Below are 144,179 nucleotides of genomic sequence, written 5' to 3'. Positions count from 1 at the left end.
CGCGAATGAATTTTCTCCTGCTCAGCGTGCCTGGATATTTTGTGAGTGATCTCGGCACACCATCGTTGTCAGAGTCTTTATTATTTGTTTGCAGATGTGTCTATCAGTTTTGATCTGCCAGGTTCAAGCGAAGCGTGCAGCAGAGTACAGGATGAAATATAATAAATAACACCTTAAATTTTGAATTCACGAAGCTTTGCGTAAAAACAACTTTCCACACGTGCGCTAGGAGCTGAAGAATGTTACATTGCCATGTTTCTGTGGCGCTGTACGCAAGTGAATACTGATATTTGCTCATGGTTTTTACCGGTGCAGCACATCTCCTGTGACTGTAAGTGATTTTTAAAAAAATGAAATACGTGATGTTACATGTTTATGTTGCAGAGTGTTCAAGGGCGTTGTGCTCCAGGTGTAAACAATCAATAAGCAGGGGGATTTTTTATTTATTTACTTATTTATTTTTTACCGAGAACGGTGTGTAGGTAGGATTAGTTCTGAAAAATATTAGTTAGCGTCGTTAAATGTTTGATGAAAACATTTTGTCAATTAATTATTTTGATTCATGACCTGCTCTTCTTGCTTATGGGGTTAACTCATCTTTGTATTTTTTCCCAGACAGCGAGCATATATCGGTCCACTGGCATAAAAATGCTGGCTCACCACTGACTGTAGATCACTGCTGATCCACCATCGGACCACTCAGATTACTGTCCTGTACAGGATATAACACATTTTTACTCTCCTCAAACAAATTTTAAATTCACAGAGACTTTTATTCTGGAAAACAAGCTAATACAAGTATCACCAACAACTATGAGAGATATAATAAGGAGTATAAGCCTGATATAAAATGATTATGATGAAAATGTTGACACTGCGCTGGATTAAAATTATTTACTAATCTTATTTATAAAGGATAAGAAAAGAACCTAATGAAGGAAAAAAATGTAAATTGCACTGTGAATGGAAAAGTGCTAAAATGTGGCATTTTGTCTAAAATTCTGTTCAATCACAAGCGGTCCGCCCAGAAAACGCTGTGCAAAACATTAGTGGACCTCCAACTTTGCTCTCAGTGGGCCAACAGTGGTCCGCTGTCTCCTTGCTATCAGGGTTGCTGCTAACACTGACATAAAACAACCATTATCATAACAAAAATAGGCAAAGTACCACCAGTGACATTTACCAATAATACTTATACTTAAACACAGGATTTTTAAACATGAATTACCTGTAAAGTCTGTTATATTACCACTGATACCTTACAGGTGTGGCATGTGACCAGGCAAGGATCAGCCCTAGCTAGAGTGGGGAGGATATATAAACAAACATATACAGACTAACCTGAAGTAGGAAAAAAACACAGCAAACATAAAATCACATTTTTTTCCATACATTACTGTTCTCTTGCAGTTTGGATGTATGTAATCAATAGTAATATCTAATCAATCAAGCACTGTGCGCTGCATGTGTGAAAGGACCACTCCAGATCATCTCTGGAGTTTCTCTAGAGATTCTCCAGAGTTCCTGTGTGAAAGAGGCACAAATGTCATTACGTGCAACCTAAGATATTGTTTTCATACTAATCTCCCAATATTGTTTCCTTAATGTGAAGAATTTGAACTCCTTGTGCGATTGCAGTCTGAGAATGTCAGTAACGATGTTATTCACTTGCCTATCTCTTTCCCCAGTGACATTTTTACCAAAGCCCCAGCACATCCGCCCACCAGCCAGCAGCCACATGTGTGATAGCAGCAGCTCAGCGATTCCAATCTGAGAGTGTGTGGGAAAGAAAGAGAGCGTGCAGAATTACAGAGTAATTAGAGCTGATGTGGAGGGTACGATAGATTGATTGTTCTAGTTAATTCAAGAGTCAGTTTGAGGGGCAAACCATATAGAATGCATTGTGAGCTTGTGCACTCACTGTTTTCTCACAATGAAAGAAATTAAATTTAGTTATAAGGAACATTTAAACACAGTACGTTTAGTTCAAATTAATCAAATAAATAACATCCTGTAAGATTACATCTGAATGGAATAATAAATATAAAAATTATTAAAATGTAAGTGACTTGGAAAATAGTTTTTACATTATGCATTCTCATATAATTTTCAAAAGAACCATCTCATAAAAATGTTTGTACAGAGTCTGATTAGGATCCATGGCTTTTTCATTTTAGAGCACACAAACACACACATCTATTTACACAATTCGTTATGCAGTATCCCTAAAGGCCATAGAGGATAAAATGCAAAGGCTGCATCCCAAAGCATGCAATGAAAGGCAGTTTTTATAAATATGTTGGGGGATATTATGAGAAAGATGTCTGCTCCACTCAGCAAAGTTCTCCAAGTACAGTAAAGGCTGCGTGAGTAAAGAAAGCAACCAAAATATCAATCCTGTCTTTTAGTTACCCACAATTCACTGTCTACAACCCCTGGCAAAAATTATGGAATCACCAGTCTCTGAGGATGTTCCTTCAGTTGTTTAATTTTGTAGAAAAAAAAGCAGATCACAGACATGACAAAAAACTAAAATCTCCAAATCTCTAAATTATAAACCGAATTCCTACCCAACGAACGAATATCTGAATATTCGGGGCCAGCCCTATGCAATAATATAGATAAGTTGTGACCTAGCATAAATCTAATAAAGGCCTGTACATCGGCTGCAATCTTGGTCTGGGATTAAGCTAAATTATACCAAGTCTTCCCAAGTGTTTTCTCTTATCCAGCACATAACTCCCTATTTTCAGAATATGTGGTCAAAAAGTATTGTGATTAATAAACAGAGAATTTTATACTCTCTAGAACTTTATTAGAAACTAGAACAGTAATAACCTGCAACCAGCTCTCCATTTGAAGATCTGCTTTATTTACATTTTTTAGATTCAACCTGCATCTAAAATGATTCTGAAATTTTTTTGATTGTTTATTAACTCCAAAGCAAAACTTCTTAAAAAGGTTTAAGAATTTATGAAGTTCTTTTGTTGGAGTAAGTGAGGAAGACCATGTTTTTCACATTAGTAAAACAGCTTCATGTAGAACATGCTTTTAGTTTTTCTCTTGCATTCCCATAGCAACGTCATCTGCAAGATATCAGGCAGATATTTATAGAGATTCACATTAAAGACTTTTTAATATAAGATACATTTTCATCATACACTGTATAGCCAGAAGTATGTGAACCCTGGCTCATCCAATACTACTTCTGAAATTATGGGAAAGGCTTCATCTTTTCTGGGAAGGTTTTAAACTAGATGTTGTAACACACTAGTCCAACAATGTTTACTTTTTTGGTTCTATGATTAAATCTCATTTCCACAAGTTAACACAGTTACCTGGCATCTTAATGAAACATCTGCCACATGCTTTGGTCAACATAACACAAGGATCAAGCTTCACAGCACAATTGTGTTACATAAGCTGTTACACAGCCCTTTCAGAACAATGCCTGATCCTTTAAATGATGATGAGCCACGCATAGCACATCACAGCCACAAACGAGCAGTAGTGAAAAGCAAACAAGCAGAAGCTCTCATTTTTCACCATTTCAGTTCAACACTATTATATATATATGCTAGTTTTATCTAATTTATCTCACTTCATTTCCTTCTAAGCTATAGTTATCGGGGTTTTTGCTTGATTCTGTCATTTCTCTGCATGTGTTTCCACCCTGTTTTTTTCTCTGAGCTTGTCATGTCTGGTTTACATGGTTTACTCAGACAAGGGAGCAATGTGTCTCCAATGTATCATTTTATTACAGAGTAATGGGAGCAAAATCAGATCCCCATCAATCACATATTTTCTGACTTAGGTAACCAAAAAAAAAGGTGTCTTAATTGTGTTATTTCACAGTTTATGCATTGGAAGATACTCCAGAAACACAAATGTGTAAATGTCCCCAGTGATGCCTCAGCCATCCAAGTTTGGAGTTGTAAAAAGCACAGTTGGCTTCACTTTTTTTGAATGGGTAAGATGGTAATCCCTTTCCTTTCATCACAAGCAAAATGTAACTATCTTATGTAGCTTTAGTTGTGTTAGAAATTCGGCATTGAAGAGTCACGTGCATGCAGAAAAGCACAGGCACAGCTTGGTCATCAGTTTGTCACCAGTTCAGTCTATAGCCAGGTCATTCTATACCCAATCCAGTCTGTTCTCAGTCCAGTCTGTTCCTATCCAGTCTAACACCAAATATTTTAGGAGGGCCTTATATACATTGGAGAAATGGGGGAAGGTCTTCCAAGTGGGTTGAACTGTCAGCAGGAGTTCAAGTGGAGGTTGGCATCATATGTGTCAGAATGTTCAAAGGAGCATGTTGCTTCCCCTCACTCCTAGGTTGGTGGCATTGCATATGACTGGGAAAATGAATGGGGTGAATGAATGGCAATGACTTATAAAAGAATTTCAACAAACGTTTATTGAGAAATCTCTAGCATTAGGGTTGGTGACCAATGCTCTAGATTTTAATCAGTGGCCAGTTTTTAATCACGTGGCTACAGCTTGATGAGTTTTATTAGCTGGCAGTATTTTTAACCCAGCAGAGAAACTGAAGTGTGTAAAAACACTTCTGTGCTTTAAAAAGTTCTTCACACTTCCACATCAATACAACAAAAAACAAATGGTTCTATTAGGAATGGACAATCTAAGAACATCACTCTTAAGAGCCCTTTTTGGCACCTCTAATTTAAAGAGCACACAATAGTCCACTGATATATTTGTCTTCTCCTATGTGATACTTACCTCTGGACATTTTTAGAGAATTGCTAAACTCACACCAAACCAAACTCACCATCTTTGTTTGGTTTCATTCAGAAACTGCATTTTTAAGGAGGATACTTTTAGTAGAATTTAAATGGAATCAAATGGAACACAAAGCTAGCTCACTTGTTGGAGAAAATAATTGCTTAGAAAAAGATTGAGTGACCATTTTCTAAAAAGAAAGGGCAGGAGAGATGTAGCATGGAAGAACCATTAAATACTATGAGGGGGAAAAATAAACACAGCTGTTGCATAAACGATGGATACTAATTACTTTCTCTAGTCTGGAGAGATAGCACACTTTCTTTTATTCATATCCAACAAGCGTGGCCTGATAAGCTCATGAAAAACAGCCACCGGTCTGTTAATTGCAGAGAAAGAATATGCATGTGTATGTTTATTTGCTTTCTATCTCTCCCGCCTGCCCCCCACCCTCTCTCTCTCTCTTTCTCTCACCAAGTCTACCTACCTCCCAGCCCCTTTCTTTCTCTCCCTCTATTAATTAGAAAGATTACAGAAGCTGTAGATAATAGTGGGACAATATTGAGGACATATAGTATTCAAAAGTCTTCAAAGAGAATATGTGAATTGGTAGATCAAGTGCTGACCCAGAATTATTCAGCTCATGCAAAGCAACAGACAAACACTGAAAGGTCTTGCTCCAGCTTCTCTTGCTATATTTATAAGTGTCAAATGGCTGATAAATATATACTTCTTCTTATTTAACTTCTTTACTTATTTATTAAATCTTAAAAGTCATTTAAACCCTCATTACTAAAACCATTTAATTATGACCTAATCTGGTTACCTACAGAACCACTTTAAATAGTGTGTGCAACCTCTTAAACAGTAACACTGAAGATTTTAATGAAACTGTCTTTACAAGAATACACATTATACACTTTCTTACATGACACGCAGCATGTAAAAATGTTACGTATATGCATAAAGACTATAATTAATAGACATTTTTCCAGGAATATATTGACTTTGCGACAGAGCCACAATTGGCTGGATTGTGTATTATTGTCATTGACATTAAAGTGTTTATGACAAAAGGCACATGTAAATATTGATTAGACAAACAAAGCATGTGGCTCCACCATTCATGTGTAAAGTTAGATATGATGGATCTCATTATAGTTCATGTGTTTTTTAGGTTTTATTTTTTATTTTGTTTTTTTTATTAGTCCATTGCTGTTAGTGCTTGTTGTATGTGATGTCTGTAAGCGACTGAGACCTTGAATTTCCCCTGGGGATCAATAAAGTGTGTGTGTGTGTGTGTGTCTGTGTGTGTGTCTGTGTGTGTGTCTGTGTGTGTGTCTGTCTGTCTGTCTGTCTGTCTGTCTGTCTGTCTGTCTGTCTGTCTGTCTGTCTGTCATTCATTCATTCATTCATTCATTCATTCATTCATTCATTCTCGATTTTGGTCATAGGACAATGTTGGGTGGATATATTTGGAATATTGTAAACCTGGTTTTGGGAAAAGAAAAAGAAAACTCCTAAGGTATGGGACAGTATTTATTTAAATCCCACATTCTCAAATAATAATCAAAATATAATTTTTGGTATATTCCCAAAAGACAGATGGGATTAATTCCCTACTTAAAACACCGGCAGAGGCAGAAACACCGGCCTATAAATATATGAGTTATTGGGCAAGACCCATAACTCTACATTAGTCTAATTCTGTAGCACTGTTAACAATGTAAGTCACCCTGGATAAGAATATTTGCTAAATTCAAATAAAACTTAAGTAACAATGAGTATTCAATTGCATTTGGCCAGACAATTGGCTTTTCATAAACATTGGAAGCTGCTTATTTATGTCTGTATTTATAAGAAATATGACCTGATATGTGGCTTCACTACACATATGCACGAAGATTACTAAGATTGCCTGTACAAGTTGATTACAACTAAAGCTTTAACAAAATGTGAAGGATTACCCAACATCTTTCGCTGCAAGATGCCCCAGAGGGAAGTGTTCCTCAGTGACTGAATCAGTGGCTTATGCTGTTCTTTGTGCTTTCTTTTGTTGTTAATTCAATGAGGGATAGTGGAGGAATATCATATTGCAGGTATTCATTTTAGACATTCAGTCTTCATACATTTCATTTGAGTTATGCTATAAAAGAACCGCTTTTGGTTTTCTGAGCTCTTCATTTGATAGTTCCTCTTTAAGATTATTGAGCCTTTTTTTAATGTAATGATATTTAAGTTTAAAAACCAATCACATAATGTAAACACTTCATAATTGTGCTGCATAATAATTTTTTCACTTATTTTCCTTTGACTTATCCTTCAGTTGTTTGGAAGAGTTCATTTATATCTACTCAGAAATTCTCCATGTGGACAATTATAATTGTCTTATAATTATATTATAATTTATATCTTTTCACTTAGAAATATGGCCTTTAGCCAATTTATATGCACATAAATGGCAGATGAGTTGTGTTTGTGTATTTGTTCCCCAAAGCCATGGCTGCAGCACAGGCTTCTGAGAAATGCAGCCTTCTCAGTTTTTATGTAATGACAAGTCTTTGTGAACTTTTCATGTGATGAAAAAAATCCACAAAATATCATAGAAAAATTAACCTCCAAATCGAGGAGATCTTTCAATTATTTAAAGATCTGAATGTTCCTATCAGATTTTCCACACCCTTTCTGATGATGCCACCACATTTCTACTATTTAACTGTGTCCTTTGTAGGTTACAAAAGAGGACCTTGGATACAACCTATGCTTTGGGTCACAGCTATTGTCTCTTTGAAGGGGAACATGATGTCCATGACCCCTTTAGAGCAGCATTATTTGGAAGACAGCTACAGCTTTAACTCATTGGTTTTATATTGTAAGGATAGAATATTTAAAGCAGCAGCAGTGTGCATAATGGTAAAAAATGGACGAGTTACATACTGATAGATTTGATATCATACCTTGTTGCTGGAGTGTAAATTGCCAGCTCAATTACAATTAAATATTGTTAAAGTTACAGATTGCTACTGGAAATTGCATTTTGTCTGAAAACAAAATATTTGGATATTGTTTAAAATATGCTACATTACAAGAGTTCATAATATTGCTTAAGCAGTCCTTCGTGTTTATCAAAGCTGTGCTGTTGCAGCTGATTCTAAATGACTGTTATCCAGTTCTGTGACTAGATTTAAAAGCTTTGACTCTGCCTCAATTTGCAGGTAACTCTATCTCTTGGACCATGTGAGAGTGTTTGGAATAAAAGTCAGTCACTTTCTTGTAATGAATCCATTGTAAAGGCATGATGAAAAAGGATTTACTGCTTTCTTCCTTTGTGTGTGTCACAGCTGGTTAAGTTTTCACCACTCAGTTTTACAATAGAGAATCAGTGCTTTGTCTTGGACAAAATTTCAGTAACTGGCCACAGAACATGTTTGACCTTAGAAATAAAAATAATTTAATATGCTGTCACAAGTTTGTAATTTATCTTTTCTTGGACTGTTTATTATGAAGGACAAGGCATTTAGAAATCAAGGCCAGTTTCACATGAATGGATATTTTCACTTTTTAATCAGCTAGAACTTGGTATGCAGTACACAAACTCTAAGCTTCTGAGACCTTATGGTTGGGCTACAGTGCTGTCATCTAGATCAGGAGACACAGACAGCAAGGTGAAGAAATAGGGCACACAGGCCAAGGAGCTATACACCTCTGACAGCTTCTACACACACAAAAGTTTCTAACTTTGCTGGATATAATCAATGACGTTTTTAATTTGTTTAGGTAAATTTTGTTGTACTTTAGGTCTGAGTTCTTTTACTGTAAGAACATTGCAGCCTCATCCACTAAATATATTAATTCATTCATTATCTGTAACCACTTATCCAATTCAGGGTCGCGGTGGGTCCAGAGCCTACCAGAGAATACACCCTGGAGGGGGCGTCAGTCCTTCACAGGGCAACACAGACACATTCACTCACACCTACGGACACTTTTGAGTTGCCAATCCACCTACCAACGCGTGTTTTTGGATTGTGGGAGGAAACCCACGGGTACACGGAGAGAACACACCAACTCCTCACAGACGGTCACCCGGAGCGGGAATCGAACCTACAACCTCCTTCTTTTTTTTTTTCTGTTTTTAAATTATGACGATTCCAATTTTCATATTACACTTAATTTCCGTTCTTCAAAACCTATTTTCCATAGCTCAAAATTTAGGTATTAAGATGGTTGCTTATAAAATTACTTACAATCCAAAGATATCAAGGAAAAAAATTATGTCTGGGTTCCAGAGTCAGGTTGTTGTTCAGAGAAAACAAGCAGCTTTTCTCAGATAGGTTTTTTGACAGATACACATCCTTTCAGACCCATAATATTAAGTTGTACTTTACTAAAGTGGAAGGATGGTAAGAAACAAGCAAAAGTGGTGCTCAATTTTAAACAGAGGGAATAAATTGTTCCAGGATTTAATGTCAGGAAAGCAGAGAGTTCTGGCTCAGATCTGTAACATTTTTAATGGTTTATTGTTTTACTCAGTTCCACAGTCAAATGATTTGTCTAGTGAGACCTTTTCAAGTTCAGCTGATAGCTCCTTCAGCCAGTGGAAAATCATAATTGTATGTTTTGCCCATTGAGTTTTTCTGTTAATGTCAGGGTTTTTGTAATGTAAATGTCCAGTAATTCCTTTACTCTATAATTAAATGTAATATTAAGTGTAAAAATGTAATATAGCCCAACTCATTAGTTAATGTGACTATATTAAATATAATGACTGCTGTCAACCACATTGTGAGCTAGTTATATATCCAAGTCAGATTTTGTTCCCTTTACCTCACAGTTGATAATACATTTTCTGGCTTTCACTAAAAATGCTAACATGTTTATTTCAGGGGGGAAAAGAAAGCTAAAGAGTAAGCTTAATTAAACTGATGTGAATGTTTTTTTATTTTAATCATTAAAGATAATATCTAAAGACCTAGATTTACTGCCAGTAGTCAAAATGTTTAGTTGTTTATAATGCAGGAAATGAAGTAGACAAACACATTAATCACTGATTATATAGTATATGGTGGAAAAGACCCTGTAAAACTATCCCATTTCCAGCCCTAATTTATGATTTATTTAATGGTGACTCTTTTCTCTGGATGGTTGTATTTTATATAATATTTTGGATATAAATTCTTTAAATTGAAATAAGAGCATAGCTAAATACACTGTTAAGTAACAGAGTAAGTGTTTTTTTTTGACAAAATGGGTCTCCAATAAATGTTTAATGCATGGTTAATCCAGCTATAGAGTTATATATAGCCACTGTAAATATTTCAAAACATTTACCCAAATTAATTTCTCCTTCCTCTGGGTAGAGCTTCACTCATCTCAAGCTTTCATTCCCATGTCAAAACATGCTTATTTCTGGACAATAAAATAAACAAAGAAAGATGTGGAAGGAATGCAATAAAAACTCTTAACATAATAGATGTGTTTGTTTCTGCTAAGATCATAAATCAGTGATGAAATGAGCTTCACTGAACTTTTCCTGTGGGAAATTTATTCAATAAAAAAAGTGAGTAGAACAAGCACTTTTCTTTACTAAGGCTTGAGATAAGTAGTGGATTCCTGTCAATCAATAAAAGATCATTAAAAAAAAAAACTTCAATAACAATGATGTGTCTGTGTGAAAATTGGGTGGGTAGATTATATCTGACTGTGCATAAATGGGTTTAACCCACTGCTACTATTACTAAATTTCCCCTCCAAATGGGGACATTTAAACTACATTTGCTTCAGTTACGGAATTCTATAACTCCAGAGTGACTTATAGAAATGGTTTGTGATGGACTCAGTGTATGCACCCCAGTCAGTGCAGAGAGATGAGTCCTAAATTCACTAAAATAGCACAAGAAACAGGAGACAGTACTGATACCTTGAAGAGAAAAATACAAAATGAATGTACTCAGTGCTGATATATAGGAACGAGCAACAGTGCAACACAAGACATTTCAGCAAGTGCTAGATTAGTGTTCATTTAAATGCTGGGAGGGACCACCATCAGGGACACTATGATGTTTCAAGCTGGGATGTGCTTGAAGCTTCAAGAGCTTATGTTATGTTATTTTTGATTTTGACTATTGTCATCGTGAATGGAAGTGCTGAACTACTTTTGACTTTGTAGCTTAGAGCATCAGAGTTTTAAAATGCCAGAAGCTACAGGAAGTCATTGAAGGGAATTCAGCAGGGGAGTAGCATGAGTGGAGTTACTAAGATTAAAGACTAGATGTACTGCCAGTTTTTGGATCATTTTCAAAGCTCTGATGGTGCACTGATAAAAACCAACCAGAGGCTGACTTAAAAAATCCCCCAAAAAATCAAACAGTCCATGGACTGCAGATGGAAATTAGTCATTGGGTTAAATCTGGCATATTTACATTATCTAATAATGAAGGTGAATTATATGCTGTCCCTGTTCATTGAATAAATTTAAAGTGAGTTGCAGGAGAAACCCCCTGTAAGTGATTAGAAAATATATCAGGAACCATGATGACTTTCCTAGAAGAAACGGTCAAAATCCTTTGCATGTTGTAGATCAGAAACCTGAGTACCTACAGTACTCGATTCTACTTGTTTTTTGGTACCTGGTCCTTGGTTTGTTTTCAGATACCATGGCTTCCCTGAAATGTATCTGGTGATGTTCCAAAACGCTGTCTCTAAAGGAACTGCAGGCTTTGGAATTCAGAACAATGGAGAAGTTAAGTTACGTTAAATTTTGTTTACTCATAATGAGTTAGCATTTTTGGGACTTAACATGGCTCTGCACATCAGTTCAGACAAGTTAGTGTAGTTTTTTGTCCTATGTTGTACCCTCCAGCTCTCACAGGAGTCTTGTGTTAGCCATTCATCCAAAGAGATTTTACAAATGGCAAGTTTGTGCTTGATGTCTGCATTTTGTCCTGATAGACAAGGCTCTCTGGCCAATCTGTGCTCTGCAAGGTTTACATGTCATGTGTAGTCCCTACTCAGCCCACTTGGATCCACAGGTCAGCGGGTAGTAAAAAAATATATATACCTGGTTTCTGAGACCAGGTTGGCCTAATGGAAATGTAAACAAGCTGACTTAGATACCATGAGTAGATACCATGCAGTGGAAAAGCACCATAAGTGAGGATTGAAACATAAGCTGAGAGCCATAATTGTACGACAGATACACAGTGTCTAACAAAGGCCCTCAAGGGTACATCTTCAGATAGGTAGTAGTTAAGGAACATAACTTTGTCTATCCCAGCTTGCGCCCATTGATCCTGGGTAGGCTCCAGACCCACCGCAACCCTGAAATGGATAAGCAGCTACAGACAATGAATGAATAAAACAACTTTGTCTATTCTATAGTATTTATACAATATTTGCATATGTGTATATGCTATAACCATCTGATTCTAACTCCAAAATTTATATACTGCATGTTTGTAACATATAAATGAATAAATGAATAAACAAAACATATAAAAATGTAAACATATGCACCTGTCTTGGCTGGAGATGTAAATGTAATGTACTTTTAAGTTACAAATAGGGACCTGAAGATTATTGGTATACATTTAGAAATAGACATTTGTATAAGATATGAAAGCACCGCGACCCTGAAATGGAGAAGCGGAAAAGAAAATGATGATGATGATGATAAGATATGAAAGCTGAAGAAGTTCATATCTATGATTTGCAACTGCATTTTTAACTAAATTTGTTAGAATATGTTTTTAGCCGTCAATTTTACCTAAAAAAGAAAGGGGCAGTTATTACTCTCCAAAAGTGTTGAGCTCTAATGATGTTGTGTTAGCAGCAAAGGAAAAGGAATGGTGGCTGGTTTTACTTGTCTCTGAGGAAGCATGTGCAAACCTTCCACACCTGCTTAGTTGGACTGTATGATAAAGAGTCATGGGTAGTGGGAGGAATTGGCAAAGACTTAAAACAAGAGATAAAATCATTTGGGTGTATAATTGAAAAAGGTACAGAATAATTTAATTTTAAAATGTCTACTTTGACATTTTTAGAATCTAAACAACCCCTTTGTGCCTGTCGTTAGCTAAGACCCTGGAATAAAGAGAAGGCAGAAATCAACATGGATGCAGATTGGCATGTGTTTGTTTGCATGTATTTTTTTGTTTTCTGTGACATTGTGCAATGGATATTTTTTGGTTCTTGCCTTCCAGCATTACTGACTGCTTTCCTGTGTATTTGAACAAACGGATCCATTTTTTCAAAGTCCCTGTAACTGATGAAACCTTTGATTAGGAAAACATCCAAGCTCAGCTGCCTCTCACTGTGTAGGGGAGGAGGTGAGGGTCACTAAAAAAAGCTCCTCTGTGTTTACCTCACACTCACACTATGCTCCGGGCTCACATCCACAAACAGCATTTTGGATATTTTTGATGGAAAATGTGTGTGTTGAACCTGTGATGTGTGTGCCACCTCATTTTTGACGTCATTAGTGATATATTTGTATTCTCATTTTTAGGTTGCTTTTCAAATGATATGCTTATTATGCGATGGGGAGATGAGAGAGATCAGCCAATAATGACTTGTATAAAAGTCAATAAATACAATGACACAATAATAACAAATGTTCGTATATAATTTCAGATTTGATTGAATGGAATATAATGCTATTTGAAAAGCTTGTCTAGTGACAGTAGCATGGAAACAATATATTTAAGTGGAGCACTGACAGACAATTTCTAAATGCAAGTAGTATTTTGCAGACGATAGTATTTGGCAACATCACACTATTCTGTGATATGAATAATTGACAGACATACGTTGCTACACAGAATGGATTTTATTGCTGGATGCCAGTCATTGTGATTCTCATGTTTTGAGAGTAGATTTTCTATAGTATGTCTAAATTTTTTTGTATGAACATTTAAGTCTGTAGGTAGAAGTGAAATGGGGGAGGATCGACTGCTGACGTTCAGATCTGCTAAACATAGACCATCACAGAAGGACTTTGTTTGGTGGAGAATAGCAACATCCATTCCTTACTTTTCCATGGTAACAGTGCAAATCTCGCTCCCCCCCCCCTCTCTCTCTCTCTCTCACTCACTCACTCTCACACACACACAAACACGTATTGGTGACTATACCAGAAAAAAAAAGACCAACGACTTTTATAACACCCAAAAGAAAATAAGAGAGAACTTACTGTAACAAACAAACAAACAAACAAACAAATCGACTAAATCCCTTAATACTCATGTCTGTTCATCAAACTGACACATTCAGTGTTATTTCATAGAAAAACAAGAAAAAAAAACCCCCACACTGACTTAAAAATGTTTTAATAGTAATTTTGGCCGAATGAAATTCTTATTTGCTAGTCCTCAGCTTACACATAAGCCACTACAACACGTGTGAAAAACTACATCAAAGTAAAAACTATGCACATCATTACTTTTATTACATTAAACACTAGAATCTGACAGTCATTGGTAAAGAGTAAAATGTTCTATGCTCAAAAATGTGTAGACACTGAATGAGTTTACACACCTTTGCTTCAGTAAAGGTTTTTATTCTTCACTTATTTATATTAGATGTTGTAACATTGCTATTGGCATTCAGCCCCATTAACTTTATTGTGCTCAGGTACTGAGGTTGGTTGATTATTTCTGCTTCACAAACTCCACTCTAAAGTATCCCAAAAGTATTGGCTGTTATTACATTATACTCAGGTTCTTCTGTTCCCCAGCCTAGTCCTGGAGGGGCTTTATAGCCTTGTGCAGTGAACATTTATGCATCAAATCAAGAGGGTTTAGTCCCTTATGCTCGTCTTGACATTTTGCTGGAGGGAGAAATGAATTGTGAGGGTAATATTAAAATTATGACATTTAAATCTTTATACAAGAATCTCTGCTTAATGTCAAAAGCACTGAAAGTTGCATGGAAAGGAGGAAGGATTGATCATATAACAACATAAGATGCTTACTTATCATGAGTGTGGCATTACTAGCCTTGTGGTTCTCTCCCACCAGTGCAATGTTTTTAATTACATTTTGCACAATGTCTCACTTTTCTGGAAATTGAGTTTGTAAAAACACTGTATATATAAAAAAAACACATGTTTACAGTGTAGAGGCACTACATGTATGGAGCACTGGAACCTTTGTGGTGTTATTTGTACCCTCATCTGTAAATTCTCATCATTTGCTTAATTTCAGAAAATGTCATTAATGCTTTTGCATACTCATTTAAGCTTTACAGTTCCATGCCAGTTGCTTTTTTCATCTCTGTATATCCATGTGACAGTTTTATAAAGAGATATAAGTAAAATACACCTGAAATCATCTTGTGCTCCCCCAAAGGCTGGTAAATGAAATGCAGGTTCACTCTCCAGAGCAGTTAGAAATATGGAGGTAATGATAGATGATGTTTTCTCCTATGGCATCCAAGGCAACTGTGTACAAATCAGTGGTTCTGCAGCAACTGGAAATAGCTGAGAAATTGCAATGGATTTACTCACTATTGCTTTTCACTGTGATAATAAAAATGTAGGCAAATATTATACATTCAGTAAGAGCTCATTACCAACAGAAGTTCCATCCATCCATTATCTGTTACCGCTTATCCAATTTAGGGTCGTGGGGGGTCCAGAGCCTACCTAGAATCATCGGGCGCAAGGTGGGAATACACCCTGGAGGGGACGCCAGTCCTTCACAGGGCCCAACAGAAGTTAATGACTGAAATCATTAGACAGCATACAGACTCAACAGATAATTATCAGTTAGGAATGTAAACCTGCAATGTTCAAGTTGAAGATGTAATAATGGGAATGGTACGGTAGAGTAACAGAGTTTGGGCACTCATGGTCAAACTTTTTATAAATTTTTGAGGATGTTTCCCATTTGCTATCTCCCCAGTCTGTTTGCATGCTCAAAACCTGGCTAATGGGTTTATGAAACCATGAGCAGAGACAGAGAAAAAGCCTAGCATACTGATCCAAGACCATTTGTTTTTCTACCCATTTGCTGACAATGGGGCTTTCATTAGTCTTGTTTAGAGCATGCAAACGCACTGGAGAGGTGAGGAAATGGTGAGGAAATAATGCACAAGTGGGTGTGTTGTAACATGAGATAATTGCGCTGGTGTGTTGCAGGTATGAGGCCACAGACCGTGTACCGAATATCAGTAATCAAGGGTATTATGGCAATTAAATCAGAGTTCATTATCACTGTTTATTAGGTTTTAAGATAAGACAGAAAAAATGTTTGCTCATCAACCTTCTGCAAGGTAAAATATTTCCATTACGTCAAACATTCCTTGATGCCCTTTTCAACTCTGGATCTTTTACTTTTACAGTGTTCAGGATTCTCTCCAGTGAGCAGGTCCACATTTGCACCAGTTTTGATCTAAGGCTGTGTTATTCATAGAGACAGAAAAATGGCATGGTTAAACATTGTTTACAGTGGGTTTGGATCATTGTGATATAAATAATTAGTAAGCATGCCATTATCAAGCAATCTTGGCACTCAGCTAATCAGATTTCAAATAACTGTGGTATAATTTTTGTTGAATTTCCAATTAAAAATAAATTCACTTCCGCTACAGAGAACACAATTAATGAATATTTGCTGAATTTAGCATAGGACAAATAAATCATATAATATGTTCAAATATGGAGCAAGGTTCAAGGAAAAATTACTTAAGACTCTGTTGCAGGATATATGAAATAATGGAGTAAAAATATTTGCACACATTTTGTTACCTTCCATAGAGCACAATGAACAATTATAATAATAATTTTTAAAAAATTGTTGGTGTGTTCTCCCCGTGTCCGCGTGGGTTTCCTCCGGGTGTTCCGGTTTCCTCCCACAGTCCAAAAACACACGTTGGATTGGTGACTCAAAAGTGTCCGTAGGGGTGTGTGTGTTGCCCTGTGAAGGACTGGCGCCCCCTCCAGGGTGTATTCCCGCCTTGCGCCCAATGATTCCAGGTAGGCTCTGGACCCACTGCGACCCTGAATTGGATAAGCGGTTACAGATAATGAATGAATGAATGATAATAGGAGGTAGATTTAAGTATGTTACTTTGGCGCAATAATAGTTATCAATTGAAAATGTGCATTTTATGAAAGAATTGATTAAGCAACTACATATAAAAGACAATTTTTACTGAAAAAACAATAGTAATCAGCTGTCATTTTAGTAGAGGTTTGTTACCTACAAGCAACAATGCGCAAAAAAGGAATATACATTTGTTTCTCGTTCTCAAGTCCGGTCTTTAGGCTAGGAAATTGATCAATAAGTAAAAAAAAATCTTTTTTGTTCATAACATTGCTGTAAAGTACTGAAGGACAAACATTAGTGGATCATTTAATATTAACATGGAAACTATGGACAAGGGTCCAAGTCATCTTTAGGCTACTGTATGTGGAAGGAAAAGAAGCAGTTTTGTCAGGAGTTTGGTACTTAAACCTAACACTCAATCATCCAACTCATCACCACTGCCTCCTTCATTTACAGGTCTTTCCTCCTCATTCTCATCATCACTACCATCTGGAAATGAATGCATGCATTTGTCAATGTGTGTGGGAGCACCCACATACACCCACTGAGCTCACAAAGCTATAGCATCAACATATTTTAGTCTATGCGCAGATGACTACCAATAACTAAATGGAAAATATATCATAAATTTAGATGTTTAACATCAAAAAGAAGGCACATACTCGCAGTTATTTCAAAGTTTCTTAGTATTCTGCCAAAGTGTGGCATATTGCTAAGAAGCATAAAAACATGGAATCCTCAATCCAGTGTTGCATCTTGTTGCTTTCAAGCAACTATACTATTAATGGACAAAATAAATATTCAAAGAAATGTAAACAACAGATATAAATGAAATCAGAACTTTCCTAAAATAGTGAAAATATTTTTAAAATTCATGAAAATCCTCTTTTCCTCAAATTTCTGGAGCTGAAATATATGGCTCCCATGTGAACACAGCTGAGGAAAACAGGCTGGAAATTGGCAGGAAAAGTCATGTGAAAAAATATAAGCAGACTATTGGCTTCTTCTTGGCATTTATGTTTATCATTTACATCTGTCACATTTTTCTTTGAGTGTCATTACACACACACACACACACACACACACACATATATATATATATATATATATATATATATATATATATATATATATATTATATTTTATATTTTATATAATTGATTGGTGCAAGACATATTGTTCGTAGTGCACTAATCAATGTTTTGATTCATTATCCAAAAAAAAAAAATCATTATTAGAAGGATATTTTCCCCAAGTGTGTTCTATGTCTTTGTGTGAAAAGCATATCTTCCTTTTCCCTGGGACAAAATACATTATGTTCATCATAGCATCCACACTGTCTAAGGTCATGCTGACATATGACTTGTGTCAAAGACAGATAAGGTAAAAGAACTTTGACCTTCCAGAGATATTTTTGGAGACAAATCTCCCTCTCCCTCTAGGCCTTTTGGAACATGGTGAGATTTCCTCTTTAAAATGTCTAGAAAATTAAAGTTCTTTTTCCTTATCTGTCTCTCACACAAGTCACATGTCAGCACAACCTTGGACAGTGGCCAGCAGTAGTAAGGATGTTGAGACCTTCAGTGTGGGAGAGACTCACCTGTAAGCTCTGAGTAAGCCAGCTGATCAATCTTTGAATCTGACCATGATGTATTTAATGCTTAATTTTCAGCCCTGTTTATCCCTCATGTCTCACTAGCAGCTGAACAGTCACATTTCACACAGAGAGAGCTAACAGTGTTCTTGTTCATTTGACAGCACTATATCACTATTATGAGGAAAAATACTTCACATACTACAAATATAATACTTATATGCTATCAGTTCTCAGTCTGCCATTTGAGAGGCTGAATTCAGATTTATGATTTTTTTTAAATAGATGCAAGGGGCTAGACTGGATTTTTTTTGTAAAATTTTGAAGATAATGCCAGTATTTTACCAGCAATCATAATGAAGAGAGTAATACTATACGCTGTTCAACACAGTATCTGTAGTTCCTGCTGCCCGTCATGGTAATCAGCCAGTTAATTAGGGGGAACAGCTACAACAGGGAATCAGAGTCTGAAGATATTCAGAGGCTTATGCATATTATAGACGTAGGCATATATGCAACTATTTTTTCCCCTACTGTCAGCTCTATTTCCCTCACTCTGATTCTATTTTTTTCTTCAGGTGTGGTAGGATATGAGAGTCTTGAGAGTAACATGTGCAGACAGCCCAATGCTATACAGCCATTCAAATTCTCTCTCTCTCTCTCATGCTGAGTTATTTTTAGTATCTTCCTAAGGGATAGAGGCAGCATTGAAAACAGTCTTTGTGGTTCACCACAGGGGGAGAGGGAGTGCGCTTGCGAGTCGTGATGACTATGTGAATGTTAATGGGAAAGCAAAATTGGCAGGAAGCTCTTCACCACTACAGGATGCACATTAATGCCATCCCTCTTTGAGAGAAGCAAGAGTCAGCTGTTAATTAATCAATAAAATAAAAAAGGTTTCTGGGAGCCTCTTGAATTCCAAAGAAAGCCAGGGACACAGCTTGGGTTCACATTGTGTCATTGTCTTTAATATTTTTCTTTTTCCTATAGTCAAAAACATAAAAATCTATGGACATACATAGGTTCAAAAAATAAAAACACATTTATTTACAGTGTTACATACATACTGTCTGGCACCAGGAAATCTCTAATGTATAGTCTTAGCTAAAAGAGCTACATATAACATATGTATCTGTTCCTCAGCTTTTCTCAGAAAGAACTGATGCTTTTACACAGTTCAAATTGTGTATGAAAATAAAAAAAGTGTGAGGATATGTATAGTACATAAGGTGTTTAAATTGAGAATGTTTTTGGGAGCAGATCTTAGGTTCCTTGTGATTTTAGCTGTGCAGGATGTTTTGTGATGCTTATATGCTCTTACAAATAAAAGGCATTAAAAAAGTTCTTTGGATAAATACTATATGAATTAACTTCTCTGTTTCACTGTCCAACTTTTAAATCAAAATTTTCAAAGAATCATCAAGTTGAAATCTACTTTGAAATCAATCTACTGTTTATATACGAAGTGCAGCAATTATCTAAATGTTATACATGGAGTGCTTTTTAAAATGGTCTTTAAAGTCAATTTAAACCTTAGTAATATAAATAAAATTAACCTACATACTGTAATTTTAGTAAACTCTTGAACTGTCAAAAACATGAATCACTTTGTATAGATTAGACATTCAAATAATATCATTAAGACTTGAGGAAGGTGCTGTAATATTTAGTAGATCATAGTGGGTAACATTGTGACCTCACATGGCAGAGTGTGGTTCAATTCCCAGGTCAGGTATGAAACCATGCTATACCAGTAAGTTTACATCTGTCAGCAGTCTGGAAAAGTGGCTGTGTAAAGCCGTAAATGTAAATTCAGAAACAAGAAATTGATGAATCCTTATTGTTATCAGTTGTTGAGTTTTTATTTATTTATTTATTTTATTATTTTTTTTTTTAGCTTTTTTTTTTCTGTACTTTCTTGTCACACTGACAGACTACATGTAGAATGTGTTACCATGGAAACTGATGGGCGGAACAAGCACTTGCTTTAGGAACAAAGTGAATCAGTTATTATATATATGGATTTATAGAAGCCTAAATTTGAACTTTTGCTATGGCAAGTTCAGACACATTTCCATTGCTGGGTATTATGTGGTTTATATATTTTTGATTGTGTATAATATATGCCGAAACCTCTATATAATCTCTTGCTAATTTACAAAACTTAAAATCATATTTGATATAAAGTTACTTTTTCTTTTTGTTTTTTTGAGTAGCCAAGATATAGGCATCATCTGGGATCTGCTAAGAACCAATTTGAGAAAACAGTGAGATCTGGAAAAAGAAACATATGCAGCATCTCCATTGCAGAAAACAATTTTACCATACCAAAAAAAATTCAAAAATAAACGTGATTCTTACTATGGAATGGTTCTATGTATAACCATTTATTTTACTAACAAACATTTAAAGAACTCTGCCTTTTCAAGGGTATGCTTTAAAAATTAAAAAGGCAATCAAGTGCATATTTTAGTCCCTTCAGAAATGCAGTGTACATTTTATGAGTCATGTTTACGGTGCATGACGTAATATATATATATATATATATATATATATATATATATGTGTGTGTGTGTGTGTGTTTGTGTAAGAGAGAGACAGAGAGAGAGAGAGAGCGAGAGAGAGAGAGAGAGAGATGTGGAACATACTGCAGGTTACATGCTGGGCTTTGCTTATTTATATTCCAATCACGCATGGTTATTTCCGGGGCTTTTATTTTATCAATGAACCCTCATGAAAGCTCCCCCTCCCTCATTCTGCCACTCTCCCTTGCTCCATCCTTCTCTCTCTCTCTCTCTCACACACACACACTTATTCACAATTGTTGGTTTTCCTCAGGGAACAAAAGATATGCTTGCTGCACAGAGAACGCATGCTTGAAGCATGCTTGTGTAAACCTGTGTGTGTGTCTGTCCGGTCTTTTTTTCTCTCCATTGAACATATTCATCTTCAGTGGAGCTCAGGAATCCCCGTCATTGCTCACATAATGTGTGGTGCTACTGCTATTTTTGGAAACAGGATCAATGAGCTGGTATATAGCAATAGTGATGCATATTTTTGCTGGCACTACTGTAAACACTGGAAGGACTCCAGTGATAAGAAAATATCTAATGTAAAAAGACAGGCACTGAAAGAATAGATGCAAAATACAAAACAGTCTGCTGTTCCGTTTCACTGGGCTGGAAAATACAACCTTTCTGAAATGTACAAAAGCTAAATACAATACCAGTGCTTGAGGAACCAGAGTTGTAACATCAAGATTGTTGTCCATTGTCCTACATTGCTGCATATTGTAAAGTGAACATTTATCACAACATAGCAGGGCACTAATTCAATCACCTAGCAAATCTAGACAATACATTCATTTGTTCACAGAGGGTAAAACGAGTCAGTAATCAGTGGTACAAAATGACTAAGTGCAAAGCGGCTAATAAGAGAGTAATCGGTTTCTGTAACATATCAACTGCTAATGTTCTGTTTTCCAAAGCCTCAGGGTCAGTGCTCTGATTACTAAGTTCAGCAGCTGTGAAAGACCTGCTAAGACCTTTGTTAATGTACCTTCACTCTGTTGTCAGTTTTACCACCTTAGGCGAAGCAAAGTGTTCTTTGAGTGAAATGGATGTACCACTTTTAGTTCCCAAAAGGAGCTCTGTGAGTTCTTTTCATAAAACCACACAACATAAATATTCTTTATCTTTCTGAAGTTATTTTTAGGGTGCTATAAAACTTTAATATGTACATGTCTTTGTTTTTTTTTTAAGTAGGAGGTTTAAAGGGAACCAAAAGTGATTTCCAGACCTTCTCTAAAGAATGCTTTCTCACTTTATCTTAAGAAATTAAAGAACTGACAATTCCTGAGGCCATTCGTGAACATTGTGTGGTAACACACATGCAGCACACATTGGTACCTTTTATCACAACACCACCAAAAATATACCTCTATATCATCTATAACAACACACGTTCTTAGTTACAAAAACATTCTTCTCCAAAGTCATGCACATCACACTAGAGACTGACATGACTAGAGATTTTTGATGACCAGAGTGGTATGTTGTCTAAGTGTGGGGACACTTCTAAACACCCTGGGAAGGTCTCAGTCTTCTCACATACTACACCCTGCTAATCATCCTAATTATAGAAATGCCCACATGGTGAAGCAGTTATTTCTATCTGCGAGCTGGACCTACTGACCTCAATCTCTCTCATGATCATTTCTCTTCTTCCAGGGATCTGTTTATGAGAGACACCTCTGTGAGATTTCCCGCTATCAAGGGATGCAAAGAGTCTTCCTTTCGTTTTTGAACCTGTTGTACCTTTGGGAGCTTTGTTCACAATGGTGTGAAATAGACTTGCAGCATTGTCAGGCACCTTGGAGACTGTGCTGTTTTCAGGAATGAGGCTCAATAATGAGGACAAACACATGGCACCAAGTGCATCCTCACAGTATGTGCCTTCACAAACTCTTCTTCTTAAAGCTGTTGAGTCACATGTGTAGAGCAGGAGCATCTTTATGTGCTAAAGACCATCAGTAGAGTCAGCAGTCAGGCATTGCTTCTGGCTGTGTATAGAAACCTACCTTTCAAAGCCCGTTTCTGGTCCAGCACAGAAGAAGAAAAATGTAAAAGTGCCTCATAGGGTCCCTTGCTCCGAGCCGAAGAATACCCCTTCTTTCTTCTCTCTCCTTTTAGCTCTGTGGACCCTCCAGCAAGCAGCTGCCACCAGCAACATGATGAAGCCCACAGCCAGCAGCACCAGAGAGACCACTTTCGTCTGCAAGAGGGTGTTGAAAGTAAAGGTAACTCCTGTGCCCGCCATGCCAATCACCAGTGAGATGACCCCAAAAGGAAATACACAGCGATACCAGGACTTCTCCGTGCCCCCGGTGGCCTGTGCCAGACGCTCCAGTGTGGAGAAGTTTTCTGGGCTTTTGGGTGTAGGTCCAATCCCTTCCTGGGTTAAGCAACGGTCAGGGTCCAGAGTGGGCAGCTGCACGGGGGCCGGGGGCTGGCACGGCAGCCGTCCGGAGGAGCAGCCCATCTTAGAGCTGCAGACCTGGGGAGAGTTGCACAGTGACGTAAATATTGGGCTTCCGAATGCCACAGCTGCTGGTGATGCCGTTTACATTGAAGACCCCTCGGCCAGTGCCCGCACCTTATCCTGCTGTCTTTGTCATGAACACGCATTTGCCTGGAAGGGAGAGTGAAAAAATATAAATGTCAGAGATAAAGAACGGGAAATAAAAAAGCGGGGAGGGATAGGGAGAGACAGAATATAAAGTAAGAGAGAGAAAGAAAGAAAAAGAAAGGAGTAATGGACTGAAGGACTAGGAAGATGTAAAGAGAAATAAAGACAGAAACAGACGAACTGAGAGAGAGATGTAAATAAATTGAGACAAAGAAAAAGACGATGTAAACAGTAATTTAGTCGTTAGAGAGAGAGAGAGAGAGAGAGAGCGAGGAGCCAGCTAGCGTCACAAGGAAGACTCACTCACGCGCTCCCTTTTCCCTGGCTGTGTGTTTGTGGTGATTGTATATGTGTGAGATAGTGTCTGTGTGTGTGTGCGTAATCTGTTGGAGGCAGCACGTTGTATGTTTTCTAGTTGAGACGAGTGGAGTATAAGGAGCCAGAGGTAAGGCGGAGCCAAAAAGAGAGGGGAAGCTTCAGTCACCTGATTGGCTGCTTTTCGGCTATGACATCACACAGCAGCGAGGGGGGGCCATACATAGGAATACTCAGCAGTGATGCTCGTATCTACACAGTGCCCACTAGTTACTCTCTCTCTCTCTCTCTCTCTCTCTCTCTCTCTTTTTTTTCTTTTCCTGTTGCTGTGATTATCTGTCCTGGTTCATTCTGATATTTTTAATGGAAATAATCACTCACACGGCACTGTGATGACACTCAATTTTGCCATAGCCCCTTTTTCTCTGGCTTTGTCATTGAGTGAGGGTGAAAGAGGGTTGAAGATTTTTCTGCATTTTTTGTAAAAAAATGGAATTACATTCCACAGCTTTGCCCTGCTTTGTCACAAAGCAACTTTTCATTCATTTAAAAGTCATTAGGAAAAAAAATATTTAAATTAAGTAATAAATTAATCATGCTCTAGTGGCCAACAAGGTGTTTTTTATTATTATTTTATTTATCTATTTATTTATTTTTGTGTCTACTTGAAGATATATTACTATAGGATCCTATATGGATGGGACTAATTGCAGCTCTGTCAGCAGAAGCTCTTCTTGTACTGAATCAAAACAAAAGTGAAGGCATAAGGGGATTGTTCTTAGAAATAGCTTCTAAATTTGTCATTTTGATTGACAGAGACTAATATGATACAGATGAGTTGCAAAAAAGCAGTCTGGTGTTATTTATTCTTGAATAACATTTAAATATATGTCATTATTCTAATTAAAGCCAAAGCATATTATTTCAGCTTGTCAGGTTAGTTTGTCACAGGGTTGGTATACATGGAGACATAATCAGGTGGTAAGGGTTTTAGCATGTTTGTTGGACAGCAAATGGCTAGAGGCTAATGCATTGACGAGTGCCTTTAGAAATAAAATGGTTAAGTTTGTGCGTGAGGGGGATTGTGATTTTGAGAACCTACACAGGCTACAAATATTGGTAGATGGGGTGAAGCATGAGACTGAAAATTGCTGGTGGATGCACATAAAAAGCTGCAGGTCCCTGAGTGCATTGTGTTAACTACACTAAGGCCAGACATGGTGCTCTACACTGAAAGTAAATGGATAGTTTATTTCATAGAGTTAACAGTTCCATTTGTGGATGCAGTAGATGAAGGATTCAAAAGGAAGAAACTGAAGTACGTGGACTTGGCGTTTGAGGTGAGGGAACATGGGTGGCACGGGGATTTGTAGCCAAGTCGGCCACATCCCCGTTTGTGCAGTTTGGCATCAGGAGCCGGAAACCAAGGGCAGATGTAAAGGAGTTATCAGAAACAGCTGAAAGGTCTAGTCAGTGGGAGTGGATAAGGAGAGCACAGATTACTTGGGAAATGCACTGTTTAGATGCTGTTGTGGTTGTTGGTGATGTAGTATGTAAAGTTCACATGAAACAAATAGCACTGTGCATGCATTAATGGTGCCAATGGGGCTAGGTACAGCCTTAGTCACCAGGGAAGCCAGTGTGGATTTACGGTTGTTGATGGTAAAGGGTAAGGTAAGTCTGTAAATCTAGCTTGGAGGGGATGGGTCTGGGACACCAGACTTCACCGTTGAGCCTTCTGGAGGTGTCATGGGCTTAATTCAGCAAAACACAGAAGAGGGGACGTGCCTCCCCGATGACCCCTGTGAAGAGTTATTGATGTAGTGTGTGGTTTGGGTACTCATTGGCTAGGCTCAATGAGTAATCGTAGATGTTAAGTATAGCTGGCTGCTGATCAGATCATAAATGGCCACAGTAACCCTAGTGGGTAAATGTTGCTAGCTGTAGCTGGTTGCTGATCGGATCATAAACGGCAAACAACAGAACTTTTGTGGCTGCAGGTAGGAAGAGAGATTTTCCAATTACAAAAGGAAAAATCATTAAGATCTCTTTAAAGGAACACTAGGTAAGATTAAAAACAACAACAACAACAACAACAGAGGTTATAACCAAGATAGATTTGGTTAATTGTTGCAGTTTCAGCAGTTAGGTGGGCAATTTTCACTTATATTAATTTTATTCTTAACATTAATCTGAACCTTAAAGTTAGTTTTAAAATTTTCTTAAAGTTCTTAAATTCACTTATTTATTTTTACTTTTATTTTTCATTTTCTTTATTTTATTTTTCATTTATTTTCATTCTTTGACTTAATATTTTGTTCCCACAACACATAAACAGATGTTGGAAGGTGGGTCGGCTATGTGAGTGTGTAAGTGACTGCATTAGTGTGTAATATTCTGTAGTGGACTGGCACCCTGTCCATCTGTGCACGTGGCTTTTGGTTTTGTGTCTACATGCACTATGGCCATTTGTATTACCTCAGTGTCTTGGTGTATTTGTGTTCAGTGGGTTGATTTTGTCACTTTTTTAAAGACAGTTCTAGGAAATGTCTTTTGAATAAAATGGGATTTCTGCCCATGGCTTATGTTCTTTCCCACATTTCTTTTACATTACAGAATTAAAATAAGAAATCTAATTCTTAATCAGCCAATCAAAGATTCAACAACTTGTGAATTTGTTTCCCTTCTCTTTGCAAGAAACAGTACTACCTACATTTATACACACAGAATTGTATAAGCAGACTTTAGCTAATAGAGTAAAGGGGACAATACAGAACCGGAGGTAAGAGAACTATGAGTCATCCACTTATATTGTGCAGGGTGACTAAATTATCTAATTCCATCTATGTTTCTGAGCTTTCAAAATCATCTAAATCTATCATTTTCAGGTTGGTCTCCTAAGGCTTCTTTCTATGTTCACTTAATTCTTTGTGCCACAGTGCAAATGAGGTGACATTCTTTTTTTAGAAAGTTATTATCCATCCATTTTAATACATTAGATGCGCTGACCACTGGCTGATTCACAGCATTATGGTATCAGCCACATATCTTTGTCAATTGACCCCATGTCCTCAGGATTTTTGAGCTATCAAGTGTGTCCAGTGTGTAATGTGTGTTAAATAAAACAGAATCAGAGGGATTTTTGATTGCAGACACTTCTTCTAATAAGTGATTCCAGCTATTTTAGGTAGACCAATTACTGACATTAAGTCCCCATGCCCAGTGGCAAGTGTCAGTTGGGGAATATAAAGCCCCTCAGCATAAGGACGTGGAGAAGTGGAACTGTGTCCTCTGGAGTGATGAAGCACCGTTCAATTCTTTCCGATGAATTAGAGTGCTATCTGTTATCCAAAACCAAACGCCCAGCATCATTACCTGACCTCACTAACACTCACACTTGGCTCAAGGTAAGTGTTTCTAACTTGGTTTGTTCCTTAAAGGAATGGCTCAATGAAAATTCACATTTCACTTATTAATTACAATATAAATTCAAAAAATTTCCATTTCGCATTTTTTCACAAATATTTATAGTAGGTATCCATTTACAAATGAGTGTGCGCAAGTGTGTAAAGCTCTGATTCTGATGAACCTTTTCCTGAGGGACAAAAAGGAAATTTCATATGTGAGTTAACACAGTGACTTAAAAAGCACACCTGGTACATGAGATTGAAATTCAGATTTGAGTGGGCAATTCTGGCAGATGATGAAGAGGTGAGGCCAAACCTGAAGCAATCACTCGCAAACTAACTACAAGGCCCATGGTAAGATCATCATCTGTTTGATCACTACTATCATAACTGAATTATTGTAAACAATATGCTAGTACATTTTGGGCCTTGCATTATGTTTGATAGTACAAGAGACAAAGTACAATATTTGTAATAAAAGAAGGAATGCTGTGAAATTTATCCCTTAACTCTGAGTTCATTCATTCATTATCTGTAACCGCTTATCCAGTTCAGGGTCACAGTGGGTCCAGAGCCTACCTGGAATCATTGGGCGCTAGGCAGGAATACACCCTGGAGGGAGTGCCAATCCTTCACAGGGCAACACACACACCTAAAGACACTTTTGAGTCGCCAATCCACCTACGAATGTGTGTTTTTGGACAGTGGGTGGAAACTGGAGCAAACCCACGCGGACACCTGGAAAACACATTAAACTCCTCACAGACAGTCACCCTGAGTGGGAATCGAACCCACAACCTCCAGGTCCCTGGAGCTGTGTGACTGTAACACTACCTGCTGCGCCACTACTATTTGTAAACAACAAAGGACTTTGTATCAAATCAGGTTGGATCATCCTATTAGTCCAGGATTTCATTGTGCATTTTATTGTTTAAAATTAAAATTTTAAAATAACACCACACAATGATAAGAGCTTCTCCTCTTTTTTGCACATATGAACAGGACACATGCTCCTGCTCTGGGGGTGCTCTCTCGCCTCATCCATAGGTCCATGGGCAGCCTAAAGTCCCTGCTGCTTTGATAAGATTATTTTGCTCACATCTGCAATTCTTTTGTCCCCAGTTTGAATACCCCTGTCTTCGACACAGTGTATGTTTTGATGGAGTTTATCAAATGGTTAAAAGTTAGACTGAAGATCATTTACAAACGAGTGCCTGTTCCACTACCCCTTTATGTAGCTTTGCCAATGTACAGAACTAACAATGTTAGTGTGTGGCATTGCATTTGTTTCTTCAGTTTTAATTTCCTTCTGTGTATTCATCAATGGCTGTAACCAGGGAGGATGCTACATTGATAGATAGGCACATGAAAGTCCCACAGGGTTAATATAGAAGGACATAATCAGATGCTCATATTTTTTTAAGAACAATTGAAGCATTTGCCTGGAGGCTTGGCTTTAATTATGAGCACTGAATGTAAAATGTCAGACAGTGTTTGCCTCCAACTGGTCTAACTGGTTATATAGAAGCTAAACATTTCCAGTAAAATCTTTAGACATGTTCCTGACAATGTAGGATACACTTAAAACTGTGACTCAAGTGATTTGAAAACTGCACTCTTTCAAATAGTAATTTTGAAATAAAACCCATGACTATTTATGTCCAAGAATAATCCATTCATGGTTTTTATTTTAAAACTTTTTCAAGGGTATATTACTTTTGCTATACTACATTACATTGGTGAAGCATTTTGTTATTTAAAATATAGATTTGCTTTTTTAATGCCTTTAATGTTTTATATTAGTTAAACTAAACTGATTCTACTTTTCAATGGAATATATACTGTATATTGTGCAAAGCAGAATAAATTATGAATGCTCTTACTAAAAAGACAAAAGTTATATTGCACATCAGTAGGCCCAAGTACAGCCTGTCTGTTATAATAATTTTGCCCACACAAGGACCTAAATTGCTTTTTCGCTGGGGTGACAAGCATTTGTTCTCTAAAATTTAGCTTGGTACCTTTCTTTCGGAGAGTGCAGAGTTCATCACACATGCTATAAATATTTTTGATTCTCTTTGTCCTCTGTGTTCTCTGTGAACATCCAGACTGTTATCAACACATTTCCTGGTATAGGGCTACATCAGAGCCCACGGTATGGGTGACTTACATATATTTGAAGATACCACTGATGTGGAAGCATATTTTCCTAAGAAGTCCATAGTTATTTCAGCAATACTAGGCCTCAACTGTTATATGTATCACTTCATATTTACCCTTATATAAACATTTGGGCACCCCTGATCAAACTAGATGCTTTGTTTGTTTTTCATTTTCATTTATTCACTAATTCTTCTTCCGTTGTATACCTTGTATTCCCTATACATTGAGAGTCATAGATGACATATTTAATGATTCAAATGTCAAATATTAAATTAACGTAAAACACATTTCTGCACAAAATAATTACCACTTCAAATCCTTAAGCTTTCTCTTTACAGATAAATATACAGATATAATGAAAAAATAATTGTAAACTTACCATAGCAACAATATGGTAATTCTATAAGCTGACGTAAATTGGGCCAGATACAGGTCGAAAAAGCCTGAAAGCATGTGATTGCAGAAAATATGAGTGTTAGCTAGCAGATCTCACGTGTGGACACAAGAAGGAACTTATTTATATCCGAGCCAGTGCTTTCGCACTCTTCTTTCCTTGGTGACGTGAAACTGCAGTCTGAGTCGTGGGAGGCAGAGGAGGGAGAGGGCAGTAATCTGATAAGAAAGTGAAGATACTTGTAATGGATATTTTGGGTGCCAGAGAGAGAGAGAGAGAGAGCTGGAGGGAAACAGACGGAGAAAGAAAGGAAAGGAAAGAGTGTGTAGGGGGAGACCTGGCGTTAACATTGATCATGAGATTTATAGTAGTCTCCAAGGCTGTGCCTGCTATGCTCTTTTAAAAATGGTTTCTTAATGGTTCTTGGCGAGAAAAGGCCTAGCCTTTATGTTGGAGGCCAAAGTACAATATCCAGGGTGGGCTAAAGGCCCAACAGCAAAACCATATCAAATTAGGAAGGCGGTTTCAAAAATGTATTTTATCACATTATACCATTTTTTTTTTAATGGAAAACAGGAAATGGAAAAGTTTACCCTAATTTGCACAATGTTGCTTATTCATTTTCAGGAGATATTTTGATGAGGTTAGAAATACGTTCTAGTCAAGAGAAGCCAAAAGAAAATAAGCAAAACATTAAAAAACTGGGATTTTCTTAAAAATATGTAGAAAATAGGACTGTATCAATCAGATAAACAGAACCTGAAGTTTTGAAAAACATGAGAAAATCAAGCTCCAATCTTGCTTCCTCTCTAAGAAAGATATTTCTGCCAATGCTTTTACAGTGAGAAGACAATACAACAATATGAGTCTGAAAGCAGGAGTGGATGAAAAAGAACTGTTAATTAAAGGAAATACAAAAAATTGCAAATCAAACAAAGAAGCTCCTGGTGTTCAAAATGAATAGAAGCTGTCATAAAAGCAATAGGTCATAGCCTTGGGATGATATGTAATATTATTATATATAATGTTCATATTAAAAAGTAAAGATGTTTATTCTAATGTTCAGAACAACCCATGGAAATATTTCTTTGAATTCATTTCAGAGAACCCTTTTTGGCACTTTTATTTTTACTTGTAGAAGTTGGTAAACACTTGATTTCCCGGGCTTAGCGAGCACAGATGATCTGGAAGAGATCCTAGACTAACACTTGTTGGTGCATAATTGGATTAATGTTCAATTACTGAGCATAGATGGGAAATAAATAGAGGGGATTAGATGACTCGGTGGGACAGAAGTGTTGAAGAAAGAGCAGATGCCATATGTCTTTTCTGGTCTTGATTTGTCTTGCTCCCCTATGACTCAGTGATGCCGCCGGCTGGCAGAGCTCTGAGCAACAGGCCTGAGCCTCAGAGTCTCGCCCACAGAGCTCGATGGGTGTCCAACTCCACCTGTCAGCCCGTCTGCTGTCACTCGTGCCAGCTAAGCATCAACCCACCAGGGACCGGTCCATCAGCCAAGATTGTCGCCTTAGAGTGCTGGAGATGCAGGATCCTGATTTTAAGATTCATAAAGCCAGGTCCACAATCAGGTTCCTGTCTTACTTATGATGGCAACCCTTGAGCAATAATATTTTCTTCTGGGTTTAAGTTATGGTAAGTGTAAGGCACTGTAGTTGGTGTCATGTCCATGAATTTTTTTTGACCAAAACAAATATCTCCATGGGATAATCAATGCCAATAAAAAAGGTATGGCTATTGTATCAAGTTGTATTTCAAAAGTCAATGTAATAGGCCATATGTACACTTTACCTGCTAATATAGACACAACATCTTACAAGGTCATTAAAGGAGCAATCTGTAATATATTTTATGTATTCAACCATAAAATTACCAGGGTGTGTCACTGAAGACTAAGGATACAAACTAAATTGGAGACTGGAAACTATATTCTGTTTGAGGAGTGTTCATACCGGAGCGGAAATCTATTGTTGTTTTGTCTTACAAACACAGTATCCTGCAGCAATGGAATTTACAGAGTGAACAGAGATAAGGGCTGTGTCTGCAAAGAGCAGTATGCTGTCAACTAAGACAGTATTCTGAGGGAGGAGGGCATTGAATCTTGTCTGAAATGAATGCTTGTATAAACACTGCCTGCTAAGATTCTACTAGACTTAAAAAACCTCAGCATTCTACTAAAATTTTCCATGTCCAGAGATGGAAAAAAATACTGGCAAGGTATATGAAAGATAGAAGCAGCTTAGAAGCAACAAGACTACAAGAAAGATCAAGATTTAACAAATCTTCTCCTGGACAGGTAGAGATGCTTATGTATAGGTATAGGTAAAGATGTAAACTCTGTATTATATGTATTTTATATGTAGAAAGTGCAGAATAATGGACATTGAAAGGTACACACAGAGGTTTGTGTATTTTATAGAAATCAAGGCATATTAAGGTTTGTAAACTGTGCTGTGTTAAAGAATAAGCATTCTGTTTCAAAAGATATCTTCAGCTTTGCATAGTCCCCTGTTTAAGGTGGAATAAAAGCAGCAAACAAAGTGAGGAATAGGAGTTTTAAAAAAGTAGTGTTCCAAAATTAGTGCTAATTCAGCTTAGCATAATCAACTATTTAAGGTGGAAGGTAAAATCAAGTGAACCCGGCAAATAATGTTAACGTTACACGTGCAAACTAACCATTTATGGTTGAATTAAATGTTTGAATTTTGAAAATTATGCATAATAATAATAATATGCCTCCTAAAATGACATAAAAATTATTTCCACCATTTTGAATCTATATTGCAGTTCCTAATTTAAATGCGGGCGGCACGGTGTCGCAGCAGGTAGTGTCGCAGTCACACAGCTCCAGGAACCTGGAGGTTGTGGGTTCGATTCCCGCTCCGGGTGACTGTCTGTGAGGAGTTGGTGTGTTCTCCCCGTGTCCGCGTGGGTTTCCTCCGGGTGCTCCGGTTTCCTCCCACAGTCCAAAAAACACACGTTGCAGGTGGATTGGCGATTTGAAAGTGTCCGTCCGTGTGTGTGTGTGTGTGTGTCTGTGTTGCCCTGTGAAGGACTGGCGTCCCCTCCAGGGTGTATTCCCGCCTTGCGCCCGATGATTCCAGGTAGGCTCTGGACCCCCTGCGACCCTAAATTGGATAAGCGGTTACAGATAATGGAAAAAATGGATAATTTAAATGCTTGGAGTCAGTATTACAGATTGTTCCTTGTGTTAAAATAATACTTTTGCAACATACAAGCTAGTTTAAGCATAATAGTAGACTTACTTTCATAATCATCAGTGTGATTGCAGTGCTCATCAGTGCTAGCTGTCTAGCAAGAAGAAGGTCACTAAAGATTTCCTTTCATCATGACCACCATACCCCCCCCCCCCTCCCAACCAAACACACAAAAAAAATTCTGTTTTTTTATAAATCTCCTCATAAGGTTTTCCATATTTTAATTAAGCAATACTAGGCCTCAACAATCCATACTTAAACAAAACAAACTGTATTCCTACTCTTGTGTTGCTTATTATGTCCTATTTTCAGCATCAGCAGATAAAGCCATAGTTGAAGCCATTCCAATCCATATTTATACTCAGTATACCCAATATATCCAATCCACATTTAAATTTTGAAAACAAGGTTTGTATTAAATATTGTATTTTAATTTTAATATTAAGAAAAATGTAGATTCTATTAAGTGTATCCAACCTAGTACCTTTATAAGTACACAGCTTTTACCACATTTCTTCCTAAAGTTTTTTACAAGGTCAGGGTATATTTACCCTGAAAATGTAGGAAAACAAACACTGAAACACTGTACAGCAATCATTAAACTGGATTCTCTGGGTCAACACATTATAGCAACGTATGCTGTCCCAGTCCTAGTGCCTCTGCTGTAGATGCTGTCAGCAGTTAATTGGTCTGGATGTGCTGCAGCATATGTGGGTGTCCTTCTGCTGTCTTTCAGCATCTACTGCTCTACGTCACCAGTCAAAGAGAAAGACTGAGAACGGGTGGAAGGATAAGGGATGAATATGTCTCGCGCCCATTTAAGCAAGGGGTGGGCGATTTTTCAAAGCTTTTAAGTGTGCATTTATTAAAATTTAAAAAATAAATGAATAAAAGCAAGACTAGGTCATGTAGCCTAAAAGTCTGATTATTTTTGGTGCCAGCCTCATTATCACTTCAATCAGAACTGAAGCACAGAGGCATTTGTTCAGGACAAAAGAAGCATCGTTGTAGCTGGGCAACATGATTAAAAGGTTTTTTGATACAAGAGACAGAGCAGATACTGGTATTATTTGGAACGTAGTTCAGCTGATTTTACTGTTCAAAAGCCCATCTCTACTTCACCACATACTATGTAGGTATTCTTTTCTAAAGCAGCCACACTCTCCCTTCTCATTTTCCGCGCATAATATTTTATTTTTTTCTTTTGTTTTAATGCAGCCTTTAAATTCTATTAAACATTTACATGGTCATTCATTTATTCATTATTTGTAACATCTTCATCCTTATCAGGTCATTGTATGTCCTACCTAGAATTGTTTAGCACAAAGGCCCTTAATTGTATTAATTTGTTGAACCAACTGCACATTTGATTTAATTTAAAAGTGGGTATTGAATGATAACCTCAAGTAACTGGACTACCACTACCATAAGAAAAGATTTGAAAATGATTAAACCAACACATTTTCTCTCAGAATATCACTACTTCCTGTAAACATGTAATTTGTTCTGGTTTGTTTGTTTTTTCATTGTTATTGTTGTTGATTTGTTTTATGAGCAAATAAACTCTGTTTAAATAAACTCAAATAAAATTTATGGTTTTTAAATCTCATGTTCTCAGGTGCCTAAAACTAGTGGACATAGTCATCTTAGACTTATATTCAACTGTTCAACCATGGAAACCTATTTCGTGATGCTCCTGACAGTTTTGTGCTGATGTTTCATCCAGAGTTGTGCAATTGGATGTAGCCCTCTCTTGGTCAGGTTTGTTTGGCTCTTTTTTCTCTTTACCGTCATTTTACCAGGGTCAGCTGACTGCATAGACCATTGATTGGAGTAAACCACATGACTTTTTGGTTTGTCAGCTGATCACTGGGAGAATACAGGCTTGGATAATGGGGCTTTATAAGCAACTATGATGTGTTGCTTTCTGTCCTATGGTGTTGCCTGTCACCATGTGACCTGTTACAGGTTTATTTTAAAAGCTGGTTTTGATGCTCTTTGGATTTAAACAGTTTTGTAAGGATAGAATAATCCTGATTGAAGGGATTGAATCTCTTAGCCATTGTTACTCTGTCTATTTAGTATTTGTAATGTTAGAAACTTTAAAGGTTATTCACAAGTGTAGGTGTGTGTATAATTTGATTTTGATGTACTTTTTTCTCCTGCTTATACAAAAGGGAGATAGGTTAGTTAATGTTGTTTTTCTTTTATCTTTTTTTTTATGGGCAGGTAAGTTAGTTTTGGTTTGTACCTTAGATTATTTTGTTTGTTGTTATGGCATTTTGCTCACCCTGAAGTTTAACTTGTGATTTATTAAACTGGCCATGTTACAGTTTCAATATAGAGTTTGTTAAATGCAATCTTGTTGTGTGTTTTATTCATGTTACTAACTCTTGAACCCTAGACTGGCATGGACCTTAGTTAGTTAAAAAGGGGTTTGTAACAAAGTTTCATTAGAATGCTATCAGACAAATGTGCTAGCATCTTATCCTTGACCAAAGCAGATTCATGATTCATCACTGAATATAGCATTCATCCAAAAATCCACACTCCATCACTGCTTTTATTTAGCCCACCGTAACCTTGTTCTCTTCTGTTCAGGTGTTTAGATTTTCCATATGTAAATTCCAAATAAAAATATTCTTATCTACAAAAGTGGGCACTGCAGATCAGCTATCTACTTTGGAGGAAAAAAGCTATTATTTAAAAATAATATAATTAATATCGGAAGTGTTTTTATCAATGATAAAATATTCAGCTATAAAAAATTCTATAAAGTAAAAAAGCTTGGTGAAAATCCTCTAAGTGTGGTGATTTCAACATCTTTTTTTTTTAATCTGTTAGCCAAATTCTGACTGAAACATATGAAGTGAACAATTAGGAATCATGACTACAAAAGTTAGGTGATATACTTTCTTTTGAACCGCAAAATCCACATCCTGAAGGTTAAATATAACCCTGTGACTCATGTTTGCTCTTACAACAAAGACTGATGACAACAAACTGAACTGCAAATATCACCCAATAACTGCACATGATCCAAAGAAAATAAACAACAGGGAATGACAGGCTGGAGATACCAGGTGCTGCCATCTGCTTCTGCCAGATGAGCTAAGATTTCAGATAAAAAAAAACACAGAATTGCTTACCTAATAATTTAAATGGAGTCAGTAAAACTGCCCTAGAAACAGGTGATCATTAGGACAAGTTGGCTGTATATGCACCGTTAATAATAAAAAGGTGCCAAAAGAATCCATTAAAGGTGCCTAGCATGTGTGCAAAATCACTAGTCAAATTGGTGCTGAACTGAGATTGTGAATGGTTAAATTAATGTGATTGGTTAAAATGCGTTAGGTGGAGATTTTCAAATACAGCCCCCTAGACTGGCAAAGCTCTGCCTACTCTATCAGAAATGTCTTTGAAACAATATATGTGGAATATAACTTTCTTTTTTTGTTACTGTACTCTTAGTTGGAAATGCTTCAAAAATCTCAGTGTTTTGATTTACTTAAATGGAAGATAATATAACTGCCTCTGAGGGAGCTGCAGAATGTTATTATGCTCTCTGCTTCCTCTGAGGATGCAGAGCATTATCATGTTGTCATTCTGCAGCTTCTTCAGAGGGAGTGATCATAAATGAAGTGTATAAACTGTACTTCTTTAGAAGCTGTTATCATATAAAAATCTGCAGCTTCTTCTGAGGCAAGTCAGAACACAAATGTGCCTCAAAGGCAGCGCTGCATGCAAAACCATTTTTAGTAGTGATTTTGTATGTGCCTTTGTGTAATCGCTATCTGATGCATTTATGACATACATCTAAAAAAATAAATTATAGTATCAACATTTTCGGCATTTAATGTGTTCATAATGTGCCTTTATCACAGGTTCCATTTCTAAGTCCCCAAGTCATCCCAGTATTATCCTCTGACCTCAGATCTCATATCTGGTGTGGGCATTTCATTGTTCTTAGAACACCAGAAGCACTGGTTGGTTTCCAAATTTCATTTTCTCAATAACAGCCTCTTGACAGCTACACATTCTTTCAGATCCTCAAAATGCTCTTCTCACAGAAGAAAGAGGAACCATGGCTGATATTGTACCTACGCTCCTTAGGAAGTATACTGAGTATCTAATACATTATTTTTTGACAATGTGTGTTTTACAAAGCACTGCAAGGAAAAACAAGAACAACAACAAAAATCCTTTAAACTATAAACCATTAGGAAATATATATTGATTCCAAAGGTTTTCTGTTGTTTGAAAACATTGGGAAATGTGACAGCATTATTGTCATTTGTAAACAACCATATTCTACAGATGTGGCAGAGAGAGGTTAGTTTGAAAACATTAAGTTATCCATTTATGCCAAAAAATAAATAAATAAATAAAATAATAATAAAAATAAACCCTGATTGGTTTGTTATTAAGACTGTAAAATATTTTTAAACATCAGCTCTTTGACTCTTTGGTTATGAACAATTATTTATGAAAATGTGACAGGTCCACCCACACAGCCCTGAGACTGATAATTGCATGGGCCTCTAGAAAAGGGAAGTTAATTACAGTTCAGTAAAACTCAACAAGCATTATTGCTTTTAATTACTGTACAATTAAGCTTTGGAGACTGAAGCTACTGCCTGCAGTATATGAAAACATATGAAACCTTGGTTCTGTGAGATGACAAACCAGGCTGTTTAGTTTTTCAGGACATTGCAACTTGAAACTTGTAGATTCCAAAATATGTTGCACTGATGCATGATAATATTAAAAGCAAAGTTTTTTCTTTGTCTCTTTCTCACAATTAATTAAATTAATTTTTACATTTTTTGAATGCAAGTATAACTACTTATAAGTGACAACTGTGTAAAATAAAAGAACATAAGTCCTGTAGAGAAAATGGAGTGTATGAAATTAACAAGATTTTAAAATCTACAGTTAATATGACAATGTTTCTCACAGTGTATAAAGCATTATTAATATATGACCAATAACAAGTTTTATCAATATGTGCTTTTGCAGAAACCAGTGAGTAAAATTATAGCCTGAATAAAAGTAGACAACAGTAATATGCATAACATCTGAGGAAGCCCTGTTACTTTAACTGACAGCAGTCTGTTTTCAATGACTCAACATCTTTCCAGAAAACCTCAATAAAGTAAATAACATATTCATATTTATTGTCCTGTGATCTATAGCCTTGTTTAAGAGGCTTGGCCGTGAACTGAGAATTCTGCAACAGCTTTTGTTCCTCTTAAAAGGTTTGTTTTGCTCTCGTGCATAAATCTGCATACATACAGAACACACCTGTTCAATATGCAAAGTGAGAAACATGACTGATTATGACTGGTCAAGTACTTTTTCTTTTGGCTGATGGTTTTTGCCTCAGCTGTCCCATTCCCGGGAATGATAAATGTAAATATGAAAATTAACATGATAAATAGCAATTGCCAAACCACTTTCTGAAATCTGTGAAAGACATTGCCACTAATTCATTAAATTTGCATAAGGTCAAATCTGATCATAAAACGAGTGCAGGTAACAGGTACGGTTAACCCACTACTCCAGTACAAAAGTGGAATAAATGCTACAAAATGTGTTTCGTACATGGAGAGTGCCCAGTATGTATGTGTGTTTTGTGTGTGTGTGTGTGTGTGTGTGTGTGTGTGTGTGTGTGTGTATACATTACTGTGCAAAATTTTTAAGCACCAGAGATTATGAGATTTAAAAAGCCATTTATCTGAGCACTGTGTGTTTATTTGCTAAAAAACAAACAAACAACAAATAACGCACAACATTAGAATAAAACCAAATAACATTACTGCAGTTTGATATTCTGTGTGAATGTGTTGATTTAACTGTTTCCAAAACTCTCCTTGTGGCAGTTCGTAATATTTGAGGTTATCATCCAATACTTATTTTCATATCTTATACAAGCACCACACTTATTAAGAAGGCATTAATGTAAATATAGTTATATAGTTTAAATACATATAATATATATATATATTATATAATATATAATTATCTTAGATGCCTAATACTTATGCACAAAAAAATGTAGTAAACTGCTAAAAAAATGGGTCTGTGCGAATCAAAAAGAAATAAACACATTTTGATCATATTGCCCACCCTTTTGTCTTTAACTCGTTCCAGTTCTAATAATTCAGTTTGTTATTAATATTCTTTAAGAGCCTTCTCAGACAGCCAGAGCATCATACACTCACATATTTACTCACACTTTTGGACACTTTTCCAAACAACCAATCCACCCACCAACATGTCATTTTGGATTGTGGGGGGTACCAAGAGCATCCAGAGGAAATCCATGCAGACGAGGCGAGAACACACCTATTCCTCACAGTCAGTGCTCTGAGGTGGGGCTTGAACCCACAGAACCCTAAAGCTGTGCGACAACAGCACTATGTTTTTCACCAAATTGCTGCCCAATTTATTGCATTTATTTTGAACAGGAAAATCTACATTGCAGGGTCAAATATGAACAAATCCAACAATTAGCACAATCGCTAATGATTTGTGAATTTATCTTCTGAAATATTTGATTTTGTGGGCATTAAATTTTACACATTCTTTATAATCCCCATGGAAAATGATTTGTAAGAACAAAATAGGGTAAACTAGCTATTCCTTTGTTATATATTATATTATATTATATATTATATTGTATATATTTTTCCCCATAAATCCTAGCTGATACAGAAGGCAGATATCTTACAGTACTGTAGGAAACCAAATAGCATGTCTGTATTTATAAGTATTTATTACAGTTGATCCTTAGTCTCACATTTACAAATACTGGAAAAAACAAATTTGAAGGACCAGTCACAAGTCTGCTATTTTGGCATAATGTATATTCGTGTATGACCTGTACCAGGGCCAGTACAAAATGTATACATAGCCAGTCAGAAAGCTGAATCAGTATGGAGTAAGTTTAGCTCAGACTGACCAATGAGGTGTGAAGTATTCTTTAAAAATGCCCACACTTCCCAATCAATATAATGAACGATATTCAAAACATGGACTGTATTCTCGTTTCTGTCTTCATGTGTTCAAACTGAAAATGAATAAATGAGCAGTATTTACATTTCTCCCATTCTCCATTCAGTCCAAGAACCAATCTAATAAAATGTAGACGGACCCTCCAGCCCAGTCCAGTGACATATTTTTGACAGTGTTTTCTCACTTTCCAATTCGTGTTCGTAATCTAGAGGTTGTCCCCGTAATAAATAATAATGCTGCATTTGTGTGATGTCAGAAACTGGGAAATACCAATTTTCACACTTGTGAACTGCGTCCAAATGTTAAAATGTTTACAAAATGTGATGTATATTACAACCTTTTATCTCTTCCCCTGGAGAAAATGGCATTTGAATAGTCTCATTATGTATGTTTTCTGTAAATAAAAGTGAAATATTATGATCAGATTTGTTATTACTCAAAAAGCGTTTAGTTGTTATTTAATGATAAATCACTTTTTAGGGACATGTTGTATACAGTAAGCCAAGCACTCAAAGTCTTAACCACCTGGTATACACAACCTTCTGAGGAGCATCCGAATGCAGCTTTAAATCATGAATTCTGTCATGAGGTTAAGTGATGCAGTAACCAACAACTAAATAAAACATAGCACAGTAATATTCTCACTGTGAGAACAAATGACATACCAATTGAAATCTTTCAAAAAAGGTCTTTTTTTGTTTTTTGTTTTGTTTTTTGATGATGTCTTAATAATATCCTTTGGGAACCTGTCATGCTGAGTATTGATTCAGGAAAATGGATTTAAAAAATAAGGAAAGTCCTTTATGAACCATGTGTTTGCCTCAATCCAACTGTCAGACAAAGTCATTTATCACCCTTACTAAGCTCGTTCAACCACCAACTTCAAGCCAAGGCTGAGTGCTGGTCTGCATAATGGCCAACATCCATCAACCCAGGGTTGTCATGATGTGTTTGGGGAGGATTCAGTGCCATTCAAAAAAAGGATACAAATAGGTACTTTCTTTTTTTGGCTTTTTCAGTAAGTACAGAAAAAAGGTTATATAAATTAGCTTTCTTTTTATATTGCTTTCAATATTTGCTCGTTCAAGTACCATTTGTTAATACTGTGTTAACAAAAATCATTTGTTAATACTGTCAGCATCTTGCATTAAAAAAAACAACACGAAATGTCATATACACAAACTTGATACATTTCAGTACACTTTGGTGTTTGGAATAGTGGGCATGCCAGTAATGAGTAAGTAATGCGTGTATATTTCTATAGCACATTTAAAACAACTGATATTGAACCTAAGTTCTTTACACCTTTAGGGACTTGAGGACTATTAGGGAGTAAACAACAGCCAACAACAACAGCCATACATCCCGTGTCTGTAATGAAGACCATAGATAATCTGGCATCCTGCACCCCACTGCACCCCACACCATGACACCAGTTCTTCAAGATGTGTGACGCATGATAACAAACCTTGGTGCTCATTTCTGTGCCTCCACACATGGATTTGTTGGTCATCTCCACTAAGACAAAAGCAGGACTTGTCCGTGAAAATGACCTGCTGCCATTCTGAGTGACTCCATGAGAGTCTGGCATGACAGCACTGAAGGCTTTTGTGATATTGACGTGGTAGTAAGGGCAGTCATTGTAATGGCCTTCATGCATGTAGTCCTGCGTTATTCAGCCGTATGCCAATAGTGCTGACACAACTAGAATCACTCCTTGAGGGTGGAATCACTGCTCGCTGAATGTCCACGTTCGAGGCTGTTGGCTCACGCCACAAAAGTGGAACAATCCTTTGGGCTGCTGATGTGTGCCTTCTTCTATCCACTTCTGTAAACAGCGTGCTATGGTAATATCCACACAATACTTCAATAAGACTTCCCAGAGCCTTACGAATGTGACCCCTTTCAAACACTACCAAGTGCTTGAATTCCTTTAAACCTCTTCCTTCTTGCAAAAGGTGCTACCAGCACCACAGCACAATTCAGAATGGAAAGCACACATAACGGGGCAACCTTTTATAGTCAGTCAGATACATCAGTAATGCCTATCCTTGCTTACGTCACATGCATGGCCATGCATTTTCATATCTTACGATGTTAAACCTATGTTTTATACCTGTCCGTTGATTCCTTCTGGATGAAATTATATATATATATATATATATATGAAATCTACACTGACATATGAATAAAAAAATCAGATGAAGTCTTGCCTAGAATTTCTAGTATGTATTGTTAACAGACAAAAACTTTTTTTTATTTAAATCACATGATGATAATAAGAATTAGGGTGGCATGGTGGTGTAGCAGGTAGTGTTGCAGTCACACAGCTCCTGGAGATTGTGGGTTCAAGTCCTGCTCCGGGTGACTGTCTGTGAGGATTTTTGTGTGTTCTCCCCGTGTCTGCACGTGTTTGCTCCAGGTGCTCTGGTTTCCTCCTACAGTCCAAAAACACACTTTAGTAGGTGTATTGGCGACTCAAACCTGTCTGTAGGTGTGAGTGAATGTGTGTGTGCTGCCCTCTGAAGGACTGGCGTCCCCTCCAGGGTGTGTTCTTGCCTTGCGCCCAATGATTTCAGGTAGGCTCTAGACCCACCGTGACCCTGAACTGGATAAGCAGTCACAAATAATGAATGAATGAATGAATGAATTATAATAAGAATGTTCGGTAAAATGAACCAACGTGACTTAGAATGACTTAGAAAATAAAGTTTTACAAATCATTTATAGGGCGGCATGGTGGCGCAGCAGCTAGTGTCGCAGTCACACAGCTCCAGGAGCCTGGAGGTTGTGGGTTCGATTCCCACTCCGGGTGACTGTCTGTGAGGAGTTTTTTGTGTTCTCACCGTGTCTGCGTGGGTTTCCTCCCGGTGCTCCGGTTTCCTCCCACAGTCCAAAAACACACGTTGTTAGGTGGATTGGCGACTCAAAAGTGTCCGTAGGTGTGAGTGAATGTGTGTGTCTGCGTTGCCCTGTGAAGGACTGGCGCCCCCTCCAGGGTGTATTCTCGCCTTGCGCCCAATGATTCCAGGTAGGCTCTGGACCCACCGCGACCCTGAATTGGATAAGCGGTTACAGATAATGAATGAAAAGGCATTTATATATTGCAATATATCTCTGGGAAAGACTCCTAGCACTACACAGTCACTCTGTGCAAAAGTATAAGTCAAATGTCAGAAATGTAATGTATGACCTCAGTGACTTATAGCAGTGAGTCTTGTATTTTAAAATCAGTTTACACTAGAATTCTCTCCTAGGAGCAGTGGCACCAGACCATGCTAGAATTGGATAGTTAGTAACATTTTTCACACACGTTCTAGTGTCTTAAATTACATCAGACTACAGCAAATGGCAGAGATCAAACCTAAGGACACTGAATATTATGTATTTTTCCTTTTTATTTGTAATAGCATGTTTATTTTTAGGTTTTAAGTCTTACTTAACAGACAGGACAAGTTGCTGCAGTGAACTGCAGACATTAAGTCTTTAATTTCATTTTTCATTGGGCCGGTTGCTGACAAAGGAATCAAGGCCATTTGTGTTCCTGCTTGACTAAAAATATTTATTGAGTGTTAATAACAAGGTTTTTCACAGGAACAGAATTTGCCAGTCGTTGCCAAAGTTATTTTATCCTTTATGACAGCAGCTGTTCTAATGAGCTTTTATGTTTAGCTAAGCATAATAAAAGGCAAATTACAGTTAGCTCTAGTGATTGTAATGGTAATAGATTATTGACCTCATACAAAGGAAGATCTAAATCTTGTCAGATGCACAGACAGTGCACACACACGTACAGGTGGCAGAATGACAAGAGAACATTGCAATCAAGCTCCATAATAACATAGTAGCAGGCTGGGCTAATGTTGCGTGATTGAAAAGCCTGCATTTTCTTTGGATGTCTCCCAGTCTCTTTTACTCCGGGTGTACTAAAGAAGCTTGCCATCCTCAAGCCTGCTCATGTAATTAAGCTCAAAGAGGGGCTTTGTCATGGTTCATTTTGTGAATCAAGTTCACAGGTGCCATCAGTATCACACTCATAGTCTATGTGTAGTGCAGATGGTGTGACAGTGTGGCTGTATTAACCTAATGAAGATCTGTTATTGGGGTGGTAGGCTCAACAGATGGCAAATATCATTATAAGCCACTGAATGCCTCACTAAGAATATAATTATTTTGATGAATATAATTATTAATGCACTGTATGAGGATTAATCTATAATACTATAACCAGGACAGCAAGAGCTTAGAATACTTGGCAGCATTGTACAGTAGAGTTCCTAAGGCTATAAGACCCAAATAAGCTTCATGACAACCGACACAGACTCACATAAACATACAACAAAGCACAATATTAGAAAGTAGCGTATAACACAACTTTCCTCTATAATACATAGTGGGTTTGATTCCCAGCTCAGTCAGGAACATCTGCAAAATCAAAATGGTAAGTTTTCCTGCATAAAAGCCTTAACCAAACATACTTTATTGGTATCATGTAACGCTGGATTTCTGTCAACTTTGCCTCAAAGTTATTATGATATATATTGTCTATATGAAAATCCAATATAATCCAATTTGATTAAAAAAATTCAATAAAATCCAAGTTGATGCACATTTGTAATGCTTGTCCTATCATGATTAGATTATGAAGGTGTCATGAATACTGTTCTACAGTAATGCGTTAATTAATGACTGTCCTTTGAACTTGCCATAATATTCATAGAAGAGATAAATGTGAAAAATATCCAAATTAATTACAGGTGAGTGCAAATATTTGCACCCCCCCCCCCCTTAAGATTATCTTCAAATAAACAACAAAATGTACCTCTGTTATACCATTAATCTTCCAGCTAATATTAAATATTCAAGTAATACATATGATGATCTCCATGTTGGGTGGCATGGTGGTGTAGCAGTTAATGTCGCAGTCGCACAACTCCAAGGTGACTGAGTTTGGTGTGTTCTCCCTGTGTCCGCGTGGGGTTTCCTCTGGGTGCTTCGGTTTCCTCCCAAAATCCAATAACACCCATTGGTAGGTGGATTGGTGACTCAATTCTAATCAATACACACTTTTTATAAAATTCAGATGCTGTTTTTTTTGCTAGCTCTCCAGTCTCTCCAGCATGCTCAAAACCAGTCTAATGTGTTCACGAAGTCCCACTGTCTGTAAAATGATTAAAAAACCAAACTGTCTCTGTCCAGTATGCTGGTCTTTCTCTCTCTCTCTGCTCATGGCAGCGGCATGTGGATGATTTTTTTTAAACAATGGTGAGAACTCCAAACTTATATTGACTTATTTTTGCTGATTTGGGTCACTTAAGGTAAAACTCAAATGGCTTACTGCATTACAAGAAAGTGCTATAAAACTAAACAATTCAAGTTACAAATGAGTTTCCCACTCAAACAATCCATTAAAAGATGCTGAGATTCTGAACAAAAACAAGCAGAGAGAACTGCATTTCCCCACAATCGAAGATGTACCTTTTAATACATGTTGAGTGGCATCAGACGTATCAGATTAGACGTGCAGTGCGAATTTGCTGCTAGGTAAATCTTCAGGAGCAGAATCAAGCGGCTTGTTCAGAGCACAAAGACTGCCAGGAAAATTGTTCAAGAGCACCGCAACAATTCAAACAGCAGGTGACTAAAAAGAAAGTTATTAGAAGCAAAAGCAATGAAGCACTGTCTACACAATTCAGGATTGTTTGGAAGAAAAGTACACAGGAAATTACTGTTTATTGTAGACATTAGGCTGCAAGTTTGTAGTATGCTAAAAAAGCACATTAACACCATCCCCACAGTAAAACATGGTGGACAAACAGTGATGTTTTAGTGTAGCATGTCTGGTTTTAAAATCAACAGATTTTGGCAATACGTCCTACAATCAGTGAAAAACAAAAATTAAAGCTTGGAAAAAAGACATTAAAGCATAAAGCAAATTCAATTGAGACATGGCTTCTAAAAAAAAGTAGGTGAAAGTTTTGTCTTTGCCTTCCCAGTATCCAGACTTGAGTATAATAGAATTATGTGAAATTAATTGTAGAAATCAGGACATAACAGACAGCAAAAGGAGTCAATTTGCTGCAACAATGGGCTAAAATGACCCCTATGAGCATACAAAGATTCTCAAGAGATATCCTCTGTTTTGGAGGTTTTAAAAGTGAAGAGTGGACAGGATATATTAAAATGTATTTCATTTTTATTAACACAGACTTTTAAACTGATACCATTTTGTCACTATTATTTTTATGTCATATAACATTTGAAAACTTTTCTAACTTTTGATAAGTAAGAAATATTAGCAAAATCTGGAATTTTATTTATTTATTTATTTTTGAGTTTAAGACTTTAAGACCTCACTCCTTTTGTAAGGGAATAATAAGTGACACTGGTCCTTTTAGTTCACTCTGAATCTGTGTCTACGAATCCACCTGTCTTTATATCTTGTTACCTTAGACACTGATAGGAGGGTATACAGCACATGCCAGTGTAATGGTAGTCAAATGCTGGGTTGCTGCAACACTCATCTCAGGGTGGCCTGAGAGGGCATCAGTGGTGATGCTTTTGTTTTGGCGTGTGGTGACTCATCCTGCCTCACTGAAGACTGTGAGCGGAGGGCAGTGGATGGAACATGGGTTAAGTGGCTTACCATATTATGTGTAGGCAACTGTGCCTTTTTAGTGCCATGTGGAACAATGAGAATAAGAGAGTTCTTGGTTTGCTGTGAAGCTAAAGCAGGGAAGGAAGCAGGTACTGAGTTTTCATTTGCTTTATTTATACAGGTGTCATTAATAAGAGAAAATGGGTTACAGTTGATTTATCTGGAGTGATGAAGATAAGGTTAAAGGATACTGGGTAAATTACTGAGAGAACACAATAAATGGACATGATAACATTTATAAAGTCAACAGAATCAGGTCACAGTACAAGTGAAAAGGCCCACAGCTCCATCCAGTGGTATATAACTGCACTTTCTCAGTGTAGATATGTTAACAGCTTTGGAATCATTTAAAAAACAAGGACTAATATATATATATATATATATATATATATATATATATATATATATATATATATATATATATATATATATATATATATATATATATATATATAAATACCTGGTTTGTAAGTGCATGAGATCAAAGCTTTTCCTGATTTATATTATGTGTAAATAAACAGTTTGTTTAACTGTGTTAAACAGTTGTGCTTAAAATGGAATGTCATTGTTTTGTCTTAATCCATGGTCCTTTATCTTAGCTGTTTGTGGGTCACACTGAACCTCCAGGTCTCCACCAGCTGGGACAGCAGGATTTGCTCTGGGAACTCCTCTTCCACATCTAGAGGAACTTCAAGATTTTTACGTTCCATGTAGGAGGCCAACGTATCTTTAATACTAAGAAGCAAGAAATGGAAATGAAATTCATTTAGTATTGTAAGCATGAGATCATGACCCAAAACACAATGTTAGGTAAATTCTACTAGATTATTTGCATTGTCACCTCCAGTCTGATTTGAAGGTTTCTAAAGCTCTCTTGTTTTTCAGTTTCAGCAACAGGAACTCATGCATTTCAATCAGCCAAGTGTCTGCATTGCTCTTAGACAAGAAACCATTCAACAAATTTTTCTCCTCTTCCCCAAGTTCTTGCTTGTATTCTGCTGGGACTCCTGAAAATGGGTCCTGAGAGAAGAAGGTACACCATAAAGAAGAAATGCACAAACATAGGTTATTGGTATATGAACCAGCCAGTATTTCCCAAATTGTGTCCTCATATTATCCATTACCCTTTTAAGGCGAAGCATGTATTCCGATTTGAGGGAGGTAAGCAGCTGCCACAGAGACACACAGTGCTTCAGACAGCATCTGCCCAGAGTCTTCACACACCAAGCAGGATGGCATAATCCAATAAACATTAAAACAAATCAAAACACAGAAACAATATTTCTAATTAACCTTTAAAAAATAATAAGTAATCATAGTGTCTATTACATTTCTTCTGAATATTTGTTTTCTTTCAACAATATTCAGCATGTTTACTCATGACCACCACCTAAAGAAACAGATGAACAAAAACCCCTTGCCCAGCCTCTAATGATTTCTAAATAAAGGTCTGTTCTTTCCCAAGTGGAAATTTCTATAAATGTATCTTGATAAAATAATTACCTGATATCATACTGCTGACTGACCTTAAGGATATTAGGAGCAGTGTGGCTGCCCATTTGTAATCTCTCTTCCAGGTACGTCTCCAGGGGCATATTTTCATCTTCTCCAGTCATAGCCAAGAAGCCCAGAGTGACCTCAACAGCCACCAGTGCCTCACAGACATCGCTGAGAGACTGCAGCTCCATCACCAGCCCAGCAGAGCTCAGAGAGGTCAGAGGCTCCTAAAACATATGCAAAAAATATATAAATGAATAATCCAATCATCTTGATTATGTCATCCAGATGCCTGACTCAGCAGTACACAAAGACACTGCTGCTATGGTTCCTTACCTGAAGCACTTTTTCTCTTACGTCTTTGAAAATGTTTTCATAGTTTCTCTCTTGTCTACTGACTAGAGTTGGAATTCCCTGTAATAAAAATTCATATTAAATAAGTCATATAAGCCAAATACATTTCATACAGTACAGTGACATACACTGAGACATTGTTGGTGTTTTTGTATTTTACTGCAGTGCATTCTGTTTTATAATCTTTGCTATATTTTAACTTTAATATTCACTTTTTTTTCAACTATACTGCAAATAATATTTACTTCCAATGAGTTTAAAAAAGGTTGAGTGACTGACTAATTGATTGACACTACAATAGTTCATGAGCATGAGCACTGTATACAACCAACCCCTAAATAACCAGAGCATTGCAAAAATATTAAACTTAGTTTTTACCTGATAATTAGAAATGTATACAATTTCTATATTTACAGTAGTCTTGGTTATTTCATAAAATATATTCATTTAATTGTGGATTGTGAGAGGCATGAGCATCACTGTGTTTTAAGAAGACTGATGTGTTTCAGGTTTGCATCCTAAGTGGATTTGTGCACTTTTAGTACATAATTCTATCAAAAAACCTAAGTAAACTTCCCTTCTGTGAGAAAAACAGCCTCAGACGTCTGTAATTCTCCACACAAAAAGCCTGTCATGGGCTTGATACTGGGCTATAAGTGTTTTTCACTTAATAGAACCTAAAGTAACCTAAAACATAGGTGTATCAGTGGTTAAATGGACAGAATCCAAATGCTTTAAAGTGGCTCTGACCCTGCTGGAATTAACCAGTCCCAGGTTGACCTTCTCTATTCCTGTTATTAGAGATGGTATTGCTCGCTGATTGTATTACATACATACATAGTTCTTATATGCAGGAATTTGACTTTGTCACCCCCATCTGAGGGCATTAACAAACTAACAACTGGATCATATTTTTAGTTTATGAGGACCGATAGAATGCTCCATAATAACTGGGTCAGAGCATTAGAACTATAGAACAGAAATCATAATTAAAAGCATGTTCACTCACTGTCAACGAGATGCGGGGTTTTCCTTGTAAGAAGCGAGTGAGGATCTGTTGCTGGATCTTGGGAAGGTCATATTCGGACAGTGTCTCTCGACCACGTTCCATGCTGTACTGGCAATTTGCTAGCACCAGGGGTAGCAAGTCTTGTTCCACTTCATACCGGATCACATGCAGCTCACTTAATTCTGCCAGGCTAACCGTGTAGCTGAACAATGGCACATAACATATAGCACACTCACTTTCATATTCCCTAAACACTTTGTGTGTCCAAAGGTTAATCGAAATCTCTTACAATTCTTGAATTCTGCTAATTCAAGTTGTATCAATTGTGGAAACACAAGTTTAACAACTTGCAGTCTCCACGGAAACACAGAAAATGAAATGTAATGTTCTGAAGTAGCAATATATGAGCTTGAAGTCACATGCTAAGCACTGAGTAGAGGTGCATAAAGCCCTCCATCTTTAGACTGTACCATACCATACACTATCGAGAGGAGTTGGAGTGCTATTTGTGATCAAGAAAATGACATTTATTGCACTGAGCTTGAAACTGAAAAATAAGGCGTTAATGGCAGGTCACTACCTGTTGTGTTCCCTAGAATGTTTGTCCGCTGCGCTGACAAGTTGGTTATGAAGAAAAACCAGGTAACTGAGCAGCGCTGTAGCACACAGTCCTGCCCCCTGCCTTCGGGGAACCAGCACCTGCAGCTCACTGCCCATATCCAGATCCAAACTGCAGTAATCTCCTGGAACATTCACCTCATCTTCAAACACACACATAACGCATGTTCAGAACTGACACAGAATTGGCTTGTTTTAAATGTGCACATTGAATATGTTGTTTTGCTAAACAAAATAAATTAACACATTCATTGAAGGAAATAAGTATGGCATTTTGTACTGCAGTTATTTGTGGAAAAATGTTTATTTGCTCAGTTTAAAATTCTGGACAAATTAAAGGTTTGCAAAGTTTAAGTTGTCTTTAATTCAAACATTTTTAAATAAAAACAAAGAGAAATTTGGTCTTTAAATGAGCAAAAGTGCTTTCTTGGTAGAGGACGTGTACTTATTTTCACTCTGTACTCTGTACCGTAAAATGATTAGTGACATAATTTTCATAAATATAAACCGTGACTAAGCGAAATAGTGTAGAATCTTGTTGAATTTTTTGTTTTGCCCAGCTGCATTTATGTTTTTCTTGGGCAAAACCATAAAATGACATTTTTTTGAATAATCAAGTAAACAAATGTACCAAATCAATGCATTAACATACAAAATAGTTCTCTCCTAAATTTAAATTCAGTGGTGGTGTGACAGAGAGATTTGTGCTTTTGCATATATCCATATAATGACAAGCTTTTTTAAAAAGGAAGTAAAATAAAACAGGAATAATCAGAGAGAGAGAGAGAGAGAGAGAGAGAGAGAGAGAGAAAGAGAGAGAGAACTTACAAGTGGCCAAGGACACTCTAAGCTTGTTCCATAAACTCAGGAAAATGTGAATGCGCTTCTCATACCAACTCTTTAGAGATGCTGTTGAGGTACAACATAAAAATGTTTTTCAAGCTCAAGTAAAATAAACTTTGATACAGCCAGGCCACTGGGTGTCAATACAATGTGTCTATTATTATGTCAAAATTTATCATTGGGGAAATTATTTCCACTTTATGAACATGACACGTTATTTACCTGTTGATTGGTTGTCAATAAACTCCCTAATAGTGCCACTACACAAATCAGGGAGGTTCTGATACATTTTCACCAGTTTTCTCTGCAGAGCCAGTATGTCCGGAAGGAACCTGATCAATCGAAATTCTGCCTCCTTCATAGAAAATCACAGAAACAAGTAAAATTGTTTTCAATCTGAATCTGCAAAATTTGCAAAAAAACAACTGCAAAATTTGACGGGATGATCTAAAGAATTGTTGCCCAAGGCCATTATAATATTCTTGTTGATTTTCTAATTACTAATAAAACTATTAAATTTAACATACTGGGAGAAGAAAAAACTTACAATTTACGCTTTAGGGATTTCAGAGTAGTGGTGCACTGTAAGTGTTTGCTTATGATTCCTCAGATTACAGTTATTATTATTTTTATTGTTATTAATAATTTTATTATTATTATTTCTCAAATAATACATTTACTCATAGGGCGACATGGTTTCACAACAGGTAGTGTCCCTGTCACACAGCTCCAGGGGCCTGCCTGGAGGTTGTGGGTTCGAGCCCTTCTCTGGGTGACTTGGTGTGTTTGGGAGTTTGGTGTGTTCTCCCCCTTTTTGTGTGTTCCGGATTCCCCCCACGGTCTAAAAACACATGTTGGTAGGTGGATTGGCGACTTAAAAGTGTCCATAAGGGAGAATGTCGCTTTCTCCAGAGTGTGTTGCTGCCTTGCATCCAGTGATCCCGGGTAGGCTCCTGACACACCACGACGCTGAACTTGACAAGCAGTTACAGACAATGTTTGATCAGCCTTCTCAGTCCTTCGCAGGGTGACACACACTCACACAATCACACCTATGGACACTTTTCGGTAGCCAATCCACCTACCAATGTGTGTTTTTGGACCGTGGGAGGAAACTGGAGCATTCTCACGGAAAGTCACCCGGAGCGGGACACGAACCCTCATACCCAGATACCTTGAGCTGTACGACAACTGCTGCACCACCGTGCTGCCCTTATTTAAGAAACTGCAAAATATTGGCTAAAATCAACAATTTAAATATTTTTATAGATAATGTGGTAATTATTTTTTTCAATTAGACAAACAATTTAAACATGTGACTGCAGTTGGTAAAAAACCCTCAAGACATATTAAAATAGAAAATACCTTCTGTAGAAATCTCCAGAGTAAAGGGAAGTTGTCTTTGCCATCATTCTGCTCAACAATGTGTGTGAGGCTAAGCAGAGAACCTTTCTCCCTGCAGCTCCACACAGTGGAGCTGTGGAGTACACACAGCTTCGGCAGAGATGATAGGAACATGTACGGGTCACCGTACATCACCTTCAGGATGGGGTTAGAGGACACTCGAGAATCAGCTTGCATGCGGGTGCTCACCTTTTTCAGTTTATGTTCCAGCTTCTGTTAACCCAAAATTAATAATGCAGAAAGAGTTATTACTAGAGAAACCATAAAATGTAAATCAAAACAACATCAGAACTTCCCATAAACCCTGCATGTGAGCTCACACTTTATTTAGTATTGCTACATAACATACATAAACCAAATTCATAAGAGGATTCCAGTTACTGAATACATTTTAATATTCACAACAGAATAATACATTAAGGGGTCAACATTTTAAGTGGAACAGCATGGTGTCCCAGTTCTGTGCCCAAAACAAAAACAAACCAAAAAAACGCAGCTCCTTTACCTTTAGTTTGGGAGTGATGACATTATGAGCCATGAAGATCTCCCAGGCATTCCTGGCCTCCTTTGTTGCAAGAGTAGTATCATAGCCCCCAGGCCCTAGCATCATAATATTTATTTACCACATTGTATTTAAGCAAGAAGCAAACCACTGATCATACGGGCAAATTATGTTACAGTAATTCAAATTAGAGCTTGCATCTATACCATTTGTCCTGTAGAACTGTAAAAACAAAGTCTATTAAAAAAAAAAAAAAATATATATATATATATATATATATATATTTCTGTGTTCACTTCAGCTTCTAAAGGTATCTTTCAATTCTTTCTATTGTTAGAAATATATATATATATATATATATATATATATATATATAGGAGAACTTCCTCAGACACTGCTCCCAGATGTATTTATGCTAAAATGTGTACTACAAAATTACCTGAAGAAGATTTGTAAGATTTGTTTGTCCTATAATATCTATTATCTGCAAAGTTTCTTTGCAGTGTTAAAGATTATGATTCTAACATTAAAGGAACACTATGTATTATTTTTAACTTAAAATTACACCTTCAAAATCATTGTGGATAAGATTTGTTTTTTTGTTTTTTTGCTCCTGGGGTTCCCTAATACATTTTTGCAGCACCGTATTCATGTCCTAAACTAGGAACTTCAGGAGCTAGAAACCTAAATCTTACATAGTGTTCCTTCAGAGCTAGACACTTGATTCAAGAAAAAAAGTACAACCCTACTTTATTCATATTTAAAAATTTAATGTTGCATGCCTAAATATACACTTCCTTTTATACAGCACTTTTCTAGACCCTCAAACACTTTACATACTTTGGAAAATTAGGGAGTTGTCTCAGCAACCACAAAAATACCCAGTCCACCTTGATGGTACGACAGTAGCAAATTAACACCAGTACACTCGCCAAACATCAGCTATTTGGTAGAGAGGTTACACAGAGGCAAGAAATACACCCTGGACATTTGGCCTGTCCATTGTAGGGTGGAAAAATGTGTACATCCAGTCAACATATCAACATGTGTTTTGGACTGGGGTGAAACAATATCACCCAGAGGAGACCCATGCAGATACAGGGAGTACACACTCCTCACAGACATCGATAAGGCAAACATTAAACCCAGAGCACCATACCAACATGTGTTTGTATGTATATATATATATATATATAGTACATTTTCCATTACACAATATGTAAAATGATTAGTAAGAAGCCTTCAAATATCTATCTGCTACCTATTGTTTTTTTTTAAATATTGTATTCTCAACTTTAGCGCAAAAATAAGCAAATGTATTCTAAGACTTACACTGAAGATTCTGAGGAGGTTCCAGAGCCCAGCTGAACATCAAATGAACCGTAGTGACCATTTCATCCATGCCTTTTCCCACAGCCCTGCCCAACTGCTCCAAATCCTTCCCAAGATGAAGCATTAAAAACTCACAGGGGTCCTGAACGTGGGGCCGGATGATCTGTGCTATATACTGAGACTTCAAGATAAAGAGAGTGAAAGTTATTAATTATAAGCATAAAATAAATATTGATATATGGCAGTGTTTCCATATGATTAGTTTGATTAGTTGTTGGTAAGAGGAGGAGTAACAAGTGGGTCTCAAAACATTTTCCTAAAAGTTTATATTTTCCAGCAAATAATAAATATATTATATTGATCCTTATGTTTGTAGTGTTGTGGTGTAGTTCAGGATTCATACAGAAAATTGAGAATTTTATGCTAAAATAATCAGGACATGGCTACTCCAGAAACCTGATTTGAAATCAATAATATATGAGAATATCCTCAGTCACTAGCATTAACATTACCTGAGCCTCCTCTGAAGCCCCCAGTAGCATGGTTAAATGAGTCATCATTCTGATCAATGTAAAAGGAGTTAAAGACAAGCTTTTTGTGTCCAGGGTGTCTGGGTTATCTCGTCTTTGTGGGTCTCCTAAGATGTGGCCCATCTGGGTACGATCCACCCTATAAAGACAAATTATTTAATTATTTATTCTAATTTACTAGGATTATCCTGTAATTATTATTTTTTCCTGCCATAAACGCTGATATTTTAACTTAAAATTGTTAGTTACTGGGACTTCCTTTATATTTCGAAATAAAAAAAATTAAGAAAACAAGAATACGTTTCTTAACTCCTTCAACATGTTAGAAAAACTTACTCAGTTAACTCAAGATTTAACTAACTTAAGTCATCAATTTTTATATAAAAACATGTTTTTACAGTGCTTTTTATTATTTATTGTTTTTCAGAGATCTAGACAGACCTGAGCGATTTTAATATATTTTTTAAAAAATCACATTCATCTTGACTATTTCCATCGTTTTTTTTACCATGAAATTTTCATCTCAGCTTTGTTAGACTTACTGCTGGTGCACTTGACTGAAACCTTGCACAGACTTGTGGTTCTGTCCTCCTATCATTGCTCCACACTCCAGACATCTGCCCAGCTGCATGGGCCTGCCACACTGCAGAAAAACAGCTGTGGTTAATCTCTTTATCTCACAAGTATATACTTCTTCTAAATCAATCAAAGGGGTATGACCTCATAGAAATGTAAAAATTTAATGGATACACGTTTGCTGTCAGGCACCTGAGGCATTTTTTAAAACAAGATTTTAGGGTTTTGATTAAAATATTTTTAAACCTGTTCATGGTGGAGATATTCATGCAACATGTTTTAAAGAAATATTTCCCTAAACAAATTTCACGAGATTTACCAATATTTGACCATTTTTTGTTATGAACATAAGGTATGGTTACTGACCGTTTATAATAGAAAATAAAATGGAAATTCTTGTATTTTACACAACATAATACCTGGCATGTATCCACACCATATCAATTGAATTATGCAAAAATTGTCAAAAAGACCTTTGATATTAACGTAATATTGTACATGTAAATATAAAAGTAATTGTAAATATACTCTGTATAACATATTCTCACATATTTTAATAACAACAAGTTTATTTTACATTTAAAAAATATTTAAAAGGCTTAGGTAGATAAACTATAATCTTCTATATAATATATAAAGTTTTTTAGCATTTTATATGTTATATATTATATTATAAATGTTAATTTTCTTATAAATGCATTTTGGACTAAGATGGTTTTGGAGACATTTCTGGATTATACTGGAAATGTATAAATTAAATACATTTAGTACATACATATACATTAAGTAGAGTATGGCTTACCTTATCAACTACACAAGGGTGACCATTGGGGCATGCTAGGAATTACAAATTATAAATAAAACATATTAATAACAACTAATTATAATATCTCCATAATGACAACTGTATTACATTACATGACAAATTTGTTAATTGCCACCGAAATGTGGCAAATGGAATCTGTGGCTTTACTTACTATACCACGTGTGACCAAGAGCCTTCTGAGCAACAGCCAGCATGTCTTCAGGCATAGTGGGTATAAATGCTGCCTGTACAATAAAACATACAGCAACATATTTGAATATACACTCATAAAAATTAGTGCAGTATTATATTAAACAGGGCATCAGACGCACCTGCATGGTGGCAGGGAACAGCCCAAGTTGAGTGAGAGGAGCCAGCACTCGCTCAGATCCACACAGCAGAACAGCCTTCAGGTGTACAGCCAGGTCTATAAGAGTGTTATCTATGTGAGTGCGATGCCCGTCAACACTCAGGCCACCCAGTCTGTTATTCACCAGAGCTGCAGCAAACACCTTCATCTCTCTGGTATCCAAGTACTGTGAGCCATGAATGAAGTCCTCGAGAGTTTGCCGTTGCTGAAATGGTTAAGAATGCAAGTCATAATATGTCTGTGTAGACAATATTGGGCTCAATATTGTAAGAATTTTCCAAAAGTGTAATGTCATATAATATTTACATTATAACCATGCAATATTGTCATTATTTCATTTCTGATGTTATGCAACGTCTGACTAAGTTTTACTAATAGTGTAATACCTTACTGAGAATTTGTCACATTTTCATGTGGAACATACACAATAACAGTTAGTACATTAGTTTAAATATATCTTTGACCAAGATAAGTAAAATGGTTACTTTCTTGGTTCCTTTACAACATTTGGAAAAGTATTACAATATTGGGTTCTTAGTATGTTTAATTGTAAATATGTTTAACTCCTATAAATATTTGTTATAGCCAACAATAACAAAAGTATGGCTGATTTGATATTATTTTTTACTGAGGCAAGTTATATGAAATTCTAAACTTTAACTTTAAGGTAATTTATTATCATTTACAGCCTTTAAATTATTGACATTTGTGTTTATATATTAAAACAAAGACATTATACAATTTCATGGTACATCTGAATCATTAAAATCTATTTGACAGCTACTGACATCACCTTGAGAAAACGCATAAGCCTATTAACTGAATTAGTGAATTTGTTAGTGACTGAGTGAGGTGCTTTATATCTAAAAATCACAAGTGTAATTTTCAATCAGGTAACACAGAATGTTTATGAAACTTTAATATAATCCAGAATGTAAATCATGTAAATGTTTTATAATTTAAAGAGAATGACCAACTAATATTAACTATTAATAAGAACTCATCAGTAAAAAAGATAACCAACAGTAAAAAAGTCCAAATGTGAATATATCTGAAATAACACAATGAAATATTAAAGGCCATTATGACAAAATGAGTTCAAAATATTTCCTACCTCAGGTCTGGGATTAAGGGCTGGATTGGTTTTTCTGAACAGACAGGTAACTTCTCGAAATATGGCAAGAAGTATGTAGAAGGCTTTTCTCCTTGGAGCACATGTACATTTCTAAAAGGAATTTATATGGTATACAGGAATATACATAACTACCACTACAAGAAAAAACTGTTATGATATGTAAACTTGAATAATGTGAATAACAAAATACAATAATTAATATTATTGAATAGCATAAATATAGGTCAGTGGAAAGTCTTTCTAAGTGTTATTTTCTAATTTTACTCACCCCAAGGGATTCCTCTATGACCTGCACTGTGCCCTCCATTGCAGCCTTTGCAACTGCATCACGTACAGATTTATATTCTTCACCATACACCAAATACTGGTCCATCTGGCCCCCAGTTTCTTCCTGCAACACGGTCAGCATAACCAACATTTACATATTAAATCTTAGCAGCAGCAATTTTCTCTAATATTACTGTTAGCAAAATGCAATTTCATATCAATTAGTCTTCAGATTAACAATTATAAAATCAGAAGACTTTCCTGTTGAAAGTGTGGATTCTAAAATTTCTGTAGCTGCTCGGTTATTGTTCAAGATTAGAAAAGACATTTTGTTATACTGCTTATATTTATTGATTATATTTATTTGTTGAAAATGTACAGATATGCGTAGTGTTTTTCCCAAGTCTGATTCATGTAAACATGATTTCCAGACTGCAAATTTTTTAACTAACTCATTTACTTGCATTTTGCCAATTCTCAAATATCTACAGCATGTTTGCATTGAACAGTTTATTAGTGAATAAAAAATTTAGTGAAAAAAAAAGTTTTCATGTTTGCTCTTATCCGTCTTTCTAAACTTTCCATTGTGCTATGGAACATAGCACTGGGATTTTGTGAATGGTGATTTACATTAAAAAAATCTCTCACCATCCAAGGGCTGAATATGACTGAAACTGAAATGAAAGATTCAAATTTTATTAATCCCCATATGGTGTTTTTGAAATGCCATTATTCTTCTACCTGTTGTAAAATCTCCTGTGGGAAAAGCCATTGGAAATCTGCCTCGCTCTGCATGTTCTGGACAACCTCCACTCCTTGCAATCTGCAGAGCTTTCTGATCAGATACACTCTGTACCAGTCATTTCTGCTTTCCACACAGAGCTCCATCACTGTGCCCAGGAACTCCTCTTGATTTTTCTCCATAGTCTCTATTAATGTATATAAAGATAAGTTCTATTAAAAGCCCCAGAAATAGACTTATGTGATTGGAATCATGCACTAATTAGGATCTCTATGTGTAAGATGGATTTCTGCATGTCAGAAAATAAATAACCAATATTACAATCTGCAGTATACAAAATGTTTTAAAACAGAGCATGTACTGAAATAGCATTTTATTCTGAATTTTGTGATCATTAAGTGAAAATATTTATTTTGCTATGTGCAAGAACACTGATGAGAACTAAAATCTGACAGGTAAGCTTCTTTAGCAATAGCAGTCTAACGTATGTGTAGATGTTACTACTGTGCAATAGTGTTAGTCTACTTATTTTTGTGCAGTCGGTAGCTTGCCATATTGTGCTTAAATAACTTCATAATTCAAAAATACTGGCTTGTTTACCACAGGGTATTCATTCATTTCTGTCACAGACAAATCAAGCTTAGACCTTGGAATTCCTATAAAATTAATGAGTCATATGTTCTTCATACAGAATATAATTAGAAGCCTAAAAAATGTATGTGCCCTAATGTACTAACCACTGCTTGGTACTGTGGCAAGCAGCTGGGCACACATGTCCAAGCACACACGCAGTCGTGCAATCTGCTGTAATGTCTCTATGGAGACATCCTCTGTGGCCACCCTTCCTGTGTGTATTGTGTATTGCAGGAAGTCCCTACCATCTTGCAGACGCTGCTTCTGCTCTGCCTCAGAGCTCAAATCTAATTTCTCAAACATGGAGTCCTGTAAAATAGCCCCAAAACATTGACATAAAGATCAAATTTATTTGATATATTTGTTTATGACCCTAAAACCATTTCTGAATCACTGAGCCATGTCCTTACCTCAAAACAATTGATGTATAAAGTATATAGTTCTGTTTTATCAGCACCATCCAGGATTTTGCTTTGTAGTATATTTTTCAAGTGCTGTTCAAGGTACTCATTAACCTCATCAAAGCTGAAAAAATAAATATATAGCACTTAATTCCACAGAATAATATATTTTGTATAAAGTCTGCTGCTTATTTATTTCCCCCTTGTAAAATTCATTTAAAAGTATAAATATATACATAGCTTGTCAGTGTACCTGAATTTGAGCAGGAGTTTAAGCACCACAGAGCGTACAATGGGCTGTCTATCCAAACACTCATCAAAAGGTGAAAGGGCTTTGGTGTATATATGGCTTTGTGCTGGGTAGAAAAGATAAGCAAAACATAATAATATATTAATAATTCCATTGGTTCTGCAAGTCCTATTACCTGGCACATTTAAAAAATGTCCCTTCCTTCAAGCAGACTTCTAACCCAGGTATCTTGTTAACTTATTATTTGAATCTGGTGCATAGGGGCAGGGAAAACACTAAAACATGCAAAGCATAGGGCTCTAGATTCAGGGTTTGGTAATATACACCAATCAACCATAACATTATGACCACCTCCTTGTTTCTACACTCACTGTCCATTCTCTCAGCTCCACTGACCACAGGAGCACTCTGGAGTCATATAAATACAGGCTGGAATGAGTCTGTTGCTCTGTATTCATTGTTTGCCCCCTTTCACTCTGTTCTTCAATGGAACGAGCTCTCGCAGGATCATCACATAGCAGGTATGATTTAGGTGGTGGATCATTCTTAGCGCTGCAGTGACACTGACATTGTGGTGGTATGTTAGTGTCTGTTGTGCTGGTACAAATGGATCAGACACAGCAGTGCTGTAGTGTGCAAGAAGGTTTTCATAATGCTGCATAATCTGGTTGATCACTGTATTTAAACTGCCAGGAATGAATGCCTACCTATGCATAGAACAGGCATAAAGCACCCTACCTTGAACTAGAGCAGCTGGTCTTGCTTCAGCCATGAGGAAAGACAACAGATGCAGAATGACACCTTTGGACGGTGGAGAATTGTCCTTGAAACACATTGTGGACACTGCTTCTACGAAAAACGCATTGCACCGTTGTCTGAACTGGGCATTCAAGTTGAGACAGGCCCTGTAAAATCATCATAGACAGATACAAAAGGTATGTAATCAGTATGATTCTATTACAAGACACTTACAACTACATTTCAGCAAAGATTTCCAATGCCACACAATGTAATTTCCAGCATCTATAGAAACAGACATGACTCACTGAACATCTTCAGACATTTTCACTTCAAAGTCATCTTGCACTGGTTGAGTGCAGAAAGCACAGTACATCTGGCCTGGGATCAGCCATCTCCTGATGCAAAGCTGGCAGAAGATATGATTGCATGGTAACTCCACAGGGTCTTGAGGCTCAAGCTGACATATAGCACATGACTGGAGGCCAAACCTTAACAAGATATGTTTCACAATTTACAACATACACATTTAGTAATGGTTTACTTACATTTCCATAGGCAAAAGATATTTACAATCAGATATATTTGTTATCTTACTTGAATATTAGGTCATCTGCTCCTTTCTTGCAGGATCTGAGTATTTCAATTACAGCTGCAAAGGTTTTCTCCACTTTCATGTCTGAGTTTTTTTCAAGTACCTTTAACAAATACAAGATATTATGACAAAAAATGTAATTTTTCTAATATTTACAGTTATTGATTGTGATTCCTGATAATGTCTAAAACTGTAAATCTAAACTCCATAAAGCTCACTTAGGAATAACCCAGCCATTTCCATTTGAATACTGAAAAATATTATTAAATGTTCATTTACAGTTTTAAAAATTACTACTTTTCAGTAGTTTATTGTATGTGAAGTTGTCTTCATCAAACAGTTCTTAATAAACTGAAAAACGGCCATGGTCCTGGATTGGTTTAGCATATTCCAAATGTGCATTTATATGAACTTTATTATATTCATTTATACAATCATTCATTGTCTGTAACTGCTTATCCAGTTCAGGGTCACAGTGGGTCTGAAGCCTACCTGGAATCACTAGGCACAAGGAAGGAACACCCCCTGGAGGGGGCCCCAGTCCTGTATAGGGTGATACACACACACGCACGCTTATGGACACTTTTTGAGTAGCCAATCCAGATACCAACAAATGTTTTTGGACCGTGGAGGAAACCGGAGCACCCAGAGGAAACTCACTTGGAAAGAGGGAGAACACACCAACTCCTCACAGACAGTCACTCAGAGCGGTATTTGAACCCACATCCTCCAGGTCCCTGGAGGTGTGTGACTGCAACACTACCTGCTGCGCCACCTTGCTGCCCATTTATTATATTATGTTAATAATATTTATTATACTAAAAAAATGCAATAGCAATTATAATTTATATAGGGTACAATTTCTTACCCTCCATAAGTTTCGAGAGTGCTCCATAACTAGAGGTTTTAATCTCTTATCTTCAGCTTCAATGCCCAACTGAATGTGCTCCACAAACAGAGAGAATGTAAAAATTCGCCTCCAGGCAGTGCTAAGATACACATGACAAGGAAAAAAAATCAAATTTTTATAAACATAATTACAGAATTTGATTCTCAAGGGACTTTCTAATATAATGTGTCAGTGTTAAAATATACACAAAAATGTGACGTAAACCCTTAAAGTTTTCTTGAATCTCCGGTGTGTTTACACAACTCTAGAAATGTGTGAAAGTACAATGATTGGTTTGTAAATTATGAAATCCTTGTTATGAAGAAATTAATAAGATTGTTGCCTTCTGTTCCAAGAAATGTTCTGTCTTCATTAAGGAATATTCCACCCAATAGTGAATACATTAATAAATATGAAAGATTCATAACAAAAAGACAATTGAGTAATAATTGGAAACATTAAATGGTCAGCTGAAACTTACTGGATCTGCTTCATCATCTCTCGCCTCCTATCTCCATAGTGTTTAAGGCTACTCTCTGAACAGATGAGCTCAATGGGGACCTTAAGTCTCTTTACTTGCTTCAGCCAGGACAGGTGCTGGAAATCGACACTGAAATCTTGTGGCTCCAGGTGCTCCACACAGGCAAGAGCACAATATATATCTGAAACCTTCAAAACACCATCAAAGGCTTTTCAGATATTAAGAACCTCAAAGAAATTCTTTATAGTATTAACACTGTTAAAATTTAAAATAGGCAGCAAATATCTACATAGAGGAGAAAGCTGGGTCAGGGTATGGTGCAGGGAAACTAGGAGGCTGATGTATATGCAAAGATGCACATTTTTTAAACAAGAAAATAACTAAAAAAATCAAATAAACCATGAGAAGGAAAAAAACTGATTTAAAATGTCTAGAGGATATATATAAACAGCCAGAAACAATAGATAAAGGAAATGCAAAGAAAAGAAAATGTAGTACTGACCAAACCAAGCAAGTGAGTAAAGACAGGAAGCAGAGAAATAAAGTACAGGACAGAGAAGATAGACCTAAATAATTGCACAGAGACTGGGACAGAAGATGAGGACAAAGAAACTAACACAGGAGCAAAGACAAAAATTAAACAAACACAGAAAACAGGAAAATAACACTGAATGGAGACAGAGACAAACCAATTAACTGAATGCTAGAACTAAGATAATGATAAACCAAAAGACCAACACTGGACTGACACAAAGGAAGACCTTGTAACAAATACAGAGACTGAGGCCAAAGAAGAAGCAGTAACAATGGCCAACTCTGAAACTAAGACTAAACCAGACTGAGACTAAGACGAGCATAAAGCATGAGAAATAGAAACATGTGAACCACAAAGGATCCACTGGAGTGAACACTAATGAAAGGAGGGCCAAAGGCAGAGACAATGGAGCGGACCCAAGAAAAACAAAACAGAGCCAAACAACACATGAAGTAAAAATAATAATATTATTTAAAAATACCATTTCATTTCCCTTCATCACATGTGGCTTTCCCTGCAATATCAGGACCACCTGAGGCAGGATGGACATCATCCTGGAGAAGTTCTGCAGACGTTTCTGGAACTCATAGTAAGCAGTATGCACTAGCGGGAAAGAGAGCTCATTTTCCACTGAGCTACCTCGCTTCCTACATATCTCATTCACACAACTCAGCAAGGCAGCACACAACAACTGCCCAAGACAAAAGAGACTTTGCTGTAGGTTGATTACACAAGACAATACAGAATCAGTTATGGGAGATACTACTAAGATTATTAATAAGGTTACAACAGAAACCAAAAACACTAATGGTCTTACCTGTTGTTCGCCAACTGTTGAAATTTTCATCGTCAAAGCAATAAAATCTTGAAGGTATCTTTGAAAAAATTCCTTCTGCATTTTCTTGTCCACATTTGCAAAATATTCCCCAAGCACAGTCCTCTTGAAGACCTCTTCAAAGTGCTTATTTGTTTGACCTGATCAAAGTAAAAAACATAGCAATTTGTATGAGACTAGAAAATCCGGAAAACAACAATGAATTAAAGATTAATTAAAAATGTATGAAAGACACAATCACCCTCTTTCTGTAGAGTGTACTCCCAGAGGTCATCTAACAGGTCTTTTATCTTCCAGCTGAAGGGCATGATGCAGGACATAGTTCTCCCCACTGAGATATGGTTTTGGATCAGGATTGTCGGTGCCTCTGAGCTATATACAAAGAATTTATTTTATTCTAAAAGTACAGTATTAACCACACAAATTAAGATAATTTTTTTGGCTTGTTAATAAATAATCAATACACAACTTAAATTTCATTAGATTTGTTACTTACTTTTGCACTATCTGAATATATGGTATGTCCAACAATTTCTGTCCGAATATGAGAAGCCACAAATTTTTTACTTCATCTTCACAGTTATCATCAAGCAGAAGGTCCAGGTTGCAGTTACGGTCAATGACAGAAATTAACTGAGCCAGGAGAGGAGTGATCACTGTCTGTACCCTTCGCCACAGAGTTTGTCTGTTGACAAATTACACCATATTTCATATTTTAAAAATCATTTTAAAAATATTTTTTAATATGCTTAATTAAGTTTTCTATTCAGGTAAAAGAAACATTTGCAATTTGTAAATGTTTAGTGTTTTAAGCTTAAGCTAATATGGGTGCTTACTTAAAAGTTCCTCCCTCTTGCAGGGCTTCAATATTTGCTGCTTCTCTGGAAACCCAGTTTTTGGGCCTATCTGTACTCTCTTCACGAGCTTTCAACAGTAGATGAAGGCGCTTTTTCAATGCCTTGCTGAATGTTACTGTCAAACATGAAAACATTCCTTACTACAGTGAAGTATACAGATATTTATCTCAGAATGTAACAAGGGAGCACACAGTCTAACATTTTAGTTTGTCACTGTTGTCCAGTAATGTAAGTAGGATGTCCACTCTTCTTGTGCTGAGGCATCCGCCATCTTCAAGATCCTTTAGCATGCTTACAGCACTCTGAACACAACTACGCACCAGTGCTGTCGTGTCAAACTCTGTTTCTAATACCTGAAACAAATATTGGCATTTTTAGCAGCATTGAACAAAAAATTCTAACACAATTTATGCTCCAACCTATTTTAGACATATTCCATCTATTAGGTTTCTTAAATCCATGCTGCTTTCAAGTGTAAATAACAGTACATGCCTCTTCTGATACTTGAAGTGACACAATGCTGCTAACAACATTTTTATCATTTGATGTCTGTTTTGTCAAAGTTTTTTAGCTAAGGTTAGCATAGTCTCAACCACAGATGCTCCATCCAAAAGTTGAAGAGTCTGATATTTTTATTGCGCTGAAAATTAAATCAAGCTGTAGAAGCACAAAACACATCCATCAATACGACAAAGTTTTGGCTTCATTTAAAAAACACGATGCAACTTCAGAAAACAACTGCAAGTTCAGAAATGCAATGCAAGTTCAGAAAACAAAATCAGACTATACACTCCAGAGACAAGTATAATTTCAGGGGTAGAATTTTGGCAAGGCTGAAAACTCTGGACTGTAAAGCCGGATACTTATTAAAATAATTTTGGTGACATATGTGTGTGTATATTTTATCTTCCAATTTTTATATAAAGGAAGTAGAGGTTTGGCAATTCTATTTTGAAAGAGGCCAAAATTGTAAACACCACTCCCCAATCTATACTTAAGTGTATAGTCTGATACACAACACGTTTCTTTATATTGTTAAGATATTTTTTATTTAAAAAATCCTGCATTCTGCACCAACCATTAAACCAAACGTTATTTAGTTTATTAAATGAAATACAACTAATGCTTAGGCGCTGTTCTGGTGTTTGATATGAAGGAAAAAAGCCTTACATTTGTTTTAAACAGAAACAACAAAAATCACGAATGTAATCTGTTTTGTTCTGTTTTTAGGAGTGCAGCAGCTTTCGGAGTCATCCAAAACTTCATTTGGGTTGTGATTGGATTTGCAGTGTTTCTGAGCTTGCATTTGTTTTCTGAACTTGCAGGTGTTTTCTGAATTTGCATTGCGTTTCTGAACTTTTATTTCTTTTCTGAACTTGCCTTTGTTTCCTAAACTTGCAGTTGTTTTCTGAAGTTGCATCGCATTTCTGCTTTTTAACTTATGCCTAGACGTCATCGTTTTGAATGTGTTTTGTACGTTTACAGCTCATTTTAATTTGCAGTTAATTTGGTCACCGTGGGTATTGGCCTGATATGAATCTCAAAATAGCTGACTTGTGATTGGTCCTTTTGTGTGTCAGTCAAGTTTCTTTTCCTGTAGGCAGTTCTTGGCCACGTTAAGGGCCAAAAGGCACCAGATTGTCCCTAGAGCGGCTGGCTATGGAGACTAAGGTTAGCATGACCACGAGTGATGGAAATATCCATTCACACAAAGAGAGTGATGGAAAATTAGGAAAAGAGGTCAATAGTTGAGCATATGAAGAGTATAAAGATCTACTTATTCATAGGTCAGGCAAGGGACATTTCCTCAGAGGCAAGAATATAGAGACATGTGACTGTAATAAACAAATAATATAGAGACATGTGGTGTCAAACAAATGAGTCTTATAGTATGTACAAAGAGACAATTGAGTTCATGACTCGGGCATGAACTCTGTAGAAAAAAAGATGAATGGTGTGTGGAACAGTGTGGGATGGCCTGGTACTGCATGACACGAGGTATTTTTTAAAAAACTACACTCACATGATTTGGAGATAATGGTAGCATTTTGTTGGGGTAAAAAACCCTTATTTGGAAATAATGGTTGCATATAGAAAACAACCTAGTTAAAAAATAGGTGGGGCAGGATGATCTCACCCCAAAAGATGCCTATATAAACTGTGTTTTTCCTTGTTTGAGTGAGAGTGCTCTGAAGGCCTTCTGAGATGCTCTCCAATGCTTTGAGATAATAAAGGAACCTGCTGGATCTTCCAAAAGCTCATCTTCAAGTATTTCTTTAGACTAGAATCTTTTATTTGGACTTATTCTTTCAAGTATTATAGTTAGACTAGCTACGAGGTCAACGTCATGGTAACGACAAGAGTGAGCCAGGTGAATCAGTCACTAATGACACTTTTCCACTGCATGGAACCTACACAATTCTACTCTACTTGGCACAGATCTTTTGCTTTTCCACTGGTCAAAACTGGAACCTGGTCCCTGGAACTGGGTAAGTTTCCAGTCCCAGCTCACACCTGGTTCTAACCGTAGGTTAAATGGTGACGTGTAAACCCTGCAGAGCACTGATTGGCAGAGAGTGCATCACCATGAAATGCAGAGCTCATTCACATCCAGCACAAGTCATCACTTGTAAAAACTCTTAAGTTACAGCTTTTACATTTATTTTTATTGGACTCACAATGGCAGCTCGTAACTTTACCTCGAGGTGTTTTGAAGGGGTTTATATGCTCCGTGGACTGACGGGCAAAGAAAATTTCCAGTGAAAGCTGAATGTGCAACAAGTACAAACCGTATTCCAAAAAAGTTGGGACACTAAACAAAATTTTTATTGTAAATAAAAACTGAATGCCATGATGTGGAGGTGCCAACATCTAATATTTTATTCAGAATAGAACACAGATCACAGATCAAAAGTTTAAACTGGGAAAATTGATCATTTTAAGGGAAAAATATGTTGTTTCAAAATTTCATGGCATCAACAAATCCCAAAAAAGTTGGGACAAGGCCATTTTTTACCACTGTGGCATCCCCCCCTTCTTCTTACAACACTCAACAGACGTTTGGGGACAGAGGAGACCAGTTTCTCGAGTTTAGAAATAGGAATGCTCTCCCATTCATGTCTAATACAGGCCTCTAATTGTTCAATCGTCTTGGGCCTTCTTTGTCACACCTTCCTCTTTATGATGTGCCAAATGTTCTCTATAGGTGAAAGATCTGGACTGCAGGCTGGCCATTTCAGTACCCGGATCCTTCTCCTACGTAGCCATGATGTTGTGATTGCTGCAGAATGTGGTCTGGCATTATCCTGTTGAAAAATGCAGGGTCTTCCCTGAAAGAGATGACGTCTAGATGGGAGCATATGTTGTTCTAGAACCTGAACATAGTTCTCTGCATTAATGGTGCCTTTCCAGACATGCAAGCTGCCCATGCTACAAGCACTTATGCAACCAAATACCATCAGTGATGCAGGCTTGTGAACGGAGCGTTGATAACAACTTGGGTTAGCTTTGTCCTCTCTGGTCTGGATGACATGGAGTCCCAGTGTTCCATAAAGAACTTCAAATCGTGACTCATCTGACCACAGAACAGTCTTCCATTTTGCCACACTCCATTTTAAAAGACACCTGGCCCAGTGCAAACGTCTGAGCTTGTGGAGCGTGCTTAGAAATGGCTTCCTCTTTGCACTGTAGAGTTTCAGCTGGCAATGGCGAATGGCACGGTGGATAGTGTTCACTGACAATGCTTTCTGGAAGTATTCCTGAGCCCATTCTGTTATTTCCTTGACAGTGGCATTCCTGTTTGAGGTGCAGTGACGTTTAAGGGCCCGGAGATCACAAGCATCCAGTAGAGTTTTACGGCCTTGACCCATACCCACAGCAATTGTTCCAGATTCTCTGAATCTTTTGATGATGTTATGCACGGGTAATGATGATAACTTAAAAGTCTTATGCTATTTTACACTGGGTAACACCATTCTGGTATTGCTGCACTATCTTTCTGCACAACAATGGTGGAATTGGTGATCCTCTTACCATGTTGGCTTCAGAGAGACACTTACACTCTGAGAAGCTCTTTTTATGCCCAATCATGTTGTCAGTTGACCTAATTAGTGTTAATTGGTCTTCCAGCTGTTAGTTATACGCTCAATTTCCTTTTTCCAGCCACTTATTGCTACTTGTCCCAACTTTTTTGGGATTTGTTGACACTGTGAAATTTTGAATCAACATATTTTAGCTTTAAAATGTTACATTTACTCAGATTAAACTTTTGATCTGTCATCTATGTTCTATTACGAATAACATATTGACATTTGCCATCTCCACATCATTGCATTCAGTTTTTATTCACAATTTGTTTAGTGTCCCAACTTTTTTGGAATCCGGTTTGTAAAACTGATCTGTGAGAACTGGGGCACAGAACAGTGTTCTGTCCATAAACAAAAACAACACGCGAATACACAATGAGTACACATCACCTAACTTTACTGCCACTGTTGTTGTGGTTTTCAAAGCCAGTGATTCCTGTTAGAGGGGGTTTTGTGATGGTACCAACTCCATTTCGCGGGGGAGCCCTGCCAGTGGAAGAGCGTCAAGCTTTAAGCATGCTGAGCAGAGCCATGTCAAGTCACGCAGAGCCGAAAACATGCGATGGAAAGCACCATAACAGTTTGAAATAGTGCCCCTTGTGGTACGATCCCTAACTATGAGTGAGCATGTGAGTTACAAGACAGTTTAATGTCTTTTGCTTCTTTATATATTAGGGTGAGTATTGAATTTTTTTATTGAATTTTTTTGTGCAACTATTTATAATTCTTGTCACTGACTGTCTGATAATCATTGTAAAAACCCGTCTACCCAAGCATCACACTAAACAAGATATACACCATTTCACATCCCCCACATACCAGTATATTACAAAATAATATATATGAAAACTAAATCATATTCATTTAACACATTATGAGCCGAACATATCAACTCCCTAATCATATGAAAAATGATACAAAAATGTGGAATGTGTGTTACATTATTCTATAAGAATAGGATATTTCTTATAGTTTTATTTAGCTGTTTTTACTGTTCCTGTTCCTGTTGAGGATATCACCACTACGCAATGGTGCATGATAAATACTTGCATCTGAATGTAAACTGATATATTTCTATGTATCAATTGCTATTGCACAGTTACATTCCACGTCCACGTCAGAATCTTTCAATTAATTCTTAAAAACAACACTTATCAATCAATTCCCCTTTTCCAGTGAATTTAGTTGTAACAGATTTTCAGTGAGCTTTAAACTGTATCTGACTGGATTATAATTATTCAACATATTTTCTTAAATGCCAAGGCAAACATAAAACATTTGCACATAATTATACTGTTAAAAATTTTATTTGAACAATGAATTAATATCATCCCCATTATAACTAATATTATTTACACTGATGTAATGAAAACCTACATGTTTATTGTACCATTGGTATACTTACAAAATCTTCAGACTCAGACTGCACAAGCTCAGTGTCCTCGACATACATATCTAAATGTAAGAGGTTTAATAAATAAAAAAGCAAAGCATAATTTAAACTCAAATGATCAAGGTTTACTTAGGAATTAATACCTTCAATTTGCCTTGAATTTTCCTCAAAAAGCTCACAGATGGATACATTTCTCAAATTTTGGACATCAGAAACAATGTCCTGAGAACTTCTAAGGTCATCAATGTGAACTGACATCCAGTGTCCTAGCAAAAACAATGACCGAATGTATAGTTACAATTCTATATATGCAATTCTATACATACTATATACAAAAAATATATCATATATGTAATATATGTTGTGAATATGATATATAAAATAGATGTTCTATAGCACACATTTATTTATTAAGTGAAGTCAAACCAACCTCCTTGAAATCCAATATATGAGGTTCCCCCTTCCATTCGTGGTAGTTTTGTAATGAAGTACACATACACTCTACATTCACCTATATGCTTTGCCCGAATTATTTCATTCATGCAAGAGTACCTACAGGGGACAAAAATATTATGAAATATGAATATTATTAATATTATATGAATTTGCAATCAGTGGTGATTGCCACTCATAAAACATCAATATAACACAAACCTAGCTGACGCTAGAATATTTGCACTCAGTGCATCTTCACCAAAATCCATTTGAACGAGAAGAATTTTGTTTGCAGATGGTGTATTAAGGAATTCTCTAAAGACAGAAAAGTAAGATAATTAAAAGACTCTCTAATCATACCACTGTAATTAAGAAAATCACTGGCTAGGTCTTCAGAAGCCCAACCCTTTCTTATTTTTACCTAAGTTTTTTCAGAAAAGACAGTTCAGTTTCAAATTGTTGCAGTGAAATAAGATCAATGTTATGAATTCCTGTGAAGCTCTGAAGTTGCCAAGCATCTGTTGTTGTCAACAGTCTGGAAAATGTTGTAACCTTAACAGAAAACAGACATATTTAATGTAAATGCTTAAAAAATAAGTACTCAGCATTAAAGTCCCAATCAAAAATCCTTAGACAAACAAGGATAAAAACTTACCTCTGTGAAGACACAATGATTCCAGTGCCCTTGCTGGATGTGGGAGGTAATGAATTCATCAAGAGACTGGTGTTTCTGGACTTTGAAATATGTATTTGCCAATCTCTGTGTCTCTACATCTGACAAATCAGTATATTCCAGTCGCACCACTGAATCAGGAGTGGCACAGTTCAGTAGGACAAATTTGGATTCTTCTAACACACTCTCTTGGAAGTCTGAGTCCTCAATTTCATCTTTCAGTTTATTCATCACTTGCAGTACAACAGAGGAACAAGTATCTGAATGAAAGCCAACAAATACATCGGGTGGCGAGTATTTGTGTGAATTGTCATGCTGATTGTTTGCGGACACAAAATATTGGACCCACTTCTGCAAAAGATTGACGACTTCTATTTCACGGATGTTCAAAACACTGTTGATGTCAAGGTAGTGTTTCTCCAGTCTGTTGATTAGTGGAATGGGAAACTGTTTGTACACCACCTCTTTCTCCTCAATGACAATGAGGCGGAAGTTTTTGTGAACTCTGCATTTCACACGGTGCGTGCCTAAGCCAAGATCGACATACTTTTGACCCCCAAGGGAAACATAATATTGGTTCAACGCATCGTAGAGACTTTCGTAGAGATTTTGAAGGTTCAAAAGCACAACAGTTTGGCCAGTCTCCATGCAGATTTTCACACGGTTGATGTTCTTGCAAACCTGAGTGTACTCCTGATCCTTGGGAAAACTTGAACCAAAGATGATCTCTGGGAGGTTATTTTTCGAGAAAAAATTCTGCTGAAGGATCTGAAGGCCTGCAAAATTTTTGGTGAGGATAAGCAAGTAGCGGCAGTCCTCATCCTGATTAACCTCTTCAATATTTTGACGCACAAGATTAATAGTATTAGTGTGACTCAAGTCATTTCTAATGTGCAGATTTTTTGAGAAGACCGTAAGAGTGTCTACATTATCCAAGCCACTGAAATTTCTCAACACTGCATCGACTATTTGCTCTGAAGAAGGATTAGATGCTTTGGAAACAGAATAGATCATCTTGATCAAGCTGTAGTAATCACGTAGGCCAAAAAAACCTTTTTCTTGCATGTGGCAAATTTTCAAATAAGCATCTGTCAAAGGTTGAAAAAGATGTCTTATGTTTTCTAAGACCACTGGATCCAATGAACATATTCCTGTGGCTGTCTCAATTAATTCACTCCCATCTGGGTCACCTCGGGAGACAAAGATTCCCCTGTTCATTTTGGCTGGATCCAAAGCCCAGTTTGAGATGCCAATGAACCCAACTTTCTTATGGGGGTGTGGTTCATCATCAATGCAACCTTCTTCCAACAAAGGGTGAAGTGTCTTCAGAGGCATTTTTGGAGAATCCTCTGCCAGGCCTATCTCATCCAGGACAACAACAGACACATACTCTTTTAAATTTTTCCCCTCTTGAAAGCGGGCACATTGTTTAAATGTGTTAATGATTCCTTCGGCTGTTGAATGAGGACTGCACTGGTAGGATGTCATATGAGTCTGTTTCAACTTCCTGTACAACTCAGAGTGGGCAGCTTGGCCTTGCATTGCATCTGCCACTAAGGTCTTTGAAAGAGACTTTGAGCTACCAGGTTTGCCAACCAGAAAGAGAGGGATTCGTAGTTCAATGCACACTACCATCATAAACACATTTTCTTTCAGAGCCTTGTTCTTAGCAATTGTTCCACCAAGGGGTACATCATGCAGAAGAAGATCCTGCATTAAAAAGATTTCTTGCTTCACTTTTGAGGGTTTGTTGTAACTTGGGAAAAATTTGCAGAGTTTGGCCCAAAATTCCTTTTTCTTTTCCAAACACGATTGATAGCATACTGCTACTGCCAACAGCAGTGCCCATTCAACTGGATCTCTGTCCTCTGAAGTATGAACAACATTGTTTGATGGTTTTTGTTTTTTCTTCAAAAACTCTTTCAGATCTTCAAAAAACAATTTGTAATTGGCAAGGAACCATTCAAATACTTGCATGCAACGTTCTACATCCCTTAAACTGACAAAAGCACATTCATCATTCTTCTTCCTCATGTAGCTCTGAGATGCCACAAGGATATCTGTCATCATGTTGATGTAGTTTTCATGGACTGAATTGTTTTCAACTATACTTTGAACAATCTGATGAATGTACATTTTTTCTGTGTGGTCATTGAGCTGCCCAAAGTCCCACACCAGTGGAATCATACTAGGGGGCAATGCATGAACTCTGTACACCAGTTGACGAAGAGGAATGGATCCTAGTTTGTCTTGAGTTTGATAAGCTTTCACTATGTATCCCAAACCTGCTCCCTCCAGTCTTTCAATCATTGTATAGGAGTGCTTTCTGTAAGGATTGCAGGCAGCGATGATCTGTAATCCAGTATTGGATTTAAGTTTACACCCTTGCACTGTGTTGTCACAAAGCACTTCCTTAATACAACTGACTGCCTCAGTGGTATTTGCCTCATCAAAGAAAATGACTGAATAAAGATCATATTTCTCTTTGTTTGAGGACGCAGTGAATTCAGCTTCTTGTACTTTTGAATAGATAAAATCAGGGGTTGTGCCACCATGGACTTTTACCAGTTTCAGATTCTCGGTGGGGGTCCCACTTCTTTGCAGTTCACATAGGAATTTGATAAGTCTTGTCTTTCCACAGCCAGTTTCCCCCATGATAATGACTGGAATGCCGCACCTGAACCTCATGTGAATTGCCATCATTTTCAGTACATTGTCGGTAGTGAGTTGATAAGTCTCATCGGGATCCGAGGGCCACTTAACACCAAGAACACTGCACAAACATTGAATCTTCTCGTCTCTAGACAGGTCATCAAAATTAATATTGAATGGGACTCTGTTAATTCTGAGACCATCATAGAGCTGCTTTGTCATGATGTTTTTCTTTATCACTTTGTTAGTAGATGGATCAATTGCATCAACTCCTTTGTGGTCATTTACATTAAGGTGGAAACCAATGAAGGTCATAGACTGATGATCTTCATTGAAAAAGATGTATGGATGAGGTTCTGATTCCCATCTCTTTCTGATGCGGAATGGTTCTAGATCTTCTTCCTTAGCACCCATCAGGTCCACACTTTGCCTACCTGGACTTTGATCAGATATATTTAGAGATGGTGTGGCAAAATCTTTGGCCATTAATATCATGAAGTCAACCACAAAGTCTTTGAATCCTCTCAGAGTGTCTCCTACAAGGCTCATGTTGCAAAAAACTGACGTTTCACAGTCTTGCAATTGGAGATTAAGGAACCAGGCAAAATTCCTCAATTCTGCCCATGATGGATCAACAATGCCACAGTATATAAACAACATCTGAAGGCATTCTGTGTGAGTACCTTCAATTCCTCTGAAGGTGAAATTGTCAAGGTCAGCCTTCTCATGGAAATGCTTCAAATACTGATAGGGCCTCTGATAGGCTTCACTTCTGAAATATTCATCATCCATAAGAGGATCCTCAATCTCAAAATTAGGGTCATCTTCTATTTTAATTTCCAGCTCCAAAACTTCTTTAGGTGCTCGGCATTGCACTTTGGGAAAGACATCAAAGAAGGTGAAGCGTAGTTTTGATTCCTGCAAATGAAATAGTAAGTTAAAACTGACATTCTCTTTAGAAACCCAATATGGTACTGAGGAACTGAAAGATTTACATATTTAAAATAAGAAAAAAGAAACCTACCCGTTTTGGAACAAATCTTAGAAACTCTGAGGTATGTTCAAGCATCTCAATGACATACAAGTGCTGGCTGCTACGTTTCCACATATGTCCTTCAGTATCCATTAGATATCCAAGGACTAGTAATTTAAACAAAAATTCTTGCAATCCCTTTTGGACCTAAAACAATTATCAGTTAGTAAACTTAAATATATATATATATATATATATATGTGCTATATGCTATATATATATATCGCAAAATCAAATCCTTACCAATGAAGTAACATCAAAATGAAAGATCACAAGTCCATTCTGGTTTGGTGTCTCAAGCAACGAATGAAGGATTACATTTTCTTTCACAGTGGGTTCAAGTAAGCGAATACATCTCATGCATGAGATTCCAGGTTCTTCAGACGCTTTGAGTTTTTCATAAAGCCTCTGAATATACAGGGATTTACCTGAAATAATTTGAAACATGGAAATGTAGGGTGCGTTTTAGCTTTAATTTACAAGATGAAATTTTTTTTTTATTAATGTCACACTTTTGCCCTGTTTCTTGTTCCAAGCTCTTCCTGTTTTCTTGTTTGCCTCCTGAGCACATGGCTCTGTTTTTGTTTTGTCCCTTGGCTCCGCACTCTCATCAGTGTCTTCACCTGTGTCTCCTCTGTAATCCTGCCCCCTTGTTATCAGTCTCAGGTGTTCCTTGTCTGTGGGCTTTGTTCCTGTGTGCATATATAGCCCTTTGTTTGCAGTGCTCTCTTGTTGGTTCTTGTGTGTGTGGATATGTATTTTTTTTGTGTGTCTTTTGGTTTTCTACCTCAGTTCATGGCTGTCTGTCGGAGTCCTTCTGTCTGTTCCAGTTTAGTTTTATGTAGTTATTGTTTTTGCACCGGCTCGTGTTTGTTTTGTATTAATTTTGTTTTGGTCCTGTTTAATAGTGTTTCCTTGCTTGTATGTCCACCTCCTCATCTTCCCTACACAGCCGTGACAACTAAATGAGCAAAACTGTTATGTTAAAACTGTCAAAATGTTTACTTACCAACTCCTGCTCGTTTTGATGAAACAATTCCAACAGACTGTTTGTCTTTGAACACAGTTGCAGCACTGGCCTGTTCAGATGAGACGGTGTAGTGTCTGGAGAGATAAACTTGGATTTTCTCTAAGGATTCACGTGGAATCATGTGCAACTTGAATTGGCTAAACGCTGAGGGCATGTAAGCATGTTCCCGATCTAAACTGCAGATGATCACAAGTTTATAATCTTTCCTGGACACAGAATGAAGCTTGTGAAACAATTGCTCCACAGCATTACTGACATCATAGCTCAAGAGGTCTGCATACAACAGGCAGTAGATCTTCTCTCCCATATATCCACCAGAGAGGCAACGCCTGAGAAAAAGTTCTACATGCTCATATGGAGTATTTCCACTGCATAACAGGACTTCGTCAAAAGTTGGCAGTGGCTGGTATTCACTGGCTGAGTAGATACTAATGCATGAGAGTAGAACCTCTTCAGTGGGACAAATGATGAGGTTGGGACGGCTGAGCACCAATCCCTTTGGGAGCTCTCTTCTGATAAGTCTTTCATGGGCGACTATTTCTATAAATTCCTCCTCATCCTCATAATCTTCAGTCCAATTAATGCTCAGTCTATCAAGAAGGCTGCCCAAACTTGAGATGTCCAGTGTATCTGGGAGAAAGGCCTTCATGTCTGTAACATATGTATCCCAAATTCTATCTAATGTAATTAACCCAATAGCTTTTTCTGAGAAATCATACATGCTTGTGTTAAAAATGTCTTCAGACAAAGAACATACTTCATCCACATTCTGTGAATCTGCATGTATGAGGTTCCATAACTTCCACACAGTAGATGTTGTAGATTTGGGATTGATGAAGGAGAGCATCATTAATGTACAGTCATCCAGATCTTCATTAAGATTTTTCAATGAGAGTTGTCGACAAAGATAGACAATTTGCTCAGCAGTGTAATAGTTAAGATAGTAGTTCTCAGACCTCTGTTTCTCTATAAAATTCATCCAGTCACTTAAGTACCTGTCCATTTTTTTGCAGAGTTCTGGGAGCTGTTCAACTGCATTACCATCAACTGTAACTTTGTCTTGAATGCTACTTAAATTGAAATCCATAATTATTCCAGAGGGTCCAACCTCATCAATGTTTGATATTATATCGCAACAGGTGATTTTTGCTTCCCAGAGCCTGAACAAAGGGTTTCCAGAAGAAAGAATATCAAGGAAGATTGTAGCTAATCTCTGAACATGATCAAAAACCTTAGAAAAGCAAAAGGACAAATCACAAGATTAGTGTCACTGAATACGATACTGTGCATTTGGTTCAAAATCTGAACATTTTTTTTTTACCTCTGTGAAATATTCCACCTCTTTGTTTTGTTCAGCTTTTCCAGACATAAGCATAAGTTTGTTTTGCAAATCTTTCAAGTCCTCCAAAGAGTAACAACGAATCTCCCGTGCTTCCTCGTGTTCCTCAGGGACGTCCAAGCTGAGAGCAGTTTCCATGCTGATCTGTTCCAGAAAGTGTAGACGTTTTAGACTATATTATGTCCTTTTGGCACAAATGACAACATATTGGATGTTTTATACATGACTAATTTTGTTTGAGCTAAAAACTGAGCTGTCATATTTCAAAATAAGAAAAAGACAGAAATAACTACATCAACTCAAATTTACATGTACAAGTCAAGAGAGAATACCAGTTCTGCGTACAAAAAAATGCTTGGGTTGGTTGACTCATATGAATATGAATTCATGAGTATTTAATATAAAATGCTTAAACTGCACTAAGCATACTTTACATTACAAATGTAATTTTGTTTAACTTTTGACTTTATAACATGTAGCTAACAAGCAAGCAGGTTTCAGCCAATAATTTGAGCCTCAGGCATATCAATGATTCAGAATGAAATACAATTATTTACTATATTTGTTATATAATACTGTATACAGATTAATAATTGTTCATAATTACATACAAAATATTTTAATTGAAATATTCTGTTTTGTTCTTTGTTGGTGCAGGTTTATTTAGGCCTTTCCTCATTCAAATATGGCCTATAGATTAAATATGGGTCATACATTAATGACATGAGAGAAAAACCTTTTTTTGATTTTGGACACCGATGGTATATACTCCTCTTGCATTTATGGCTGTGACAAGGGACAGAGAGGACAGTTCCACTGAGCCATGACTGTCCTTCACTGTTTTCAGCCAATGTAAGTGGCGGGAAGTATCTCTCTGATATAACAGCAAAAGAATAAGAGACAAAACATATAAAATGCATAAAGAGCATTATTAACAGGGGTGGTTGTGTTACACAATGGATAGTTTAAAATGACCAAATCTTAGACATTAAATAAAATGAAGTTCAACATTTTTAACATCACAGAGTTGTCATACCAGTTTGTTGGCAATGTTACTGTCATTCTCCAGGGCTTGCCAAAGTTTCTGCAGAGCTCTCTTAAATGCATCAAAATCAGAATCGACACACAGTCCATAGAGCATGGATGAGTATCCCAGTATGGCATCATGGAAACATGCCACACGATCAACATCTATAGCGTTCTCCCCAGCAGAGATTGTAGCAATATCAACAAAAGCTTTAAGCTGACTGATGTCTGTGACGATAACAAAAATATAATTAATTATAAACATTAGCCACAAAGTGTGGATAAGAAATCATTTGAAAACATGTTATTTATAACATGGCATTATGGGCAAAGGAGGAGAAAAACACTGCATTAACTAACTGCATTGGCCATCTGTTGCATGTCGGCAGAATTAAATCACTCAAATTAAGAGGTAGACAAAGGCCTGTCTTCACACCTATCAGCTCCGATTTGACCCACTGAACAAGGTTTCTCCTATGGTTGAGCTCCAGAAGGCAAAGTCTGCATGACTCTGTTATGTCTTGCAAGATCTCTTTGGCACGTATCAAGTCTTCATCAATACGATCTAGACTCTCCTCCTTAATATCAGCTGTATTCTGAAATATAATAAATATTTTGATAATTATATTTCTGTCCTACATCTCTACATAAACACACACTTATGAATGTACCTGTTACTAGTTACAAGCCTAAACATATTTACTCTGAGTGTGTTTAAATAATTGAATTAATAAAGATATATTGCTCTAAAATGTTTACATATACAGTGGAACCTCTACTAACGAAGGCCTATACTAACGAACTTTCCAAGATACGAACCAGGCATTTGAATATTTTTTGCCTCCACCAACGGACCATGACTCTAGAAATGAATCCGAGCCTCCGCCGAGTCGGTGGCTGGAAATGGCCACTGACCCCAATAGGCGAGTCTCCCAGCGTGCCCAGACTTGAGTGAGCTTTTAAGAATAGCAAATTGTAATTTTAGCAATTTAGCATTAGTTAGCAGACATCGAGATTCACTCTAAGTTAAGCCGTATCTACGCTTCGTCTCCCCACATTCACCTGCCTACTCGCCGTTATTCCACCCACCCCCCACCTCCCGTCATACAGCCAGTGCCTGTGTTACTCCTCCAGCCAGTCGTCACGTCTTCAAGGTCGCGATATGTAACCATTTAAAACTTTTTTTATTTCTTTTTTATTACTGTTACCACTGTATTTCTTTTTTATTTTTAGTAATGCTTCATGTATTTTTTACTAATTTGAGAGTTTTGTAAACATATATCAGTGCAAAAAGGGTGACGTTTGGGGTGGGCTGGAATGCATTAATTGTTTTTCCATTATTTTAAATGGGGAAAATTTACTCAAGAAACGAACTTTTCCACTTACGAACCGGATCACAAAACGGATCAAGTTCATAGGTAGAGGTTCCACTGTATATACAAATACACACCAATCACCATAACATTAAAACCACCTCCTTGCTCGTGAGTAACCTCCTCCTTGCTGAGAATCATTCCACACCCAAGTCATGAGGTGATCATGGTGTAACAGATGGACTGCACTCTAAGTGTAGAACTACAAAGTGCCCTTATATGGAGCTGAGATAAAGGACAGTCAATGCAGAAACAAAGAACTGGTCATAGTGTTATGGCTAATCAGAGTTCATATTATATATAATTGAAATAACCCTTATAAACTGGTTAACTGGTTTATACCAACAGGTTATCAGCATGTGTGTATCTTTCCATGTGTGTAAGCATTTTAGAGCAAAATATGCAAAACATTAGTAAACTGTGTCTGACATTTTGACATGTAGGGAATATTGCACATTAAATAACTCACAAATTCCAGCAATCTATCCAGGATGTGAAAATCTCCTGCAGGGCACAGATCCTTTTTCACATCCATGATTACTTTAGCTGATTCTACGGCTAAGTGAAGATCATGGTACTGCTGGATTTGCCAGATTCTTTCCTTAATCCACCGCTGGTCATCATTAGGATTTATTTTGCACATGACTTCCAGATCTTTTCTGAATTCCTCATATTTTCCCTTGTAGATGTCAAAGACACTGTCGACCACCTGGAATGTGATGTTTTCATTTCTCAAACTTGTGTATATGGTTTCATACTGACTATAGCAAGGCTCAAATAATTCTTCGGAAATGAGCTCCAGTGAATATGGTTCTGCCTCTGTCATTAACTGTGGCTGGGTTTCATCATCATCTTGCTCTGTGAATGAGAGCATTTTGGCTTGGTTTTCCCAGCACATTGTAAAAATGTAGCTGTCCTTCAAAGCAAGCAGGATCTTTGCCATCTTTCTTGTGATATCACTGAGGTTGAAAAAGGTGACCATGCCGGTGAATTCTGAAGAACTTTCATCAAGTTGATGTACTTCCATGAAATCATCCAGAGACATCTGCTCCATAATCACTTGGCATTTTTCTTCAAGGTTCACAATATCAACTGCAGATGTTTGAATGCTTCATTAAAACTCTTTTTCTATCAGTTCACAGCCATTGAATCAGTTATAGTTTTTTACAGGTAAACATGTAATGCTAATATGCAAATTTATATTGGTATTTAGAAATGTTCTAATTAGTTTTATTATTTAAATCTAACACAACATGCACTTCTTTCTGGGTTATGAAGAAAATAAATAACCTACCTTTGATATGCTCTCTGAGTCTTTGGCATACATTTAATAGGCATTTTACCATCTCTTTCTCATGGTAGATGTCCTCGACTTCTTCTTTCCTTCTTCTAAACAGAGTTTTCACTGCTTTTTTATCTTTGCACCGGCCATCATCACACAGACCATCTGCAGGGATGTTTTATTATGTCATTTGTATGCCCATATCAAGTTAAACCAAAAGGAGCATTAATAGTCATGGCTACAAGAGTTAAGCCCATTCATTGGTGATTACTTTGCAACTTTGCCCCTGCAATCATTTCCCCAAGTGTTTCAATTGTCTGATGTGCTTGTCACAATGTTACATGTATTACTTAAAAATTAGAGTGATTACCAATCCTTAGAAGCTCAGAGAATGCATCCTCTTTCTCAAGGATGTCATTAAGAATTTTTATTTCAATGTTCCCTTGAATGAACTTTATGGCCACTGAGCTGAATGCAGAACAGGCTAGAGCCATTAGTTCCCTGGCCTTGTCTGAGAGCTGATCAATCAGTTTTCCATTTGAACCTGTGGAATAAAATATTACAAATGTTGAAATGCAGTAGAATATGTGTTAAATAAATTTAAGAGTTGCTTGCACCATTACAATCATTCACACCTTGCAGATGAAAGATATGTTTTGCTGTAGTCCACGTCAGAAGGTGTTTCACTACGAGCTCCTCTCCATCTTGAAATTCCCCATCTTTGGTTCTTGGCCAAGCTTTGAGTACAATTGCAGACACTAGTTTCCCAAATTTGCTCAAGTCATGTCTCTTCAGTTTTTCAAATAACGTGTTCTCAGAGCCACCCTGTTAGTAAAATCAAAATAAAAGGCAATCAGGTATGTAAAAGAAAAGTTTTCTCTTCGTTTAATACATTATAAAATGTGCAGCATTTAATAATACCTGACAAACAGTGTTGACAGCCTCTAAAGCACAGTTTTCAATGCAGGAGGACAAGACAGAAAACTTGGTGTTCACATTCTCTACCTCATTGCAGTAGACTTCAATCTGATGCAATGCTTTCTCCTATATAACGAAAAATAAATATTATACATATTTTAAGATTTATAGCACTTAAAGGCACTGTCTATTCCATTAATATATATATATATATATATATATATATATATATATATATATATAGCTGGCCCTTGCAAGGCATGTTTCTTACCTGTTTTAATTTCCCTTCAAACTGACTCAAGAATGTTTTCCTCCATGCTGAACTGGACTCCTTATCAGCAATGTGCAGGTCTATCAGCTTACTCCATGCCTGATAATTATTACATTGTAAATGTAATTAATTACATGTATATTAAATATCTCTCATTTAAAGACTGTTAAAATGTTTAAATCTGTGCATAAATGACCTACCTCAATCTCAAAATTGTTAGTGAAACTCGTGTAGCTGTGTGAGCTGTTCAGTATTGGATTTGAGAATGTTTTTAGAAGCCATTCTCTTACAATTTTTTCTACATCTGACAGCATGTTAGTTCTCTTGTTTTCCAGGGCCTCAAAAGATTCCTGTAACAACAATTGTAAATTGAAACCTTGCATAATTACTACAGATTTTGAAACACCATGTAGTCTGTATGCCAGAAAATATCTAAAGTGAAGAACTGCTTTTTGAAAACATCAGATGTTTAAGTATGTATGTTCTGAGATGAACGCTAAGGTAAAATATTCATCACAGTCACATTTAGCATATTCAAGGCACCTGAAGTGCCTTACATTTTTGGTACATTAGGGAATCATTTCAACCACCACATTCTGCCACAGGGACAGCATCATTTTTGTCATTACAGTGTCCATGTCATTGCACTCAGGCATTGGGATTCACACAAATCATATGGATTGTGTCCATTGTTGGCCACACCAACACCATGTCTAGCAGTCACCAAATCTTTCCTTAGAAGTCTCAAATTCAAGTACTGGCCAGACCCAAACCTGCTTAGCTTCAGTGGACTTGCAGGTTGTGGTGTGTTCAACTGCATCATTAATGCAATGAAAGTGCACAGGTTAAGAGTAACATTACAACATAACCAGCTACCTTAGATTAAGGTCTTTTCAGTTAGGAAACTTGTAGCACAGGTATATCATAATTAAAGAGATCTCAATTATTTGTTACAAACAACTCTGTTAAAAACTGGCTACCTGTTCATGGAGACTTTCTTTCAAATTTATGATCTCAATGGTAAGTTTCAAGAACTCAAGAGGAACTTCATAACGGCAGCCTTCTTTGTTGTTTTTGCAAATTATCCCCAAAATGTTGACAGCCTTTTTCAGGCAATGTTCAGTATATCCAGTATCTGTAAACCTAAAAACACAAACCAAAAAAAAAAAACTCATTGTCAAAACCTTTTGCTAGTGATCCATATAATTCCAGTGGTGTACATACACACTCAACCCTACAAACAAACTGATAGCTCAGGCTGGATTTTTGTAAACTGGTTAGTGTATTGCATGCAACTCAGTGACTATTTTACTTACATATACTATAAGTATAGGTATATGTAATTTATCTGTAGATACCTGAAGTGCTGGGCTTTTATCATACAGTGAATATGTGAAAATAAATGCTTCAGTTGCTGTAAGAAAAGAAAAGGGATTTAAACACAGGGTTCATATTTAATTATAATCTCACACAAGCATCAAGACACTTAAGTATTATTAATGTACGTGATACAATACACGGTACATTTTCAACAGTATTTATGCTATTAGACTAGCATTATACATGAGCTAGAAATAAAACAGCTAAAAAATAAAAAAAAACACGACATACACAATAAGGGTATGTGCAACAGGAAAAAGGTTTCCCTGAAAAATTAATTATCTAGCTTTTAGCATGTTCCATATATTAACCTCCTTACTTTCCATACATTAAATTTATTGTCTTCATCCATTTCTTGATATTTTAATAAAAATATCATTGAAGGAGTAGTTGCTGTGATACAAGCCAATTTGAAGAAGAATTTTGCTTTAAATGTGAGATTGTAATGTTGACCTATTGACGAATCTCTATACATTTTTCTGCTGCTTCCCTTGTTCAGCTTGGCAGTTCCACTTTTAGCATTCATACAAAGATACAGATTTCACTCACTGAGCAGTAAGAATAATCATTATGATATTTCTGTTCTGAATAATGTAACTGCACGTTTCAGCTTACCTCGTTGGGGAAATACCTTATGTTACAGTCCAGTCTAAAACTGAGCATTATGAAGACATCCAGAACATCCCCTGGGATCACAGAGGTATACTCAATTAAGTTATTCAAATCTATAACATACATCCATGAGCGAGCAAGCAGTTGATCTATGTCAATCAAGTATTTGTGAACCCCCATGACTTTCATTAGTGCCCTGCAAATTTAAAATGAACAATAAATACATATTACTGTAAGGTTCATGTAATGGTGAAATTATTAAAAAATGTATAAGCTGGAGCAAAATTATTCAGAAAAAAAGTGTTAAGAAATGATGGTGAAAAAATTCCAGAGGGTGGGTGCAGCAACAACTATAAGATTTTGAAAGAAGGCACCAAACTTGTAAGAATGGATACAACTTGTTACAAATCAAACATAATTGCCTTGTGTGTTGGGAGTCTGTGAGATGTTTTTCATTCAATTTAAACCTTTTAAGCCCTGCCCAGTCATTACAGGCTTGTCCATGGGAGATTTGATTTTGCTCAAAAGGTTTGCTGTCTCCCTCCAAAAAATGCAGCAAAGGAATGATAAGGATCCAGTTGACTGTTCTGCAGTCAATCGCAATCTGACAAAAAGCTCTGATATTCTGTGCAGCACTGTGAATGTAAAAATGATATTATCAGCAATAACCCTTAAAGAACTAATTTTTTTCAAAAAATTATTAATTCAGACAATTAATAATTCAGCAAATATTACCAATACCAGATATGATATGCTTACCTGGGTATTATGAATGCATTTATCATATGAACTGTAATTACATTTAACATGACTTTACCTTGTTTTTCTAACTGTACTTTTTGTAAATTCTTGTTCACCCATAATTTTAGCTGAAGATTTTTTTTTTAATTTTGCCCACTTCTGACACTTAATACAATAGCAGGCATTAGAAATATTTACAAACAAAAGTAAATTCATACCCTTCCATTTGTAAAGGCTCTAAAACGTTAGTCCAATAAATATGAAAGTCCTCCTTTGAAAGTTTTGGGAGACAAAGCATTGAGCCAAATTTCTGAATCATATTTTGATCCATCTTTAAATCATATCTCATAAAAACTATCAGCAAGATGACCACTTTTCCAAGTTGATCTGGACTGTAAGTGCCTCTGTCTTTTTGGATTAGAGAAACTTTCTCCAGAAAGAAAGCTTTCAGAAGATTTTTCACCTAAAATAAAGACAAACAGTAGATGATAAAACTTATTAAATAATTAAACCAGAAAATGATTTTAAAGAACAGACATTTTACATAGATCAATATACCTCTGCTTCTCCATACTGCACAAAAGACCATGGTTTTGCTTGATCTTCATAAACAATGGGATTTGATAACGTTTTGTAGAATTGTTGGAGCTGGCCAAGAAAGTTCCTCACATTTACATTATTCCACTCACACAGAATATCATATATTGTTTCCAGCATCTCATTTCCAGCTATGCTTCTTCCTCTCAATAAAATGGTCTTCATGTTCACAAAATAGCTTTTAACTCTGTCTATCATACGCTCAGGAGTCCTTGCACATATGATGTCATCATATTGGTGCCATTCACCTGGAATAGACAAAAACAGATCTATGATTTCATATTTGTGTAGGATTTTTCTGAATGACAATTTTTTTTTCTCTCCAGTGTAGTCATTGCCAATTCACACAGTGCTAGCAAGAAGGTGCAGTAAAGACAAGAATATACTACATTTAAGAAAAGTGACTCAGTAAGGCACTATTACTTCTCAAACTGCTACCACAACCACTAGTGTGCTTAACATGCTTAGAGGTTAACAATGCCCAGTTATGATAAGAGAAGCCCACATTTCTGACTATAATGCTGTTTGATGTGGCGAGGGGGAGGTCATTCTACCCACCCAGAGGCCAAAGCCAGTTAGGGTTAGCCTCAGATGGCTATGGTATCACTGGGATGTCTGGAAATTGACAGACTTAACTGGGGATACTGTTAATTTCTATTAGTAGTTTGATCAGAGGAGGATGGGTTTCCCTTGGTAGTCTTGGTTCCTCCCAATGTTTCCTCCTCCATTCTCGAGGGAGTTTTCCCTTGCCACTGTCGCCTTCAACTTGCTAACAAGAGGCCCACTGTTCTGATACTAATTCTGTAACATCAGTTGTAAAAAGTGCTATATAAATTATGTTTTATTTAATTTGATTTCTGTGTGAAAGGGCCAATGCTTGGACAACCAGGCCACTCAGAATTCCCCATTATTTAAGTGTATATTAGATCGTTTAAAATATTAACAATTAAAAAAAATCATTTTAACAAGCAAAATTACATTGATAAAGATAAACTAACTGTAAAACAATTAAAAATGTGTAATTACCTTGTTTTGTCAAAAGATTCTCTTGAATGAAAAGACATCGATTAACAATGCACTTTGCACCATCTTGGTAGATGTATTCATACTCATACTCGCATGAAGTTTTACTCCTCTTGTGAATGTAATATTTATAAGGAACAAAATTCCCTAAAATTCTTTTAGTGATCTGCAGTTTCCCATGAACAACATATCCATCTTGTCCTAAATCTCTGCAAAAATGAGAATAATAAATAAGAATTAATAATAAAAAAAAAATATATATATATATATATATAAGAATTCATTTCTAGTACAAATTTCTACTGCATTTTACAGTCAAACAATTATTCCTTCTCAACAGAAGTATTCAGATTGTTTTACATATCTCACTTTGTGATTTGCATTGTCAGAATATCTTGTTTCCAGTTTCCTAATATGGATCCTCCTCTTAAAGTAACAAGATCTTTGGATGGGTCCAATTTAAAGTCTTTGGATAAGATCGCATGAAAAAAAACAGTGATGTCCTTGGATTCTTGTTGAATGTTTGATGTCCTAATGAGAAAATATATGTCTCTTATTAGAAAAATGCAATAACACATAATTTTTCAACATTTTCAACATTTGTGAAGCTGTGGTTCTAATGTGAAAGGTCCCACTATGCCCCACCAACACCTTGGAATTCATACTTGGATATGCAAATCAGCATGAGTGCACAGGGGTTAAGGGTAATAAACTGGCAATTCTCTATTTTTAAATGCGAGTATACTAATATTTGCTTTAAATCAGTCAAGACCCTGTCATTGGGGAAATCAGATCTAAACAACTGAACAAAACAGATCTAAACAACAAAGCTGTGAAGATAAATACAGCATTGTCATTGACGATGTCACTCATGTTGCTAATGTTAATTAGCTATATTTTTGCTAACAAAACCTTTTACCATGATGTTTCCACTTTTAATCTCAAATGGGGAAATTTTAAATGATTCATTTCTGGATTTACACTTCTAGATAGTCAAATGCAGCATTAATTTACTCCTAGTAATCCTTTGCCCTGCAGAGTATAAACTAATGCCTGCCTAAACACACCTGATCTTGTCAGCTGACCTTTAGCTTGTGAGCTGAATATAAAGACATTCAACAACTTGTGTATAAACAAGGAGCAGGGCAAGGAATTAGGATAAGGGTTATGAAACCCAGGTTTAAAGAAATGAGATTTAAACATGAAAACATACTGCTTGTGTGTGTTATTTTCCTCTCTGGATGACACTTGCTGAACATGTAATTCATCATTTTGGTTTGAAGACACAATTTTCCCCACATCATTTTCCCCTGTGCTTGGTACTTGACCAGGGGTCTCTGTGTCATTTCTGGTGTTCCTTTGTTTCTGCCTTTCTTTTTCTTCCATTGATATTTCTTTTTGTGTGAATTGTTGTTTGCTCTCCATATGATCAGCTGTGGATTGTGCAGGTCCTTTCTAGGGTTGGAGAAATAAACCGTTGGGACTAATCAATTGACTAGACAAGAGAATAGGAAAATATTATATTGTGAGTGACCTCACCTCTGTAGTGTGTGGTCCAAACATTTTCTTGTTAGAGGAATTGTTTTGTTTTTCACCCTGTCCAGTGGCACACTTCAATGGCTCTGTTTTCTCTATGCTGTTTCCAGAGGTCTGAAAACTTGATGGCTCCAGTGGGGCTGAAGATTCCTTGTTTATCTTTTCTGTTTGTGTGTTCTCATGCTGTTCATTAGTTTTGTTTTGTTCCGGTCCTTTTTGACTCTGCACACTGCCAGGTTCAGGTGTGGTGCCAAGTGTTGAAGAATGTATTTGATTAGTATCCACCTTGTTCACTGCTTCGTTTGCACTAGACGCTGATGTGATTATATTTTGGTCTCTCTGTGATGTAGCTGGACTTTTTAACAGAGAACTAGGCACAGATGGTGAATGATTGTTTGCTATGACAGATAATGAATTGGCATAAACCATGTCTGTGTTGAGATTGTGCAAATGTTCTGGTTCAGGAGGATAGCTGTCCATATCCTTACCTGCAGGTATCAGTCTAGAGCAGTCACTCTCCAAACAACTGGATGACAAGATCTTAGTCTCATTTCCTGGTCGCTCTGCTGAGGCACTGGACAGAGACTGGAACAAGGACATATCCCTGACAAGGCCAAATGAGGGGGATGAAAACTGTGTGTTTTGGAGAGCTGTATTATGTGGAGCAGTAGTTGTTTCTTTATCTGTAGTTTGAGAAGACATACTAGCTCCATCATGTGGAGCAGAGCTCTTACTGTCTGCTGTCCCAGCACAGGCATCTTTATCCAGACTTGGATCCCCCTGTGGTGAGGAAAGGCATTACCTGGTAAATTGCTTAACTCAATAATATCAAACTGTTGGCAGACACTACATGTGAAGAAAACCTGAAGAACAATTCCCTCCACAATGCACTGCAACCAAAAATGGGCAAACATTTTGGATACAAACACACAGAATTCACAAAACAACAACGTTTAGAATGTTTTTGGAGCAGCCTGTTCTTATGACAGTGAAAGTCTATGTAAGCTGTTTAGTTTGGGCCTGATATCATATTTGTCAATATGTTTTACTTTTACCTTTGCACTGTCTTCCAGGGACTCAGTGGACTCTTCTGAAGATGGGCCTCTGGTGGCAGGTGGATCCTGTAGCTTTTGCTCTCCTTCTTTCTGCTGAAGGCCTGGTTTCTCTGGGGAATTTCCATCTCCTATGAAAACATTTCCTAATCAGGTTAATATCTGTGGTGCTGCTGGCATTCAGGTTTTTGGACCTTAATTTCACACAAAAATTACCCAATTTGCTCTTCTTTTTAAGACAGTTCATTTGCAATTAGTATTTTTTCCTAATAATAATAATAAATGTAAAGTATATTATTTTTGTCATTCTTCTTCTTATTATTGTTGTTGTTGTCATTATTATTAGTAACCATCAGCATTTGTTAGCATTAACCATTTATGAGGACACTGAACTATTAAGAAATACATATATAACATGCTAAGGAAAAACTTACTATTATATATTCAGGAAATATTAACAGGAAATGTTTACTTTTGACCCTGAAATCTATATTGCATAAAAACAACAGTGTACCATACAAATCAATTCAAAAATAATTGAATCAGTCACATGAGGCCCAATTGCTCCCTCTATGAAAACATTGTGCAGAACCAAATCTACACAATGATCATATCTTAGCGTATACAGGGAGCACTTAGCCATAACAAGGTGAACATCAGACAAAGCAATCACTAAATTACACTCACCCAGCTGAGCACTCAGCCTCTGTCCACACTCAGGGCAGAACTTGAAGGAATCTTTCAAGACTGAGTCACACCCGGGGCATTTCATGTCGAAATCTCGATCAAATATAGCTACCAACTGACATGGCTGCAATAAAATATCTATATCGTTTGTGTCCTCGTTATCGCGCCTACACACAAATCTAGTCTCTAATTTCGTCTGATGGTTCTAGTTTCAGAGAATTGCAACCATCAGACAATACCCACTAAACGGAAAATAAATGAACACGGAACCTCCTTTATATCACGGACTTAAGTTTCAGTTTCCTCTGCTCTCCCAATGGTTTCATTTTCTGAGAGTGTGGGAATATCCCCGTTTCAGATTCTTAATAGGTGCAACTCGGTATATCATTCACGAACTATTTTGTCATAGAAACATAATACGCTTTGTTTTATTGACTAAAACGATTGACTAATCGCATTGATGTTGAATAAATGAAGGAAACTCAGCTATGTAAAACATACTTACACGAAACAGCAGTACTGTGCAAACGTTTATGCACCTGAGAAAATTATACTTAAAATGCTATTTGTCTGAACAGTAAGAGTATACGTGTTTGTTAAACCCTTTCCAAATAACAAAACCTTTTATTGTGTCAGCCACCTGAGGTCATCATACATTACATAGCTTTAGCTGTTTATAATGTCTTCATTATAGGAAATCAAGTGTGGTGTTGATTTGATCAATCCATACGATCTTTTGTTCTTCACACTAACGTTTTGGGAAAAAAAAAATATATTTATATATTTGCATTTATTGAAATGATATATATATATATATATATATATATATATATATATATATATATATATATATATATATATATATATATATATATATATATATATAATTTTAAACAAGCAACATGCTATTTAAGAAGATAAATTATTTTAAATAATAATAATAATTTAAGGTTCCTATGACCTTTGCATAATACTATATGCCTCCTCCCAATACAGCACAGAGCTGATATAAATTTATATTCACAGGCTATTTTACTAGCTGTTACTATTTTATAAGGATTTTTTTAATTGGTGGGGACACAATCAGCCATTTCAGAAAGTGGTGGCTATGTGTCTTTAGTATTAAATGTGCATTGCTATATACTGTCTCAGAATTTTAAAGGCAGCCCATCTGTTTTTACAGCTAGATTTCCAGCTCAGTTCAATAGTAACCTGTCTCTTAAACACCATCATTAAGTGTATATTAGGTTTTTTTTATATGCACTATTTAATGGTTGAAATGTCAGCAATGACATCCAGACAGGTTTAATGCTTTTTTCTAGAGAAATTTAGAGAATCACAGTAGTTCATAGTGATGGTGATATGAAATAGACATATTCAACCCACTTAAAAGTTCCAAAGAGAAAGTTTTTGAATAAAACAATACACCTTTTAAGCCAAAAATCTGGATTATTGTGTATTTTTAAGGCACTCTTATTGAAGATGTGCATGCAATTACATGTAACTGTAAATGGAAATGCATACTTATTTATTAAGATTTATCACTATTGTACTTTTATCAGCATTACATTTAAAAACATATTTAGGTTCTCTAGTCATTCAGAATAGCAAATATAATATGTGTTTTTGTATTTGCATTGTAGACATCACAACTTGTTCCAACCCTCATGGTAAAGAAATCTGAGTCAGTATCTGTGCAATTTCACATCAAACTGCTCTGAATGGCTGGGATGACACATTCATTAAGACAGCACTAGAGAAGCAAGCAGGCTATCCTATAGTGCAGCCCAGTGATTCAATGCAGTTTGCTTAGACAAATTTACAGTTGGTTCCTTGTCTGCCAGCTTCAGGTTTGACTATGCATTTTGTAAAGAATGTGCAATTTAATAATAATTTTATTACTTTGAATAATTATCTGTTCACTTTTAAAATAAAAAAAATAAAATAACAATGTTTTATCAATCTACATGTAATATTCAGTATATACAGCAACATTTAAATAGAGTTTTAAACTTACAATAACTTCCCAAAAGACTTTTGAGAAGCACAACACCAACAGCTTAAAAAATATTTATGTATGAGCAACATATTTATATTTACATTATTTATTATTATTTTGGTCCGGAAAATAGAAGCTAAAGCTCCAAATTCTGTTCTTTTTTTCCCCTACTGATATAACTATAAAGACAGAAGAATTAGTTTGGTGTATTATCGTTCATCTGTGGAGCTGTTGTCTCTCAAGTCGCTCTGCATCATGGGAAACGAGCTGCGTCTGCGCACTGCGTCTGCGGAGGCGCAGGGGCTGCGTGTGACGTCACATGGCACAGGCCAATCAGGAGGTGGATCCGCGCAGTAAAGTTGCGCAGTTCCAGCGACAGCAGCGCAGCCATTATTTTTACAGACCTCAGTCTTTATCAACAGCCCTTTAAAAAAATATTACTCAGGCGTCCAGAACATAGCTGAAAATAACCCGTGAATCTCCTGAAAACAGACTCGATTTTAGCGCCTCGGAGCTGGGACTGAGGAGAGTCTCTGTGTGTGAAAGTGGGGTTCAGAAAGCGCCTCTGCGTAGTTTAGAGCCGCGGGAACTATCCGGGTCTCCCTGCGCGGGGAAGAATGTTTTAACATCATAATTTCTGTCTCTGTTACTCTCTCTCTCCCTCTATCTGTATTTGTCTTTCTATCTGTGTGTGTGTTTATGTGCATAATGATGGACGCCACTCTGAAAGACGAGGAGTCTGGAAGTGTGGTGCCGTCCTGCGATGTCTCTGCAGCTGTTAAAGAGTCTTCAGCTCTCACAGCAGCGCCTCACCAGAGGAAGGAGTCTACCACAGTGTCTCCTGTTTTACTCTGTGAGTCTCACTTCTACTGTCACCTCAGGATAAGCTTTCTTGTGCATAACTGAGCTGAGCACACCACTCTTTTACCCGTTATTTTTCACGTTATAGTTCACGTTAAATTTCATTATATTTCATTTGAGGTATTACTCTTTTTACAATATTGCTAGAACAAAAGTAAAATCTAGTAGAATTTTTCAGAAACTTTAATATTGTTCTTTGTAATTCAGTTATTGTCATGTAAACAAAATAATTCAGAGGGATCTCTGAAAAAATAGAGGCTTAAAACACAAGTACTTGATTTAATAAATTATCCTCTCTGTTTATAGTTTTTGTAATAAAATTTTCCCTAAATAAATAAATATTCGGGAACTTGGAGTTAAATGGATCAGTTGATTCTTTAAATTGGGGAAATATTTGAAGCCTCTAAATATTTATTACCTTGAAATGATTTATTCTAAAGAAACTTACAGACTTAGAATTTTTAAGAGACTGCTTACAGTGAAGGCTTCCAGTGTCAACAACACAATTATAGCCACAAAAAAGAGAAATGAAACTGGGGTCTTTTAGATTACCCAACTATGATTTGTCCAATTGAATAGTTGTAAAGTCTTTTTAGTACACAAATAGTGGAGCAACTTTCTGTGAGCTTGTAGAAGCATAAAATGTTTTGGGTGTGTGTAGTTCCAATCACCACAGTGAACAAACCTGTTTGAAAAAAAAAAAGTTCCAATTCCTTTTTAACAATTTTTTTTCTTCTTATGAGTTACAGATCCCATCAGCATAAACAGTGCAGTATCACTGTCACCAGCTTTTAGAGACAACAAGATTCCCCATGGTAAGAATAATATTATAAATTATTTGCTGTGCCTGATGTTCATGATGCAAAATTACAACTCTTTGTTACCTGCAATGCATGAAATATTCCTGATGATATTGTTAAACATAGCAGAACAGGAGAATATATTAGTGTTATTTGGCCCATGCTATGTTATATACTATTCATTTTCCAAGTTGGTGGCCGAGAAGAAGCAAGGAAGGCTTGTGGAACTCGGGGATATACTGAGGCAGTATCCACATCATCAGAGTTCACCCACCGTGCCATCGTGCACCTCATTGAAGCCATGCATCGATGCTGGGACGTGTATGGCTCCCGAGAACGTTCTCGTCTCTTCCAGAGTGTCCAGAGTGAGCTGGAGAACCTCGGACACTCTCTGCCTGTGGAGAAGATCCGCCGAAAATGGAACAACCTCATTGTTACGTACAAGAGAGTGAAAGAACGCAGCAGGTTGGGAGGAGGCCGAGCCAAGACCTCATGGGAGTACTTTGAGGTAAGAAGATATTACCAGGTAGACACAATAAATACTGCACTAATAAATTAATTTAAATAATTTTGATAATAGATTAATACATGATTTTCAGTAAATCAGAGAACAAGGCAAAAAAAGTCATTAACAAACTAGAAATCACCTATTAAAATGGTATGTAAATGCTTGTTATTGTAATGAATGCATTAATATGGCTGAGCATTCATTTGGCTGAGCAGTATAATTGCTCTGATAAAGTTACTACAAGTAGGACAGCTGAGGTCTTGGTTTGCAGCAGACCTTCCAATATTGCCCCACTGAAGCAGCAACTATTCTAATGTATCATAACTCATTTCATAATTTTACCCACAAATCTGTTAGTTTGAACCTAAGGCCTGTCTGATTAAGCCATGGCATCAGACTTTAGTTTATTCTGGTGCAGGTTTGGATCATAGATTAATCTTTTCCATGTTCTCTTTTGTCTCTGTCCCTTGATAATTCATAGATGATGGACAAAGTCTTAGGAAAGACGAAAATAGATCAAAGGGGCCCTGCTTCGGCTACGCTCGTCGGATTTGCCACCACTGCCAAAGCAGCAGTAAGGTCAGAGGAGAGACAGGCTCACAGTGTCTCAGTAGCTACAGTGGCTACTCCATGTTTGCTTCCCAACGGCCTCTTCACCACAGCACCCCAGATCCCCACATTGGTGACATCTCCAGTGCTGTGTAATGCTTCCCCAAAACCAAACATAAACTCGAACCCCAGCCCAGTCCCACTCCCAAGTCCTGCTTGCAGCACTGACAGCACTAGGCCTTCTGTTTCCCCCAAGCCTGTCTCTAGGGTCCTAAGGCAGCCTCTTAAACGGAGACTACGGCATCTTCAGCTCGGTTCGGTGGCCTCTCGCCTTGTCCAACAGCAGGGACAAGCAGGAGAGCGCACCACACTCCTCCGTAACTTCCTGACCACTCAGGAGGAGAGAGTTCGCCTGGAGGACGGGCGCCAAAGGAAGAAAGAAGCCAGAGAGCGGCGCCAAGAAAAGACACTGAGCAGCATGTCTGAGGCTCTGGGAAGAATGGCAGCAGCCCTGGAGTTAATCTCATCCAAACAAGACACTATCATTGCCCTGCTCCAGAGACTGGCTGACAAGCACTGAATAGCACAAGGGAGTTTGTTATTTGTGTTTAGGTTTTACAGATGCATATTGTGTGCACTTCATTTGTTTGCATTTCCTGCTGATACACTGTGTTGAATCCAACCCTATCTGATTTAATTTACAGTACTGTTTTATTATGTTTCCGAGAAATGTCTTCTCTAATAAATGATACATGGAAAGACACATTTAATTTTGTAAGGTATAGAATTACAAAGTAAATCCCGAAGATTTGCCTCTTTTGTCGCGTAGAACACCACCGGATTATAATTTGTAGGAGTGATGGGACACCGTGACTACAACATGTTAATGGAAATATGGTGCTGTAGTTCTTGTATTGACCGCGTGGCCTAATGGATAAGGCGTCTGACTTCGGATCAGAAGATTGAGGGTTCGAGTCCCTTCGTGGTCGAATTTTTTAATTTCCTTCTTTCCAAAATTGTGTTTTATGTTGAATAATGTTACACAAGGTATACGATGTCTGCAGTTACGATTTTCTGTCACATTTAATAAATCTTACAAATTATCAAATGACCGTAAGCAACACATTCACCTTACCTTACAAACGTTTAAAATTGCAGTGATCAGAGTTCTTCAAAACAGTCTATGAAATATGTTTGCAATCTCGTGTCATTCATAACGCCTTCGAAAAATGTCGCACAACACCCACAAAAACACTGCCTCGTTCAATTAAAAACAAAAGTACAAAAAGAGGTCATATTAAAGAAATAGACGAAAAGCAGAGTGGCGCAGCGGAAGCGTGCTGGGCCCATAACCCAGAGGTCGATGGATCGAAACCATCCTCTGCTAATTTTAACACCCCCCCTCGTTTGATGGCGTTTGACTCTCAAACACGCAACATAAATAAATGAACATTTTATTTATATTCTATTTTGCAGATGACAGAGCGTAGTTTAAATATTAAGTGAAATCCAGCAGCATGCCCTGCCTGGCATGAAACCGGTGTGCCACTGACAGATAGCGGGAGTAACTGTGAGCCGGGAGAGTTTGGAAATGTGGATTTAAATGCTAAACTGAAATCCACAAATAACATCCTTTCATACGTCCTTGGGCAGTCAAGGTGAAGTCCCATGTTGACAGAATCATCAACTTCAACTTTTTTACCAGGCAGGCAAAGTGCAGGATGTCCTGTGATGTTCTTCACATAGGCCAAGACATTCCAATTAATTTATGACCACAGTCCTCAGTAGCACTGTCCCGTAGTCATTCAATACTAATAAATATACATCAAATACTACAAATATACTTTTAATCATAGTGCTATGACACCTTGTATTGTGCCTGTAGACTTGACAAATGCAGCCATACAATTTGGTGAATTGCTATAGGGAAGAAAATGAGAAGAAATTTATACCAGGTCCTCCAAAGAGTGTAAGTGTCACCTAACTTAAAACGATTAACTTTAATTCAATCAAAATCAACTTGTCTTCCCCGCTTTGTGGCAGATTGAATTTTCTTCTGTTTGAGTCTTGATATGTTTCTTCTTTCTAACCTACACAAATACATGAGCAAACAGACATATATAAATACATACAGTTTTTATTATTGATGTTGTTTTCATTTATATAATCACATCTGACACACCTTTGAGCCCTGAGGGCAATATCATCTGCTGAAGGCTCTGGCGGTCGCTGACTGGCCTCAGTGATTATCTCAGAGATTTTGTGTATACAGTTTTCCACGTTCCTCTGCTGACTTCTGCTAACTTCTGAAGTTACTATTAACTCTCCAGCTTTGTTTATTCGAGTTTTATTCTGAAAGTGCCAAAGGAGAAGTATATGATTTTGGATACACCAATATTAAATATGATACATGAAATAAAGGCACAGCTGCAAACCCAACAGACAAATTATGCTAGCTTTACATGGGACAGCATTTCTAAATGCTCAACATTCAAAGGCATTGCATGTGTTTTAAATAGTTAGATTATGTCTTATCTGTTCTTACCTTCAGGATAATTTCATTTCTAACATTTTCAGGAATCCATTCTGCTGTTTGTACATGGAACCGGACCTCAGCCTTTGTACTGACTGGTAACAAGAAATCAGTTTAACAATATTCAAGAAACAAAGACATTATTTAGGATTTAATCTTTATGTGTTTAATATAATTTTATTGCTTTTAAAAAAAAAAATTAGATACAACTTTCAGAAACTTATAAAATTTCGGATTGAGTCTCAAAATCATATTAATCCGACCTTTGTTTACGTGCTGACCACCAGGTCCACTGCTTCGGCTGTAACTTATTTTCAGTTTTTCTGTTGAAGATATACAAAAACAACATAAGACTGGATTTGAACTTGAAGAACTCCCAATGACTTATGAATGTCTTATGTACATACCGAGTGGAATGGCTGGGAGTGTATCCGCCTGTTAAATATAAATATATTTTATTCCATTTATATAAAAATTATTTACATTTTTTTTTATTAAAATGTTTTTATAGCCAGTATTTCAGTCAAAAGAAAATGTCCCAATTCAATTAAATTCTGTTCAATTTTACACTAACACTAGTAAAGTATGCAGAAACATGTATATAATACAATCTGTAATTTTACAGCTACAAAGTCCACCTAAGTGAAGCTGAGAAATTACAATAAGTGTAGAATATTAGAGTTTATGTGTCACCTTTTCGATCAGGCAGAGAATGAAACGTTACACACGTGGAAGACATTTTATTAATTATAGCATGTTTCCTATTTTTGTATGTCACATTTCTAAATAAGTTACACTTAAAAATCCTAAGTCAAACGCTTGAAAACTGATTTTATTTTAAATACAAACAAAAAGTATTCCACTAACGTACCTGTGAAATATCTTCGTGCTTGGCTGTGCAGTGTTGACTGGTGTTTAAATGTCGAATTAAACTATTGTAATATGATGTGGTGAGGAGCTGTGCTAACATTACTTTGCTGTTTGCAAAAACCGAAGACCAAGAAAACAGAGAGGAGAGTAAACAGCGAGGTGCATTGGGAGCCGCCATATTAACACACTGCAACTTCCGGGAAACTAGCTGCCCACACCGGTCAAATATAGATGTGCGAGTTTTGTTACAAGCATACTATCCACTGTTTGTAGCAACGTTTGTGGCATTCTTTAAAATAACTCGTTGTTTTGTGTGAATTAATTCCAGATGTCCCATAATATTCGTTAGGGTTTTCAGCAATAGATAGGTTCCACCGAGATTTGAACTCGGATCGCTGGATTCAGAGTCCAGAGTGCTAACCATTACACCATGGAACCGCTTAATACAACATCCTCACTTTATGTCCTATGATCACATAATTCAAATCGAATAAGGCATGTATTATGAATCGGTCAACAAATAACAGACTGCAGCAAATTCATGGCAAGAAATGTATCCAAACATAGGTTAAATGTTAATTGGTGGCAGCACGGCACAACACAACAAACTGACTTTTCTTGTAACAAAACTCACATCACATGGTATCATACGTCAAATTGTTTATCTACAATTGAATTTTGTCAAAGCACTGTAAAGTGTTAAGAATGTATAGATTTTGCATAAATAAACATTTTCCACCCCAGATGGGACTCGAACCCACAATCCCTGGCTTAGGAGGCCAGTGCCTTATCCATTAGGCCACTGGGGCTTTTGTGTAGCAATAGGGTGGTGGGTAGGTGATTGAAGATTTCAATGCATGAATTGTTAACATATTTTAACATTTCCTCTATTGTTTCACTCACTTAAGAAGTACTCTTACATAAATGGATAAATTATAAGAACAAAACGTTAAGCTTAGATAAAGTAGTTTACAGTTTTCATTGTTAGTGTTCTGTTGAATTATGTATATTTATGTGATCAGTTTAAATTACACTCAAAAATTAATGGTTCTACAAGGGTTCTTTGTTAAAGGAAACACTTGAAGAACCTTTTGCATGACTAAAGGGTCTTCAGATTGATGGAGGATGTGTTATAGATGGTTCTATATAGCATCTTTAATAGACAAGTTCATGTTACAAAAAAGGTTCTCCTATTGTTACGATGTCAAGTTTGTAACAAGAAGAACAGTTTTTGGTGCTATATAGAAAGCTTTTGTACAAGGTGCTATATAGAACCATCAATAGCACATTCTTCATCAACCTGATGAATCAAGTCATAATGCTAAGAACATCATCATCATCTTCTTCTTCTTCTTCTTTACTGCTTAATCCATTTCAGGGTCGTGGTGGCAACAAGGCCAGCCAGGAGATATAATCCCTCAACTGTGTCCTGGGTCTTCCCCGGGGCCTTTTGGCGCTCCAGTTGGACATGCCCGATATATCTCCAGTGGGAGGTGTCCAGGAGGCATTCTTATTAGATACCTGAACCACCTCAGCTGATTCCTCTCAACTTGAAGGAGCAGTGACTCTACTCCGAGCTCCTCCCTAATCACTGAGCTCCTCACACTATCACTGAGAATTTGCCCAGCAACCCTTCGGAGAAAATTCATTTTAGCCTTTTGTATCCACAATCTTGTTCTTTTGGTCATTACCCAGCGCTCATGACCATAGGTGAGAGTGGGGATGTAGACTGACCGGTAAATTGAGAGCATTGCTTTATGGCTTAGCTTTATCTTCACCATGACCGTCCGGTACAATGACCGCATTACTGCAGCTGCTGCACCTAAACTACCTCACAATCCCTCTTCCCATCACTTGCGAACAAGAACCTAAGATACTTGAACTCCTTCACTTGGAGTACGTTCTCACCCCCTACCTGAAGGGAGCATGCCACCTGTTTCCTGGAGATAACTATGGCCTCAGATTTGGAGGTGCTGATCCGCATACCGACTGCTTCACACTCGGCTGCAAACTGCTCAAGTGAATGCTGGAGACCTCCTTGCAAACAAGCCAGAAGAATAAGATCATCCACAAATAGCAGAGATGCCACCTCCTGAGCCCCTCTCCTGTGCTGTCGGAGTGTTTTTGTGAATCTCTTTTAGGCCACCCGGAAATCATTCTCCATGACCTCTTCAAACTCCTCCCACACTCTGGATTTTGCTTCAGCAAAAGTCACAGCTACAGCCTTTATCACTTCCTGGTACCCATCTGCCACATTGAAGCAACCCTCTCATTTACTCGTACAAACTCCAACTGTACAGCCGCCAGCCAGGGACTTGTGAGTATCCCCACACCCGCCTGGCACCTCTCACCCTGTACAACTGCTGAGTAGGAGAGAGACCAATTCAGTTCCAGTGGTTCCAGAGCCTATACTGTGTGTAGAGGTGAGCCCAACTATATCTAGCTCTCTCTCAACCTCATGCACCAGCTCTGGCTGTTTCCCTCCCAGTGAAGCTACGTTCCATGTACAAAGAACCCGTTTCTGCTGCCAAGTTCCACGACGCTAGAGGCCCCTTAGGCCCCGTTCACACCCCTACTCAGGATCTTGCGGGTGGTAAGCCCACATGATCCTCCCATGCTGCCTTTTGGGCTGAGCCCGGCCGGGTTTACGTGGGCTGCCCAGCCACCAGGTGCTTGCCGTTGGACACTACTCCCAGGCCTGGCTCCAGGTGTAGGTCCCAGTAACACTCTCCTGGGCAGAGTACACTTTATTGCTTTTACATTGTTCAAAGGGGTGCTTCATGGATTGTCTGTTGTCCAGACCTGTTCGCCATGGAAGGCCCTACTGGGAGCTAACAGCTCCTGATGACATAGCCCTGGAAGTATTAGACCACACAAGCCTTTCCGCCACAACAACACCTCGAGCCAGGAAGGGTGCTAAGAACATTTTCTTTAATAAAGAAACCTTGAAATCCAGCATTTTACCCTTGTTTAAAATGTAACTTTTCTTTACACAAAAGTTTTCATGTAAAAGTGGTTAATTATTACTTAATTTATAATACAAATACAGAAAGATAAAAAAGACATTTAAAATGTAGAAGGTGTGAGAAACTCCTTTGTATAGGAAGAGGAGAAATGTTTTAGGGATACTACTGAAAAAAATATTCTATGGAACACAGCTTCATGATTAGGAGGAGTGGGCATTCTTAAACTGAGGGTGGGAGCCTTGAGACACTGGCTGCGCTGTTACTGTTGGCCCAAATGTAAAATGTATCAAAAAATTTAAAAAAGTAATATTGAATTACAAGGTTTTTGTTGCTGTTTTTAGGTTAATCCATGTTACACATATAAAAAAATAATGCAGGTACTAGAAGGTCATTAACATCTTCTTGTTATTAGCATAGCTACTACTCAACTAGAGTTTGTGTATTTGCTAGCTATGGAATAAAAATACAAATGTGTTATTTTTTTAACCTACAAATTGTTTTGAAAAAGAAAAAAACAAACAAACATACAAACAAAAGCTGGTTAAAAAAACGTTTAACAATCAAGGTGCACTCACTAAATTACATTGTGAAACCAACATTTACCAGATCAAATATATACATTGTAACAAAAACACAAACTTTATTTCTGAACATTATCCAGACTTTCACATGTAAAAATGATCTTTTCAAACCCCCATCATGGAAAAGCCAGTGTTGATTCCTGTCTTGTGTCATTATGTCATAGCTCTTTTGAACCAAAAAAACTTTTGTTCTTGAACTGGTTCCACTCTGGCTTTTAAGAACCTTGGTGCATTTCAGCAAACCAGCCTGCGTTTACACCAGTTTTAGTGGAACCAAGGACATGTCACAGAATACGTCATCTACAGATGGCATTGCACAGCGGTAGTAAACAGAAGTGAGAAAATATTGCTTCATGATGCAAATGAATCTTTTGTGTTCTGGAACCTATTTTTGTCGGTGGAAATGCACAGAAGAACTTTTTTATTTTATTTTATTTTATTTTATTTTTTTTTTGGGTGGAGGAATATTTGAACATTTTCTCCTGGCCATTTTATACTTCACTCTGCCATCTTGTATACTAATACTAAAAATACAAATTTTCCCTAATTTTAAATTGCATATGTACAGCAGACAAAGTCATATTTACCACTGGTAAACTCGGGATTCTAGATGACATATGAGTTTACAAGACGTGACATATTGTGACCATATAATGGAAAATATGCATTTGAATAGTCTCATTATGTAGGTATTCTGTAGAAAAATATATTACTCAGAAAGCGTTTAGTTGTTATTAAATGATAAATTACTTTTTGGTGTACTATGGGCAAATCTTCAGCCGAGCACTCAAGTCGTATTTAACCACCTGGCATATACAACCTTCCAATGAACACCAGAACACAGCATTACATAGCTGCCAACCAGAGGTCTGGAAAATGTGATTGGGTTCCACATTTACTTCAAGTTCTTTGAGGCCGACTTCACTACACTGCCACAACTCACACGCCAAATTTAACATGGCCACCTCCATAGTCCCTGCTGTAGTACAAAGCACTGCTTACCGATCAGGTGCTATTGCCTCTAGCCACTCAGCTCAGGCTATCTTGGAAGTATGGGTATGGTGATGTGCTCTGATCCATTTTCCATCATATGAAGGAACGATGGCGATCACCTCACTATTTATTGCTCACATGTGGGGGACCCGCGCTGTGGAACATAAACTGGTTAATTCAGGGACTGGATTACAAAGCTTTTTGTTTCTCTGCTTTGTGTGGATTGAGGGAGAATATAAAACAAAATATTTTATAAATAACTTTGCTTTTTTGTGATAAAAACGACAAATTTCTACTTAATGTTTTCCCATAATTTGGGTTAGCGACCCCTCTGATCCGTTTCTCCAGTTGATTACTCTTCCTGCGTGTGTGTGTGTTTGTGTGTGTTTTGTAGTAAGGGACGGAGCGCAGGAAGGCTGCACAGATTTCCTGGCACTCAACGCCAACAGCTCCAGACGCTCAGCTGAACATTAGCTCAGGAAACCAGCGACAGGAATGGTGTCTTTCGGATAAAAACAACTCGGCATTTCCGACCATTAAGAGGACGAACCCATCTACTAACACCATGAATTTACTGCCGTCCAACCCACACGGAAACGGGCTTCTTTACGCTGGATTTAACCAGGACCATGGTAAGATGTTAACTGTTGTTGGCTGGCTAAGCTAACTAGCAGGCTAACGTCATTCTGGGCGATGTGGCGATAGCTAACGGTAACAGACTCTAGAAAACGTTAGCGAACGTACTGAGGGCGTGTCACTGGCTCTCCTCGAGTGCTTTAGTTTCCAAAATGTTTAGGTAACTAAATGCACTTTTATTTTAACTGGAAACAGTGATTTGCGGGTCTTTTCAGCACTTCTACGATAACAAGTTTACTTCTCCGTTAGCTGTAGCTAACTGGTCAGAGTTGTTACCTAAACCTTTAAATCAATGACAGTGTGGTTAATAGGTATCAGTGATATTTTAACCTTATTGGCAAAATACTTGGTGTAATAGACACAAACATGGGAAAAGATGCGCATCAACTGTTTTAATTACTTTACAAATGTCTTTAATTGAGGCAAATATCAATAGCTTACCTGTGTAAATAGTGCAGAAATATCAAACGTTTATTTGATGGACATCATTTTTTTTAAAATGGTATGACACCTTTTAATTGTGAAGCGTACAGAAATGCATAATACCCATATATTTGTAGCTATTGTTTCATCCATCCATTCGTGTGTATATATAGATAGATAGATAGATAGATAGAGAGAGAGAGAGAGAGTGCCATAACAGCCAGCCTAGAGTTCACTGTCAGCCAACTGGGCTGGAAAGATTATGTTGAGAGGTCTCTCAATTTACCTCTCAATTTTTTTTCTTCCCTTTTTCAGGTTGTTTCGCATGTGGAATGGAAAACGGATTTAGAGTGTACAACACAGATCCACTTAAAGAGAAAGAAAAGCAAGGTGACTGCTGCATGTGAATTGTCTGCTTGCTAAATTAACTTTTTCTTTGTCCCTGTACTGTCCCTGACAGTACAGTGTGTTTTAATTGTAATTAATGACAAATTGTTAGTTTAATTGAGCAGAAAAATACACAGAAAAATGCCCAGCCTCAAAGTCTGTTGAGGAAGGTTGTATGAGGAAGTTACTCAGTTTTACATCCCAGCACATGTGATTTTCCAGTGCAGTTTTTCTGATACACACACACAAACAAACATATGTGCATGGCAGCCTTTCAGAGGAAAGGAAGTTATTTTTTCCCAGCAAAATAGAGCACGTGTAAATAAATAAGGCAGTTGTTACTTATGTTAGATGTGTTACAATGTGCTAGTTTGATATTTTTAATAATATTGTATACTAATTGTAAAGCTCAAACTAAATAGTTTTTTTTTCTGATGGATCAATGTTATTATTCTGAGAGGAGAAATAGACATTATATTTAGTCCAGCAAGGCATTAATAGGTTACTAGATTTATGCAATGCGAATACTCTCATTATTACACAGACGTGTGCGTAAGTTATTTATTTATCTCCTAATACATGTAAACATACACTAACAGTTAATATTGAAATTATATCCTGCAAATATATGGGGGTTAGTCAGCGACATGCTTTATGATTATTGTACAACTGTAGGATGAAATTTGACCTCTGCATTTAACCCCTTCGTGAACACATGCCTAGTGATTAGGGGCAGTGCACACAGACACCCAGAGCAGCAGGCAGCCATCCTCAGCCCCAGGAGAGCATTTTAGGATTTAGGTGCCTTGCTCAAGGGCACTGCTGCTGTCGGTCACCTACCAGTCATGTCAATCGAACCGTGAACCTCCAGTACAAAGCCCAATCCTCTAAACGTTAGGCCTCACCTAATGGTCACTTACTTTGGTTATTTTAGTTATGAAGGAAAAATTATGCTGGGTTTATTTGCACATTTTATTCGATTACCAATGTAATATGTTTATTAACATTTTTAGCTTCTACAACCTGACTTTAGTATTCTTAATAATTCAGAGTATAATGCAATAATGTGTGGCAACACTATATTTGATATTTTTTCTGCAATGAATGGCTAGATGACTACAAATTCCTTCCAGGATTGTTGGCCAGCAGTACTACCTGTTCAACACAACATTATGATTTTAAAATAGGTTTACACTACTGAGGTCAAGACTTACTAGGTTTTTCATACTCATTTATTCTTCAGTACGTTTTGTTATTTAACAAAGAGATGATGATTGTCAGACAGTGCTAACAGAGTTGTTTATATACATTGATCAGTCACAACATTAAAATTACAGACAGGTGAAGTGAATAATATTGATTATGTTGTTAAAGTAGCACTTGTCTGTGAGAAGAGTATTTTAGGTAGCATGTGAAAGTCAGTTCTTGAAGTTGATTTGGAAGTTGAATAAATGAGCAAGTGTAAGAGTCTGAGCATCTTTGACAAGGGTCACATTGTGTTGGCTAGACAACAGATTTGGAGCATCTCCAAATTAAAGGTCTTGTGAGGTAGTTTTTGTATGCAGTGGTTGGTTCTTGTGAAAAGTGTCTAAGGAAGGACAATTGGTGAACAATTAACTGGGTCATGGGTGCCCAAGGTAAGCTGATTCAGGTGGGGAGCAAAGACTAGTTCACCTGGTTGACACCCTTAGAAGAGCTACTGTAGAACAAATTGCTGAGTCCATGGGTCAGAGCTGTTTTGGTGGCACAAAGGGGAACCACACAATATTAAGCATGCTATGATTGGTCAGTGTATGTGCACTGTGTAGTACAGGACAAAAGTGTAACACTATATTCTGCTGTGCAATGTAAATACTCTGTAAGGTGTGATTATGGAGCTGCTGTTTGTGATTGAGCTGCTGTCACTGAAGATAAATTACACATGCAGCTGCACATTTTAATGCAGAATTTGGATAAGCGGTTACAGATAATGGCTATATTTACAATATTAAAGTTTGTTTGGGATGTTAACCTGTTTTAATTGAGAATATTGATGTATATATTTTTTGGTCACATGTTAAGTGGGAATGTTATAACATATATGTAATTAAGAGCGGTTATAATGCTTTTTACACTTCATAACACTGAGGTACAGAGTTGAATTCTCATTTGTGTTTTGCAGAGTTTCTTGAAGGTGGGGTTGGGCATGTGGAAATGCTTTTTCGATGCAATTATCTTGCACTAGTTGGAGGAGGCAAGAAACCCAAATATCCACCTAATAAAGGTATGTTGTGTTTTTTGCTGTACAATAGTTACATAGCAAAATAAAATAATAGTTATACTAATCTATTTGGAGTGTATCCTTCAGAGCAATGAAGCCCAGTGTTTATACATTTTGCTTTATTCAGTTATGGAGGTCAGTTTTGTGATCATGGAGAAAGGGACATATCATGAATAAATACAATTTGAGGGCATGTGCACATTAATTTGTATATCTGAAACTCCTACCAAGCCATAAAATATAAAATAAAAAACCATGGGCTGAAATGAGTCATTCTGATTTTGTGCTGATTCTTACATAGATAGTAGGCACCAGAAATGTCTATTGTCCTCATCTGAGTCTCCTCAGCGCTGGGCCCATATATTAGTAGTTTTTTTTTTTTTTTGTTATTTGTACATAAAGAGCATTAACACATCTTTAACATACTGTAATATACCAGAATGACGTGATTTCTTTCATGTTTTACAAGTGATGATCTGGGATGACCTCAAGAAGAAGACTGTGATTGAGATTGAATTTTCCACAGAAGTCAAAGCTGTTAAGCTACGCCGAGACAGGTATTGATAATCACTTTAGAGCTGATGAATAGTAGTTTTAGTTTATTTAATTTTTGTTTTAAACAAAGAACAGGTAAAAAAAAAATAAATTGATGATCATTTAGCCAAATACATAATTTTAAAGAATCCTTAAAATAGTATCAAAATCCACGACAAAAAACTTAAGACTATGAGGGAGTTTCAGGATGCATGGTTATACCCAGTGTTGTAGCTACAGCCACATAAACTACACTACAGCATACCTGAAATAGACAACAAATCATTCAAGTTCTTAAGAATATATCATCTGGGTTAGACTAGACATGAAGTTATGCACAAAGAGCTTAGATAATTTAATTACACACACAGCACGGCACAAGCAGTCTCCGAGAGAGGGAACTGCTTTGTCATTAAAACCCAGCTTGAGTTAACTTGTATAATTTCATGTTTCATAAAAATGACATAAATAAATTAAGTGAATAAATAAAAATATTTAAAAATCGTACGGGGGGGCTTCATTCATTCATTCGTTTATTTATTTATTTATTTATTTATTGAGTTTGTGCCTGCATTGTTAAATTAAGGATTATATTGCAATGACAACTTCTGCTGCAGTCAGATATATATGAGAATTAGGCTAAATTACTAATTTCTGGAGGAAATCCACAAAGCAGGACATGACAATTAACTTTTGCAAAAAGTCCAGCCTAGCCAATAGGAATAAAGGTAATAGATGATCTTATCAAACTGCTCACACTTTGGGTCTAAGTTACTTGGCTAACTCTGAAAATCCTGCTTTGTGGAACAGCCCCCCATTTTCCAAATGATTGTATGATTGCAAACACAAAATATGGCAGGACTGTTTGAAACTTATCTAGATGTAAACATTTGGATTGGTCCACTTACTGTAGTACACATGATGAAACCTTAACAACAATGAATGATAAAAAGCAAAAGGGCTTTCTGTGAGGAAGAGACAGTTATACATTTTATCAGCATTGAACATCCTTTGGTATTTAAACGAATGGAAAGAAAGGACACTGATTTTTCTTTTTTTAACTCAGAAAATATACATAAGAAACTACATCATAATGGAGGATGTTGCACTGTAGTTTTATTAAAGTTTGGATATGTAAAAAATTGAACATTGCATTGAATGTCAATGCAGTAATTAATATTTTGTGTCTGTCTTGTTTCAGAATTGTGGTGGTCCTTGACTCAATGATTAAAGTTTTTACTTTTACACATAACCCTCACCAGCTGCATGTGTTTGAAACATGCTATAATCCCAAGGGTAAGTATCAATTTTTATTCTACTGCATGTTTTTAATTTGAGTGATCTTTTATTGATTCTCTTTGCAAAACACTCTTTTTAAAGCTCTTTAAATGACCACAGTGTATGAATTAAAAAATCCCATATTTGATGCAGTTATTAACTAATTAGCGGTTTGCCAAATGTCTGCCTTGCAGGTCTATGCGTTCTGTGTCCAAACAGCAACAATTCTTTGCTAGCTTTTCCTGGCACCCACTCTGGGCACGTGCAAATTGTAGACTTGGCCAACACAGAGAGGCCTCCTGTTGACATTCCTGCCCACGAGGGAGCTCTGTGTTGCATTGCCCTTAACCTCCAGGGGACACGAATAGCCACAGCATCTGAAAAAGTAAGTTCTAAATGGCAAATATTTTGCATGATGTATTGCTCTAACTCAAGGGTATCCAAAGACTGGTTCTGGGCCAAATCTGACCCAAGGACAGATTTGTATTTGTTCATTGATACTAGGAATGCATTTTTGGTGATCAGCCAGCCAGTACATTGCAACTGTCTGGTCTGGCATCTTTAAAAGAGAGCGTTAGAAAATAAAAAAGGCTTAAACAGCCTTGCTTTTATGGAACATTTTAACTTAAACACTGTCATATAATTTCACATTCTATTAATCAGATACTCCCATTATTGAAAACCAGATTTTCAGATCCAGAATATATACTCTATTATAAAAATAATTACAAAGTGCTTGTTTAGCTTGTTTAATTATTTATGCATTTATCTATTTAGGGCACTTTGATCAGAATATTTGACACATCGGCAGGTCATCTGATTCAGGAGTTAAGACGAGGATCACAAACTGCAAACATATACTGGTCAGTTGTTATCACCGTCCTGTGCTGTAATGAGTGACCATTTTCTTTTCATTCCGCTACTGAATTGCAGAGTATAATTAGTTACAAGTTTAATCTCCATGTTTTCCTTCAGTATTAATTTCAACCAAGATGCATCTCTCATCTGTGTGTCAAGTGACCATGGTACTGTTCACATATTTGCTGCAGAAGATCCTAAAAGGAACAAGCAATCAAGGTTTGGCTCAAACCTTGGACATTGGACATGCAGAAGTATTTTGTTGCAAATTTAGACATTATTCTTAGCTTTTTTTTACAGTAATTTAATTGTGAAAACATATATTTTGTATTTTTCTGTTTTGTTCTTTTACAGCTTGGCCTCAGCCAGTTTTCTCCCTAAGTATTTTAGCTCTAAATGGAGCTTCTCCAAGTTCCAGGTCCCGTCTGGCTCGCCCTGTGTCTGTGCCTTTGGAACTGAGCCCAATGCTGTCATAGGTGCAGTAGAGTTGTGTATTTATTAAAATAGCCTCTAGTTAAGGATTAATCTAATCTAGTGTGAAATGTATGCGATAGAAGAACCTCACTCAGGATCTGAATACTGGAAAATCTCAACCTGTTCCATTTGTACTTAAGTGAACTACAATTATTTTTTTAATTATGAATGAATGGCAATTTACTTGCATAGAAACCGACTTGCTGTCTGTCTGGACTTAATGACCATTACTCTTCTTTCCTTTACACAGCCATTTGTGCTGATGGCAGCTACTACAAGTTCCTGTTCAACCAAAAAGGGGAGTGTTCAAGGGATGTATATGCCCAGTTTTTGGAAATGACTGATGAGAAGATCTGAGCACACATCCTACTTGGACTTAAGTGATTATTTTTTCCCCTCCTGACATCCTCAAACCCGCAGAATGTCAGTGGGCATTTCTATACGTGGCATTCAAGACCAAGTGTCTTTGGGAAATGAAACATCGGGAACTCCATGTGAAAAGAAAGACTGAGATGTGTAAGCTCACATTTGTGTTGTTGTAAGGTATTTTTTTTTTCTTTTTTTTTTTACTCAAACTGACTCTGGCCGAGCAGAGAGATGGACAGATAACCTGACTGCAGCTAACTAGTCCAGTGGAGTGAAAAGAGGGAACTTTATTTTTGAATGAAAAACAGTTGCTTTTTAAAAGGTCTTCCATGGGAATTGCAGTTTTTTTTAAAGTATAGAGATGGCTAGAAAGATCTGTGTCCACTAACACCACCTAACCTAACGTAGGGAGTGCCTCTGTCATTACTGAAGAGGATTGATGAGTGTACATGTATTCATCATTCTCAACATGTATGTACAATATATTAGTAGTGTTAGGTTTTGTTTTACTACTATAAACACAAAATGACAGACAGAACGTATGTAACTACATAGACTTTAACATGTAAACTTGTACAAGGGGTGGGGGGACAGCTATGATGTAGATGTGTGTTTCCGTTTTATGTTGCTTACATGTATGTGCAATATTCATTATTTTTTTTCCTCACAGTTTTTGGGAGTTAATCAGTTTAATAGAAACAAATTACCATTTACTTAATGCACTGTAAGAATATGTTAATAGACACTCTGCCCTCAACACCTGGAACACTGACGTGGTAATCATATGCGGTAAGGCAGGGGAGAGCAGCCTATTAAAGTAAAATTTGATATTAAATAAAATTCTGAACTTCACAGTTGTGAAATGACTACATACATGTCATTTATGGGCCAAACTAAAATGTAATACTCATGCATGCCACATTCTCTTTGGGTTAATGTGAATTATTGTGAATTTTAAATAACACCTATGTTTGGATTCTATATTTAGAAAAACATATTAGGAACCTGAATATTACCTTATTTACATTAAAAAAAGATTATAATTTAATGTGACAGTAGTAGTATCAAAATTTCAGGAAATGAAGGCAATCATTTATTGCCAGCTATTGCAAAGGTTTGTAAAAGAAATTGATTCAACAAGATTACCAAAGTGCCCAATCGTAACCGAAATTGGTTTATGCTTGAACTTTATTCATTCTACATAATTGTTTCTCTGTTTTGTATTTGTGTTTTTCAAGCTGTTGCGTTGATTTGAACTCCTTTCATGCTTCTGTTGTGATTGTAAAATATAGAAGTGATTACCTATAATGCAATGTTTAAGTATAATGATGTAACGTACGCTAGGACTGTGAGCTCTGCAGGGATACAGCACACAATTTATTATGTGAGAAATTAAACGCAATTGTGAAATACATGCTGGAAATTAGATTGTCGATTAATTGGTTAATCTGTTATTGGATATTTGTGGTAGTGTTTTGTTTTTCTGTCACATCCACCACTGACGTCACTACTGTTTACACACCGACATAGCTATGTTTAAGAATAGCTCCAGATAACCCCTGTATGTGGGATAAGAGACGGTCATTACGATATTTAAACTAAGGTACCAAGACAGCTGGAGAAATTCTAGGACATGAGCTCGATGTAAGTTGAGGGACGGCCTTTTCATAGTGATTGCGTCTATTTGTTTGGGTGGGAATGTGATTTAATACATTCACAGAGACATGTTCTCACGTTGCCAGCATTACTTCACACACTGAAAACATGCAGTGTTCCAAACATTACACGCGGGCTTCACCTTAAAAAACATGCACTGTTATTATGTTATTTTACATTTGACCCCTCTGATCTTTTTCATTTCGTGTGTCTCTCTCCAATCCGTCTCTTTCAACACACCATTTAAGTGCGTGTCAAAACCACCGTGCAACCAAACTCAGCCTAGTGATATGACACTCACCGAGTCGGATCTTTAAATTGACTCCATTTAGGTGAATATTGGGTGCTATATTCGCACCCAAAACCCAATTTTTCTATATGTATTTTTGAGAAATATTTTGTGGATTTGTTATTTTCTCTCGTTGTACCATGGTTTGATCTAAGTGAGTTATTCGTATTTTGTCGTCTTAGTTTTTGTGATTTATTTTTCTTTTTTTAACTTTCTCCTTTATTGACGAATAGTTCATTGGTTGCATTGTTTTATTGGTCTGCCTACCTCTAATTCCTAAATTGTCTCCCATTCTGACATTATTAAACAACAACAAACGTGCAAATTGTGGGTAATATTACACTAGGACTGTTCTGGGAGAGATAAGTGAATAAAGTGCCTTTTGGGGCAAGAACGAGCCGACTCTTTTTTTTTTTTTGAGCCGAGTCCATTTTGGTGAGCCAGAATCAGAGCGCATATCACCGCGGCCTATAGAACCACGCTCAGCTCTGACCACGGGCGCCGATTGGCTGATTCTCTTACATCACCTGGTCTCCGATTGGTCAGAATCGCTGTCTGCAGTCTAGCCCCGCCCCCTCAGTTTGTTTGGTGGGTTTTTGCCCTGGTCTCTTTCTCTCCGTTGCGGCGGTGGGTTGGGAGCCGCTGGCGCTGTCCTCCACATTTAATTTTTTTTTTGTTTATCTCCATCTTTCGATTCGACCCCCCCCCAACCCATCCCTGGGCTAAATTTTGTTTTGTCCCCATCTGCTCAGAGCGCGAGCGGCCGCAGCGGCTCCAGGTTTCCCCGTTAAAACCCCGGTTGAAGGACGAGTGAGAACGGCAGAGCGCTGAAGATGGCGGTGAACGCGGTGTCGGTGTGCGCCGTGGCGCGGCTCGAGGGCCGGGAGTTCGAGTATCTGATGAAGAAGCGCTCCGTCACCGTGGGACGGAACTCGTCGCAAGGCTCTGTGGACGTTAGCATGGGCCACTCGAGCTTCATTTCGAGGAGACACCTGGAAATTTTCACCGCGGGGGAGGACGGCGCCGGCGGCGGGGACTTCTACCTGCGTTGCCTCGGCAAGAACGGCGTGTTTGTGGATGGAGTATTTCAGAGGCGGGGAGCTCCCCCTCTACAGCTACCCCGAGTGTAAGGATCTCTGCGTTTAGTAGATTTGAATGGGCTTTTTGCATATTGTAGGAAATAGAACGAAAGGCAATAAAACCCTCGCCTTAATGCAGCACGGCTAGGGCGGCTTTTTTTGTTTTGTTTGGCCGAACAGCACGTGTTGGTCATGACAACCACAACCAACGCAGCATGAATGCATGCCTATTTTATTTCATATATATATATATATATATATATATATATATATATATATATAAACAAATCCTTTTTATTTGTAAAGGAGATAGAGATGCTCTCACGTCTTCAACTTATTTTAACCCCTTTAAACCAAAGTTTCTCATGACCATAATACTCTTGGTGGTCGGCCTAAGGTAATAGGATTTATGTATGCAGGTTCTTATTTTGCAGTAGTGGGTGCTTTATAAGCAGTAACAAGTCACAATAGGTAGAATTGTTTTAGCATGTCCAACATTAGGAGAGAAACCTGCTTAATAGACAAATATTTTATTCTAAAATTGCTTGTTTTGCTGCTATGGAGAATCCCCATGACTAGTGGTGTTAAATTAAAATAATAAACAATAATTAAAATATAATAAGGATAATAAATACTCCTCGTATTTTAAAGCCTTTTCGTGTTACCCATTCCTGAGGGTCTCCTCATGTTGATGACTGTTAGCATGTTTGCTAACGCCACACTGCCCTTCTCTGTCGTTTGTTTTAATTCACTGCAGTTTTCATCAGTTTTTTCCGAATAGACCATTCGTTTAAGTATATATACATCAGCCCTGCTTTTTTAAGGCCTTTGGCCTCGTTTCTGTGTTTAGTTTATATGTGAACAGACCGAGGTTTTTCATGAAAAGCTAATGTTAGCTGTAGCTACATAGAGCCACATCCTGTGTTTTAACCCTTTTATCTCCACATCTCTATGCTGTGACTTGTTTATCGAGCTTTTCTGTCACTACATTGAGGTTTTATGCTGTGGTTCTTCTAAGTTCACACTTTGTGGTACAACAGATTATTTGCATGGAACACTCATTATCACTGTTATTAGGAGTGTCATTGCCCTGCTAGGGGCTGGTATTACTGATGTAATATTACCATTTCTTTTACACCAGGGGTCTCATGTCCAGATCTTCCGAACCCTCACTCTATATATTGTTCTGTTTTCTTTTTCTTCTAACTTAACTCATACTACATGACACATTTCTTACCTTATTTTGTAATTCAGATGTGTGTGTATACCCCCCCCCCCCTCATAATATTGACGTCCAGTATCATAATTGAGGTTATATGACTCAACAACTCATAATTATGGCTTGCTTTCTCAATTATGACATGCAAGCTCATAATAATGATATCTCATATCTACAACGTGTTATTTCAATATGAGATTCTGTCTTTCTCAGTATTGCGATCTTACAGACTGCATGGCTTTTATTTTTTGTTTTATGCTTTTGAACATGAACATGCAGTATTCAGATTATTGCAGTATGTAATGAACAATTATTTCAGAATTATTTACATTTACATTTTTTTATTATTCAAAACTCACTCAAACTTTTTGCCATGTTTCTCACCCCTAGCAAGGTGTATCGTGTGACTAGGACTAAAGTTGGAAACCCATTTGCTTGTAGTACCAAAAATTGATGTGCAAGTTTGTATGAGTAAAAGTGGCAATGCGTAAACCTGTGCTGATTGTGCTGGAATTGCAGGTTTGCATGTAGATTGATGTCATATTTTCATAGACAAAGATTTCTTGGCACTTTACAGAGAAATATTGGCCAGGTAGTTTATTCATATAATTTTCTTATGCATTGAATGGTGCAACATATGAAATATCATCATGTGTCCACTGACATCAGGTATCTATGGTAAGGTTTAGCACTGGTTCAAATATATCTGTCTGTTAAAAAAAATATATCTGTCTTAAAAAAGGAATATCTCTTATGTAACCTAGTCATGCTGGTCTCCATATATAAACCACAGACACTTGTGGATTCAGTTACTGGCTAGCAATTAGAGCTGGGCCCTCTGTACTTGTGGACCATTTTATCTCTTCATAATAAAATATAAACAAGCATGTTGTCTGTTTAGGCTTTTCTTTGTTTTTCTTCCCCCAATTTTGATTTTGTGCCACAGCACAATAAAGTACACTGCATATCTAATGTTTAAAGGTAAAATATGCTTAACAACTTAAATATAACACCCCTTCTTTTAAAGGTGCACGTTCCGATTCCCCAGCACAAATATCAAGATCACATTCACCGCACTTTCCAGCAGCAAGAAAGATAGGAGGAATGCCCCAGAGTCCCCTGTTAAGGCAGTCCAGCCCCAAATTTCACCGCTGACCATCAACATTCCAGACAACATTGCCCACTTGATGAGTCCTCTGCCCTCTCCCACAGGCACAATCAGGTAAAAATCCATCTTGCTCATATCCAGTCTGTCTTCAGTACATATCATGTACCTTCTTAATGTTGGTGTATTTTCCTTTAACAGAGTCATACAGGTATAAGGTGACAACTACTCCTAAAGCCAATCTGTGAATAGGGTAGGATTTTGGTGCATTGTTTAGGCACAACTTTGATCCCTAAATAATTTGACAAACTAAAGTCTTTATTGAAGCTTTATAAGGGCATAGGCCTCTATTCATAAAGTTGAACTGGGGTGAGGTACCTGTCTTTATTTATCAGGTTGATATCACTGTGCATTGTGAAGAATGTTTATTTTTTTAATTAGGGATGCACAAATGTGAATTGTGAAACGTAGAGGTATCCAGTATTTTTCCTGAATATCGTACAGCCAAGTGGGCACTCCTCCTAACTGAGTTTGTATGTCGGCAACATCAGGTTGTAACTGGTGTATAAAATCAAGTGCACAACTAATGCATCTCCAGAGAGATAGTAGAATGAAGTGTACTAAAGAAATTTTTGTTGTATTCGAAACCTGGCTGTATCAGTGTAAAGCACACTATCCCTGGAGTCTGGAGCAGTAACAATTGTAATTTTACATACTGATTTCGATATGTAAACATTTATAAACCTGCCTAGATTAACATAACATATTACAATTTTTTGCTATCATTTTGCTTCACCTTATGGCCCCCAGTCAGTTTGAAATATTGGCCAAATATAAATGTCAAAAGCCATATTTAAAACAAATTCCTGAATGTTATTTTTTTTGTGCATCCCTACATTTCACTTTTGATATATCAAAAGAAAAAAGTTTAAGCTATGCTATTTGACCCTAGTTTGTTTAAAAAAAAACAAACAAAAAAAAACAAATAAACACCAAACTTTTTGAAATAGTCTGTACCTTTTCCTAGTTTATGTTGGCACTGTCACAAGTTCTGATACCAAGTGAATTTCAGTTCAGTTTGGCATTACTATCAGGTAACCCTGCGCTTCTTTCAGTGGGATTTTAATTGTGGGGTTGTAGAATCCATTAAAAATGCCTTGCATATTCTGTCATTTAGAAACATTTTAAAAATCATTAATGGCAGCTGGGTTTGTAGAAGTGAGAGTTCATGTTGTGAAAATAGACTCCAAAGTATTCCAAATAATAGTATTCCAAAGTGTGACGATGGCCTTGAGCTTGTGAAATCAGGAAACAGCATATTTAAAGTATTATAAAGGAGTGTATTTGTGTTTATATGTGCATGAATTTGGGTAACTGACATTTTTGAAAATTGAACTCAGTATTGGGACATATAGTTTTGCAGTGTTTATTACACTGGGTGATTCATTTGCAGTCACAGACCAAATGATGAGTAAAATATTTTAGCATTTTACTTTTTTAAAGCTGTGGAGAAATTATACATGATTAAGAAGAAATTTTTGTAGCTGCAAATGAGCCATTAAAACAAGAAAAGATAGTCAGGAATGGAAGGATCCTTGAGGTTCTTAAATGGGGGAAACCATCAAAATCTATTACAGTCAACAGTAGAACTGGGTATACTATATATTCAAAATAACCTTTAATTGTATACATCTCACATTTTAAGGCAGAAAAGAAGTTTATGCTAGATGTCATACACCAGACAGCATCAAGTTGTCGTCAATCAAATTTGTCTAATTCTTATAAAGTATAAATCTATATTTCCACTAGGGCTGCAACTAATGGTTATTTTGATAATCGATTAATCTGTCGATTATTTTTTCGATTAATCGATTATTTAAAAAAAATAAAAAAAAAGACAATATTACTAGCATATTCAGGATACCATCAGTGAGAACAGCTGCTTGTTGTGGTGTGTAGATCTTCTTCAAAACATAGTCAGCAATGCTAGGCTGTTTTTATCTGAGGTGAGAGAGAAAGTGTAGATATGAACATACACCCTTTTTAAGTTGTTAACTACTGATCTAAAATGCAGACAACAATGCAGGCAAATTGAAATGACATAAACCTTAGACCTTGAAAAATGCTTTAAATATATTATTTAAAAAATGTTTGGGTTGATTTTTTTGAACTCTGAATGTAACTGCCGCCATATTTAAGGTGGAACGGAAAACTCGCTAAATACAAGAGTGATATAAATTTACTAAAAATGAGACATCTTGTGTAACTACTCTAGCAGGCTCTAGTGACATTGAAAAAGTAACGTCGAGAAAAAGTAACGTCGCTAACATTAGCTTGACTAAAACTACGGTTGGTTTTGGAACTGCTGGTCGAGCTGACACATTTAAGGTGGAAGAGAACTCGGGGGGATGCTAAGGCTTGTTCGCTAAACGCGAGTGTAATATCAATGTACTAAGAAAAACAAATGTTGTTTAACTACTCTAGCAGGCTCTAGTAACATTGAGTGAGAGGAAAAGTAGAATTAACTTACTATACTTAATCTCTTTCACACACAGCTCCAACAGGTTTCATTTTCAGATGCTCGTGCAGTGATGTTGTGGTGCTGTGCCATGCGAGATCAGCTGTGCACGTTTTGCACCCAACGCTGTTCTTTGAAGGCGTTAATGTAAAGTGCTCCCATACTTTTGATGACATGGGTCGTACATTTTTCTCTCAGCTTGTGCTAACATTATCCTCTGCTGTGACAGCCTCCGCCATTTTTCAAACCCTTCTTCCAGAGTTCGTCACGTGTAGCAACTGTACCTGTGTGTATAATAACTTAGACCCAACTAATCGATTATTAAATTAGTTGCCAACTATTTTAACAATCGGTTTTAATCGATTTAATCGATTAGTTTTTGCAGCCCTAATTTCCACAAATTACAGATGGATATTGTTAGACTGACTAGTTTTAGACAGACACTAAAAAAGCGATTTATCTTTGTGTTAAGATGCCACCTGATGGAAAAATTAACTTTGCATTAATTAACTTTGGAAAACCGGTCACCTCACCCAACATACTTTTTTTTTTTTTTTTTTTAAGTGAAACTCTTTATCATATGTCTGCCATCCTTAGCACATCATGCCTGAAAGGCTGAGATATTGTAAATGCCTTTAGGCATGTACAGTATAGCTGATGCAGTGTCTGACTCACCTCAATTGATGTTAAAGCAGATGGTAGCAGCAGGAAGAATTCTGAAATCTGCAGAAAATTGTCAGACTAAAACCTATGATGGTGCTTAATCATGTAATGGAACAGTACCACATTGTTCTGGGATTCACTGACATTCTTAGAGATAGTAGGAGGAGAACAGCAAAGACGTAAGTTGATTAAAAATGTAATGGTATTTGCTTTTTCCATGCCAACCTGAAATGTGTTTGAGTCAAAAAGAATTGCATAAATGCCTGCCAAATTTTTACCACACCATATCAACGATTCTCTCATCTGAAGTCATTCATGTGTGCATATGTTTTGGTAGATATGAACACAAAGGTCTTTACTATCCCTAAAGACTGTACCCTGTTTCCCTAGTGCTGCCAACTCATGTCCTTCCAGTCCACGTGGGGCAGGGCTGTCCAGTTACAGGGTGGGACGGGGGCTTACGGCAGAGCTCATAGGGGACAACTCCCAATCAGAAAATGACAAGGAAGCATCTGGAGGAGACAGTCCAAAGGTTTGAATCTTTTTAAAGTTATAGAATTATTTGGAACATTATGCTTGTTTTGTGTCGGACTAAATATATATAATAAATTGTGATTTTCTCATCCTTGTCCTGCAACTCTGTAGTTTTTTCTGATTTGTCTGATTACATGGAGCTCACAACCTTTCTACTCTTGGAACTTCCAAACACCTCCAATATGTGAGCCATAGTTTTGTGCGATGGTAATTGCTGCATTTTGGTTAACTGCAATTTATTGATTAGGTGCAGTACTGGTTGTGAGTTTTTATAAATTTGCATTAAACAAAATTGTGTAGTGACGCACCAATATAAGTCTTCTGGGCCTATGCCAATATACACATTTATACAAAAATATAGGCTACCCTCGATTAACACTTCAAACAAATGTAACACTTATTTGCATATCATTTTAACCATCTGTTCACAAACAATAAAAAGAGTCTCCTGAGACAATTTTTAGCCACATTTAATTAGCTAAATGTTCCTTACAGAAACTGGTTTCAACTTTACACATTAAATTAAATCATCTCCAATACCGATATAATTCCGATGTTTCATCGTGCATTACTAAAATGGAGATGGTTGAGGTATATTTTATGTTAGATTTTAAAGTATGTTATGAAGTACAATCTTAGAACTCACTTTAATGTCTGGAACTCACGGATTCAATCCCTGGTGATACTTCAGCCGTCCAAGGCCGGGAGACCAATTATGCTTTTCCATTGCATGGGATTGGCATAAATTGACTCGGCAACATCACAATACCCCTCCAAATGGGAATCGCAGGCTTTGAAAACCATAACAGTGCTGGTGGTAAAGTTGCACATCACATTTAGTTTCTACTTGTCTTGATTTGTACCAGGCACGAGCAGGGAATAAAAGCCAAAGATTTGGCTACTGGAAAAACAAAAGAGCAGAAGTCAAGTCATGTAGGTTCCATGCAGGTGAAAAGCACCATGAGCATGATTTTTTTTACCCCCATTCTTCCTTCTTTTAAACACCCTTCTCAAAAAAAGTGTCATTGGGTTTGTGAAAGGCACTAAATAACTGTAGCTTATTACAGCAATTATTATTGTTATTATACTAATATTAAAACTGACCTCACTTTCTGTGGGTGAATAAGTGGGCAAAATGAAACACTCAAGGTCAAAATGAATGTCAATAAATATGTATGTAAGAAATGTATTACAGATTCCTGTATTTAAAGTTTTTATAAAATTCAGAATGTTTCCTCACAATTTGCTAGTTCTCCAGTCTGTGTGCTCAAAACGAGTCTAATGTGTTTATGAACTCCCGTCATCTGTTTAAAGAAAAATAATAATGAAAGGAAAAAAAAAAACTCTCTCTCGGTTCAGTATGCTAGGCTTTGTCTTTCTTTATGCCCATGGGAGAGAACTCCAAATATGAACTGAGATGAGGATAGTAATCTATTCCTGCTCTATGTGTGGGTAATATTGACATATTCTTGTAAATCACGTGGAAATGTCTCTAAATTCAGGAAACGAGTAACTGCGTTACTGAAAGTGCTACAAGACTATACAACTTGTGTTAAAATTTAGTTTTTGTGATAATTCAAACAGCGAACAAAAAGACAGGTTAAACTCCAGCCACGTTTAAACAACAGCCGTTTTTCATGGACCACCTACCGGGCCGGTAGGTAATTTTTCCCTTACTGACTGATTCCTAATGTAGAAACGCGTATGCGTGAGTACGAATGTTATTTCATCTTCTCCTATTCAGCCATATTTCACAAGGTGGTGCTACTACACCATCTGTTTTAGTTCAGCCATATTTCAAGCACTTTTCCACCAACAAGGAACCGTAATGATTCCAGTTTGTTGACTAATCCACCAAGCTTCGTCTGTGGGCATGTTGAGGTTCAGTAACCAAAGAGCCCAGAGCCTCAAACAGCGTTATTATCCAGTGGAGTTGGACAGGGTCCTTTTACAACGTTTCATATGAATAAATAATAGGAAATAAAACAGGAACATGCTTCATTTGTGTGTTCCTGGGGCTGTGTTTGGCTCTGCGTTAGTTAAGGCTCTTCACAGTTCACAAGCTCAGCATGACGACTTGGAACTCTGCAACTTTTACACGTGTATTATATCTCACAGAGAGAGGAGGACTGCTGAATTCCTTATTTCATGTGAGTGTCTTTGCCTGAAATATTGTAAATGGAAGTGGTGGGGAGACATTGTGGTGTTAAGGCCGATTTATACTTTTGCGTTGACTCGATGCACAGCCTACGCCGTAGGCTACGCAAGAGCTGTACGCTGTTGCGAGAATTTATACTTCTGCGTTTGTGTGTGCGTCACTCTGCAGCTACACCCCCGCACCACTATGGCTGAATTTCAAACGTCATCCTCTGCACTAAATTGTACACAATGTAGTGGTGCAGTATAATTTACTTTTAAGGATCTTTAAAGCGCACTATTTAAGGTAATTCTTTGAGGAAATTTCTCGCTGTGAATGTGAATGTGTGTGGAGGAGAGGATTTCATGTCCCTTTCTTCGGTTCTACATAAACAATGTCCATCTGACTTCTGACCAGTCACAGTCCTTACAGTGTGCATCAATGCGACACGTAGTCACATTTCTGGAGAGATGCGCATCAGGCTACGAAGTAGGGTTCGAAGAATAAATTGGGCTTTAGTGTGTTTATAAAATTCCATATAGGAACGCACAGCCTCCTTAAATTCATGTGTTTTACTCTAATCTGTTACATTAAATAAGTAAATGTAATTCTTAAAATCAACAAAATGTTCTTGGTCTTCTTTGTTCTTAAGTGGTAGATCACCTAGTATATATAATTTCTTTCTTTTTTTTAATAATATGAACAAGAACAACAAAAACTGATACACTAAAATGTTGTGCCCCTTTTTTCATTTTTGCATTTATTAGTCCTGCCCTTCATATTTTCTGTACATCACATAACTAAAACCACATGTTTTAATTGATATGGGTTGATTGAATTTTGACATTGATATGATGTACCAAAGCAAGGGTATGTATATTGGGCTTTCCTGATTTGAAATGCCAGAAACACCTCTATGGCTAATGGCAGTCTGGCTAAACTAGGCTTGTTTTCCCAACATACTGTTTTACCTTAAAAGATGCAGAGATCCTGAATGTAAGCAACCCAGAGAGAATTGCTTTTTCCCACGATCGTAGAAGTCATTTTTAAGCCAGAGAAATCTTGCTGTCTTTTGCAAGTTTTTTTTTTATTTATGTGAAAACTTTCCAGAGAATAAATGTTGAACATTCATTATCTGAAAAACTGAAGTTATGCCAAACTCATTCTCTTCTTTTCTTACGTGTGATAGGATGACTCTAAACCCCCCTACTCATATGCACAACTGATTGTCCAAGCAATTACAATGGCCCCAGATAAACAACTTACATTGAATGGAATATATACTCATATTACTAAAAACTATCCCTACTACAGAACAGCTGACAAGGGTTGGCAGGTAAGAATTCATTACTTTGTTTGAAAAATACCTTGATAGTTTTCATGAAATGGCATTTTAATTTTTTTAATGTAATATGATTCTAATCATGTACAGAATTAAATTGATACAGTGAAATAAAATTCCTTGTCCTGTGCTCCTCTCTCCCAGAACTCTATTCGCCACAATTTGTCTTTAAATCGTTATTTTATCAAAGTGCCCAGATCACAAGAAGAACCAGGCAAAGGTTCCTTCTGGAGGATAGACCCCTCTACAGAAAGCAAACTTATGGATCAGGCCTTCCGCAAACGAAGGCCTCGTGGAGTGCCTTGCTTCAGGACTCCATTAGGCCCTCTGTCCTCCAGGTAATTATTACAGCTTCTTCAAAATGAGTCAATTAAATTTAAATGACTGATGCTCACATTGGTTCGTATTGATCAGAAATGGTGTAGGAACAAGTACAGCTATGCTTGAAATGGGTACACACTGTTCTGTGGCTTGTGCAGGAAGCATGCAGTGATTTTAATTGTTTGGTTGGATTTGTTACAGTACTGTATTTACATGCAGCAGGTTTAGTTAATGCAAATGTACATTCATTAATTATCTGTAACTGCTTATCCAGTTTAGGCTCGTGGTGGGTCCGCAGCCCACCTGGAATCACCAGGCGCAAGGCAGGAACACACCCTATAAGCGGTGCCAGTCCCTCACAGGGCAACACACACACACATTCACACTCACCTATGGATACTTGATTTGCCAATCTGCTTACCAGTGTGTGTGTTTGGACCGTGGGAGAAAACCAGAGCACCCGGAGGAGAGTACTGTGGGAGAACACGTCACAGACAGTCAACCAGAGCGGGACTGGAACCCACTGCTGGTCTGTGTGACTGCAACACCTATCTGCTGAGCCAGGCGGCACGGTGTATATATGTGTACATATATTTTAAAAAAAAAATAGTAAATTGTGATTGTACAATCGGATTTATATAGCTGCCGCTGCTTCAGAATTTTATGAAAATAGTAGTTTGAAACAATAGGTACGAATGAAAGGGAGAACGGCAGATTTAACACAGCGTAAAATTTAAAAAAACATTCACAATGTAATACAAGTCTATTGCACAGTGGCTGCACAGCACTGTGTCCAAATAACTTACACCATTGCTTGTAAAGGAGGCAGCACACTGGCACGTGACTCTAAGCACTGTTCAGTTCCTCAGTGCCACAACATTTTCACAGTACTGTGTTAAATTAAAAAATTAAATTAAAAAAATATATATTATAATATTATTTCATTAATATTAAACAAACAAATGCAAAGGCCAGGTTGCTTCAGCTAATGTTACTATCCTTACCCTGTACAGTGCATATATTTTAGCTCAAAAACAGCTGGATAAAAAAAAGTTTAATTTTTCCTTAAAATATAATGCTGTAATGCCCTTCCAGGGTGTGTTCCTGTCCAGTGCTTCCGGACCCACCGTGACCCAGAACTGGATAAGCAGTTACAGACAATGAATGCATAAATAATGTAATTTTCAGTAACTTCATTGGATTATAATTATGTTGGAATTTAATCATGTAACTCTGTGTATAAGGGTTGTGTTAAAATATTCCTGATTGAATTTACACAAGTTTGTTAAAATATATCCTCAAGAGGAGGAAGATGCCTGAAAAGGAACATAGTCAGGTAATTGTATCTATGGGGGAGTTTTAGCAATTTAATTTGTGATACAAGAGAATCAAATATAGCACAGTTAGACAGGCAGAGTGGATGTGGGTTTCCCTATGAGAGAGTAATAAAGCTCTTTAACCCAAAATATTTTAAAATAGAAAGCCAGTTCGCAATTTTGGTATTGAGTATAATGCTGAAAGATGCCATATGTACGCTGCTCAAAAAAAAAAGGGAACACTAAAATAATACATCCTAGATCTCAACGAATGAAATACTACAGTTGAAAATCTTTAGTGGAATGCCTTGAGAACAAAATACCATAAAAATGATCAATGTAAATCAAAATTATTATCCCATGGAGGTCTGGATTTGGAATCATTCTCAAAATAAAAGTGGAAAATCAAATTACAGGCTGGTCCAACTTCAGTGGAAATTCCTCAAGACAGGTTAAAATGTCCCTACAGCCCCTAGGTATACTCCTGATGAGGCGGCGGATGTTCTCCTGAGGGATCTGCTCCCAGACCTGGATTAAAGCATCAGTCAATTCCTAGACTGTGGTGCACCATGGTGTTGGTGGATGATGTCCCAGATGTGCTCGATTGGATTCAGATCTGGGGAAGGGGCAGGCCAGTCCATAGCATCAATGCCTTCATCATGCAGGAACTGCTGACACACTTTAATCACATGAGGCCTAGCATTGTCATGCATCAGAAGGAACCCAGAAGGAATCTTGGTGTTCTCTGGCAAATGCCAATCATTCTGCACGGTTTTGGACTGTAAGCACAAGCCTCACTTGGGGATGTCGGGCCCTCATACCACCCTCATGGAGTCTGTTTCTAACAGTTAGGGCAGAAACATCCTCCTTGCACAAAGGAGGAGGTAGCCATCCTGCTGCTTGGTTGTTGCCCTCCTACAGCCCCTTCCACGTCTCCTGGTGTACTGGCCTGTCTCTTGGTTTCTCCTCCATGCTCTGGAGACTGTGCCGACAGACACAGCAAACCTTGCCGTAGCTCGCATGTGCCAATCTGGATGAGCTGCACTACCTGAGCAACTTCTCTGGGTTGTAGACACCGCCTCATGCTGCCTCTAGGGGTGAGAGCACTGACAAAATGCAAGTGACCAAAACATCAGCCAGAAAGGATGAGAACAGAGAAATGGTCTGTGGTCACTACCTGCTAATTGCCTCTTATTTCTATCTGTTGCAGGTTCCATTTTGTACAACAGGTGAAATGGATTCACAATGAGTTTGCTTCCTAACTGGACAGGTTGATTTCACAGAAGTGTGATTGACTTAGTTACATTGTGTTGTTTGTGTTCCATTTATTTTTTTGAGCAGTGTATAAAAGGATCAATAGGAAGCTACACAGCAAAACAATGTTGCAAACTATTCAAAGTGTTTCATGTGTGATGCTTTAAATTATTATTTCTTTTAACATATAATAATACATCAATACCTAACCGCCACCTTATAAATTAGGGTTTGTCATTACAGATGATTAAACACTTTTATTATTCCTCCCCCCACCCTCTCCTCAATTTCTTCTACCCAGGAGTGCTCCTGCCTCACCTAACCACACTGGGGTGCTGTCTGCCCACTCTAGTGGTGTGCAGACTCCTGACAGCTTATCACGGGAAGGTTCACCTGTTCCCATGGATCCAGAGCCTGCACCTGCTTCTACTCCCACATCTGCTGTTCAGCCCAAGTTAGCAGTCATTCAGGAGGCTCGCTTTGCACAGAATGCGCCAGGTAATATTTGAGCTAAGAATGAATGTTACTAGAAGAAAATTGTAATCACTAATATTATTATATTAATAATATATTTAAGAATAATAATATTAAGACAGAAAATCTCATACATCATATTTTTGAATATCATCCACAAAAAACCCTTATGATGTATTAGATAAATGTGGCTGGATTATGAAGTTAACTAGCAGTTATTGTCATCAAATTGCCTCACCCATTGTTCTGGTTTCTTCTAGGCTCACCAGTCACCAGCCAACCTGTGCTCATCACAGTTCAGCGGCAGCTCCCACAGACCATCAAACCTGTGACATATGCAGTGGCCACACCTGTGTCCACCTCCAACGCACAGCAACCTGTCATGCAGACTGTCCATGTGGTTCACCAGATCCCAGTGTCAGTCGCCACAGTGACAGGCTATGCTCACACAGACGGCCAAACTGTGTCCCAGACAGAGCCGCAGGAGAATGGAGAGCACCAAGAGATCAAAGGTTAGAAGATTACGTGCTTGAAAATTTCACTTCACTTTGAATTTAAATGTGTCTGTATTTTGTTTAAACTAGACAGATACATTAATGACATTGACCTGTTACAATTTTACCTGACAAGGGGTGTGATTATACAGGTGGTGATCATAAAATTAGAATATCATAAAGTTGATTTATTTCTGTAATTCCATTCAAATGTGAAACTTGTATGTTATATTCATTCATTACCCACAGACTCATATATTTCAAGTGTTTATTTCTTTTAATCTGATGATTATAACTGACAGCTATTGAAAACCCCAAATTTAGTATCTCAGAAAATGAGAATATTGTGAAAAGATTTTGAAGACACCTGGTGCCACACACTAATCAGTTAACATCGGCAAAGGCCTTTAAATTGTCTCTGTCTAGTTCTGTAGGCTACACAATCATGGGGAAGACTGCTGACTTGACAGTTGTCCAAAAGATGACCATTGACACCTTACGCAAGCAGGACAAGACACAAAAGGTCTTTGCTAAAGAGGCTGGCTGTTCACAGAGATCTGTGTCCAAGCATATTAATAGAGAAGCAAAGGGAAGGAAAAGATGTGGTAGAAAAATGTGTACAAGCCATAGGTATAACTGCACACTGGAGAGGATTGTGAAACAAAACCTATTTAAACATGTTGGGGAGATTCAGAAAGACTGGACTGCAGCTGGAGTCAGTGCTTCAAGAACCACCACGCACAGACGTATGCAAGACGTGTTTCAGCGTCACATTCCTTGTGTCAAGCCACTCTTGAACAAGAGACACCATCAGAAGCGTCTCACTTTCAAAAAGGACTGGACTGGTGCTGAGTGGTCTACAGTTAGGTTCTCTGATTGAAGTAAATTTGGCATTTCCTTTGGAAATCAGGGTCTGGAAGAAGACAGGAGAGGCACAGAATCCACGTTGCTTGATGTCCAGTGTAAAGTTTCCACAGTCAGTGATGGTTTGGGGTGCCATGTCATCTGCTGGTGTTGGTCCACTGTTTTCTGAGGTCCAAGGTCAAAGCAGCCGTCTAGCAGGACGTTTTAGAGCACTACATGCTTCCTGCTGCTGACCAACTTTATGGAGATGCAGATTTCATTTTCCAACAGGACTTAGCACCTGCACACAGTGCCAAAGCTACCAGTACCTGGTTTAAGGACCATGGTATCCCTGTTCTTAATTGGCCAGCAAATTTGCCTGACCATAACCCCATAGAAAGTCTATGGGGTATTGTGTGGATATTGTGAAAATGCAATACGTCAGACCCAACAATGTAGAAGAGCTGAAGGCCACTATCAGAGCAACCTGGGTTCTCATAACATTGCTGGGTTCTCAACCGCATTGCTGCAGTAATTCAGGCAAAAGGAGCCCCAACTATGTATTGAGTGGTGTACATGCTCATACTTTTCATGTTCATACTTTTCAGTTGGGTTGGATGCATGGGGAAATGGGCAAGGCAGTGATTTTTGATCAGTGAACCATGCGTGCCCATGAATCAGTTGCTGGTTCGCTAGTCTTTGGACAATTTTGGCCAGTGTTTTTTGGATTTTGAAGAAATAAGTTTCAATATAAAATACATTTGTAGTAGCTGTTTTGAAATTATTAATTAGTACTAGTGCTTTTTAAAGCATAAATTAAGTGCTTATTAAACCCTTTAAATGTTTCATAACCTAAACATCGTCATGCTGAGATTAAATTGAGGATGGTGTGTGTCATTTCCGTTTCTCATTTTTATTTTTACATTTCTGTTTTTGTAGTGAAAGTAGAAACTGTGCCTGCCATCACAGCAGCCTCTATAGGTGGAGCCAATCGTATCCTTCAGACATCTCAAGCCACACCAATACAGACAGTTACTATAGTACAGCAAGCACCATTGGGTCAGCACCAGCTTCCTGTTAAGGCCATCACTCAAAATGGCACCCATGTTGTGGCTGCAATCCAAGGAGCAGCAAACACAGGTAAAAGACATCTTTTTGAAACAATTTCTTGAACAAGGTTGGCAGTTTTAACAAACATTAAGTGATGAATAAAGCATCACTTTATACTTGTGCACTATCTAACAATCTTTTTTAGAATCTGTGTTCATAACATTGTCCAATATTGTTGAAGTTGATTCCTTTTTTTAATAACCTTTTTTTTTGGGAAACTGCCAATTAATTGTCCTTTGACTATTAGAATACATGGTGATTAAAAAGAGCAAATTTAAGAGCTGAAAGATCTCAAATGCATATACACTTATACTGCAGTGGATGTGATGATATGGTCAGTGGTTCCAAAAGTAAGGGTGCAGAGTTGTTGCAGGGTGTTGGGGCAAGACAAATAAATACATACATAATGCATGTCACTTACAATGATTCCACTGTAAAAAGTGATTCGTCACATTCTTTTGTATTGTTCAGTTGGAAGTTACAGTTTTGTATGAATATAATGTTTAAAATAAATTCTAGTGGAGTCTGAAAGCACAGGACATGTATGTATGTGTTGTAGTGGGGGGCTTAATTAATCTCATCTAAATTGGGGCACTGCAGAAAAGGTTTAGGAACCACAGAGTTAGGTTAATTAACTATGATAATGAACATAAGTAATAGATAATTAACTTGCAACATCAGAAGGCTCATTATTCCCTAAATTCTGACTCATATCTTTTGAATACTCCTTCAGAGCCCTTTCTCTAGGAAAGATGCGGCTAATGCATATAGAATACAGTTACATATTCCCCGCTATATATCCAAATCCTCTACAAATTCCAACATAAAAGATTAAAGCTACAATATATACATATATATTTTTTTAATATATTTGATTTTTCTTGTTTTACAGTAGCAAGTCCTCTTCACATGCTGGCCACTCATGCCTCTGCATCAGCGTCCTTGCCCACCAAGCGGCAGAACGGTGACCAGTCTGAGCAAGCTGACTCCAAACGGATCAAGACTGAAGACGGAGGAGATGTAGGAGCCGTTCACATCAAAGTAGAGAGGGACGCCTCTGATTAGGGCTGCCACATCATGACCTTTGGCCTCACAAAACCGTTCTTAGTTCAGCCCTCCAGCCCACCCAGTAAAACCATGTCATTCTTCGTTCTGTCCAAGGTGCCAAACAGTGAAGCAAAAAGCAACAGAAGGTTTTTGGAGTGACGTTTGAAGATGGGAGATGGAAATATGCAAAGAAGTGACACTGTTGTGAGATGGACAACTGAAAGTGAACAGCAAGAGAGTGACAGGAGGCCTTTTAACTAAATGTTTAAATACTCAGACATATGCATACATGTATTGATTATAGCATACGTTAAGCTACAAAATGTATTTTAGATCAAACCTGGGTATTTCCTAGTGGGATGTCCCATGCTGCCATCTCTTCTACCTCTGGGCAGATCTTGGAAGGTGGAGAGATTGTGAATGAGTTGAATTTTGCTTAGCTGGCAGCCTAACAAGCTGAAAATTGAGTTTAACTTTAACTTACTCCTTTTAAAATTCATTGGGGCTCCAGGTAACCTACAAACATTCCTGTGTATGCAGGTAATTACATCTTGTGGGCTGATCATCCATGGTTTCCCCCTAACGGTAGCATAACTATTCAATGACTTTATGTTGTGTATAGAGTAGATCTAATTTATAGGCACAGGTCCTTTGTATCCACCCAGTTGTTGAATATACTGAGCGAATGGAATAAGATGACAAACATTTTAAAGAGGTGAATTAAGAACTTGCCAAACAATTATTAAGGAGGTTGTCAAACTGTGAACCTGCACACAGTTGCAACTTTAGTCATTTACTTTGTCTTTTATTTCTTTTGAAATAAGCTTGATTCTCATTGGCAAAGGGTAGAATGGGGAGCCTTTTCCTGTATCATGGCAGCTAGCCTCAATGTCGACCTACCTAATGCAGTCCTTAGTAGATATGCAGTAATTTGTTGTACACGTGTATCTTAGGATATTATTTGTCTGTATTTATGTTCTCCATGGCACAGATATTCAACAACAACAAAACAAATACCACAAAGCTGAAGTGAGGTCATTGGCATTTCTTATCACACAAGTTTATATTTTATTTCTTTTTTTTTTTTCTTTTTAACATAAGGACTTGTATGTTTATGGAACTGAATGTAGTTACCTCCTCAAAGAAAACACTATTGGTAGAGGACTTGTGTTACTTCTGTTGAATCAAATCCAAATGTTTCTCACATCCTCAGAGCTTTTTCATATTTTAACAGATAACTTATGAAATAAGAAATATATTTCCATTTGTATTTCATTATAATATTTCATCAAAGCTTGCATGAAAATGTGTAGAGAAAATATACTGTACCTGAGTTGGTTCCTTGGAAAGGAACTGTGAAAGAGGAAAGGAAAAGAAAGACTGAATCTCCTTTTTTGTGATTTGGACCATTACTGCACTTAACTTGTTAATGCTATTTCCTTTCCTCTCTTGACCCTTGTTTTTATGTTTTCAGTATGTCCTTGGCTATGTTTGTTAATTTTGTGTTACAGTTGACAGTCTCTCTGCCTGTTAATATTATTTTTTTTGTTCAGACAGTTAAAAAGTTGGCTCAGATCATACATGTTCCACAAGAAAAAAAATAAGTGGTCGATGTTGTTCTGCTTCAGTGGGTAAATCCATTTTTTACATAAATTAAAAGCGCCATCATTTCTGTTCTAAGTGTGATTACTACTGTCTTTTTGGGAAACACAATCTTATAAATGATTAAGTTTCATTGTAATGATTATAGAATTGGGTATGGTGATATTTACTGAATTATGCTGCTAATAGAAAATACCAATTTATTCAATACCATATTTCAGAACCTTGGTAGTCTTATATTTTCCTATTGCTGTGAGCTAATGTGAAAATTTTAGAAAGTAAGTATGCTCGTCTGGCATGCTTTTTGATTAGACTGAAAGAGTTAGATAATCGTCAAATAATTTAAAAATATTCTGTGGAAGAACTGTCATGAAGTTGGGTAAGTGTAACACGGTGGTCAAAAATAAATAAACGGAAAAGCATCTCGCCTCTAGATGGCGTTGCATCCTTATATTACAACAGTCATTTCTGGGCTTAGACCACATAAAAAATTTTACTCAAACTCAATGCTGACTGAAGATGCCCCAGTTAACTAGTGAAAATGCAAACACATCTTAAAGATGGATGTTTCAAATCCTTCATGAAAGGAGGATGAAGGGTTTGTTTATTGCCATGGCAAATGTACATATGTATCCACTGTCTTAAAAGGGGTGAGACGTTTGAATTTTTGTTTTTGCTTAGGTTTTTTCTCCCCAAAAATACTATTCCTAGCAAAATTATGAAATCAACACAACATTTGAGTAATCCACATAATAGGATTTCTCAGATAAGCCCAAAGTTTAGTGCCTAATAGGAATGTCCCTCAGCCCTTTATCTGTTGGACACACTTTACCTTGATGGTTATTTGGTTACACTGAGAAATCCTGTGTCCAGGGGATGTTTCAGTTTTGTAGCATATGAACACATCATACATATGACACAAAATGATTTTTAGTAGCTGCACATTCTGGGTTTGCAAAACAAAAAATTATATAAATTAAATATAAATTAATTTTTATTTCTAGAACCATAAAGGGAAATATGTGGAATTAATTAGTGTTGAGGAAGATTTCGTCACCCTTCATTAACATTTTTTTATTGATGGAAGTGTTCAAAATCTCAGTCTATATCTAATGAGGTAATGATTGCCATCTTCCCTGTTATTTAGCTGACAGGCAACCCCATATCATGAATGAGTGGGGAAACTTGGTTATGTTCTTCAGGCAATTATCCTAAAACCTTTCATTAGAACAACACCAGACAAAAGTTCTCCTTGGCCAGTGGAGATTTGTTCATCACTGAATTTCACTTTCACCCAGTCAATCCCACTCATCATTGCTTCTTTTAACTCACTATAACCATGTGTTCTTCTGTTGAGATGTTAGTTCCATTGTTTATTATTTGTAAATATTATTTAATTTAGCTAAATTCTTGCAGTTCTCTCAAACACTGAATACAGTTTCTATCAATTAGTTTTTTGTTTGTTTTGCTGTGCAGCCTTTTTTCGAAGGCATATGGCTTTGAGTTTTATGGAACTGTTTTGTTCCTTGGTCTAACTGTATGTTTTCCTTTTAAAACTTTACCCTTCTGTTTATACCTAGACCAAATTTTAGACATATGTGACTAAGAACAACTTCTCCATTTCAGGGGCGCGGTTCTTTATAAACACTTATGTTTTAATTTGATGACTCTCTTATTAGAGCCATGCTTTTAGCCAACAGATGTCAACGTCTGTAAGCATTATTTTTAAATGCAATATTTTTACATTTTTTACCTCTACTTTGTCTTAAAAAATGACATTCTAATTATCTATATATAACTAATGCATCTTCTTTATCCAGTTTGGGGTTGGTGTTGGGTCTGGAGCCTACCCAGAGTCACTGGGCACCAGGAAAGAACACACACCCACAGGTGTGTTCACCCAGCAAGATATTTTTGGACCTGGGAGGGGAACTGGAGCTCATGGAGGAAACCCACACAGACAAGGCAAGAGCACACCTCACAAACATTGACTTGAGGTGGGGTTTGAAACTACATCCCCAGAATTCTGGGACTGTGCGACAGAGATATTACCAGTTGCGCAACAATGCCACTGCATACACAGGATCACTGGGCACAAGGCAGGAACAGACACCGGACAGGGCACCAGTACATTACAAGGCACCACATACTTTCACACCTATGGACAGTTTTGCATGGCCAATCCACTTACCAACAGGTGTTTTTGGATGGTAGGAATAAACATAAGCAGACAAGGGGAAAACACATCAAAATGCACAGACAGCCCCCTGTGATATTTCTTGAACACACAGCTTTAGGACTCTGGAGCTGTGCGACAGCTACACTACTCGTTGCACCAACATGCCTCCCACTGCCTTAATTAAACTATTCAAATACATTTTTATGCAGTATGTCATGTTCAGCTATTACAAAATTATTTTATTTGCTGAAATTTAAATGAAGTTTGAAATAGCTGGGCAAACACTCTCTAATTGTGGTGATTCCATCCTTTTTGCTGTGGGTTAGTGGCCATAGTGTCCATAGTGGCCATAGTCCCTCTTACGTATCGTTTTCTTTATTTAGAATTTCACTGTTTTACTTCACTGTGCTTATTGTTAGGTTTAAATAACTGGATCTTAGATCTTTGAAACCCACTGTATGCATATCAGAAAATGGTTTTACACATGTGACATCACAGCATTATTGAATTCTAATCTGGCTGTTCCTGCAAATTATTTGTAAATATGGACTGTAGAAACTGAGAGTTACATAATTTCAGTTTGAAAAATATACATGTATACAGTACTACAACTGTTGATAGCTTTACAACTTGTCATATTTAGGTTTATATTTATAGTATTCTTAATTTGTCCATGAAGTGCTGTGCTGTATGTGCTGAAAACCAATCTGGCTTGTTTTCCATCACAATATAGACTCTGGGAGTAGTTACACACTGTAGTTCTGTTAGGGCGTTGGTTTGAATTATTCATTAGAAAAATATTGCAAGACTGCAGGTCTTGAATCTGTCCCACATTTGATAAACATGTTATTGGAATTCTGTACTGTATATGATACAAACATTGACTATGAAATTCTGTGATGAAATTCTATAATAACTAACTGTAATTGTGGGGGTATAATTATGATATCCTTGACTGATGAAAAAAAATATGATTAAAAAAACATTTGACTGCATTTGCAAATTAATTTGGGAATTTGGGAAATAGCAACCTATAAACCGTGAAATAAAACAACCAGGTGCTTTTGTGATCTGCCTAAATCTGAAATTATCAGATAAAATAAGTCATTTTGTTTCTATGTAGAGTTAAGAGAGTTTAAATGAAGCAAGACAAACACATGTGGACATATAAGAGTACTTAGAAAAAAATAACAGAGAAGAAAGAGATCAGAGTGAAAATGACTAAAATCCAGAGCCCCCCTCTGCTGAGCTCTCATGCAGAACTGAGCCATGGCTCTTTCTCATTTAAAAGCAACATGCGCTTAAACCAGACATTTTGAACAGAGCTGTTTAAACAGAACATGAAAAGTGCTGTGTTGTTTGATCCTTGTGATATTTTGATTAAAGCAGATTGCAGACTTTTCATTAATACCATAGGAATTGTGTAAGTTTGTGGAAAAGTGGTATAATATGTCTTCTAAAATTTGTAAAGTAAAGCAACATTAACAAATTACACAATATACACTTGGCTACTAAAGTGACACTATGTTTTCTAGAGCAGGGTTTGTATGTTCTCCTGGTTATTAAAGATTGCAGTAACACTTGGCAAACTGGCACCATTCATGAGGCTACAAAATCTTTAAGAAAAATTGTGGATTCTTATTCCTATAGATGTAATTTGACACAAGGGCCAACTTGCCATTTTGATGGGATAGCACCTGTTCACTTCTGGTATGGTTAGTTTCATTTTTCTATTTACAGGTGCTGGTCATAAAATTTGAATATCATGAAAAAGTTGAAATTCCATTCAGAAAGTGAAACTTGTATATTATACTAATTTATTACACACAGGCTGATATATTTTAAGTGTTTATTTATTTTAATTTGATGATTGTTACTGAAAACTAATGAAAACCCCAAATTCAGTATCTCAGAAAATTAGAATATTACTTCAGACCAGTACAAACAGAGTATTTTTAGAAATGCAGGTCAACTGAAAAGTATGAACATGAAAAGTATGTGCATGTACAGCACTCAATATTTAGTTGGGGCTCCTTTTGCCTGAATTACTGCAGCAGTGCGTGTGGCGTGGAGTCCATCAGTCTGTGGCACTGCTCAGGTGTTATGAGAACCCAGGTTGCTCTGATAGTGGCCTTCAGCTCCTCTGCATTTTTGGGTCTGGTGTCCCCTGGTTTTCCTCTTCACAGTACTACATAGATTTTCAGTTGAGTTTGCTGGCCAATTAAGAACAGGGATACCATGGTCCTTAAACCAGGCACTGGTAGCTTTGGCACTGTGTGCAGGTGCCAAGTCCTGTTGGAAAATTAAATCTCCATCTCCATAAAGTTGGTCAGCAGCAGGAAGCATGAAGTGCTCTAAAACATCCTGGTAGACAGCTGCTTTGACCTTGGACCTCACACAGAAAACACAGTGGACCAACACCAGCAGATGGTATGGCACCCCAAACCATCACTGACTGGAAACTTTACACTGGACCTCAAGCAACATCGATTCTGTTCCTCTCCTTTCTTCCTCCAGACTCTGGGACCTTGATTTCCAAAGGAAATGCAAAATTGACTTTCATCAGAGAGCATAACTTTAGACTACTCTGCAGCAGTCCAGTCCTTTTTGAAAGTGAGATGCTTCTGATGCTGTCTCTTATTCAAGAGTGGCTTGACACAAGGAATGCGACAGCTAAAACCCATGTCTTGCATACGTCTGTGTGGTGGTTCTTGAAGCACTGACTCCAGCTGCAGTCCGGTCTTTGTGAATCTCCCCAGCATTTTTGAATGGGTTTTATTTCATAATCCTCTCCAGGGTGCAGGTATCGCTATTGCTTGTACACTTTTTTCTACCCCATCTTTTCCTTCCCTTTGCTTCCCTATTAATATGCTTGGACACAGAGCTCTGAGAACAGCCAGCCTCTAGCAATGACCTTTTGTGTCTTGTCCTGCTCATGTAAGGTGTCAATGGTAATCTTTTGGACAACTGTCAAGTCAGCAGTCTTCCCCATGATTGTAGCCTACAGAACTAGACTGAGAGACCATTTAAAGGCCTTTGCAGGTGTTTTGAGTTAATTAACTGATTAGAGTGTGGCACCAGGTGTCTTCAATATTGTAAAGTTCTGAGATACTAAATTAGGTGTTTTCATTAGTTGTCAGTTATAATCATCAGATTAAAAGAAATAAACACTTGAAATATATCAGTCAGTAATGAATGTGTATAATATATAAGTTTCACTTTTTGAATGGAATTACTGAAAAAAATCAACTTTTTCATGATATTCTAATTCATCTGTAAATGATTTCATCTATGAAGCATTATTAGCTTTGTCACTGTGATATACACATATTTACAATGTCAGCTGTTATAAAATGCAGTCATTTCACCTAAAAAAAGTGTTATATCACAAACCCACATGACAAAAGATGCTGGCAAAAGCTGATTTAAGCATCCTTTACAACTACTGTGTAGGTTTATGTCAGCTGTCATAAGAAGCTTTTGAACACTGCCTTACATATAAAGTGTTAGAGAGACATGCTTTTTACTAAAGCCCAGTGTCAGTAAATGGCTAAAAGTTTCTCAGTTTGGTATGCTAGCCTTCCCTCTCTGCTCATGACAGTGAAAAGGCATCTGGAGTTTTTAGACAGAGAACTCCAAACATCAAAATTAACCAAGATGAGGATATTGATCTATTCCTGTTCCATAGGTGGGTAATAGTGACGTATTTTCACTGCTTTGGATTACTTAAAGTGGAATTGATGCCACATTTGGGAGACTATGGCAAGCCGTTTTAGCCTAAAATGACACAAGTCCTAATTCTGTTTTTACTAGCATTATAAAATATAATGTTGTAACAAATATAAAATATAATTGTTACTAGTAAAAATGAAATTCTGACTAGTAAAAATAAGAATTATAAATATCTATAATTCTCACTAGTAAAAATTGTATTTTCACTAGTAAAAAAGATATTTTACTAGTAAGAATTTAATTAGAGAACTCTAATTTTTCTTGATATCAAGAATTCAATTTACATGTGCAAATTCAATTGTTACTAGTAAATAGATATTTTTACTAGTAATAATATAAATCTTACTAGAAAAATTTCAATTGTCACTAGTGAAAATTTCATTTCTGATAGGAATTTAATATTTAATAGTAAAAATTTAATTGTTGATATCAAATTAAAATTTCACTACTAATTTCTGATATCAGGAACTGAAACTTGAAATTTCACTAGTAAAAATTTAATTTTTGATGTAAAGAATTGATTTTTTACTGGTGAAAATTTAATTCTTGATATCAAAAAATAAAATTTTACTAGTAAGAAATGAATTTCTACTAGTAAAATTTGAATATATAGAAGCATTAATTACTTTTTTATTATTAAGAATTACATTTTTACATGTAAAAATTCCAACTATAATTTTATTAGTGAAAATATTTTTTTTACTAGTAATAATTGGAATCCCACAGGTAAAATCTATATTATTACATGTGAAATGTATAGTTTTACTAGTTGTAATTTAATTATTACATGTAAAAAATTAAAATGTTACTAGTAAAAACTCAATTATTGAGATCAGGAAATACATTTTCACTAGTAAAAATTCAATTCTTGATATCAAAAACTCAATTTTTACATGTGAAAATTAAATTTTTGATATCAAGAAATAAATTGATACTAGTGAAAATTTAATTTTGGATATAAAGGATTTATTTTTTACTAGTAAAAATGTTCCCTCCACTAAAAGGAATGGGGAAACTCTTGAATTACCACTAGTAAGAATTAAATTTTCACTAGTAAAAATTCACTTTTTCATATCAGAAAACATATCTTTACTAGTGAACATTTATTTTCTGATATTAAGGATTTTAAATATTAAAATGTATTATATTTATTTAAATATTAATGATATCAGAAATTAAATTTACACTAGTGACAATTGAAATCTTACCAGTAAGATTTAAATTCTTACTGGTAAAAATAGCATTTGTACTAGTAACATTTTGTAAATTTAATTCTTAATATAAAAAAATGATTAAAAGCTCAAACGACTTGCCATAGTTGTTACTAGTAAGTTAGGATTTGTATCGCTAGTGTAATTTTAGACTGAAATTGTGGCCATTATGACAAGCCATTTGAGCTTTTAATAATTTTTTCTTGATATCAAGAATTCAATGTAAAAATTCATTTTTACTAGTAAGAATTTAAATCTTACTAGTAAGGTTTACCATTAAAACGAATGGGGAAACATGAATTATCACTAGTAAGAATGACATTTTTACTAGCAAAAATTTAATTATTGATGTCAAAATTTCAATTTTATATCAAATTTTATTTGTACTAGTGAACATTTAAGTTCTGATATCAACAATTTAATTTTTACTAATGAAAACTGAAATCTTACTAGTAAGATTTAAATTCTTTACTAGTAAAAATAGCTTTTTTTACTAGTAATAATTAAATTTTCACATGTATAAATTGAATTCTTGATATTAAGAAAAAATGATTAAAAGCTAAAATGTCTTGCCAAATAGAATTTTATAAGGGAAATCTGTAATGGTCATTTCCACTAGTAAGATTGCAATGTTTGATATCTCTAATTACATTAAAGATCTCTTTTATTCGATTCTTACTAGTTAAATATATATTTGATTGGTGAAAATACAGTTTTTAATAGTGAGAACTGAATTATGGATATCTATAATTATCATTTTTAGTAGTCAGAATTTCATTTTTATTAGTAAAAACTGAATTCGGACTTGTATTGCTGATGTCATTTTAGGCTAAAAGGGCATGCCATAAATTTGGGAGATAGCTTTCTTGGTGAATAGAAACAAAATTAATCAACTCAAGTTATGAATGAGTTTCTGTGGTTGATTAAACAGTGAATAAAAACATATAGACAAGTTAAATTCGTGTACAAACACCAGTGATTTTCTTCCCAAACATACAATTTCAGCTTTTTTAAAAAAAATTTTAACATAAATAAACCACAGAGAACAGTGTTTTCCAACAATCGCTGATTATGTTACACTTGTTTTGAGGTGTTGGAACTGGATATCTGGAGGCTTCTCTTGACACGTCTTGCTGTGAAAAAGAAACCTGGCCCATTAGCCTGTATTGGCTCTTCAGTGCTACACACTTGTCACTAAGGCTGTGTGATTTTGTGATGGCATGCTAGCCTCAGGAATGAATTAGTTATGAAGTAATGTAGTAGAAGTGAGTGCCAATGCTTGCCTTATGCCAACAAATAGGTAACAGGAATGTCCATTAAAACCTGTCTAAATTGTGCAACGGTCTGAGAAAAGTCCTATTTACAGTATACAGAGTAAAAAGTGGGTCATTTTTCTAGCAAGCAACATTCCAGACAGCTCCCAAAACAGTAAATAATGATTTCCATAATGTGTTATACTCTTATGCCACATTCAAATATAATTAATTACAAATATTTTGAATGTTACTGCATTTTCAGTTTCTCAGCTTAGTAACAAAGCTATTCAGGTTAATGAAACCTAGGAACAATAGCCAAAATGCACACATATTCCTTCCCAGTAAAATTTCCATGGCATGTTTCCATTGGCCTGATGGCTATTGTGCACGTTCACTTTGTCCATAGTGACATTATCAAAAAGCTGTGGCTCAAATATCAGTATCCACAGAGACAAAGGGAGTGCCGTGTGGAAAACCAGTTTTATTGCATAATAGATGCTAAGTTCACTACAGTTCATATTTCAGGTAGAAATACTAGTTCCGTGAATATATTTACTCACAATATTTAGCCTTGTACACAGCTATTGTTATGGTCAGTGCAATGTTTGAGAGAGTAAAACATGCCACATAATGGAAAATAACTTTCAGATCATCAGTCCTTTCTTGTGTGATAGAAGAATTAAAAAGACAGTGAGAGAGAGCGAGAGAGAGGCTTCTATGGACACAGTAAACATTATTTAACTGTGGTGTGTAAAACTGAATATCATTCTCTTTATGTGTAAAAAATATTATACCTTTGTAAACATGTCCAGTGTTTCTCATGAAGTAAAACAATGACTTTATACTAGATGTTGGAACATTTCTGTGAGGATTTGATGATATTCAGACAGATGTTTTATTATTAGGTCAGTTAGTGCTATTGGAAGATAAGTTCTGGATCATAAACACCAATCCAACTTATCCCAAATATATTGAATGGTGGTCCATCATTCATAGAATGCTGTTACACTGCTGCATAGTCCAGCTTTTGAGGTTTTGAGTCATTTTAGGCTCATGTACAGCTGCTCCAGTGTTCCATTCTGTGCTGCTTGTCTAAAGCCTGTATACAGGCAATGTGTGTGTGTGTGAGTGCAACTGAATGATTGCAAAATCTTAAGAATGTCAGGCCTCCTGCAGTTATTGCTGCTGGGTCCATCAAACTTTCATTTAAAGCTGCCTGATAACATCAGCTAAAAGTTGAGTAGTAAAAAGGACCATTAAAAATATATCCCATCCCTTCCCAACCAAACAACCCATGTTAATCATGTCAGCTGTCAGTGGTTTTAATGTTCTGACTGAATGGTGGATGTAAAAAGAAAATATGAATGCTGGCCAAATAAAGTATGAAATAAAACAATATTTACATTATTGAAATCACAGAAATCAGATACGAAAACCATCAACATCGCTTTGCTATCTCGTGTGTGGAGGTAGTGTGGCGAGCATTGTACATTTCTAAGCAAACACTCAGACAGTTGACAAATGTACAGACACTGCCATTTTACTGTCAATGTTTTTTTGCTTTATCCAACAGAGGAAGAAAGGTTTTTATGTACCTGAAGTAGAAAGGCACATCAGTCCTCATTTGGCACAGTGAGTAGAATCAGAATAATTGTGTATACTCTAGACAATTTTTAAAATGTAAAAGCTGTTTACATGTTACTGGGATATTTTCATAGGCGTAATGTTACTTTAAAAAGTGCTTGGGACCAATTTCTTGATCGGATGCCCCTCAAATTTGCATTCGGCGTAAGAGATCAAGTCCTAGGGCATGCACATGCACATTCTCTGTAAAGAAATAAACACTGGGTCTGAAAAAAATAGGTTTGTGAGAGGTTTCAGGGCTGTGTTCGTCAAGCCAGTACAGAAAATACCAGCACTGATTTAAAAACATTTTAGAAGAATTTTCTTAGCACAAAGGTTTTCTGATTCTGTTATTAGAGAAAATAACATTTTTATTGACAATATAAGAATGAATTTTATTCATTCATTATCTGTAAAAGCTTATCAAATTCAGGGTCGCGGTGGGTCCGGAGCCGGGAAGACACCCTGGAGGGGGCTCCAGTCCTGTACAGGGCCTCACACACTCACGCCTATGGACATGAGTTGCCAATCCACCCATCAATGTCCTCACAGACAGTCACCCGGAGCAGGACTTGAACCCACAATTTCCATGTTCCTGGAGCTGTGTGACACTACCTGTTACGCCACCGTGCTGCCCATAAAATGTTATACTTTTTGTAAATAAAAAACAAAGACAGTTTGCTGAGGATTACATTGATTCATTCATCCATTGTCTGTAACTGCTTATCCAGTTCAGGGTTGCTGTGGGTTCGGTGTCGACCCGGAATCACTGGGCACAAGGCAGGAACACACCCTGCCAGTCCTTCACAGGGCAACACACATTCACACCTATGGACACTTTTGAGTCGCAGATCCACCTACCAACATGTGTTTTATTTTTGTATAAATTTATTTCTCCTGTCAAATATTTCAAGCACAATTTCAAACACTTTTTGGGCAGGTATCTGCAGCAAGCTGTTACTTGAAATATAGTACACTTTAAAAAATTGGTAGAACTAAAATCAGCCATTACAGAAAGTCGTGGGGACATATCCACAGTGCAAATGACACCTGCACATTTATTCTAAAGTTGTATGCATGTGTTGGCCAGATAAGTTTTACCAGAGGTTCTTTACAAATGAATAGGTATCATATTCAAAGCTCAACAGAAAAAGTGGCTTACATAAAAATAAATGTTAATTCTCGTATTTTAGAAAATATTACAATATGTAAAGCATATCTCTTTTCTGAAAGTTTTTTATTTCATATATTCATCTATATTTCAAATATTTACACAATATCATAAAAATATGTCTTCATTTAAAAATACATGTAAAAAGAAACTGTTATATACCTGTGCAATATTAAAATATGGTTCCCTGAATAAGAGCAGTCCATTACTGTTAAAGCCAAAGCGCTGCTCACACAGCCAGAACATAACCTGCAAAAGAAAGAGAGAATCAACAGAAAATTAAAGCTTGATTCTAATCAAACGAGTTTAATTTATAGCTGAGTCACGATGCATTGCGTGGCCCATTGTGCAAGGTTAATGAATCACTTTATCTCAGAAACTGAAATGTTGCAGAAGCAAACTCTTAAGTGCACTGTTAACAAAGCCACACCCCACTAAAAAAGCAAATCTTTGAAGCTTTATCTCCTATACATTTATATTCTACACACAAGAGCAAAGTTTTCAAGCACAAAAGAACTGAAATACTAATTAACAAACAGCAGAAAAGGAAGACGTTAAAAACATAGTATAGGGTGAAGTGGTTTAATTGTCCAGTCATTTTCCAAACAGATAGTCTAAGGCAATTCAAAGTGATTAAAAATTCAGTGATATTTTTTTGATGACTTGATTTAAAAAAAGAAAAATATAAAAACATAAAATGTGAAAGATTGAACTTTTAATCATTTGAACCAAAATTCTGAGAACTATTAAAAATATTATATCTCAGTCCTCTATGTCTGCCCTTCTAAAGGCTACTCAGTGCACATAAACCTCACCCTCAGGAACAGGTGTCATATTCAGTGCTGAGGACTAAAGGAAAGTCCTAAATTAGGTCACAGGAATAAATAAGGTTTGGGCAAGAAAGCCTCTCTGACATCACAGAATTTTTTTTTTTACGGCACTGTCACCAGCTGGTGTCCTCAGGAGTCTTTAATATCATAACTGTACCATATGCCCATGAATTTCATTTTTTATGACTTTAAATTTTGAGTTTCCTAAAATGAAACTGTTAAATATTTAAAAATATGGACTTTGTAATTTCCCTCTGAAAGCACTTTAAATTTTGCAAACATGATTGTCAGAGGGAAAAAAAAAAAAAAGTATAGGTTCATATCTGTTCACTGAAAGTATAGGCAATGGTACAATAGTGGCCTCAAATTCACGTAACAAAGTATCAATACATTCTGTCTTCCAAAGGAAATCTGAATATTTATACATTTTCTTAAAATAAAGTTTGAAAAGATGAAATTGGATGTTTTAAATCACTGCAAATAAAATGTAACCTAGTTGTGTTCTTTTATTAAAGGTAATAAATGATTAGCCTGCCCTTGATATTACCACATCACTGACAGTGTTGGCAACTGACAGAGTATACAAAATATTTTTCACATTTTCTCTGTAATTTAATGTAGAGAAATTTACAGAGACGGAGTTGTTCACATTGGTGATGGTAAGAACCAGACGAGTGAAGAATTGAATGTATCTAAACGTTATTATATAAATAAAATTCCCAATTAATAAATTAATTCAGCCATTTTCTGGATCTGTTTTGTTCTGTTCATCATTGCAGTGGGTCCAGAACCTTGTGCAAGGCAGGAACACACCAGTCCATCACATGGCATCACATATTCACACCTAATGACATTTTTCAATGGTCAATAAACCTACCAATATTTTTGGACTGTGGGGGAATACTGGAGCACCTGGAGGAAACCCACATAAACACAGGGAGAACACAAAGTCCTCAACCTAACAATGGAGCCACGTAACAGCAAGATAGCTGCTGCCCTTGTTCCACTAATATTTTGTCATAATGTTTTGGCATGAATTGTGTTTTATCAATTAATAGCACACACGCCACCACAAAAAAAAAAACCTGCTCGGGAGCACAAACATTTTATTCATATCAAAAACTTGGAAAATATGTAGGTTTGCTAACAGCTTTGAAACTGTAATAAAGGCTATGTTTGTATTTGTGTTGAAGAACACAACATG

At 36.8% G+C, this 144,179-nt stretch overlaps 7 protein-coding genes, 1 long non-coding RNA gene and 3 other non-coding genes across 13 annotated transcripts in view; 5 read left to right on the top strand and 6 right to left on the bottom strand.

Moving 5' to 3' along the window:
- LOC136692497 (uncharacterized) overlaps positions 1-7,986 on the top strand; it is an 8,080-nt gene extending 94 nt beyond the window's left edge. The window contains exons 1-3 of the long non-coding RNA XR_010801949.1: positions 1-41; positions 6,195-6,265; positions 7,956-7,986. The exon at positions 1-41 is cut by the window's left edge and continues 94 nt beyond it. This is a non-coding gene — a long non-coding RNA (uncharacterized lncRNA). The remainder of the gene's footprint in view (positions 42-6,194; positions 6,266-7,955) is intronic.
- A 12,973-nt stretch (positions 7,987-20,959) lies between these two features.
- LOC136692496 (transmembrane protein 100-like) lies at positions 20,960-23,981 on the bottom strand. 3 transcript variants are annotated; one of them, XM_066665942.1, is made up of 3 exons: positions 23,876-23,955; positions 23,536-23,571; positions 20,960-23,436 (listed from the first exon to the last, which is right to left on the bottom strand). In XM_066665942.1, exon 3 carries the CDS (start codon positions 23,419-23,421, stop codon positions 23,014-23,016), a length of 408 nt encoding a protein of 135 aa, XP_066522039.1. In that variant the 5' UTR covers positions 23,422-23,436; positions 23,536-23,571; positions 23,876-23,955; the 3' UTR covers positions 20,960-23,013. The 3 variants fall into 3 exon arrangements, with proteins under 3 accessions (XP_066522039.1, XP_066522038.1, XP_066522037.1); XM_066665941.1 differs by having other exon boundaries at positions 20,960-23,571; positions 23,876-23,981; XM_066665940.1 differs by having other exon boundaries at positions 20,960-23,571; positions 23,872-23,960.
- A 23,242-nt stretch (positions 23,982-47,223) lies between these two features.
- Positions 47,224-90,299, bottom strand: LOC136691008 (E3 ubiquitin-protein ligase rnf213-alpha-like). Its single transcript, XM_066663201.1, has 66 exons — positions 90,095-90,299; positions 89,411-89,538; positions 88,359-89,135; positions 88,033-88,274; positions 87,189-87,350; positions 86,823-87,028; positions 85,758-86,044; positions 85,418-85,662; positions 84,881-85,093; positions 84,462-84,654; positions 83,825-83,880; positions 83,447-83,609; positions 82,667-82,816; positions 82,467-82,565; positions 82,199-82,321; positions 81,913-82,102; positions 81,648-81,821; positions 81,290-81,442; positions 80,465-81,087; positions 79,059-79,218; positions 78,633-78,850; positions 78,333-78,470; positions 77,579-77,740; positions 76,237-77,488; positions 75,471-75,655; positions 75,219-75,374; positions 71,525-75,112; positions 71,291-71,421; positions 71,089-71,184; positions 70,865-70,986; positions 70,578-70,700; positions 70,447-70,496; positions 65,156-65,309; positions 64,936-65,071; positions 64,596-64,784; positions 64,341-64,471; positions 64,082-64,239; positions 63,746-63,955; positions 62,730-62,917; positions 62,228-62,348; positions 61,362-61,462; positions 61,073-61,255; positions 60,765-60,931; positions 60,030-60,132; positions 59,786-59,900; positions 59,480-59,684; positions 58,742-58,929; positions 58,002-58,124; positions 57,713-57,823; positions 56,561-56,803; positions 56,401-56,473; positions 56,226-56,260; positions 55,390-55,490; positions 54,830-54,986; positions 54,318-54,498; positions 52,989-53,083; positions 52,445-52,696; positions 51,302-51,434; positions 51,065-51,145; positions 50,199-50,379; positions 49,619-49,820; positions 48,592-48,669; positions 48,285-48,482; positions 47,883-47,972; positions 47,600-47,778; positions 47,224-47,493 (listed from the first exon to the last, which is right to left on the bottom strand). The coding sequence occupies exons 1-66, from the start codon at positions 90,177-90,179 to the stop codon at positions 47,349-47,351; spliced, it is 15,657 nt and encodes a 5,218-aa protein (XP_066519298.1). The 5' UTR covers positions 90,180-90,299; the 3' UTR covers positions 47,224-47,348.
- A 2,172-nt stretch (positions 90,300-92,471) lies between these two features.
- On the top strand, positions 92,472-95,626 carry si:ch1073-357b18.4 (uncharacterized protein LOC797129 homolog). Its single transcript, XM_066666345.1, has 4 exons — positions 92,472-92,946; positions 93,704-93,769; positions 93,946-94,262; positions 94,744-95,626. Exons 1-4 carry the CDS (start codon positions 92,793-92,795, stop codon positions 95,389-95,391), a joined length of 1,185 nt encoding a protein of 394 aa, XP_066522442.1. The 5' UTR covers positions 92,472-92,792; the 3' UTR covers positions 95,392-95,626.
- Positions 95,627-95,727: 101 nt separating this feature from the next.
- On the top strand, positions 95,728-95,800 carry trnar-ucg (transfer RNA arginine (anticodon UCG)). The gene has a single exon. It is a non-coding gene; the product is annotated as a tRNA-Arg (tRNA).
- Positions 95,801-96,241: 441 nt separating this feature from the next.
- Positions 96,242-98,409, bottom strand: mrpl58 (mitochondrial ribosomal protein L58). The gene is made up of 6 exons (XM_066666360.1): positions 98,216-98,409; positions 97,752-97,779; positions 97,608-97,667; positions 97,357-97,439; positions 96,994-97,163; positions 96,242-96,901 (listed from the first exon to the last, which is right to left on the bottom strand). Exons 1-6 carry the CDS (start codon positions 98,390-98,392, stop codon positions 96,817-96,819), a joined length of 603 nt encoding a protein of 200 aa, XP_066522457.1. The 5' UTR covers positions 98,393-98,409; the 3' UTR covers positions 96,242-96,816.
- Positions 98,410-98,580: 171 nt separating this feature from the next.
- Positions 98,581-98,652, bottom strand: trnaq-cug (transfer RNA glutamine (anticodon CUG)). Its single transcript has one exon. It is a non-coding gene; the product is annotated as a tRNA-Gln (tRNA).
- Positions 98,653-98,950: 298 nt separating this feature from the next.
- Positions 98,951-99,023, bottom strand: trnar-ccu (transfer RNA arginine (anticodon CCU)). Its single transcript has one exon. It is a non-coding gene; the product is annotated as a tRNA-Arg (tRNA).
- A 3,781-nt stretch (positions 99,024-102,804) lies between these two features.
- wdr45b (WD repeat domain 45B) lies at positions 102,805-112,276 on the top strand. The gene is made up of 11 exons (XM_066664371.1): positions 102,805-102,925; positions 103,149-103,386; positions 104,129-104,203; positions 106,362-106,463; positions 106,930-107,017; positions 108,196-108,290; positions 108,467-108,657; positions 109,050-109,135; positions 109,248-109,349; positions 109,485-109,606; positions 109,855-112,276. Exons 2-11 carry the CDS (start codon positions 103,320-103,322, stop codon positions 109,959-109,961), a joined length of 1,035 nt encoding a protein of 344 aa, XP_066520468.1. The 5' UTR covers positions 102,805-102,925; positions 103,149-103,319; the 3' UTR covers positions 109,962-112,276.
- A 269-nt stretch (positions 112,277-112,545) lies between these two features.
- Positions 112,546-131,184, top strand: foxk2a (forkhead box K2a). Its single transcript, XM_066665039.1, has 9 exons — positions 112,546-113,041; positions 115,241-115,435; positions 118,890-119,031; positions 122,360-122,506; positions 122,657-122,850; positions 125,705-125,901; positions 126,138-126,389; positions 128,154-128,354; positions 129,217-131,184. The coding sequence occupies exons 1-9, from the start codon at positions 112,749-112,751 to the stop codon at positions 129,387-129,389; spliced, it is 1,794 nt and encodes a 597-aa protein (XP_066521136.1). The 5' UTR covers positions 112,546-112,748; the 3' UTR covers positions 129,390-131,184.
- A 10,232-nt stretch (positions 131,185-141,416) lies between these two features.
- LOC136692677 (transmembrane protein 238-like) overlaps positions 141,417-144,179 on the bottom strand; it is a 3,833-nt gene continuing 1,070 nt past the window's right edge. Inside the window, exon 2 of the mRNA XM_066666257.1 lies at positions 141,417-142,394. The gene's annotated coding sequence lies outside the window, so the exon portion shown is untranslated. The remainder of the gene's footprint in view (positions 142,395-144,179) is intronic.

This window comes from Hoplias malabaricus, chromosome 3, assembly GCF_029633855.1.
Source record: "Hoplias malabaricus isolate fHopMal1 chromosome 3, fHopMal1.hap1, whole genome shotgun sequence".
Classification (NCBI taxonomy): Eukaryota; Metazoa; Chordata; class Actinopteri; order Characiformes; family Erythrinidae; genus Hoplias; species Hoplias malabaricus.
Note: the sequence above shows the minus strand (reverse complement) of the source record. Positions and strands in the feature narration are given on the sequence as shown.

Bases quoted from the DNA above. Each gene is read 5' to 3' on its own strand.
- LOC136691008 (XM_066663201.1), bottom strand. From the start codon at position 90,179: ATGAAATGCCCCGGGTGTGACTCAGTCTTGAAAGATTCCTTCAAGTTC. The intron at 83,610-83,824 runs GTATCTACAGAT...TTGTGTTTTTAG, and splicing joins ATAAAAGCCCAGCACTTCAG to GTTTACAGATACTGGATATA. The intron at 54,987-55,389 runs GTAAGTCTAACA...TTGTCTTTATAG, and splicing joins TTCAGTCAAGTGCACCAGCA to GGTGGATCGTACCCAGATGG.
- foxk2a (XM_066665039.1), top strand. From the start codon at position 112,749: ATGGCGGTGAACGCGGTGTCGGTGTGCGCCGTGGCGCGGCTCGAGGGC. The intron at 113,042-115,240 runs GTAAGGATCTCT...CTTCTTTTAAAG, and splicing joins CCTCTACAGCTACCCCGAGT to GTGCACGTTCCGATTCCCCA. The intron at 128,355-129,216 runs GTAAAAGACATC...CTTGTTTTACAG, and splicing joins CCAAGGAGCAGCAAACACAG to TAGCAAGTCCTCTTCACATG.
- si:ch1073-357b18.4 (XM_066666345.1), top strand. From the start codon at position 92,793: ATGTGCATAATGATGGACGCCACTCTGAAAGACGAGGAGTCTGGAAGT. The intron at 92,947-93,703 runs GTGAGTCTCACT...TATGAGTTACAG, and splicing joins AGTGTCTCCTGTTTTACTCT to ATCCCATCAGCATAAACAGT. The intron at 93,770-93,945 runs GTAAGAATAATA...TCATTTTCCAAG, and splicing joins AGACAACAAGATTCCCCATG to TTGGTGGCCGAGAAGAAGCA.
- mrpl58 (XM_066666360.1), bottom strand. From the start codon at position 98,392: ATGGCGGCTCCCAATGCACCTCGCTGTTTACTCTCCTCTCTGTTTTCT. The intron at 97,780-98,215 runs GTACGTTAGTGG...TATATTTAACAG, and splicing joins AGCACGAAGATATTTCACAG to GCGGATACACTCCCAGCCAT. The intron at 96,902-96,993 runs GTGTGTCAGATG...GTATTTGTGTAG, and splicing joins ATTGCCCTCAGGGCTCAAAG to GTTAGAAAGAAGAAACATAT.
- wdr45b (XM_066664371.1), top strand. From the start codon at position 103,320: ATGAATTTACTGCCGTCCAACCCACACGGAAACGGGCTTCTTTACGCT. The intron at 106,464-106,929 runs GTATGTTGTGTT...ATGTTTTACAAG, and splicing joins CAAATATCCACCTAATAAAG to TGATGATCTGGGATGACCTC. The intron at 109,136-109,247 runs GTCAGTTGTTAT...GTTTTCCTTCAG, and splicing joins CAAACTGCAAACATATACTG to TATTAATTTCAACCAAGATG.
- LOC136692496 (XM_066665941.1), bottom strand. From the start codon at position 23,421: ATGGGCTGCTCCTCCGGACGGCTGCCGTGCCAGCCCCCGGCCCCCGTG.